Source organism: Odocoileus virginianus, unplaced genomic scaffold (assembly GCF_023699985.2).
Source record: "Odocoileus virginianus isolate 20LAN1187 ecotype Illinois unplaced genomic scaffold, Ovbor_1.2 Unplaced_Contig_17, whole genome shotgun sequence".
Taxonomy (NCBI): Eukaryota; Metazoa; Chordata; class Mammalia; order Artiodactyla; family Cervidae; genus Odocoileus; species Odocoileus virginianus.
This window is the reverse complement of record NW_027224334.1, coordinates 911724-1055902: the sequence shown is the minus strand read 5'-3', so window position 1 is coordinate 1055902 and position 144179 is coordinate 911724. Positions and strand designations below refer to the sequence as shown.

The following is a 144179-nucleotide window of genomic DNA, read 5'->3' as shown; positions in this document are numbered from 1 at the left end:
TATCATAGTGAGACCCTGACCCCACCTAGTCCAGTCAGAACCTCTGGGGGTAAAGCCCTAGGAGCTATATATTTTTCAACTCCCCAGGTAAGTCCGAGGTATATCCACGTTGAGAATGCTGATTCAAAAAAAAATGTTTTATTAACAAGATATTTTGAATGGTATATATTAAGACAAGCCAGGATATTACATTCTCACAGATTAGGTAAAGGTTTTAACTTGAATTAAGTTTATATTTTCACATTAACTTGAATGAAGTTTATCTTACTCACATTTTACCAATAAAAATTAACTTATATATGCAAAACTTGCCTTCATACAGCAGGGAAAGGATTCTGAATGGTGAGAAGCTCCTTCCTAGCCTAACTTTACCAGTCAGGATAGAAGAAATTTTGTTAAAGTAACTAACAATCCAACATTCCAAGGGCTAACACAAAACCATTGATATCCTGCTCAGGCTACATGTTTATCATTGGCTGGCAAGAGGGGGTGACAGAAAATCCAGACACAAGCTTTGGTGATCACAGAGGCTGAGAGAAGAGTATGGCTGTATAGTGGCTCTTAAGTCATGTTCAGAAACGGAACCACTTATGTGGTTCAATCCTCCTTATGTTTCCTTGGTCTAAGTCAGTTACATGGGTGCAAGTGGTTTCAAGCACATGAAAGACTGAAGTCCTCCCATGCATTTAGAACAAGAGAGCTGACATTTATAAACAGTTCTGAGCACTACTTCATTATTCCAACTAGCCCCATGTCCCCCAGCAGGTAGCTAACAGAAATGCAGAATAGGGTCACCAAAACCAGTGCTCACTCACATCAGCTAAACACATAATAAGCACCAGCTATTGAGGACAAAAATGTATGGAAGCCATGGAGATATCAAACATAAGGGAAAGTACGTGCAAGCCTTTGGCACACCCTGCACCAGGTTTCCTGGTGGCTCACAGGCAGGTAAAGAATCCCCCTGCAGCTCAGAAGACCTGGGTTCAATCACTGGGTTGGGAAGATACCCTGGAGAAGGCAATGGCAACCCACTCCAGTTATTCTTGCCTGGAGATTTCCATGGGTAGAGGAAAGAGTTGAACATGACCAAGCGACTGACACTTTCATTTTCACAAAAATGAGGATGGCGTGGTAGTCAGGGGCTGTTATCACAGCTATGATATATTGAGCATATACCAGGTGCCAGAAATTTCTTAAGTAATCTCTATGTTTTATGTATCCTTACAATGATGCTGTGAGGTTTGCACTGGTGTTATTTTCTTTTCTTTTCTTTTTTTTTTTAGGTAATGAGATTGAAGCATTGAGAGAGAAAACAACTTCTCAAGGTCGTGACCTCACAAGTAGCAGAGGTAGGATTGAATCTACATTGTCTGGATCTGTCTTAATGTTTAACCATACAGTGTGGGGTTAAGAAGGTAGGATTTTAGATCTGGAAGTAGCCTAAGAATTACCCAATTCAAGATTTTCACGTCACAGGTAACACTATTAGGCAGTAGCTAAGCTAGAACTAGACCCTATGAAATGAAATATTTCCGGCCATATAGGTGGGCAAAAAAGTCACAATTATCAATGATTTCTAGCCTCCTAGTGTGAATGTGGGAGACCTGCGTTTGAGCTCTTGGGTTGGGAAGATGCCCTAGAGGAGGACATGGCAACCCACTCCAGCATTCTTGCCTGGAGAATCCCCATGAACAGAGGTGCCTGGCAGGCTACAGTCCATGGGGCCGCAAAGCATCAGGACACAACCGAGAGACTAAACACACAGCACTCACAATGTGAATGAGGGTTCCCAAAAGAGAACACAATGCCTGTGATCCAGCAGCTGCCTCCACCCCTCCAGATTGCTGAGGAGCTGGGGCCGGGGGGGGATACAAGAAGTAGCCACCTGCCATACCTGCCTCCCCTAAGGGTGACAGGAAACAGGATTTGATTCTAGATAGCTTAGATGCATATGAAAGGAATTAATTCAGTGAGCCCAGAGGCTTGCATCTTCCCATACACAGAAGAACACTAATTTCCTTAGCTTGATATCTGGTTTTCCTTAGTTTGCTGTTTTGTGATAGTCCGACGCTTTGTAGACCCCACAGACTATAGCCTACCAGGCTCCTCAGTCCATGAACTTCTCCAGCAAGAATACTGGAGTGGGTTGCCACGCCCTTCTCCAGGGGATCTTCCCAACCTAGGGATCAAATCTAGGTCTCCTGCATTGCAGGCAGATTCCTTAACATCTGAGCCACCAAGGAAGCCCCTTTTCCTTACTACTTAACAATAATCTTTGATGTTCAGACTGCCCTGCCCCTTTGTTGCAAAGTTGTATATAGCTTGACTCCCTCTCCTGCCTCCTCAAAGCATTTTTCTCAGGGGTATTGAGATATTGCCTGCTGGGCTTAACATTCCCACCAAATAAAATAACTGTATTTACAGGTTGTGTCTAAGATGTTTTAGTCAACAGCCCAAAGTCAACTGACAACTACTCCAGAGTTTTTCCACTGCACAGTTAGTGCCTTTACTGGTGAAGTATTTTAACTTTTTGAAGTTATTATGAAACAACTGCCTTCCTATAATTAATCTAGAAGCACAAGGTGATGAGAGCCAGTTCCCATGCACATCTTTCAAGGTGTGCTCTATATGTGGGTACCTGGTTAAATATGTAAACTGAGGGAGAACCCAACCGGTGTTCTGCTTGCCAAGATCTGTCATCTAGGTTACTGAAGTTAGTGGAAAGGATGCCTTTTCCTAATTTTAAGAAAGCAGGGTTTCTCAACTTCAGGGCCATTGACATCTCTAGCCAGAATGTTCTTTGTTGTGGAGGGCTATCCTACACAATACAAGCATCCTTAGTCTCTGTCTACTAGGTGTTAGTAACATCCCCTCATCCCCAATTATGATAGAACAATATCTCTAGACATTGCCAAATGTCCTTGAGATATGTGTGTATGGGGGGCAGGGGATAGTATAATTGCCCTGGTTTGAAAACCACTGCTAATAGAGGCTTGATCTGCTCACTAAGCTGCATACCCCAGGGGTGCTCTCTCTCTCCCCCGCAGAGCTGGTACTTTCTTTTCATTCCCTGAATACAAGATTTCTGTAAGAGCTGGCAAACAAATTATCTCTTTTTAAAATTTATGTTGGCTGCTTCTCAACCAGACTTGCAGCAGCAGCACTAACATTTATTTCCTGAACTAAAAATACGCATCTGGAAAATTAAATAAATTCAAAGAGAACCTTCTCTTGGTCTTAATGATGAATATTATTCTTGATAAACACTATAAGATTTACAGGATGGAATCTCTCAAGAATGTTAGCAAGAATGTTCTCTACAGCTGTGATTGCAAAATTGAAGTGCTGAAAAGCGACTGACATTTCCCATCAATAAGGAAGTGGTTAGGTAAAATGTGGTGCATTGTTACTATGTAAAAAGAAATATCCATTTAAAAAGGAACATGGTCATATACTGCCATTGGTAGAATGTGAATTGGAGAGGCAAGTTACAGAACAATACATATAATATGATCCAATTTATGTTTAAAGTATACATTATGTTTGTGCTTATGGAAATGTAGAGGAACGTGTCTGTGAAGGGAAGTGAGATTAAGAAGAATCAAATGGGGTGTGTGTGTGTGGTCTGTGTGTGGGGTATGTGTGTATGTGTGTGTCTGTGTGTGTGGTCTGTGTGTGGGGTCTGTGTGTATGTGTGTGGTGTGTGTGTGTGGTGTGTCTGTGTCTGTGTGTGTGTGTGTGTCTGTGTGTGTGTGGTATGTGTGTGTGTATGTCTGTGTGTGTCTCTGTGTGTGTGTGTCTCTGTGTGTGTGTGTCTGTGTGTGTGTGTGTGTGTGTGTGTGTGTGTGTGTGTGTGTGTGTGTGTGTGTGTGTGTGTGTGTGTGTGTGTGTGTGTGTGTGTGTGGTGTATTTTGACACATCGCACTGCTTTGTTTTTGTATTTAACAGTAACAAAATTTCACAAAACATGTTAAACAGCATCTTTGTGTGCCAGAAGGCACAGTTTTACAGGTGATTTAGAAAGGGCCTATTTAGTTTCGTAAAATAATTATTTTAAAGTTTAATAAGACATAAGCTTTAACTTCTCCATCCCATGAAGGAAATGGACAGCCAATCATTGTAATTAACCAAAGAGTATTCTCAAAGGTTATCATTTTCAGAAGATGGTTTATTGCAGAATGGCGTTTTAGCTTTCTTTTGCTAACAAAATGCATCCTTCTTACCAAAATTATGAGAGTGTGGGAATTTTATTGTTCACTTCAGTTCAGTCACTGAGTCGTGTCCGACTCTTTGCGACCCCATGAACCGCAGCACACCAGGCCTCCCTGTCCATCACCAACTTCTGGAGTCCACCCAAACCCATGTCCATTGAGTCAGTGATGCCATCCAACCATCTCATCTTCTGTCGTCCCCTTCTCCTCCTGCCCTCAATCTTTCCCAGCATCAGGGTCTTTTCAAATGAATCAGCTCTTTGCATCAGGTGGCCAAAGTATTGGAGTTTCAGCTTCAGCATCAGTCCTTCCAATGAATATTCAGGACTGTATTTTATTTCAATTCCAGATATTTTTAAAATATTATTTTGACAGATAGAAGATCAGTGTCTAAGTGAAGATAGAATTGACCAGCATAGCATAATAGTGTATGTAGTTTTCAATACTAGACAAAGAAGATTTCAATTGAGCTTAAAAATATGATCAAAACTACACATTAAACAAAATGAATACATATATTATTTATTTTTAGTGAATTACAATTGCCTAGGAGATAGGCATTGATAAACTAAAATGTTTATTTTAGCTCTATCATTAGGCATTATTTTTTCAGAATTTTTAAAACATGGTAATTAGTACCACAATGCTGAGACAAATGAGTATTTTTAAAATAACAAAGTAGTTTTAATAGTAAAATTTATTCAAGATTCAAGTTTTTAAAGCAGGGGAATGCTTCTTTTCTTTTGGATGCATTATTTACTCTTCAACAAAAATAGCTAATCATTTTCTATTCCAACACCTTTATACTGGATGGACACAAAATGGTTATTCATCTGAGCTTTCTCTGTACTTGATAATCAGTTGAGTCATCTGACTACTCCCTATTCATGGAAAGCTGTGGAAAGACCACTTGTTGAGATTGTGTCATGTTCTCTATCCCCTTTTCTGTCTTTATGGTTCCATCTTGTTAGCTTTATTAGCCTTGAAAAGGTAATACTATGGCTATGGGTATGTTTGTCTTCCTCGATAACTCAAGCATACAATTGGGAAAACAAAGTTCACACATTCTTTTTCTACTTCAATTAACAACTATATTATAAACTGACAGATAACTAATGAAAAATAAGGGGTTATGAAAACATAATGGCTTAACCGAATGGGTTGCAATTAAAAGCTTATCAATGCCCACTTTCATCATTCTGTGGTGCTCTGAAACCTCTAGAATATAATTAATATTTCATACAATTCACAGCTTCTAAATGAATTTTTGCATTACATCAATGGGTAAAAATTAATTAAAAATCAATGACAGACTGCAAAGGAATGTCTTGTTTACACAAAGATTATTGTCCAACTCAACTTTAGAAAAATAATTACCTGCTACACACCAGGGAGAATTTTACATTGTTATAGAGACCTTCACATGAATGACTTTTTGAGTGAATTATTGTTAAACAACTGTTGGAGAGTTGAAAACCCTTGTCCTACATGTTATAGCAATTAGGAGAGTTAATGGATATTCTGCTTAGAATTCTGAGAGGAATACAGTTTATATGGTTTTAGTGCTGCAATGAAGAATGTGTTGAAGTTTTGCTGTAACAGTTCAGCATAGTGTTATCACTCTATTTGTTAAATAACATTTTTTTCTCTAGAGAGAAGCAAAGAACTGTTATAATTATTTATTGCTTCTAAACCTCTTAATTACTCAATATCTGATTTTTCTTTTAAAATATTGCCTCTTTAAGGTGGAACTATTCTAATGATAGGCAAATACAACCTATTCAAATATAACCTGTTACCACTAGTGCCATCTGGGAAGCCCCAAGATCAGTGTTTAAGAAAATACAGATAATAGTTTCCAGTTTTAAAGTTCCTACTGGAGACATCCACCATAGGATATTAAGTTCAAATTTATAGGCTGCCAAATTGTATGTTATTTTCCCAAGTATGCATCAAAGACTCAAACTAAATTGAGTATGGCAAGGAGTCGATAGATATACACAAATATTAATGGATAGTGATATTAATTCCATAACTAGAATGCTGAAAGGTAGATTATAGACTCTTCCCACTTTCCTCAAGACAGCATCCTTGATCTCAGATGCAAAATTAAAGATGCAATCCAAAAATAAAAAAATCACAAGTTTATAACTGCATGACTGTATAACTTCTCTTCCTGCTATATCTAGAGAAATAAAATTAATTAAGCTCTGTATCATTGACATATGTATGTAAAAGAATACACTATACTGTAGTTAATTCTTCAGTACTGTTAATCTTTTAATCTAGTTCAAAGCATTTGGCAATTGAATATTTCTGTTTGAATTTATGAACTTAGTATCCTATGGCTAATGTCTCCACTAAAAACTTTAAAACTGAAAAACAGTACCTGTATTTTCTTAAACATTGATCTTTGAAGTAGTTGGCTGTAAATCTGATTCCCATGTGAATTTGAGGTATTCCATTTCAAGAATTTATAAAATCTCAAAACTGTACTTACTCTTGTTTGAACACTATTATGGGACCCTCAAGACTTTACCTTTGAACTTGTAGGATACTGTGCTCCATGTGTATCTCGCAACTGACTCTCAAAGTTGTAGTCAGAATTAATAAAGTTTGTCCCCTGAGCCTTGGCATATGTGGAAATATTAATACATGTATAGCATTCATGGCACCTTTCAGGCTCTGTCTAGATACTCTGTGGCAGAAGTATTAGAAAATAATTCTCTCCTTGAGTCCAACCAATCAGCCACAACTAATTTACATGACAGTATAATTACAGGCATCCATAAGTATTAGTTGTTTCAATTACAACCCCATGTAGATACGCTAAGGCTGACTAGTTTGATAAAAGCATACAGAGGAAGACATTGTAAAACTTCTGCCTCTAAACAGGAAGATAGTTTCCTACTTGGCTTTTTGCTTTGTCTCAAATTCTCACACCTAATTTATAATTTTGTCATAGATTACAAAATCAAATTCTTCACTAAGACCAAGTGAAATTGTAGCCAGCACTTGTCTTGATCTACACGGCTTGTCACTCCATCATTGGAGATTAATTTAAATTTATCTGATTCACTGTGTTCTCTAAAACGTCATGCAGATTTTAACCAGGAACCCACTTGTCTTCAAGATGTTGGTAAATGGATTTCTCTAAGCCATAGCTATCACTTTTTCTTATTTAAATGGTAAATAAATCAAATGCATAAGCCTCTCTCTCTTTCATTCTCTCCTTCTGTCTCTCTCAATATAGGACATTAAGTGATAATGAATAAAGAATGTGGCTAAATCCATGTATCTGCCTAGATTTAACTGTGAAATACATTAAAATCTTATTTCCTTTTCTTAGGTACCCTAGAAAAATCCCCATTAGGCCAACAAGCTACAGGTTTAACAATTCCATTATCATCAAAAGTTGATTACTTATTGAGTATTTACTATGTGCTAAATACTTTTAAGCTCTCCTGATTATATATAAGAAGTAAGGTTATTAAAGCTTTTATGAAGGAAATGACACTCTAAATAGGAAGCCACTATAGATATCTTCTGTTTTCTAGAAAAGGAGCTCTCCCAACCTTATGTTAATCTTATGCTTTTTCATTTTTATGTCATATGGCATCAACAGAACTAGCCTCCCCAGGGGCATCAGGCACTGGCTGGGATGCGGGAAAGCAGAGCCTTGAGCCTTATTTAAACCTGTAAGGAAACTGCCATGTCTTCTAACTTTAGGTACCCTAGGCATGGACCTGAAAGAGTCCTATTGTCTTTTCTCTGGCTCTTGTTAACAGTGGTTCTATATTTTTGATGTTTCTGAGAGATTTCCCTTAAAGGTACTCATATTTTTTATTGATTGAGTTCTTATTCTTTGATACGGAGGTTTTCAAACTTTAGCAAATATACACATCCCTGAAGAGCTTTTGTTCAAAACAGTGACTGACAGTCTCTACCCAGAAAGATTCAACCGTGACCTGAAGGAGCAGGAATCTGCATTTTAAACAAATATTGATAAAATGTTACAGACAAAGTGGAATGGACTTTTTGGCCAAACCAGTGTTTCTTGTGATTCTTATGTAGGTGTCTTTCAGATCATGCTTAGAGACATACAGCTTTGGAACCTTTGATACAGAATTTTTAATCTAATATTTCTTCTTTGAGGAGCCATTGTTGACTGCTTCTCTAAGCATGGCTTTATCATGTCCCACCTCAAATCCTATTACCTGTTTGGGCAACTACCCACATTCATACCGTAAGAATAGAAACTTAAATGACACTTAGACTGAAAGGGCTAAGGATGCCCAGTACCCAGTGATCTGAGGGAGATGGTCTGGGACAAGCACCTAGGGATGGATTCAATGGTGGGTTGGAGGGAGACAGTGCAGACACTCAGACAGAGCCCATTGGGCTGGTCGGTGAATAAAACAGTTCTCACAGCAGTGGTGAGCACCTGTCCATCAAAAACACTCCTCAGAGTGATATTTCACACCTTATCCTACTGTCCTGTTCTTCTTATTATATATAGACTTGTTTATTGTTAATCTGTACCCACCAACTCCTCCCAAACAGGGTAAACTTTAATGGAACCTTAACTTATTCATTGCTATATCTTCAAATGCTTAGAAATTTACATTAAATATAGTATTTGATTAGCAAAGTAGCAGAATGGATTTATATTAATAAGTAGTAAGGATTCCAAATGCTGACCAAAATAACAGATGTTTAGTGTTGTTATAATGGACCTTATAATCACTTACTACGACTAGCAACTAGACTGCAACTTGTAGTCACTTACTGCAACTATTCACTAGTTGAATCATCTCTCACCAATGTTTTCCTATTGTCACTTCTCCAAGGATATGAACCCGTTATTTGCTGATGAAACATTTAACGTTTGGAATTTCTGAGTACTAGATAGATCTTTCTTCTAGTTAGTAATTCTCTGTCTCCTGGTACACTTTGGCCCTAGTTCAGCCTATTAGATCAACACTCCTGGCATGTCTCTTTATAGCATCTGTTCACATCTTGGAAGCTGACTATTAAGTTCTATCATCCCTTACCTTCAAAAGTAAACCTCCCAATTATTTTAAATGTGGTTAACATTTTGAAATCACCCTTATGACTTGCTTCTAGAAAGGCTCAATTTTTGATATTTATATAAACTCCAGGCATCCAGAATTTGACTCAGTGATTCAAGTATGGTCTGAGAATTACCCTGAGTAAAATGAGATTCTCACTAACTACTTTAGACAGCCTGCTTATGTTAATGCAGCTTACATTTGCATTAGTTTCATTTGTTTAACTTTTTCTCCATCAAAATTATAACATAGAATTGTATTTAGCTAATTGTTCATTAAAATTACACTTTCACCCCCTCTTTTAGATTATGTTTTTAAGCATTTGTGAGATAATATTATATATAGATATATTTAAAATATGTAAGTCTTTGCCTGTAAGAGCAATCAAAAGAAATTCAAGGAAGCCTGGCATGCTGCAGTCCATGGGGTCGCAAAGAGTTGGGCACAACTGAGCGATTGAACAATAATCCAAGGGCTATTCAAGCCATCCATTTCTTCAGATATTCCAAAGATTATCCCCAGATGAATTGTAATTATCAGTAAACTATATTTGTGGATTTCTTATCCTGAATTTATTTTTTTTTAATCCAGTACCATTGTCTCATACAAAGAACTCTGTATATAACTCATGGATATATTTTTTTAAAGACATTATTAAGAATATCATCTATTACATTGCACACTCCCTTCTTTTAGATATGACCTGAATTTATTTGGAAGGGTAGTACTTGATTCTTAGAATAGTAATTCTGCTTATTAATTATCTTCAGCTTGCCTTATAATACAGTTCTGTCATTGTAGAACTGATTATATTTCCATTTTCCCATTGGCTGTTAGGTTATTACCAAATTTGTAGTATAATTTTAACAAATAAAGGTCATTTCATTGCATGTATTTGTAATGCTGGCCTAATTCCTGGTGCCATTTCCTGTCCTTATCTTTTTTCTCCAATCCCCCCCCCACCCCGATTATTAGAGCAAACTGCCTCCAGAACCCTGTGTCTCATCACCTCAACTCATCTCTGATTTCTGCTGGAGCTTCAGTAGACACTTGCTAAGAAATTTAGAATCTCCTGGTGTCACACATCTTTCTCCTTGCTGCCCTGAGATCTTTATGCGGACTAGAGATCGATCTGAAGGTAGATATGACTGACCTAAGTCAGTTGAATCAAAGTGAATTTTGGGATTTTGATGGGAAGGCTGGGATGAAGATATTCCCTCTTCTCTGCTGGATACAAAGCATGGAAGATTAGAACTCCTGGCAGTTCTCTTTGATCTCCAGGTGAGTCAGGATTAGTATGAAGCCAATCATACAGAAGAATAATAGAATGAGACAAAGAAATAACGATCTTTGTGACTCTTCTGAAATAATATATCTCTCCCATATAAAGCTGTATCTACACTTTCATATTTTCTATGTAGCTTATCCTGTTGGAATTGGATTTTCTGACATTTTTATGAAAAAGTATACTAATTGTCTCCTTTAAAACTAGGTATTGTCACTGTCACAATGGAGACAGAAATTGAGCAAATATGATAAAATTATGAGAATTCTGTAAAGGTCATAAATATAATGAATGTAACACAGTGTTTAGCACGGACTAATTCCTCAATAAATATTAAATGTATCAATTAGCATAAAAGAGTCCCATTACTTGAAACACCATATAAGATTCATAATTTTCAAACTGGATAGAGATCCAGACCTCTTTCCCAAATTGCTGACATACATATTTAATTGTCTATCATATATTCTTCCTCATAAAAACAAAACTAAGATTTTAAATTTAGATAGTCCAGAACTATTCTAATTACTTCACCCACTAAGTTTCTCCAACCTTTATAATTATCCAGTTCAGTAAACAGCAGTAATATATACATGTGACAATGACGCGAAACTTAGGATCATCATTTCGTCCATATATATCTTTATTCAAGTCCAATTTCTCAGCAAGCTCTCACATTCCCATAGATGAAATCTACCTCAGTACTCACTTCTATTTATCTTTTTAGACATCTTCTTACTCTATAAGTTACCATAAATTTTTGCCCAGACTATGGCAATAGCTATCTGCCTCCTTAGTCTTTTTAAGCAGTTGAAGGAATCGCTTAAGAACATGACTTCATGATAAAGACCTGCTTAAAAAGCCATCAATAGTTTCCCACAACTGATGTAGAATTCAAACAGAAGCAAGAGATTGCAGTGACTTCTCTACAAGCCAAGAATCACCAAAGATTGCCAGTAACCACTGACAAAGACAGCTTTAACATTTCCCTCAGCTCAGCTAAACTCTAGATAAATTTCTTCCTGACTATAGACCCTGGACCTCTTTTTTTTGAGCATTTACTTTAGCTTCAGTCTCTATGGAATAGTAGGAGCCTATCTTTGATACGCCAATTAACAAACACAGATGGTCTCATGATATTGACCAACCTCTTAACCCAGTATATTCAAATATAGCTCTACTAGCTCACCGCAGGGCTTAAAAGCTAGTCTGCCTTTTGTATCAGCAGCAGAGTTACAATCTTTTTTTTTTTTTTTTTTTGGTTCATTCATTCATTCAACCATTTTCCACTGATCAATGGCAGGTGCTATGCTGGGTGCTAGAGATAGGAAAATAGCCATAAAATGAAACATAATGACTGCTATAAAAACACAGGCAGGAGACTTAGTGGTGACTCACTACTAAGGTTATCCCTATAATAATGTTACTCTTACTAATTTGGGAGAGGAAGAGGTAGGCTCACAGCCAGTACTCAGGAACTCAGCAGAGTTACATTCATTCTATCACTTCTATTGAAATAGTCCTGACTTCTGTTGCAAGTCTTTAAGAAAGCCTTCTTACCTAGTCAACTGTCCGGTGTGTGCATGAAAAATATTGTCTGTCATATCAGTAAACAAAGGATGAAACCATCAAGCCGTTACATCAGTCCCCAGTGGTGCACCCTTAGGAGACTCAGGATGGGAAAGCAGAGGATACTGGCCCCAGATGGCTAAGGTGCTTATCAAAAGAGTGCTTGCAGTAAGTTCAAACTCTTGCATCTTTCCATACATAGAAAAGTGCTAAATTAATTAACTTGAGATACCTGGTTTTCTTTAACTGACAGTAATCTTTTGAAGTCTGACAACCTGGTCTTTGATGCAAAAACTCCTCGATATCATGTCTCCTCCCTCACCTCTTCAGAGCAGTTCCTCAGAGCTATCTGAGAGGCTGTGTCTCTGGCTTAAGTCCTCAGTTCTGTCCACCAAATAAAACATAACTCTCAACTTTTAGGCTGTGTGTTTTTTCTCTTTTATTCACCACGTGCAATTTGTCTTTGATACCACCATAAAGGTAGGAAGGAAAACTCCTCACTTAGAGACAGCATGGCCCAGATGACACATTTGATTTCAGATTTTCAGCCTCCACAATTGTGAGACACTAAACTTCTGTTTTTTAAGCCACTGTTTGTCATTCTGTTTTGTGGCAGACATAGAAAATAAACCCCTGGAGAAGGGAAAGACTGCCCACTCCAGTCTTCTGGCCTGGAGAATTCCATGAACTGTATAGTCCATGGGGTCGCAGAGAGTTGGACCCAACTGAGCGATTTTCACTCACTGGGAAATAAACACAATGTACATGTGCAGCCTTTTTCTAATGATAAACTATTTTCTAAGTGGATTATAAGAAGACTTCACAATATATTATATATATATATTTAATATTTATTTCCATATTTATGTCTTTGTTGCAGCATGCGGGGATCTTTAGTTGCAGTATGTGGGATCTAGTTCCCTGACCAAGGATTGAACCTGGGCCCCCTGCATTGGGAGTGCAGAGTCTCAGCCACTAGATCACCAGAGAAGTCCTCACAATATCTTACATTGATTAAGTAGTTACTTCCTGTTTTCATCACCATCAAATATATATGACATTTGAAATCTCCGAGAATTTTTATTAAGGAAATTGTATTTTTCCAATATTTAAAATGGCACTTAACTATAGATCAACAATTCAAAGGAAACATTTGAAGACTCAACCCTTTTTAATTAAAGTTTTAAAATAAGACTTTAATACCGGCATGATATTGAGACATTTAAGAAATGATTTACTACATGACTTATCCACATTACAACTATACTATAGTTTCTAAATTTTTGGTGATCATTTGGTAAATCCCTTAGAAATAGCTTGATATTATATTATGTTCATACTATCCTTCTAACAAAACTTTTAAAAATGTTTCTTAAAGTTCACTGATGATCAAAGATAAATTTGAATTATTTGAACCCCCAAATAAGGTCTGACTTATTATTCAGACCCCAAACCAAGGTTCTCAAGAAATATTCCATTTTAATATTTTTCTTTAAATTATTTATAGTCCATTTTGTAGTCACTGTTGAGTTCTGTTGCACACTGTTGCACCCTGTTGTGCGCAATTTGAGAGACTATGGGAAGGTAGAAAATGGACCTATACTCTCCATTGGGAAGTGGTAATTTGACCTCCAATACATCATTGTTAGCCTCCCCTGGTGGCTCAGTGGTAAAGAATCTGCCTGCCAATGCAGGAGATGTGGGTTTGATCCCTGCGTCAGGAAGATCCCCTGGAGAAGGAAATGGCAACCCACTCCAGTATTCTTGCCTAGAAAACCCCATGGATAGGGGAGCCTGGCAGGCTACCGCCCATGGGGTAACAAAAGAGTCAGATACGATTTAGCAACTAAACAATCCCAACAGCATCATTGTCAACGCTGACATGTTTCAAGCTTACAGCCATCCCTTGGACTCTAGTGCCTTCCTATATCTCTGATTCAGATGGCACTTTTCTTCTCTGCTTTCTCTTATTCCATCTTCCCAAACTGTTCCATGGGGTATCATATAGTTCCTAAAATTCCTATTGATAACATAATCAATCTCTTACCAATATCTCTGAATCACTTCTTAATTTTTTTCTTAAAATGTACCCTTCTTTTCCTTCCTTTTCTGAAACATCTCAGCATTATATTTTTTAGTTACTCCACATTTTAAAATGCAAAAAACCAAGAAAGAAAAGTTTATATAAAATTCTCATTATGTCTTTGCCTTGAGGAAAATTTCCTTAAAATGTCCTGACAACCTTCTTAAAATGAGAGAAGAGAGATAAATAAAGAAAATATCATGAATTAATATTCCAATAATTATCCTATCTCAAAGTTTTAATGAAGAATGATAATATCAACAACAGAATGAGGAAAAAAGAATATATGACAAGAGGCTGAGGAAAGAGAGTGCAATTTTCAAAAATTATTTATTTATTTGGGTCTCTGTTGGAGCACACAGACTCTCTCATTGTAGTCCACAGGCATAGTTAGTCTGCAGCATATGGGATCTTAATTCTCTGACCAGGGATCAAACCTGTGTCCCCTGCATTGGAAGGCAGATTCTTAACCACTAGACCACCAGGGAAGTCCTAAGAGCAGTGTTATAGAAAGAAGAGATAATCTTGTACCTAAACCTCAAAATGTTCTCTATATGCTCAACACACATAGTGAATGTATTTAAATGATTAGGATGGATAGATGGTTTTAAAAGATAAAAGTAGGTACCTGGATAGCTCAGAAACCAAATATATACACATAAATACACATTAGCACAACACACACATATGTGCATCCCATTAAATATTCTTTTAAATATTTGGATAAGAGAGGGAATTTTAAGTAATTGATTTATAATGATGTGTTCTGTTGGAGCTTGTAGATCTGGCTGTTCTAATAAAAATTAGAGAAAATTCATCTTAAGCTAAATTTCATATATTTGCATTTTCACTTAAACAATGTTCCACCCTAAAATTTGACTACCTTAAAAATACTGTAATAGGACAACAAAAAATCTTTTCTAACCAACAACATATAGAGAAATAGAATATTATTTCATTTGGCCTTATTAAAGTTGCCATATTACATTGACAAATTTTCTCTGACTTGATAAAGCATATAATCTAATTTTGTCAAAGCTTTATTATTATAATCACTATGATTAGATTTGTGAAAGTTAGTAATTCTTGAGCATAAAATTTAGAATGTAGGAAATAAGCTTGACCAGGTCAAGGGATTTACAACTCAGGAATTCTATTACTTTATAATGAGCAATTTGGTTTTATAGATAGAATATTAGATATGAAGAGAGTCAAGAGTCATACTTCTGTTATTTTAAACACTATAATCATTAAATCAGTTGATAATTAGATCATTGCTGACCTTATTCAAATTATAATAATTCTTTAGGGACTGAAATTTTGACACAAATGCATGTAAATAATAACAATTACCTGGGTTTTTCATAATATGAACACATCAGACAGTGTCAGAAGTCTACTCCCAAATCTTTCTCTTCCTTTTAACTCCTTCTGCTGGATGTGGGTTTATCAAAACTATCCTGATCACTTAGTGAATCTCTGTGTAGACTAAGCATCATTCCATTTCACCAAGCTTACAACTCCTGGGCCTCCCTGGGTTTGTTCCTCCCACTAAAGAAAGTTATCCCCTTTCCTCTTCATTCATCCACAATCTATTATTTTCTAGCACCCCTTGAAATGTCATTGTTAACAGGATATGCTTCCATCTCTAATATTTTTTGCATTGCATCCATACTGCGCAAGGAATGCTCTGCTACTCCAAATATTCCCTGGGCTCTCTTTGACCATATTCAGATTTCTACTTAAATGTTTTTGGTCTTTCCCTACTTACAGTTTCAATCCCCTCAACTCTCCTTCTGCCTTTACCCTTCTTTATTTTTCTTTATAGTACATTCACATGCACACATATCAAAACTGACAAAGGAAGATACTCATCACCAGCAAAGACAGAGACTAGGACAATAAATATTTAATGAATGCTTGAATGGATTTTAGAAAATTCCTAATTGCATAGCACAATGTTGTTATTTATCACTTTCTGTGTTTTAGTTACTAATTTTTTTGTGTTATGTGTTGCAGTTAAACAGACTTTAAATTTATTATTAAATCATTTACTGAGGTGTTATTTTCTGGGTTAGTTAAAATATTTTCCACATACCACCATTAATTCATCTGGCAATATTTTCCTTTAATGTATAATTAACAATAAATCTATTGGTTAAATCTATGAACATTTTTAAACTTATTAAAACTATGGAGGTCTTGTGAGCTCTAGACCAGTGAAAAATATATCCATTGCCTACACTTAAACAGAAGTGATTTGAATAAAACCTAAAATTGTGTTTGAATTAATCATATGCTTAAAATCATAAAAAAAAGGGTGAAGGAGTTCAGAGAAAGCTAATACTAACATGATACACAGTTATATAATTATATAATACATAATAGGTGATTTTAGGAAACTTTGAGTGGTCTAAAAATCAAGATTTATATGAAACAATATTGCAAGCTGTGGAACCACAATCAGATTATTATTTTTTCTTACAGGCATTTTATTTCCTATTACTATTTACTTGTTTTTTATCTTTCAATTTTTCTGGACAATACATTTCCTTTGTTTTACTATGTAACTTCTTGATTATATGTTTTCTACCAAAGCCATTTAAATAATTCTAAGACATAATTAAAATTCTTATTTTTCCATAAACAGTAAAATCAAACTCTAACAATTCCAAATAATAATTAAAGTTAAAACAACTCAGGATTAGTCTAGTCATACAGAAGTTGAAACAAATTAATTGAGAATCAAGAACAGTTTAATTTCTTAAAGATCTCCAAATTAGAAAATAAGCAAACAACTTGGTATAAGAAGAAAAAACAGGGTAAAATTCTCTACATAACCTTCAGCATTTCTATAGACATTTTGAAAATAAAGGATGCTCTGATATATGCTCTTGTAGCAAATATTCTTATTAACACTGGTATCTTTAAATTGCACTGATAGTTTTAATTTAAATTAAGCTCATTGTTATCAGTCCCTGCAGATGCGTGAAAAGTTTACTGTCTATAAGGCACCATAAAGTGAAACTGAATAATACCACAATAAAAATGAAGGCAGGTTAATTAAAATGAAACCCATGAAGATTTGTCTATGAGAGACATCCTATTTCATATTGTAAGTCAAACTCTCTTTCTCCCCTTCCCCATATTTCCAAATTTTAAAGCTTACAATTTGCAGCTACATTTTATAGTAAATTTGAGTAGAGTTCCCTTTCAAAACATACCAATGTCTGTGAGCTTTTAAAAAAAATCCCACTTATCTTTTTTTCTGTTTTAAGGCAGTGAATTTAAATCATTCCAAACAGTATATTATGAAGGCGAGCAATCATGCAGCCAAGCTGAAAAGAGGAATGAATTTGCCTGAGAAATAAAAGGAGGAGTGCAGCTAAAAATGAAATATTTCATGTTATTTAAATTGCAAACGTAGTTATTTTTTATCAATGTCTCCAATACCATTTTGGCAGCTTTGAATAATGATGAAAGTAGCATCTTTTTCTTGCCACTGTTATCAACAATTTAGACAGAGCAATTAATTTCTTCTAGGTACATGAGGATTTTTTTTTCTTCAAAATTCTGGCAGCTATTTTTTTTTTAGTGTTCAGGGTTTCTCTCCATCTACTTGGTGGTATATCTGATAAGTTCATAAAAATTATGGGGGAGTGGGTAGGAAGAAAGCAAGATTAGTACCAGAAGAATAATGACTTTCTTAAAGAATTAATAAACATGTCATTTTCTACCATTTCCTTCATTTTATATTGAAAGTTTGAGTTTGTATTCAGTATTTCAGCTTCCTGAAAAGAAGATTTATAAATATTGTAACTTTTGAAGTGCCTTCTAAAATAAACTGTTATTAAATATCTCCACATTGCTTGTAATCTAGATCCCCCTCTATTTAGTCCTCTTAACTATGACAGGTGGACCTCCTCGTGACTCAGAGGCTGAAGAATCTGCCTGCAACGCAGGAGACCCAGGTTCGATCCCTGGGTTAGGAAGATCCCCTGGAGAAGGGAATGGCAACCCACTCCAGTATTCTTGCCTGGAAAATCCCATGGACAGAGGAGCCTGGTGGGCTACAGTTCATGGGGTTGCAAAGAGTTGGACACAACTGAGTGAACAGGAGCCTCTGAGTCAGTTTTTCCCAAACGCAGCATGCTATAAATATGCCCTTCACTGTCATTTGAACTAGGTACTATAAACTTGGAATTGAGTTTGGTTCAAAGCTATTTCCATATTTCCACTAGGTAAATAAAGCTGAGTTTGTACCTCTTGCCCTCATGAGAAAGTGAGTTTTGTTATTTTACTGCCCATCTTATTAGGGCAAAATACTTCTCAGCAGAAGGCTCCTTTACTTAATTCCACCCATGGACCCTAAGGACAAGTCCTGACAGACTGATTAAATCCTAGAGACAGGATTAGCTGGGGAGCCAATCTTCTGTGTCTGGGGAGATATTTTCAAAGAAAGAAAAGAAACTCTCCCAACAGGAGATTCCACTGACACTAAGAATCTAGGCTAGCCTGTGACATTTCTCCTCACGTTTCTCCCATGGAGGGGCAGCTAGAGTTGGGATGTTCAGATAGAAGGAAGCTCACAGCAGGCAGTTTGGACTGGAAAGCATGGAGCAAATGCTTTCTCTCAGGTTCTGGCCCTGATCTTTGCCCAGACTCCAGGGAGTGTCACTTCTGAGATTTAGGGTGGAACATTTGAGCACAATTTAACAGATTTCACTGGTAATCAAATGTCATGCTGGGTTTTTTGTTTCCATTGTGCATGTCTTTAGGAGATCTTCTGGGGTATGCAACAACAATAATCCAGTATTTGCAGTGGCTCCAGAGAAAAGGCCTTAGACATCCCCCAGAAAAAATGGCATTTGACTTTTTTTTGGTAACAGCTTATTAAGAATATTCCTTTAGAGTGTATTTTCACAATATTTTTGATATATGCTCTTATCTATTCATGTAATTGCCCCAATACTTTCAGAGCAAGGCTTGATGCAAGCTACAGTAAGTTTTAAGCAAGTATTTGCCAGAATTTTCTAACATAAAAGCAGTATATTTACTAATTTCATGAGCTCTAGCCAAAACTGATCTTCTCTGAAAAAAAAAAGTCCATAGATCCCCACCCTGATTGGTCTCTTCATCATCCTCTGCTCTCCTACAACAATCTTTAAAAGTCAATTTATTTGGCAATTAATTGTATGTGTCTTGTGACAGTTCTTAAATTTATGTATTAACTGTTATTTAGAAATTGTCAAATAATGTCAAGCTACAGTATAACCACACTCATTTCACATGCTAGCAAAATAATACTCAAAATTCTCCACACTAGGCTTCAACAGTATGTGAACTGAGAAATTCCAGATGTACAAGCTGGATTGGGCGTCCCAGGTAGCACCATGGTAAAGAATCTGCCTGTCATTGTATGAGATGCAAGAGACTTGGGTTCAATCCCTGGGTCGGGAAGATCCCCTGAAGAAGGAAAATGGCAACCCACTTGAATATTCTTGCCGGGAAATTCCATGGACAGACGAGCATGGAGGGCTGCAGTCCATGGGGTCACAAAAGAGTGGGACACAACTGAGCCCAGCACAGCACAAGCTGGATTGAGAAAAGGCAGAAGAACCAGAGATCAAATTGCCAACATCTGTTGGATCATCGAAAATGTTAGAAAACTACAGAAAAAACATCTGCTTCTGCTTCACTGACTACCGTAAAGGCTTTGACTGTATATATCACAACAAACTATGGAAAATTCTTCAAGAGATGGGGATACCAGACCACCTTACCTACCTCCTGTGAAATCTGTATGCAGATCAAGAAGCAACAGTTAGAACCGGACATGGAACAACAGACTGGTTCCAAATTGGGAAAGGACTATGACAAAGCTTTATATTGTCACCCTGCTTATTTAACTTATATTCAGAATACATCATGTGAAATGCCAGGCTGGATGAGGCACAGCTGGAATCAAGATTTCTGGGAGAAACATCAATAACCTCAGATATGCAGATGATACCACCCTTATGGCAGAAAGCAAAGAGGAATTAAAGAGCCTCTTGATGAAGGTGAAAGAGGAGAGTGAAAAATATGGCTTAAAACTCAACATTCAAAAAACTAAGATCATGGCATCTGGTCCCATCACTTCATGGCAAATAGATGGGGAAAATGGAAACAGTGACAGACTTTATTTTCTTGGGCTCCAAAATCACTGCAGATGGTGACTGCAGCCATGAAATTTTAAAAGACGCTTGCTCCTTGGAAGAAAAGTTATGACCAACCTAGATAGCATATTAAAAAGCAGAGACATTACTTTGCCAACAAAGATCCATCTAGTCAAAGCTATGGTTTTTCCAGTAGTCATGTATGGATGTGAGAACTGGACAATAAAAAAGGCTGAGCATGGAAGAATTGATGCCTTTGAACTGTGGTGCTGGAGAAGACTCTTGAGAGTCCCTTGGACTGCAAGGAGATCAAACCAATCAATCCTAAAGAAAATCAACCCTGAATATTCATTGGAAGGATTGATGCTGAAGCTGAAGCTCCAATACTTTGGCCACCTGATACAAAGAACTGACTCATCTGAAAAGACCCGAATGCTGGGAAATATTGAAGGCAGGAGAAGAGGACAGCAGAGGATGGGATGGTCGGATAGTATCCAACACAATCTGACAGTGATGTTTGACTCAATGGACATCAGTTTGAGCAAACTCCAGGAGATGGTGAAGCTAAGCTGCAGTCCATGTGTTCACAAAGAGGTGGACACAACAGAATGACTGAATGACTGAACTATAACAACAGGAACTGTCATTTTCCTTGTGTTTTTAAAAATATATCTTAATACATTGTGAGATTTTAGAGGGCACATTTTTTTTTTATTAATTCTATGATAGTAATGATCATGGTTAAAGTGTGTTGAGCTCTGACTACATACCAGGTACTGTTCCATGTGCTGTATGTATATTAGCACATGGAATTCTCACCACAAATCCATGGGGTTAGTACCATTATTATAAATTTGTTGTGGATGTGAAAGCCAAGTGATAGCCAGTAAGTGGTTGGGTTGTATTTGATCCAACCTCTAATATTATGCCCCAAAGATTATTTTATATGTAAATATTTAATGTTTTTATTGAAGTATAGGAGCTTTACAATGTTGTTAATCTCTACTGCACAGTGAACTGCCATCTATATGCACACATGTGCCCCCTCTTTCTGGGACCTCCCCCTCCCCTTCTCACCCATCTACGTCATCATAGAGCCCCAAGCTGAGCCCCCCAGTGCTATATAGCAGGTTCCCACTAGCTACCTATGCACACCTGGTAGTGTATATATGTCAGTCCTAATCTCCCAATTCATTCCACCCTCCCCTTCCTCCCCCTGTGTCCACCTGTATGTCCTCTATGTCTGCATCTAAACAGTTTTATACACAGAATATGTTGAATTTAAACCCACTGAGAGGATGATGAGGCTATCAACCACCCCAAATATGATGCTATTTATGAGTCTGCAATCCAAAGATTTTTCACATCTCTACCTATATATGGAAGAGAAAAACATGCTTCTGTCAAAAACAACCATAAATGTGGAACAGAAGAGCTGCAATACCCATTTTCTAGGCTTTGGGGCTTTCTCATTTCCTCAGCTACAGTCACTGATAGGAGAGCAGGACTCTGGTCAGAGTCTTTTCAATTTAGTCTAGTCTAGCTGGATTCCCAGGAAATATTTTTATTGTGTTACCCTACCAGGGCAGGCTGTTAGTAAATGTATTTACAAAAGAAAGTTTTGTTCACAAAGGTCTCAGTAGCAAGAATTTAACAAGATTTGCTGAGTACACCATGAGTAATGGATTTAAGAAGGTCAACAAAACCGAAAATTTTATTGTGTACTATATGGTATTATATTTCATCAATTCTTTGGTCTCCATGTGGTAACCTTTCAAAAACTTTTAGAGCTATTACTTAAAACCATTTATTGAATTTTGATATAATCTCACAGAGTTATATATTATTTTTTTTCTTCATGATGAAATCCAAAATATTCTTTGATTAGCATTGTTTTCTAAAGCATAACTCAAATAATGACAAGGTAAAGAACTCTTGACATTTCAGTATAGTTTATTCTTCATTTTCCAGTTATTTATTAAAAAGCACTTTTAATTTTAATCATATATATTTGACTTGAGACATCTGTTTGGATGAGCCTGAAAAAATCTATTTTCAGGAAATTTTGGCATATATTGAAATCTTTTGCTTACCTTATTCCCTCTAACTGGTCATTAATTCATCCATTCATTCAACTGTCAAGCATTCATTAAAATAATATATTAAACACTAAACATTGTATCAGAATCTAAAGATATTTTGCTGAGCAAAACAGACATAGTATCTTGCCCTCAGCCCAGTTAGAAAGCTAGACATTAATAGGGAAATTACACCAATATATAAACTCTGTGATAACTTCTATGAATCAAAATATATTGGTAACTACGAGTCCTTATAGGAGACATGTACTATCTCGATAGAGGGGTGGGAGTAAGGTGTTGGAAGAGTCCTACCTAATGCATTGATGTTTGAAGTAGTTGCAGGTGAGAAGAGCAATGTTAGGCAGAGGAAATAGCATAAGCAAATGTCCTGAAGGGAGAGGGCATATAATGTGAAGAAATTGAAATATACCCAGCTTAGCAGAGGAATACAAAGAAAAGATAGAGGGACATTAGAAGAGGCAAGAGAGTAATCTGAAAAGGGCCAGATTACATACAATGTTAAAGATTAAGGATGCCAGTGTTTATTATAAAATAATGGAGTCACTAAACGTTTCCAGTTGAAAGATGCTAACAAATCAGAATTGCATTTTGAAAAGATCATAGCCACGACATTATAGAGATTGGATTGGGAGTGGACTAAGAGTGGATTGGAAAAAAACTGAATTAAAAATATTATGTGATAACCCAGGTGAGAGACAGTGGAGCCCTAGATTAGAGTCCTAGAGGCAATAATAACATGAAGACACAGTGGATTTCCTAGGACAAAGCAAGAATGATATTTCAAAGTCACTTTTGGTTTCCAGCTTAAAAAACCAGTCAGGTAAATGGAGCTACAATTTATGATAATGGACACAGTAAAAGAATAATAGAGATTCCCTGGAGATGCCTTTGAAACATGTAAATGAATGCAATAGAAGGTGTTTATAAGTCCTAGAGCACAGAAGAGAGATTGAGGTTAGAGGCAGAATTTGAGTCATCCATGTGTGAATAAAATTTAAAAAAAGAAGAGGAACTAAGGACCAAGATTAGGGGGATGCTAATTCTCCAAAGGGCTTCCCTCATAGCTCAGTTGGTAAAGAATCCACCTGCAATGCAGGAGACCCCAGTTCGATTCCTGGGTCAGGAAGATCTGCTGGAGAAGGGATAGGCTACCCACTCCAGTATTCTGGCCTGGAGAATTCCATGACTGTATAGTCCATGGGGTCACAAAGAGTCAGACATGACTGAGGTGGGTAAAGGAGGATGGTTATCCAATCTCATCCAAATATACCTCAAATACATCTCCTCACCACTCACTTTGGCTACTCTTGTTCAGAATCTTATTACGTCTACCAAAATAATGCCTATTCTCCTAATGTATATTCCTACATTACAAATGACACTTTGCATTCCATTTTTCACACAGTGAGTGTCATCATATTCACTTAAAATCCTTCCATATTCTCTAACTTCTAGAGAATACAGTCTCTAAGTTAAGCACACAAACCATTCCTTTAAAATAAGAGCCTTGCCTCTATCTTACCTTTTATCTTTTCACCAGGTCTGTTTAAATTTTGGGAGTTCAAAAGTGAATTAGCCAAGTATCTGCCCTCATGAAGCTCACAGATTAGCAGATCTAGATCTTTCCAGATCAGTGTAGGTTTACTGAATGAATGAAGGATTCTGCAGCTATCGCCCCCAAAGTATGGAGTTGAACACAGCACTGTTGTTTTTTCAAAATACATTCAGCCATTTCTCAGGCACTGTTGTCTGCCAATTGAGCATGAGTGGGAGTGGAAGTTTTTGAACCTAAAATTCACATACAGTCAGAAATTCACTTAATATATTTCATTTTCCTTTCCAGAATTTTGTACTATGGATAAAGTAATATTGGCAGAAGGATTTTTTTCAGCATCTCTCAAGTTCTGACCTCTCAGGCTCCTAAAGGTAACCTGGAGCCAACAGTGAAGTATCACAGTTATGAAAGTGGCCACATGAAGAGATATTCCTTCGTTTACCTCGCTGAAAATGACAACTGTCAATGAAGGCATTTGAGTGTGTTTTTACTTTTTGAATGAAACAAATCCTCAAGGGTCATTCCCTTATCAAAAATATTATTCAGGAATAATATTCATGTCTTTGTAGGTAAAGTGTTTCCAGGTGAAAATTTGGCTGCAAATACAAATACAGTTAACTTTAAAAAGATGCCTCTTCTAAGTTGATCAAAGTTAAATCACATGTAGATAAAAGTCACTGTTATGATCGTGTTCCCTAGCAACTTAGGGCTCCAGATTTCTTTTTCAGAATGCATTCCCAGCTGTTCAAGCTGGTTTATGATTGTTGTATCTGTTGATATTGTTAACATTCTGTTTTATATTTTATCTTTACTTTGTGCTACAAAAAAAATGATAACCTGAATTTTTGTGTGCTATTTAACTTCCTATTTTCAATTCAGGATTTTGAGGGCAGCTGGCAGTTTTAGTGAAAAACAGTACAGTCTAACTGACTTATTTCTTCTCATTTGTCCAATTGAAATGAAATCACCAGTCTAACAGTATGCACATTTTTAAAAAATGTATATTTTTATACACTTGCATAAAGAGTCATCTACATTTTCATAAAGAAAGTAGTTTATCACCTAAGAATAAGATTGTCCAAAAAAGACAATTACATTTTAAACATCTCCCCTACTATCCTCATTTCATCTCCTTCAACTATACAAAATTCTTCATTTCTAAACAAATGCCTTTCTTGTCTTATTCTTTTAGAAATTAGAAGTTACTTTTTATTAGTAGGTTCTACTGTTTCAACTTGTTATTTAAGTGCACATCCTGGACCATCTGCCCTCTTAGCGCAGTAGGCAGTGCGTCAGTCTCATAACTGCATATCCTGTTAATTATCAGGACTGGGTGACTTCACCCTGCCCCCAACCCTTGACTAATTTCTTAGACAAATTTTGCTGCCAGGACCTTTGATCCTTGTTTGATTGGTGACCTGAGAGACTAGCATCTAATCAAGCTTCGCTTCTGGCATGTAAACTGGAGGGCTGGAACAAGAATTCCAGTTTTTGTAAACTGATATTCAATCAAAAATATTATGTTCCTAACTGTAATATTAAAATTATGGTAACATTATCTATACAATTTGAAACATAAATAATATAATAGTGGCAAAGAAAATATTTTGAAGGTAAGACATAACTTTATTTATCTCATTATCTTCCCATAGTATATCTTAAAACAACTTCTTTCACAAAAATTTCCAAATTCCCTGTTAAAATCATAATGGGAAATCATTGCTTTAGTTGACTGTTATCACTATTGTTGGGCAAGTGTATTAGATACATGGGATATCTTACATGCACATGTAATGAAAATTCAGACATATCCCATTAATAAAACATTAATAAGATAGATACAAAATGCACTAATTTATTGTCATTTTAGATATTTATGAAGACAAATTAATTCCACGTAGCTAATAATATGTATGGTTTATCCCAGAGTTTTGCATGAACATGTAGTCATCAATATATTCTTTAGTTCAGTTCAGTTCAGTCGCTCAATTGTGTCTGACTCTTTGCAACCCCATAGACTGCAGCACACCAGACCTCCCTGTCCATCACCAACTCCCGGAGTTTACCCAAACTCATGTCTGTTGAGTCAGTGATGCCATCCAACCATCTCATCCTCTGTCGTCCCCTTCTTCTCCTGCCCTCAATCTTTCCCAGCATCAGGGTCTTTTCCAATGAGTCAGCTCTTCGCATCAGGTGACCAAAGTATTGGAGTTTCAGCTTCAACATCAGTCCTTTCAGTGAACACTCAGGACTGATCTCCTTTAGGATGGACTGGTTGGATCTCCTTGCAGTCCAAGGGACTCTCAAGAGTCTTCTCCAACACCACAGTTCAAAAGCATCAATTTTTCGGTGCTCAGCTTTCTTTATGGTCCAACTCTCACATCCATACATGACCACTGGAAAAACCACAGCCTTGACTAGACGGACCTTTGTTGGCAAAGTAATGTCTCTACTTTTTAACATGCTGTCTAGGTTGGTCATAAATTTTCTTCCAAGGAGTAAGTGTCTTTTAATTTCTTGGCTGTATTTTAAATATATATTTTCTTAAAATATTTTAACTAAATCTGTTTATACAGATGAAGCATAAAAATGCATTTGACTGCTGTTAACTTCCTAACATAGACGTGACTAATAATTTTAAAATCCAGATGGCAAAAATACCTTAACACTTAATTTCATAATATTGTTGCAATAAATTTAAATTTACATAGTACTAAATTATATTTATGGAAAGAGTACAATAATTAAATATAATTTAGAGCTTATTTCTTTTTTTTAGAACTTCTTTCTAATTGATATTAAAATTACTTGAATGAGTGCTTAAAATTATGTACTGATAGAACAGCATCCAGAGTTTAAGAAATATCATAATCATTTATCCAAATCAAAATTAATCAGAAATATAATTTACACATCTGATTTATGAACTAAAGAAGATTATTTCTAACATTTAGTTTTTTCTCAGAATATTTATATGAATTAGAATAATCACCAACCAACAGGTTAATTACAACACAGCATGAAGTATCATGTTGTTCTTAAGCAGAAGTGATGTTTAAAAAAAAATAATAATAATGTGAAGTCAGTATTCAAAGACAAACAAATATAGAGATATTCAAATTATAGGAAATGTGCAATGTCGATCTGAATTAGCAAGTTGAAGTGGGTGTCTTTTTCCAAATGTCCATTAATGCTAATAAGGAGAGAAGTAAAGAGTATTGGAGCTCCACTAATCAGGAGTTGTCAATGGTAGGTCAAAAGAAATAAGTGATGAAGGCAAATTTTATACAGTTAGTAATAAGTAGGAGATTATTATGTATGATTTTATCTTAATTGGTTTTGAGAATTAATTGGGTGGTAACAAAAGCTGGCATAAAGCTTTTCATTTGAATAGAACAATTAAAAACGCTAAAAGGCTTGGAGTTGATGATAACCACTCTACTGGATTAACTCTTAGCTATAAAATCAGAAGAGATTTATTATTTATCTCAAAATTGAGTTAATGTTAATGATTAATCTATATTACTTAGCTGGAAACATTTCTACTTTTCAAAGCTTGTTGTTTTGGTCAAGGTCAAGTCTGTATAAAATTGATATAATAGTAAGTGACTTCCATGACTACATTTTTTCTCCCATTTACATCAAAATTGGAAAATACATAATGAAAGTAACAGGACATAGTATTTATTACCCTATACCCCAAAAACTGGACTCTTTTTCTTTCTCATCTATAATAACTGCCATGCTACAAATAATAATGGGCTTAAATTAGAAATAACAATCACTTCTCTATTTACATTTTAATAAGTTTAAAATTATATATCTCAGTCTTTCTAAGTTTAATTTCTGAAAATTTCAAATCACCTTTAAATGTAGTAGTTAAATCAGAAATATAAGTTCTAACCTTGGCATTTGTTATAAATAAAATATTTTGAGATGATTCCTAATTTGTCAGTAAATGAGGGATAGAGTTCATTTTCAATCACACTAACATTGAGCCTGATCATGTGTCTCTAGAACCTTGTTAAAAAAATATTATGGCTGTAGAATAATATTAATTCAGAAATTATATATATATATATTTATAGTACTGATGCTATAATATATATATTTTAGATTTTTGCATAACTGGTTAATATTCAACAGGAACCATTAACTCTTCTCCTAACTTCTATCAACTAATTTCTTACCCGATATTACAAACTCACTTTTCCCACATTTTATCTTAATATTGTTTAAAAAGTGGCAACGTTTTTGTATGTCACCAGATTGTTAAGCATATTATTTAGAACAAATGCTAACTGCCTTGGGTACTTACATAAATGAAATGAAACAATTACTTTAGATTTTATTTTGATATACAATGTAGATTCTGTTTTTAATAAAGATATGAAATAAAAATCAAGATATTCTATAGTGCAAAACGTTTGCTTTAAATTGAGTGTAGATTTTTTCCCCTTTAAAATATATTTGAAAAAAAAGTCATAAGATTTATATGCCTCAATTATATTTGTAATGAATTAATTATTCAGTAAGTAAAATTTATTTTATACTCACATTAACAAATATTGGAATCCAATGGAAATTTAGAGTATATCTAAATAGACAGACATAATAAATAAAACAAGAGAATGAATGAACATAATAAAGCAACAGAAAATGTATTATCTCAACAAGAAATGTTGAATTTTGTCTTTTGAAGCCTGTTCCAAAGTGGTAAGCTTTTTGTATTCATCAGGAGTCTTTGTTTTCACATTTTCATGTCATTCAGCAGTCTTTGACAAGTTCTTTGTGGCTTAGGAAATTTAAAACTGCTTTGAAATTCTCTGAGCAACTCACAGATCCCATCAAAATATACTGCCATAGTATCAAGAAATGTTGAAGAATTATACCTTTAAAGCTGTGCCAAGAAACCGAAACAGCATCTTTCTCTCTTTCATTATCAAACAGAGTTCTACACCTCCTTCCTTTGGGCTAGGCAATCCCATAGATATTTCCCATACAACTGCGTACTGCCAAAGTTTTTAGACCAGAAAACACTTTTCTTACTCTGGGGAAGAAACATGGTGTAAGCAGAAAAAGTAGTATGCAAAAGCAAAACTGTCTCTGCCATTAACCAACAAATGATGAAACTCTCCAGCATTTGATCTTTATATCCAGAAGATAATGAGAGTGCATCGTGGCATCTCTGGCGTCTCATAGAGCTGAGTGCTCTATGAGCCTTCCTTTCTAGTCAGTAAAATGTCCAGTTCTCACATATGACCAGAATTTGACTATATTACACAAATCTCATACAACTGTTCTCTAAGCTAAACGGTCTGTTAAAAGGAACAAATTTTGGGGTGGCTGAGAAGTAAGAAAGGGAAGAACGGAGGGTTCATAGGAAGCTGCTTCTGGACATCTTGAATTGTCCAGGTCCCTCAAATTAAGCACTCCTATCTCTTATAGATCTGATCCTTTTCCAGTGTTCTCCTGTCAATGAATAACAAACTATATTCAGAAACTTTGAAAACCAAAATCTCTCCTTTGGTTCCCAAATTTAATCCATCACTAAATCCAGTCTGTTTTACCTGCTAAAATCATACAATTCTGTCCACTTCTTGCATCTCTCATCTATTATAACCTCTTTCTTAGAAGACTGTAATAGCTTAAAAAAATTATTTGGTTGAGCCATGTCTTAGTTGCAGCACATGGGATCTTTGATCTTCGATGCCACATGTGGAATCTTTCGCTGTGGCATGTTGGATATAGTTCCTAGACCAGGGATTTAACACGAGCCCTCTATAGTGGGAGCTTGAAGTCCTAGCCACTGTACCACCAGCGAAGTCCTTACATAGCTTGTTAAATTACCTATGTGCATGAATGCTCAGTCGCTTCAGTCATGTCTGACTCTTTGAGGCCCTATGGACTGTAGCCACACCAGGCTCCTCTGTCCATGGGATTCTCCAGGCAAGAATACTGGAGTGGGTAGCTCTTTTTTTTTTTTTTTTTTTAAGTCATCCTGACCCTTTTATTGTTGAAATTAAAAAATAAAAGATACTTAAATACAATGGTGAACATATAGGGCAAAACAGAATCATAAAATTTAATGTTGAATTAAGCAGTGAGCTGAATGTCTGGGTCTCCAAATTGGCTTTGAACCCAAAACCGCTTAAAAACAGGTATGTTCACAGTTAACGGCAACTGGCTTATAGGTGAGAGAATGGTCAAAGCTGTTCCAGTTGAACTTCCAGGGAAAATATCTCCCCTGGACCATACTTTAACTGTTGCTGCAATTCACTATTCAATCTGGCCAAAACTGTGTTGGTTTCCTTATTGCGTCTAATTGATGCCTGAATAGCTTTCTTATCTTTCCCAACAGAGCAAGGGATAGAAGGTTGTGATGCAAGAATAGCAGCTAGGACACCTGTTTTCTGCGCATGTTCACCAGCTTCTGGCCTTAGTTCATCTTCTGATTATTATCTCCTTCAGACAGGTTTAGGTGGTGGAGCAACAGGTGTTGTGGCTTTGCTCATATTGGCGGGAGCACTAGCGCTGTCTTTTCTTTAATTTTACTATTTTGGCAACTCAAAGAAAATTTGCGGGATCAGAAGCTTTTTCAAACAGCAAGACCTCTGGATGTTTCTCGGCTTCATCATCTTGTTCTTCATTTGCAGCAAATACTTCAAATTGGCTGAAATCTGCAAAGTTTGGTTGTTCTGGTATCTGCTGAGGTGAGGTACTAGTGTGAGTTATGAGGCCAATGGCATCCACTGGCCGATGCACAACAGGATGAGGAGCCTGTGAGGGCTGTGCTCTTGAGGGCACTGCAGGAGGTTGGGCAACAGCTCCAGCCTGTTGCTGTCTTGTGATGGAAAAGGTCTGATTCATACCTAAAGATGATGATCTAGAATGAGAAAGCTGAGGCCTTGGAGGTGGAGATGGTCTTGCAGTGTTTTCAGGAGAGGTTCCTGAATGAGACCTTGGATGAGTTACATTGTTTCCAATCTGTTCTGGATCTGAAGTAAAAGAGTCTGAAGTACTGTAACCATCTGCTACAGTATTTCCAGAAGCAAATTTCACTGATGAATTTATCTTATTTTCTTCTGAAAGGTCAGATGTTTTCACAAGCAATGGACTTAGTGGGATTAGTACAATCACTGCCAGTTCTTTTAAGTTCCATTTCCTGCATGTGGATTTTGCTTGGAGTCATACAAATGGGAACTGGACGAACAATAGCAGTATCAGGATCAGCTGGTGCAATGTTAGAATCAAATTGGGTCAGAGTTTGTGAGCTTGAAGAGCATTCACTAAATGTCTCCCATTGCTCACTGCTCTGATCAGCTGGGGCCAACTCTGATTTAGTGATGGCATTGACAGAGATTTTCTTGGAGGAGCTTCTGCAGGACAGCCTGAATAACCTACCTCACCTGACTGATCACAAACGTCTGCTGAATCTTCCAAATCAATCAGTTTGGGCATTAAGCTTTCAGGGAGTTTTTTCTGTAAGTCATAGCCATTCTTCCAAGCAACTATCAGATGACATGCAGCACAAAACTCAACCAGTGTCAAGGCTCCATCTTTATCAAAATCTAAGAGTCTCCAAATATGAGAAACTTCAAGAATAGGAAGTTTCAATTTTGCAAAAAAAACTCTTTAGCTGTAGATCCTGTAGCTAAACAGGAATAAATCTGTTTAGATCAGGCTGAATGGTTTTAAACTGATTTACATAATACTGTCTTTGGTCATCTGTTATTTTCCAAGGATCGTCATAACTACTGGATTGCCTACAAATTTCATTGGTAGTTGTAGCTGAGGCTACAGTTTGTACTGTTGTCTGGTCCGAGACAGAAGCAGGATGCATGGTTAAAAGAGTACTGGTTGGTGGAATATCTGCAAAACTGACCCAGTTTTCTTGAGGTGGAAGTGGAGAATGTCCTAACCACACTGTATCACCAGCAGAAGAACCTGATTGTGCTTTACCAAAGGGAGACCAGAATGGCCCAGGTTCTGCAAGAGGCCTCTCATTGTTTGATCCACTGGGATGATGGTTTTGCTTCCTCTATGTGTTTGGAGAAGTTGATGGAGACTGCTGTGATGAAACTACTGGGAACGCAGGTTCCTGCTGATCTACAGATGCATGAGGCTAGACAGTATCATGGTCTGTGGACCCCTTTTTCACTTGTCCCCTGCCAGCTGGTAGGGGGGGTTATACCAGCATAAGACCCTTGATTTTCAGAATCTGAAGAATATGAGGCTGCATGATGACATTCCTGTTCATCCTTTGAAGCCACAAATTTTGGCAAAGGAAAGTCATTTACTGTATTTATACTTTCTTCTCCAGGGGATCTTTCTGACCCAGGGATCAAACCCACATCTCCTGCAGCTCCTGCATTGCAGGTGGATTCTTTACCTCTGAGCCACCAGGGAAGCCCTATAAATTGTCTACTTAAATACAATCCACTTTTCCCCAGCCAAACTTGCCTCTATTCTATAGCTATCAAGTTCTTTTCAAAATGTGCCTTCTGGTCACATCACTCCACTCTTCAACTTTAAAGAAAATCTGTCTGTGACATCCCATTGCTCTTAAGGTAAAGCTAAATCTAACACAGTGCTATCCAGTAGAACTTTGTTCAATAATGGAAATGTTCCCTGAACTCTCCAATATGGTGTCTACTAGCTGCAAATGGGCAATTGAGACCTGAAATGTAGCAAGTTCAACTGAAGAACTCAATTCTTAATTCTCGTTAGTTTTAATGACTTTAAATCCAAATTTAAATAACATCAGCTAGTAGCATCCATGTGGAGCTCAAAAGATGGCCCCTGCATTGTCAAGTCCCTACCTATCTCTAACCTTTTCCTATTCCAAGCTCCCCACCTCTTGGTCTCTCTGACTCACTCCTTTAAGTTTCACACTTTTATTTTGCTTCTAGTTGACTCAAGAAAACTTTGCAAATATTATGCCTCTGTTGGGGGAACTGTTCCCATTTTGTTTTTCTAGTTAAAACCTACTCATCTTTCAGAAGACTTCCCAGGTGGCTCAGTGGTAAAGAATCCGCCTTCCAATGCCAGAAATGCAGGGGATGCAGTTTCAATCCTGGCTCAGAAAGATCCCCTGCAAAAGGAAATGGCAACCCACTCCAATATCCTTGACTGGGAAATCTCGTGGACAGAGGAGCCTGGAAAGCTATAGTCCATGGGGGTGCAAAGAGTCAGACATGACTTAGTGATTAAACAACATCTTTCAGAGGATTCAAGAATGAAAATTGTGTCCTTAGGGAAGCCTTCTCAGCACACGAAGAGGCCAATTTCAAATGTGCTAAACTCATCATCATCGTCCTTGTCATAGTTGCAGTCTGATATTTATCTTTGTTGTTGCTTCCCTAAAACTAGACTGTTAGATCAATGAAGGCATGAACCATGGTCGCCCAGTAATTACAATTAGCATAGAGTACATTCTCTATAAATATTAATTGCATCAAAGAGTGATTATTTTTTATTACTCTGTAGCTCCCAAAATTCAGTTTGATTTGGACTTTTCTGGTACTATCTTTGACCAATTTTTGTGTAAATATTAAGCATACAAAATAACAACTAAAGAAAGTTTACCCAATTGCCAACCTCTTTCCAGACCAACAAAGGAATGGAATGCGAGAGCTTCCTTGGTATATACTGATGCAGAAGTAATTGAACATCTGAGCTAAAAGCTCAAGCAGTGATTATTAGTATCCAATTTACCCATAACAGTCTAAATGACATTCAGGTTGACAAATTAGTGAAGAAAACTTTCATAACTTTCACCAATAATCTGAGCTGCACAAATCCCTCTGCTCTTTATACCTTAATTTAATCCTTTTTGAAGTCTTTTGTTTCTGTAACTGGCATTTTAATCCCTTATGTGCTTCTGGTTGTCCCCGCTTCTCACTTGTTATCAGCATATTCTTCTGCAGCTTAATGCTTTCAAACAGCCTTTGGGAGTTTTACCTGACTTTAGATTCTTAAGTTCTCTTTCAAGGATCTTTGAGTTTTAATCTTTTTCTTCATAGTGACAGGCTCAATCCTAATTCCATGAATACATCTTGAACTTTTGAGGGGGACAGGTTTATAGGGCAATCTGTGTATTCATCTAGTTTGCCTCCCACCTAGAAGATAAAGATGTCATCTCTCTGAATTCTTTAAAGGGCATGTAATAGAGACTAGTGCACTCTGCAACTAGGTGATAGTCCATACAAGATGGTTCCATAATCTACTCTTTATAATTCCATAAAGCAAGGGTCCTCAACCTCTGGGCCACAGACTGATATCTCCTGTCAGATCAGCAGCAGCATTAATGTGTGCAATAAATTTAATGCACTTGAGTCATCCTATGACCAACCTAGACAGCATATTAAAAAGCAGAGACATTACTTTGCCAACAAAGGTCCATCTAGTCAAAGCTATGGTTTTTCCAGTGGTCATGTATGGATGTGAGAGTTGGACTATAAAGAAAGCTGAGCACTGAAGAATTGATGCTTTTGAACTATGGTGTTGGAGAAGACTCTTGAGAGTCCCTTGGACTGCAAGGAGATCAAACCAGTCCATCCTAAAGGAAATCAGTCCTGAATATTCATTGGAAGGACTGATGCTGAAGCTGAAGCTCCAATATTTTGGCCACCTGATGCAAAGAACTGACTCACTGATGCTGGGAAAGATTGAAGGCAGGAGGAGAAAAGGACAACAGAGGATGAGATGGCTGGATGGCATCACTGACTCAATGAACATGAGTTTGAGCAAGCTCCAGGAGTTGGTGATGGACAGGGAATCCTGGCATGCTGCAGTCCATGGGGTCGCAAGAGTCAGACATGACTGAGTGACTGAACTGAACTGAATCATCAAGAAACCAACCCCTACCCTAATCCATGGAAAACCTGTCTTCCATGAAATCAGTCCCTTGTGATAAAAAGGTTGGGAACTGCTGCCATAACACACAAAATATTTTATGATAAATTTTATACCTGATCTCTTAAGTTAAATGACATGTATGTGAAAGTATGCTGAGAATGTCCACCTTTGGCCCCTCTCAATATAACATGGGCCATGAATATGGATACATCATGGTATGGGACTCAAAGTATGCATTCAAAGCCATGACATACTGAGTTGCAAATAGTATACCAATGTCTAACATTCTGAATCTCATCACATCAATAATGTGAGGATAATAATACTCAGAATTTACTAATAGTTAATGAACTAATGCAGTTTAAGTGCCTACTGATAGTATATTGGGCAAATGTTAAACAGTTCCCCTTCCTAATCCCTCTTACTGTTTGTATTTATCAAGACCTTCCTTCTAGGAATTCTTGAGGCCATATGCACAGGTTCAGGCTCATCATTACCGTCACTGAAAACAATGTTGACTTATTCAGTATCTTCAATCCACCAGCTCTTATCATCTAGTATCATTTTTGTTGACTAAATCCAAGTGCTCAGGGGAGCTGGATTTTGGACAACAAGCCTGTTGGGTTGACCATGTACTCTCCAAGGACTCTACTATTCTACATGACCTTGCCTGTCATTCCAATTCCCTATTGTCTTGGAAGCACCAATGCCTACATGGCAATAACCACTAAATAGCTCTTTCAATCCTTGTCCTTAGGAGGCAGATCCTATTCTTTCTGTCCCCAAACACTGGTCTTTCAAAGGAAGGGGGGCCTGGAACCTCATTCCTGTCCTCCACTGAATTTGAAGTCTTGTGTATCATTTTTACTTCCTCCACTATATTACATCTTCATTGAAAACAGCAGCTGACCCTCAGCTAAGTTTGCCATTGCATGCTAGATTGCCTGGCTGCCATTACAAAGGTCAGTCAGCACAGCTGGTAAATTCATCTGTCACTTTCATTCTTGTCTTTTTCTCCTCAATTGCAAGGATTCATGCTTCTGACATCAGTGCCTATCTCCCCAGTCTAAAGGAAGTATCTTGTTAGGATGAAATCCTTTATGCAGCCACTAAGAAATCAGAAGAAAACAGGTTCTATTTGAGAAAATCTGAGGAAAAAATTGTTTTCCAGTAAAATATAACCATTGAGCATAACATAGATGAAATCATGATAGAAAAATAATATTGATAAAGCAATAAGAATTGTTTAAACCTCAATTCTGAAGCTAAGAAAAACAAATTTAACTAGCAGACAGATCTTATAAAAGAAACCAAAACTGCATAGGTTTCCCACTTCCCCCTAATTCCCAGCTCAGACTCCCAACTCAAAAATCCTTATCAAAGGCAAAGTTTCTATTTTCTGTATTAATCTAATGACATCTGAACAACAACTGACACTGAAAATCTGGAGAACACAGTTTCCTTCGTCTCATATCTTTTTTAGCTTACGGGTCTGTCGTCTTTAGTGGCAGGCAACACAGGCTCAGCAGCAGGCATCTGCCATCCTGGCTCCCTCCAGAATGCTAAGAGTACTATGGCAGTAATGCAAAACGTAAGATGGGGGCCCCCAGCTGGTTCTGTGTCCACCTAATTTCTCCTGCTCTACATTTAAATTCTCAAAACCTTAAGCAATTCATTGTAAAACCTGCTCTATCTTCCTCTTATATTCAAATCTGTTATCCTTCAAACCATCAATTTGATGAAAGCAAAGAAGTCTGCTACCTTTGTAGATGTTCCTTAATATTATGTAACAACCTAAATGGGAAAAGAATTTGAAAAAGAATAGATACATGTATATGTATAACTGAATCACTTTGCTATACACCTGAAACTAACACAACATTGTTAATCAACTATACTCCAATATAAAATAAAAAGTGATTAAAAAGAATTTCCTGAGAAGCTTGACCTAAAACCAATGGAAGTTTTATAGATCCATTTTCAAGCAACTCGGGAACTGAAGGATAGATGTTAATGATTGTCTGTCTCTAGTTGGTTTGGCCTTTTCTAATTAGATTCTCCAAAAAAAGCATAATATACTGATGTATAGGTCAAATTTCTTTACTGATTACAATGATAAGCAACCTAAAGATAAATGTACTCTTCAATATAACCAAATGTTAAAACAACCGGGTGTTTATCCCCATTCCTCTCCCCTATCCCTGATAACTACCATCTGATCTTGTGCTACTATTGACTAAAGTGTTCTCTCTTTGGACATATTGGGGCCAACTCTATATCTTTTTTTTTTTACATTTATTTTTATTAGTTAGAGGCTAATTACTTTACAATATTGTTGCCATACACTGACATGAATCAGCCATGGATTTACATGTGTTCCCCATCCCGATCCCCCCTCCCGCCTCCCTCCCATCCCATCCCTCTGGGTCTTCCCAGTGCACCAGCCCCGAGCACTTGTCTCATGCATCCAACCTGGGCTTACAGTAAACTGCAAAGGGTGTCTCTCTTCAGCACATTTCATGGTTGGAATAATCTACCTATACCCATAACACATATGTACTCTCTTTCAAACATACATATTTAAATCTTGATCTTCATGTAAATAATATCATTGAGGGTAAGCACTTGGTGGTGGTTTAGCACTAAGTCATGTCTGACTGGCTTCCCTATGGACTGTAGCCTGCCAGGCTCCTTGGTTCATGGGATTCCCCAGGCTCCAATACTGGAGTGGGTTGCCATTCTCTTCTCCGTGGATCTTTTCCTGACCCACAGACTGAATCTGCATCTCGTCCACTGCAGATAGATGCTTTACTGATGAGCCACCAGGCAAGCCAAAGTAAGCACTTATTATTTACTAAATATTGTCTAGCAAATATACGCTAAGCATTGTATACTGGCACTGTGTATTTGTTTTACATAATAAATATACTTGTATAATGCTCAAAATTCTCCAAGCCAGGCTTCAACAGTATGTAAACCATGAACTTCCAGATGCATAAGCTGGATATAGAAAAGTCAAAGGAAACAGAGATCAAATTACCAACATCCTTTGGATCATCAAAAAAGCAAGAGAGTTCCAGAAAAACATCTACTTCTGCTTTATTGACTATGCCAAAGTCTTTGACTGTGTGGACCACAACAAACTCTGGAAAATTCTTAAAGAGATGGGAATAGCAGACCACCTGACCTGCCTCTTGAGAAATCTGTATGCAGGTCAAGAAGCAACAGTTAGAACTGGACATGGAACAACAGACTGGTTCCAAATCGGGAAAGGAGTACATCAAGGCTGTATATTGTCACCCTGCTTATTTAACTTATATGCAGAGTACATCATGAGAAACGCTGGGCTGGAATCAAGATTGCCAGGAGAAATATCAATAACCTCAGATATGCAGATGGCACCACCCTTATGGCAGAAAGTGAAGAACTAAAGAGCCTCTTGATGAAAGTGAAAGAGGAGAGTGAAAAGGTTGGCTTAAAGCTTAACATTCAGAAAACTAAGATCATGGCATCTGGTCCCATCACTTCATGGCAAATAGATGGGAAAACAGTGAAAACAGTGACAGACTTAATTTTGGAGGTCTCCAAAATCACTGCAGATGGTTACTGCAGCCATGAAATTAAAAGATGCTTATGCCTTAGAAGAAAAGTTATAGTCAACCTAGAGAGCATACTAAAAAGCAGAGACATTACTTTCCCAACAAAGATCTGTCTAGTCAAAGCTTTGGTTTTTCCAGTGGTCATGTATGGATGTGAGAGTTGGACTATAAAGAAAGCTGAGCACCAAAGAATTGATGCTTTTGAACTGTGATGTTGGAGAAGACTCTTGAGAGTCCCTTGGACTGCAAGGAGATCCAACCAGTCCATCCTAAAGGAAATCGGTCCTGAATATTCATTGGAAGGACTGATGCTGAAGCTGAAACTCCAATACTTTGGCCACCTGATGCAAAGAACTGACTCATTTGAAAAGACCCTGATGCTGGGAATGATTGAAGGTAGGAGGAAAAGGGGATGACAGAGGATGAGATGGTTGGATGGCATCACTGACTTAATGGATATGAGTCTGAGCAAGCTCTGGGAGTTGGTGATGGATAGGGAGGCCTGGCATGCTGCAGTCCGTGAGGTCGCAAAGAGTTGGACACAACTGAGCAACTGAACTGAACTGAACTGATACTGGTAATGTAGAATAAATATGCACTTATTACAATTGACTTGAATGTAATAATAATCAAGCTCTCAGCCTTATGAGGTAGGCATTATTTACAGTCTGCAATCAAACATCTAAAATCCAGAGCAGCTGAGTAATTACTCAAGATAATATAGATGGTGAGTGGCTAAACCATGCTTCACACACAGTGTGATCCCAAAACTAAGTCTCTTAACCTTGATCTCATACTGCCTGTTGTCAGAGTTTAAAGTTTCTGTACCACATTTGGACCTTTCTTTATTTAAGAGCTGGTTTTCTTTGTAGAAGCCATTTTTCCCATCTCAGATTATAATCTTTATGAAGATTAAATATTGTTGAGTGAATGAGTAAATAAATATTAAACTTAACTCTGAGAAAGGTAAGTTAACAAAAATTGTTAACTTGGGATGTGAACTGTATTTGTTCATTAAATGTATGTATCCTGACAACAGGAAAAGAAGTAAGGAGAAAGGAGAAATCTAAAACTAGGTTATTGAATCATTCTCTACTTCTGGAAACATCATTATAGGGGTGATACTATTATTTCTGTGTCTATAGATTATATAGATGTGAGGAAACTAGGGCTCTGAGAATTTAAGTAATTTATCAGATAATGGCCCTAGTAACCAGCAAAGTCAATGTTTAAAAGCTAGGTTGCCTGATTCCAAAGCTCATGCTCTTAAACTAATTTACCATATAAATGTCACCAGGGGATCTGACATATCCTCTTGAGGTTTTAACTCTATACATGTGTAATTAAGAGAACTTTGGTGAAGTTCTAGTTTTGCTATTAATGAATGCTATAATTCTAAATAATCATTTCAAGTTTGTGGTGAATTACTGAGAAAATGACGGTGCTAGAGGTAATGCTATTTAAAATCTATCCTTGATCTAATGGGTCATTAGTCTGAAATTTACCAGCTCATTTTTACAATCATAATTCATTCCAACCTTGATATCTTCAGTTTAAAAATGTGTATATACTAACTGGATGTAAACAATAGCTATTGTTGACACTTAAAATTTGACAAAATATATCATTAAATGAAAGAGATGCTGAGTTATAGAGAAAGTCACTACAGTCCACCTAAGTATGTCATGTTTTCATGAGTTTTATGCTAAAACCTTGAAAAAACCCTAAGTGTTCTAGCTGAATGACCTCATCTATAGCAATTGTTTTCCTGGTACAGAAGTTACTTTATGTTTTAAAATGGTATCACATCTTCTGTTCTTTGAATCTAATCTGTCAATGACAGTGGCCAAGAATTGATGAATGATCCAGTAAAGAATTACATGGTATTTAGCTTTTCTGGAGAGAGATGACATTTCAGGTTTAGGATGATTCATCTCATGGTTAACATGTCAAGTTTTCCTGTGACATGTTAGTTGTTGTTGCAAGAAATATAATGGAGCTATCACTGGTACATCTGGAGGTGGGCTAGAGTCTGCCAGCCACTCTGGAGTGGCTATGTGAAAGGACTGGCATGGGTCCAAACCATCTATTGGGCAAGGTCTTCTGAAATTTAGGCAACTGCTGACTTGAAACACCCTGTTGTACTCCACATGTGGTTAGTACTCCCCTGCTGTCCTGGAAAGCCCTATGTCCTGAAAATCAGTGAAATCATTAAAGGGTTTTATTGACCAACAAACCCTTGGGTGTTTCCAAAATTTAGGCTCAATCCCATCAACATCTGTCAAGGTTAAATCCCTTCTATTTAGGATTCACAGCCTACACAAGATACTTTGCTTTTCTTGTAGGCTTCCCATCTACTTAGCTCTTTAAAAGAGGTTACTAAAAAGAGAAGAATCTGTACACATTAGGGTTTACCCATCTAATTGGAAAAGGCTTACCCACACAGGAGACCCCTGGCATTGCACCGAGGTAATGGGTGGTGGTGACTGCTGGGAGGAAAGATTGGGTTTGTATACATTATTGTTAGGTGCTCACCACAGCCAACCTTAAACGGTTAAATCAAGGAACTATAAAATGGTCAAAAATGAGCACAGACTCAATTCTAAATTCTGGCTATGATTCATGAGTGATGCTAATTTCTGAAAAGATTATCTCTGTGATTTAATTTCACATGGAAAACATCCTCCCTTTGCAAAGCTGAACCTGTGGCTTCCTGGGTTTCAGAGAAATCTTTCAAGAAGAAATCATCCAGGAGGAGATAGGCTATTACCTGAATGGTCTTGATGTTCCCATGACCTTCAGTTCCCTTCTGACCTCACTCCCTTTCACATAGCCTGTCCTAAGCCAGATGCTGGCCTAGGCCTGATTTCTCTTCTCAAAGATGAAACAGGCAGTATTTTTCAAAAATAAGTTCAATAAGAATGGAGAGAAAACAAAATTCCCAGCTAATAAAAAAACATGTTGCTCTTTATAGTATAGTTATTTCATACCATTTACTAGCTTTGAAATCAGGTACAGAGTACCTTCCAATAATTCAGATTGACACTCCAATGTGAACCCAATAATGAGTTCTTTTGAGTAAAACGTATTTATTTTTACATACGATTACTTGTCCCAGCCTTGATTATAATTTATAATTTTTTATTAAAACCTTATTATATATTTTCATCTAAAGAGTCATTCTAAGGATAAGCAGGATAGTTATACCTGAGAAATATGGTTAAAGAGTGCTGCATATCATTCTAATCTCAAAGAAAGGCAATGCCAAAGAATGATCAAACTACCACACAATTGCACTCATCTCACAAACTAGAAAAGTAATGCTGAAAATTCTCCAAGCAAGGCTTCAACAGTACGTGAACCGAGAACTTCAAGCTGGATTTAGAAAAGGAAGAGGAACTAGAGATCAAATTGCCAACATCCTTTGGATCATCAAAATAGCAAGAGAGTTCCAGAAAAACATCTACTTCTGCTTTATTGACTAAGTCAAAGCCTTTGACTGTGTGGATCACAGCAAACTGTGGAAAATTCTTAAAGAGATGGGAATACCAGACCACCTGACCTGCCTCCTGAGAAATCTGTATGCAGGTCAAGAAGCAACAGTTAGAACTGGACATGGAACAACAGACTGGTTCCAAATTGGGAAAGGAGTATGTCAAGGCTGTATATTGTCACCCTGCTTATTTAACTTATATGCAGAGTACATCATGCAAAATGCTGGACTGGATGAAGCACAAGCTGGAATCAAGATTGTCGGGAGAAATATCAATAACCTCAGATACACAGATGACTCCACCTTTGTGGCAGAAAGCAAAGAGAAACTGAGAAGGCTTTTGATGAAAGTGAAAGAGCAGAGTGAAAAAGCTGGCTTAAAATTCAACCTTCAAAAAACTAAGATCTTGGCATCTAGTCACATTACTTCATGGCAAATAGATGGGGAAACAATGGAAACAGTGAGAGATTTTATTTGGGGGGGCTCCAAAATCACTGCAGATGGTGACTGCAGCCATGAAATTAAAAGACTCTTGCTCCTTGGAAGAAAAGCTATGACCAACCTAAACAGCATATTAAAAAGCAGAGACATTACTTTGCCAACAAAGGTCTGTCTAGTCAAAGCTATGGTTTTTCCAGTAGTCATGTATGGATGTGAGAGTTGGACCATAAAGAAAGCTGAATGCTGAAGAATTGATGCTTTTGAACTGTGGTATTGGAGAAGACTCTTGAGAGTCCCTTGGACTGCAAGGAGATCCAACCAGTCCATCCTAAAGGAAATCAGTCCTGAATATTCATTGGAAGGACTGATACTGAAGCTGAAGCTCCAATACTTTGGCCACCTGATGCGAAGAGCTGACTCATTTGAAAAGACCCTGATGCTGGGAAAGATTGAAGGCAGGAGGAGAAGGGGACAACAGAGGATGAGATGGTTGGATGGCATCACCATGGCATGCAATCTCCAGGAGTTGGTGATGGACAGGGAAGACTGGCATGCTGCAGTCAATGGGATCACAAAGAGTCGCACATGACTCAGTGACTGATCTGAACAAAATCCATCTCTGTCATTGGCTACTTGCATTGCCTTAAATTTTATAATTTTCGATTCAGCATAAGGTACTGAAAGTTCTTGATAAGTAAAATACATCATTTTTTCTTGTTCACTGAGATCTTCCTGAGAATACATAATAAATATGAGAGACAATTGCAAGCCACTGGAAAATGCTCTGTTAGATGTCAGATAAAAAGTCTGTCATTTCAGTTGTGTCATAAACTTAGGACATGGAACCAAATTTTTAAAAATCTGGACATATTGGTAGCATCAATGAAGTATTTGGTAGAAATTAATATTTCAAAATTAATTGTACAATAGCAAAAAGAAGTCATGAATTGTTTATAATCTCAGGAGAGCAAACTTTAAGTTAATTATAAGTTCAGCATGGGTCAACAGTGTGAAGGGAGGCTCAGGAAGGGATTGTGGCCTTGAAGCGACTAAACGATGTCATGCTCAGTTTGGACAGGGTAGAGGATCACCTCACTAAATTCTGCACTGGACAGGCCATGCCTAAGTGTTTGATTTTGTAAGCCTTGCCATTAGAAAATAAACATGGTAAATATTACTGAGGAAATGGCAATATTTTGTCACCATTTGTCACCATGAGTGAAGGATCCAGAAACTCTTCATTGTTATGAATAGAATAGAGCTGAAAAAGTGGACAGAAAGATGAGATTTGAACTCCTATTGTTTTATGTGAGAGTTGAGTAGTTTGGAGCAAGTAATTTTACATCTTTAGTGCTCAGTTGCCTCAGCTATAAAACTAGCATAATGATGTCATCTTCTTTATAAGGTCATTGTGCAGGTCAAATGAGATCATTTAAGTTAATGTATTATCTAAGTTGTACATGCTATGCAAATACATGAGAAATAGTTAATCCAGTTCTGAACACAAAATAACATACTGTGTAAGAGGTAGAAGCTCAATATTTATGATTTTCTTAGGGTTAGAGGCAGGAGTCGGAGAAGGCAATGGCACCCCACTCCAGTACTCTTGCCTGGAAAATCCCATGGACGGAGGAGCCTGGTGGGCTGCAGTCCATGGGGTCACTAAGAGTCGGACACAACTGAGCGACTTCACTTTCACTTTTCACTTTCATGCATTGGAGAAGGAAATGGCAACCCACTCCAGTATTCTTGCCTGGAGAATCCCAGGGACAGGGGAGCCTGGTGGGCTGCCATCTATGGGGTTGCAGAGAGTCAGATATGACTGAAGTGACTTAGCAGCAGCAGAGGCAGGAGTAGAAGTGAAAATGAAGCAGATTTGCCTTAATGGATGAAAGAAGCTAATAATAATCGATAATGTGTCAACAGCATCATTAGTTGCCTCAAGAAAGTAGTAAGCTTCCTCTCTTAGGAGGAATTCAGGGAGAAACTGGATGAAACCTGGATGGGGAGGTTGAGAAATAATTTACTGAAAGGTCTATAAAAACTTTTCCTGGTAAAAGAGTTTACCAATCTGTTGAAGTTTTGCTACAACCCTAACATGCATTTCCAGATTACTCAGTTAAGGACAGTTATTTGACAATAATTACTATGTCAGTTGGAGGCCCTAGCACACACTAAGCACCAACCATATTCCAGTGGGCCTAGAACATTTATATACATACCTTCCATGTTAAAGTATGGATTGCAAAGGAAGGAACAACTCGTCCTTAAGACCTGTCTCCCCTACCCCCAATAAAATATAGCTGTTAATAGGACAAGAAGTAGAAAGAATGTTGTTCAAAATGCTGCTTCTCATTTCTTGTGCCAACACTTTCTAATCTAGCCCCCAAGACAGTGCTGAAAAAAGCAAGATTATATGGATCAATAGTGTAGATCTCAACATAAAGCAAGATTATATGGACCAATAGTGTAGATCACAACATATATGCAACAGCAAGCAAAAAAATTCTATGCCACCCAGCAAATTATTACCTTGCAGAATTCATAGTTTTAACAAATCTTGCCTGGCTCTTTAAACAGAAAAGAGCTCAACTCCTTTTCTGATAAACAGTATCAGTGATTCTACTTGAAGAAATGAGTAATCAAATCTCACACTTCAGAAAATAAGCTCAACACTATAGGGACCAGGAAGATAAATTTTCCCTTCACAGCCCTATAGTGTTTGACAAACTGGCTCAGAGGAAAGGCAACAGCAATTGGGGCATCTTTGTTTTATTTTAATACATAAGCATCAGTTTGGCCAAGGGCCTTGAAAGGTGAGGGCCCAAAAGGGGAAGGACAAATGCCCACTTCCTTAATCTGAAGGTACCATGCAAAATGCAAAGACTTTATTCTTTTTGTTGGTTGGGGCTCTCTCATTTATGGAATATGTGAGAATAGATAAATACATTCTTTGCATTCTCTAAACAATGCATGGATTGTCACTGGGGGCAAAGAATGATATGTGCACATGACATAATATTTTACTAACCCAGGTTTCTTTTTCTGAGGACTCATTTCTAAGTTCAGTTGAGAGAAATGAGGAAATGCTACCAAGGATAAATCTTTATTCATCTCTGGGTCTATTTGGAAGTCAACTTGTGAGCCCACTAACAGCAGGTTGAAAATTGTTGAGGAAAGCACCTGTCCTACCCTGTGATGACTTGCAGGGGATGAATGTGCCAAATGGGACATCCATGCAACCCTGTGAGTTACAGCCTCATTTTTAATGGTACAGGACAAAGAAATAGCAACAGACGGTCATTGTAAATCCTTCTATTTCTCAGAGTCAGCTTTCAAAGGATGAAAATTATTAGATAATTTAAAGCTGTTCGAGTTCAAATGAGAGAAGTGGCAAGATGAGTGCTTTTACGATTCTTAGAGCCTTCTCTTGTGAAAGAAAAGGTAACTTGCAAGAATCCTCTGGTGAGTAGGCACAAGTAAATATGACTGTTAGAGGTGAACGGGAGAATTTTCCAAATTTGCTGGTATAGATCTACAAGGTTATGTATGCTTCTGTATATTTGAAAGAAAGCAAGGCTTGGTACACAGGCATCCATCCATAAATACATTAAGAAAGATTAAGGAGACAGGGAACAAATGACCGGAAGGCTTAAAAACATCTTTCTTGATAGCTGTCACATGGCCACATATCCCCAGGACTAGCAAGACCCACATGGGCACAGGTGGAACTGTTTCTGATAACTATGAAAACTATACAGGATGTACTATATTTAATCAAACCTCCTCCTGTTTAAGGCTACTTCCTATTCCAAATATTATAGATGGAGGCTGATCTCTTGACTAGGAAAAAAAAGGGAAAGCATTTATAAAACATTCCTATACTCTGATTTATTAAAGAAGACAAAAAATTCTTAAACCAGATGGAAGAAATACTCCAGGAAGATGGATGAGAAGAAAGAGTGTCTAAGAAGGGGAGGAAGAGTTAAAAATGTCACTGAGAAGTTGACAGATCAAAGAGGATGTTGGAAGAGTAGATAAATATAAAAGAGTAGGCAGCATTTCCAAGACACACACATGAAGATTTTCTCCCAGAGAAAAATCAGGGCACTCTACAAAGCAGCAATAAACAATAATAAAATCCATGAGCAATAACAGATGTATGCACACTGTTAAAATTCCGGGAAGAAAGGATGGTGTGTTTGTGTCTGGTGACTTTCTGCTGAGGCATATGGTGACAGCCATGTGCAGAGATGGCATGGCTAACTGGCTCTTAGGCTGTCTTTCTGGAGTGTGAATCCCAGACATGACAGAAAGCCTGCCCAGAGTCATCAACCTCACTCCCCTCCACTTCCACTGGTCCACATGGGGATGGAGAATCGAATCACAAAAAGACACATTTATCCTTTCAACATATATTTACTGAAAGACACTGAGGAAGAGGAGAGAACAAACACCACAACTTTATTCTCCTGGGGTCCCAAAGTTTGTGTTAAGACAAGCATTTATAAAAGAACTACCAAGTATGATTATTGCTATGATAGAGAAGTAAAGGATGCTATAAGGTGAGTCTTTCTCTGAAGAAAGAACAGCAGGTGCCAAGCCCTGGAGACAAGAAGGAAATAAAAATGGTCAACTGAGAATGGTGCATCTCTAAAAATCCTGACAATCTTGATTTCAAAATCACTCAGAAATTTCAAGGAAAATAAGAAACAAAATCACTAACTTCCATAAAATGGGGAAACATTCGTAAATCCAAATCATGATATGATGAGGAAAAAGATTAAATTATTGTGATGGATTCATCAGAAATAAAAGGGAAGTCAAACATCAGTTTCCCTAAAGGAAGGATCAAATGAGCTGTCAGACAGTTTACCCTGGAAAAACTATGCAAACATACAGGAATCTATGAATGTGAGGTAAAGTAGAGCAAAAATGGGACTCATGTAGGTGTACCTGTGTGAGAATCATTTAATTCCCCAGGTAACCTCCAAGACACTAGGCAGTCAAGTGATGTGCGTGCGTGCGTGTGTGTTACGTGTGTTACTTGCGCAGTGATGTCTGACTCTGCGGCCCCATGGGCTGCATCCCACCAGGCTCCTCTGACCATGGAATTCTCCAGGCAGGAATACTGGAGTGAGTTTCCATGCCCTTTTCTAGGTGATCTTCCCGACCCAGGGACTGAACCCTGATCTCCTGCATTGCAGGCAGATTCTTTACCATTTGAGCTACCCGGGAAGCCCTAAAAGACCTCCTCCACTGTATATCTTGAAAAAAAAACAAACCATAAACCATAGTTTCCCACATCCCAGGACATCTACTAAAAGCAAGAGAAAGAAATAACAGATGGTTATTTACTCGGGATAACAATATTTGACTAATAAGAATTTCAAAAAGGGAGAGCAAAAGAGATTGGGGTGATGACAGCATTGCTGAGAAAGGAAATTTTCCCTCGCCTGAAGGAAAGGAGTTCCTGATTGTATAGACTCACTGAAAGCTCTGTACAATGAACAAAATATAACCCATAGCAAATCACATCTTGATATACCTGAGATCGAGGGAAGACTTTAAAAACTTCCAGAATGAAATGTAAGACATAGTTCTGGATATTGGCAAATGTTTATCTGAAATTAGATTTCAAAGTATAGAAATAATCCTGTAACAAGTGTCACTATAAAGGAAATGTGACTCACTATGGTAGAAAGCACTGAATTTATATTATATAATTCATTGTGAAGAGAGAAGGAAAATAAAATTTAAAAAACCAATGTGAATGGACAATAATTATACAAATATGCTTGAGTTATAAAGGTAAATAAGTCATACAAAAAGAGAAATACCACAATTAGAAAAAAAGTAAATGCAAGGACTATTACAAGATACTAAGAATGTCAGAAATGGCCACAAATTAAGTAAGATGTTAAAAAATGCTAAGAAAAATTAAAAGCGCAGTGTAACCCATGATTGATTAGAATAAGCAGAAAGGATATTCACATACTAAGGTGATTTTGGAAACACTTGGCTCTCTTCAAATGGAGAAGTTTCAACAAATCAAAAAGAGAAGCCTAGTTTTAAAAGGAGAAATTTACTCCATGCAACAATTAATTTCCTCATTCGAAAAATAAGGATAGTTCATGTTGTTGTTGTGAGAATTAAATGAATTAATACATGCAAAACATTTCAAAAAATACCCAACGTGTAGTAAACATTCAGTGAGACTAATCATTTGTTTTTAATATTTTATTATTTTCTTATATATTTTTTCTGTGAATCCCCAAATCGATTCACATGTGACAGGGATTCACCACAAGATACTCAGTGGTTCATTAGTGACCTAACAAGAAAGGGGAAAATGTGTACAATGGGGATTAGGAAAAAGTTAGTTTTCAGAGAATGGAAGAGACTGGATGATAGTATTTCAATTTACTATACCCAGTGTAATTTGGCAAATTCAGGTTTGACTGATACTGGGAAAGATTGAAGGCAGGAGGAAAAGGGGACAGCAGAGGATGAGATGGTTGGATGGCATCACTGACTCAATGGACATGGGTTTGAGCAAGCTCCAGGAGATGGTGAAGAACAGGGAAGCCTGGTGTGCCTCTATCCGTGGGGTCACCAAGAGTCGGACACAACTGAGCGACTAAACAGCAAGTTCAACTTAAACTATGACTACTTATAGGGGAATATTAGTAGTGATGATGCATAGGGCCAAGCATGGATGGTGGACATGTTCTTCTGTATTTAGAGTTAGATGTCAGGCATATAGTTGCTGGAAAGCAGGGTGGACCCACAGCATGGTTTAGGGTGAAGCAGCCAGGTAGGCTTTGCACATCCAGCAGAAACAGGGAAAAAGGACACCAAGGCAGAAGTCCTGGGTTTTCGCACAGAACACAGTTCTTGTTCCTAACATTAATCATCATTGTATATAAAGCAAGGACTATATGTTTATCAGTGCAATGAATAACAGAAAACCTGGAGTGATACACAGTATATTAGTTGTATACCAATGGAAAGTATTTCTATTGCCAAATTCAGTTCAGTTCAGTTCAGTTCAATCCTCAGGTGTGTCTGACTCTTTGTGACCCCATTGCCAATTATGGGGGTCCTAATGGTTACATATAAAGCTCCAGGTACAGATGTATAGAACTAAATTCATATGTCTAAAGGAGAAGAAATCTAACCTAAACACAGTTACTAAGAGAAAAAGATAACTCAGATCTTTAATTGATAATTTGAATAAATTAACTTTCAAAGTCTGAAGCTAGACAGCATGTAAAACATACCATGGTTAAATGTGACTTTCTTGGCATGTCATCCAATAAAAACAGTGCTGACTGAAGAGGAAAGTTCAAGTTGAACCACTTGTCCAATTCTTCCAGTCTTAAATAACTCTTGTTTGCTTAGATTATCCATATTCAAATCCATTTTTTTTAAAATCAAATTTAGTGGCTCTACATTTCTGGTTTAATAGTACTGCATGATCTTGTTTCCCCTGTCTACCCAGATCCTGAATATCCTGACCAGATACCAAGCCTGGAAAACTCTATGTAGGAAGCTCAAAAACACAAATGGAAACAAAATATTTGCTCATTGGTGTCAGTGAAAGCAGTAGTCCCAGAAGAATCACTAATGAGATTATATTTGGAATATTATTTTTCTATTCTGAGAACTATACTAGAGTAAGTACATAATAGAAATAGGTAAACAGAAAGATACAATATCTGGTAACCAAATCGTTTAAGAAATGTTAGAATCAGAGTGAAATTTTATAAGAAAATCAACCAAAAAATTGGTAAGTGTCCACAATCAAAAGAATTCAAACATCTTTTTGGGTAACCATTCTGCAAAATATAGTATGAAATGTTACTGTTCTGTGTGGCTTATACTTTGTTCCAGTCTAATATTTTTTTTTCTGTTTTCTCTTTGTTACAACAATCAAGGGCAAAAATGTACGGTTACTTATCATTTTCATAGTTTTCTTAACAGTGTATGAAATGGAGCAATGACAACTCATCAGAAATGTCTTTCTGAGCTTAAGCCAGGGTGCTATATAGCCGACTGAGTTCTCCTATTACAGAGGCTTTCGTTATAAAAGAAATGTTACCAGGCATCCATTGTGAACCCTAAAAATGTATTAGTATATCACCCACTACACTGCCTAACACATAGCAAGTAAAAGAAACCCAATTCAAACTTGCTTAAGAGGGAAAGAGGGAGAATTATGCTTATTACCATTTTTCAATGAAAGTGGTATAATAGTGACATTCTATTTTGTTATTCCTTCTTTGTTAAAATGCAATTTTTACATACAAAAAGAATTCTGATCAGCTTTTGACTCTCCTGAGGTATATTTATACTGAAAAGGTGGAATAAATCCTTACTCTTTATTTATAAATTTTGTAGTTTTCTTCATAGATTTTGTCCATACTTCATTATAGCTAAGTATTTAATGTTTTGGGTTGCTAATGTAAATGATACTGTGTTTTTAATTTCAAATTCCACTTGTTTATTACTAGTAGAAAAGTAAATGATTGACACACATTAACCTTGCATCCTGCAACTTTGTTATAAATACTTACTAGGTTCAGGAGTATTGTATGTGTCTCTTTCAGACTTTCTTATAGAAGATCATGCCTTCTGTTAACAAATTCAGTTTACTTCTTACATCACAATCTGTATATCTATTTTTCCCCTTTTGGTGTCTTATTGCATTAGCTAGGATTTCCAGTATGATAATAAAAATAGCAGTGGTGAGAAGAGACATCTTTGCCTTGTTCCCCATCTTAACAGAAGAACTAGCAGGGTTTCAATTCATTGTGGTAGGCATAGATTTTTTTTTTTTTTTTACTGATGTTCATTATCAAGCTGAGGAAGTTCCCTTCTATTCCAAGTTTACTGATAATCTCTATCATAGATGGGTGTTCTATTTGTCAAGTAAATATGTAATAAAATAGGTAAACAAAGTAATTATGTAATAGAAATAGGTAAACAGAAAGATACAATATCTGGGAACCAAATCATTTAAGGAATGATAGAAAGAATCAAAGAGTGAAATTTTATAAGAAAATCACCAAAATAATTGGTAAGTGTCCTACAATCAAAAGAACTCAAACATCTTTTTGGGTAACCATTCCACAAAATATAGTATGAAATGTCACTGTTCTGTGTAGGTTTGTATCTGTGTGTTGTATCTTTCTGTTTACCTATTTCTATTACATATTTACTCTATCAATCTATTGATATTATCATGTGATTTTTCTTCTGTAGTTTGTAGTCTCTTGGAAGACAATTTTTCCACTGGCTTTTGAGGGGTGGGCAGAATTTAGGATGATGCAAGTGTATTATACTTTGTGTACTTTATTTCTAATATTTACATCAGCTCCACCTCAGATCATCAGGCATTAGATCCCAGAGGTTGGGGACCCCTGATCTAGGTTATTAATATCTGTGTATGGAGTATTCCCTTTTTATCCTTATAATGTCCATAGGATCTAAAGTGGAGGTTAAACTCACAAAAGTGTAGTGACATCCCCAAAGACTGGGACTCTCTGAGAGATTTTCTCTCTCAGGCTTGACTACACTGAGATTCCAGTGATTCACTGATTATAGTTCAAATTTTCCCAGTCTAATAGTGGTTCCTACAGAGGTGGGGTTCTGCCCCAAGAAGTTGTGATCATCTATATCTGCCTGTCAGACTTTGGTACAGAGGTTTGTCCTATTACCTCACTTCCCTGATGGATCTAAAATTCTTGATTTTTCAGCCTGTTCAACTTGTTAGGATGGAGTGGCAATGTCTATGTTTATTGAATGACCAGAAATCAGAAGTGCCATTTATCTTTTAAAATCTTAAATCTTATTTATGAAATAAGGAGAAGTTACTTCAGTCCTACTTATATACTTTATGTATTTGTATAATATTTCTCTGCATAGATTCAAATTTCTATCTGTTGTCATTTTTCTTTTATCTGAAATATTTCCTTTTATATTTCTTGTAGTTCTGGTTTGGTGTGATTAATTCTTTTATCTTTTATATGCCTTTGTGCATGCATGATCAGTTGCTTCATTCATATCTGATTCTTACAACACCATGGACTGTAGCCCACCAGGCTCCTCATGGGATTCTCCATGGAGTGGGTTGCCATGCCTTCCTCCAGGGGATCTTCCCCACCCAGGGATAGAACTCACATCTCTTATGTCTCCTGCATGGTTAGGTGACTTCCTTACCTCTAGAATCATCTGGGCCTTTAATGTCTTTATTTTACCTTCATTTCTGAAAGGTATTTTCACTATGTTTAGAATTCTTGGTTGACATTTCTTCAAGTGTTTTAAAGATGTTCCTCCACCATCTTTTACCTTGCATTAAAAATTCAGTAAATGATCTCGATCCATCAAACAGTGGTATAAATCTGAATTGATCACATCCTCAGATGATAATGATTTATTCATTTCTTAGGCTGAAGAATAACCTGAGGAACAGTGCTGATATTTAAAACAGAAACCACATGAGCAAAGTATGACCATGTCTAATAAGAGAGATATTTAAGAAACTCAACCATGAAGTATTGATACATAACAGAATAGCTAAACTCAAATAGTTACAGTCTTAACTCATTCAGTCTTAGTTCTGTGACTAAGTTCATACCTAAATTGATCCCACAGTAACTTCCCATAGTCAGAATATGCCAGCAACCTACTTAGTTTACCAATTATCAACAGTTCCTTAGGCTGCCTAAACTTTTATGTATATTTCTGTAACTTCTCCCATTCTATATATATACCTCTGAAGTGCATTTCATTTCATGTAGCAAGTTCAATAAACCTATCTTTATTCATTTAAATATATAATACTAAAATTCTTAGTCCCTAATTGTGCTAGACTGAATAATATCCACCCCCAACAATATGTATGTCCTACTCTCTAGAATCTGTGAGCATACATGAGTAAGTTAAGGATTTTTGACATGGAAAAATTATCCAGGCAAGCCCACTATAATCACAAGGATCCTTGTAAGAAAGAGGCAAGAGAGTCTCCCATACAGAGAAGACAGTATGATGCTGGAAGCAGAGGAATAGAAAGAGGAAGAAACTTTGGAAATTGCTGTGCTGTTGGCTTTGAATATAGAGGATGTGGCCATGAGCCCAAGGCTGTTGGTGGCTTATAGAACTAGAAAAGGCAAGAAAAGAGATCCTTCCCTAGAACCTCGAGAAGGAAGCAGCTTTGTGGGCCTGCTGCAGACTTCTGACCTCCAGAACTATAAGGTAATATATTTGTGTGGTTTAAAGCCTCTAAATTTGTGGTGATTTGTTGCAACAGCAATAAGAAACTAACATACCAAAAGACATTGAGATGATTTCTTACCTGTGTGTATGTTTGTATGGATATGCATACTTTCAGAATCAACATGCCAGTGCTACATTATTAATAACAACACGATTACAAAGTCAGTTTAAGGGTTTATTTTTGCAGTTTGTTTGATCTTAGGGTATAAATCTCATGACAGATGTACAAGTCAATTCCTTATTTTAAGTTTCTATTTAAATTTAAGCCACTAATGTCCTACAGAGTTAGTGCTTTGTTTTGCTTGTAGTTTTTAGGTGTTAATTTCTTTGTCTCATTTTGCTTTGATGTTGTTTCCTATTGAAATATTTTCATATTTTCAGAGTCAAATTTTAAAAATAAGAAATGTTTGAGGATGCCTATATTCAATTCCTTTCCCTTCCACTCTGGAATTTTCCTTCTCCAAGAAGGAATCTCATTTATGTTACTGGCCTGACAAGATGACATTTCTTTTCTGCTTTCCTATCTCACATCATGATCTTTCTTCTTAATTAAAAAAAAAAACTACTTACTATTTTTCAAGGTAATTGCTCCAGGATTGTATTCCTTTTTCTCCCCCTTATCTTCATATATATATATATAGTATTATTTAATATATATATATTAATGTATTTATATATATATATATATATATATATTTACTATTAGCATGTCCACTGATGACTCCTTTTATCCCTCTCCTTCTTTTTAAGTCATCTACAGGACACTAACACCTATTGGTATAGTAAGTGAAAATGCGTGAAAACCAGTTACATGGTTTGACACATCATTCAGCCTAACAGATGATCTCTAAAATGGGACATATGCTGGCCTCAACACAGTTCACCCATCCTTAAGAATGGAGAAACTGGATGTCATCTACTCACATAGAGAGTGCTGTTTTCTTATTTTCCACTTTATAAGATTTATTCTTTTTACTTCTCCCAATGTCAGTGACTTTGCCAACAAAGATCCACATGGTCAAAGCTATGGTTTTTCCAGTAGTCATGTATGGATGTGAGAGTTGGACCATAAAGAAGGCTGAGTGATGAAGAATTGATGCTTTTGAACTGTGGTGTTGGAGAAGACTCTTGAGAGTCCCTTGGACTGCAAGGAGATCAAACCAGTCCATCCTAAAGGAAATCAGTCCTGAATATTCATTGGAAGGACTGATGCTGAAGTTGAAGCTCCAATACTTTTGGCCACCTGATGTGAAGAACTGACTCATTGGAAAAGACCCTGATGCTGGGAAAGATTGAAGGTGGGAGGAGAAGGGATGACAGAGGATGAGATGGTTGGATGGCATCACCGACTCAATGGACATGAGTTTGAGTAAACTCCGGGAGTTGGTGATGGACAGGGAGGCCTGGTATGCTGCAGTCCATGGGGTTGCAAAGAGTAGGACATGACTGAGTGACTGAACTCAACTCAACTCAGGATATCGCTGGATATATTGTGGTTTTAACAAATATTAAATGTATTTTTCAAGCAACCATCTATGTATCTTACATTCTTATTATTTTGCCCATGAATTATGTCAAAACACTATTACTATCCTTGCTCCTGACCTCTACTTGACACTCTTTGACAAAATAATCTATAAAACACAAATACAGTGTCAGTGTTTGAATTTTTATTTGAGGGATTTCTAATCTCTATTAATAGAGAATCTGGGAATTATATCTGATCATTAATTCTGAACCCCAGGTTAGGATAGAGGGATAAATAACAGTCAAATTTTAGTGAAAAATAGTTGATAACAACTCAATTTCTGCACTTCAAATTTTTTCAAAGAAACAACCTAGCAAAGCCCCATCCCCTTTCCAAAGATAAGATTCATTATCTTGGAAACATTCTTGTGTATTTTTTTGTTTTCTTACAGAAAATAAAGGAAAAACCCTCTCTTCACGGCCTGTGGCTTTTAATTACCATTTTTATTTATTCCTTAAACAAGTATACTAATATTCTGAACACTTCTGGTATTTAAAGAAAACTGCTCCCAGAAGTAGGAAACATTTTAGGTAGATAATTTGTCTGGTTATCTAACTTTTGAAAAATTTTTAATGAAAAAAATGTATCTTTTCATGTAACACTAAGGAAGGTTTATTTTTTCAAGAAAAAAATTAAAACCTATTGTAACCTCTCTTTCAAGACCCTGTGTAATCTTGCCCTATATGAACAGTTAATATAATTTTCCAGTGCTCTCTCTTCTCCACTCTTCATTTTAACCTAAGCAATTCCACTTACTTTACCTTACATGGCCTTTGCTTTATTGATTCATTTGTGCCTAAACCCGAGATTTAACAACTCTCATATATTATCTTATATTTCTTATATGTCTATATTTTATTATCTTAAACTCAAGAAGACTTCTTGAAAGAAATGTGTGAAGAATACTTCATATAGTCATACTGCCTTGAATAGAGTATATACTAGATTAATAGATTGATGCTTTTGAACTGTGGTGTTGAAGAAGACTCTTAAAAGTCCCTTGGACTGAAAGGTGCTCATACCAGTAAATCCTAAAGGAAATCAGTCCTGAATATTCACCTGAAGGACCGATGCTGAAGCTGAAACTCCAATACTTTGGCCACCTGATGTGAAGAGCTGACTCATTGGAAAAGACCCTGATGCTGGGAAAGATTGAAGGCGGGAGGAGAAGGGGACAACAGAGGATGAGATGTCTGGATGGAATAATCGACTCGATGGACATGAGTTTGAGTAAACTCCGGGAGCTGGAGACGGACAGGGAAGCCCAGTGTGCTGCAGTCCATGGTGTTGCAAAGAGTCAGACATGACTGAGTAACTGAACTGAACTGAATTGAAGGATTGATTGAATTTATCCATATACCAATGAATATGTTGGGCTTCCCAGGTGGTGCTAGTGGTAAAGAATCAGCCTGCCAATGCAGGAGATATAAGAGACATGGGTTTGATCCTTGTGTTGGAAGGTTCCCTTAGAGGAGAAAATGGTACCCCACTCCAGTATTCTTGCTGGGAGAATTCCATGGGCAGAGAAGTCTGTGGACTACAGTCTCATGGGTTTGCAGAGTTGGACATGGCTTGGGGTTTGAACACACACAAGACAATGAATATACTAAATACACTGTATCTTTTCATTATCTACTGGTCATTTGTATGTAAAATATGTCTTTTGAATCATCTTAACTTTTGTGTGTTCTTTTGAATCCTTTCAAATTTTATGTGTTCCCCTGTATCCAACTATCAAGGAAGGATTGTTGCATGTCAGAATACAAAGGCTCCTCTAGTCACACAGTATACAAAGCCCAGTGCAGCAAAACATTACTTTGAAACATTTTTAATCTATTGCTTTTTCATTTTCCCTGAACTTATAAAAGAATCTCTTCCTAATATGTCACTGAAATTGTCTTTTAAGCTTATTTCTTGTTTCTTATATGGTACCTACTTTTCTCCTCCTTTTTTCCATGCCCCTAACCACAAACAGATACGCTCCCCACAAAGGACTGCAACAAGTCTGTGCCCTATATAGAAAAAAAGCACTGTGCACTATATTCCATATCCTATTGGCTATATCTTCAAAATACCCATGGCTGTCCCTATGCCTAAGGATGGAAGGAGAGATATGAGACATAGAGTCTTGGTGTCATAATACATTTCCACTACATAAAGTCTGGGACTTCCCTGGTGGTCCAGTGGTTAAGAATTCACCTGCCAATGCAGGGGTTCAATCCCTGGTCCAGGAAGATTCCACATGCCACCAGGCAACTAAGCCCGTGCGCTCTAGAGCCTGCAGGCCACAACTCCTGAGCCCACCCACTGCAGCTACTGAGTCCATGTGCCTAGAGCCTGCGCTCTGCAACAAAGGAAGCCACTGCAGCGAAGAGCAGCCCCCAATTCACCGCAACTAGACAAAGCCTGCGTGCAGCACCAAAGACCTAGCACAGCCATAAATAAATAAAGTCTGTAGTGCATTTTACAAAGAAGCTGGCCCAATGATCACGTTTCTGGGCCACAACCCAGAGCTCTGAAAGGGAATCATACAATTGACAGCCCAAAACGTAAACTCCATTTGCTTTGGGACACCCCTGGCAGTCCAGTAGTTAGGACTTTGCCTTCCAATGCAGGAAGTGTGGGTTCGATCCCTGGCTTCAGAGTCCAGATTCCACATGCCTTGTGGCCAAAAATCCAAAACATAAAATGGAAGCCATATTGTAACAAATTCAATAAAGACTTTAAAAATGATCCATACCAAAAAAAAAAGTCTCAAAAAAAAAAAAAATCTCCACTTGCTTTAATATACTTTGCCTCTAGTCCTGGAGGTCAAGTGGACGATCCTGAGTGGAGACATAGATGTGGGGGTTGTAAAATACAAAGCATATTCATAGCCATGCATTGAGACAATATCATAAAGGTGCCGATGTAGGAATCTGGGCAGAGAAGTGATGAGGAGCAAGAATTAAGCCCAGGGGGTGGGGAGAGGACTGCGAAATCAAGATGTAAGAGGAAGAAGAGGAGAAATGGGCCAAAAGAAGTGGGGAAATACTGTGCAGAAAACAACTGGACTGTCAAGTAGAGCAGGTTCTTTAGGGAGAAGGACATGTGTGTCAAAGGCTGTTTGCAAAGCAAGAGGGAAACTGATACTTGGCCATCAGATTTAGCAAAGCAGACGTCAGTGTCCAGTGCAGATTCAGTGAAGTGGTTGAGACTAGAGTCTGCTTGGAGCGTGTTGAAGAGACAACTGGGGGAGAGGAATCAGAACGAGTGAGTAAGGGCAGGCAGTTCTTTCAAGACTCTTGCTGCAAAGGGAAGGAAGCAGGCCACAGCTGGCTGGCAGAGTGCTTCAAGAAAAGGTTTTCTTTCTAAAAGGAGGACTGGAGAAATATCAGCATGTTTCTATACCCAGTAAACAGGAGAAAATGGTAATGCAGAAAAAGAGAGGATAGTACTAGAATAATGCCCTCTTTGGTCTGAGAAGTGATGTGATCCAGTGCCCCATAGAGGACGTGCTGTGCACATGATGACATTCATGTAAGAAAGCAGACAGCATGGCGGAGCAGGCGGAAGCAGACGCTGGCAGATGACCCGGTGTGCTGATGGTGGCCTTGGGCATTGTCTTTGTTTCAGGGTCATGAAAGAGCAAGCTGGGCAGCTGACAGAGAAGGTGGGTCCACAGGTGTTAGGAACCTGAGGAGAGAAGGTGGTGATGGCTGTCCAAGAGAGTGGGAATGTCAGTAGACTAGGGACATCAGGATTCTTGTCTGTGCTTCATAGAAGTTTGCACTTACCCTTATTTTAGCAATTTTAACTGTGTTTTGCAAGTGGATTTTGTTTGTCTTCCTCATCAGTGTGAATTTCTCCAGGGAAAGAATAATCCTTGTTAGTTTTCTGTCTGCTATAGCATTTCTGAGCCTTTTTGACCCAGAAAAGCAAAATAGTATGTATACATTTACTCATGTGTTTTGTTAAATACTTCAAAATCTATCAATGTGTGTTGAACCTTATCAAAGCCATAAAGCTACCCTTGACTAATTACCCCACTTATTATTACCCCCATTTATACCCCATGGGTGCACAAAAGTGTTAGTTAATCATGGAATGCAAATCAGAGGAGTGATACAGGCTTATAAGTAGATAGAGCTATTTAGTGGCAGATACAAGTTCTTAATTAGGCTTTATATTAGTAGACAAAAATTGTTCTTTCAAGTAATTTGAACTAGAGATAAAGACATTTATTATCCCAGAATTCCATTGTAGGAAATGTAGCCGTTATTCTGTAACAACTTTAAAGGAGTATAATCTAAAAAATGTTGACTCATACGTTGTACACCTAAAACTAATATAATATAAACCAACTGTACTGCAAAAGAAAGAAAGGAACTCCATTGTAACACTGCCTTCTGTAGACTGCAATATAAGGAAAAGCTGAATTCTAACAGCAAAGAATAAGAATGTCTTTGTTCTAACCACTGTTTCATCTATAATAGAAACTGTTAAATGCTTAAAATTGAAATGCAGTGTTAGATAGAAAGCAGTAAAATGTTGCACTATCTTATAAAACCACTCTTGGAGATTGGTTTCACTTACTAATTTCCTTCTCTTTTAAACACCAATGGCAAAATATATATATCATTTCTGCTAAAACTCAACAATAGGACTCAACTTTTACTTTTTAAAAAAGATAAGGCAGAAAAAGTCACAATCTCAACCCTCAAATCTACTAGGCAGTACAAGATTAGAAAGCAAAAACTTTTGATTGTGTTCTCATAAGAGGGAAATGTTCAGTATAACTAGAAATTGGATGAGAAGCAGATAGGTATGACTGAGCGCAGATGTGGAGGCAGAACTCGTCTGCCACTAAGTAGTGGTCCAAGTTCTCAAGATTAAAAATAAAAAAAACTATGTCAGAGGATTAATAAATGAATGTATTTATTTAATTTAATGAATTATTTATCTGAATAAATAAATGTAAAATGCTTGAAACAGTGCTAGGTGTTTAGTAAGCATGATACAGGCATTAAATAATGCAAGCTATTGTATAATTATCAAAAACTTAAAGATTATACCAATAATTCAAAATAAAAACTCTCTTTCCTTCAAATCGTCAGAATGCACCTGCTCTGGGGAAAACATCCTTTTGAAAACATCTGCAAATAATCATCCTCTCAGTTAGCTACACAGCTGTTCTACTTGGAATTCCCTTCACTATCCTCCTTGGAATTCTGTTTACCTCTCTCTCCTGTTGAAATCTCCCTTATGCTGAATTCCCTGTTTTGTGGATACCGGTCTTCCTCAGGCCTGGTTTACACCTTAATAAGAATGGAACATTTTCTCATCAGCTTTCTAAGGAAGCACATATAGGAAGTTTTCATGTTTTAAATTCATGTATGCTTTCAAATATCTTTATTCTTTGTTTACTCGAGTAGAAATTTGGTGAGGTGTAGAGACAGACTTCCTTGGTTGCTCAGACGGTAAAGCATCTGCCTTCAATGCAAGAGACCAGGTTTCCATCCCTGGGTGGGGAAGATCCCCTGGAGAAGGAAATGGCAACCCACTCCAGTATTCTTGCCTGGAAAATCCCATGGACAGAGGAGCCTGGTAGGCTACAGTCCATGAGGTCGCAAAGAGTCGGATACAACTGAGCGACTTCACTTTCACTTTCAGAGATGGATTGAAAATTATTTTCCACCAGAATTCTGTTAGCATTGCTCCATAACCTTTTAGCTTCCAGCTTTCCTATAATTATAGAAGCATGACTGTGGCCTGTGACTTGATCTGTTATAAATAACTTACCTACTCTGGAAAAACTGAGATCCACCAATGTTCCAACATTTTCAATGCTCTGAGATTTCAAAATGAGCTTTCACTAAGTCATTCTTTTTAATCTAAGAATTGATGTGATTGATTTCTAGACATTTTCTTTTATAATTTCTTTGTTGGATCATAAAGAAAGCTGAGCATGGAAGAACTGATGTTTTCAAATTGTGCTAGAGAATATTCTTGAGAGTTCCTTGGACTGCAAGGAGATCAAACCAGTCAGTCCTAAAGGAAATCAACTCTGAACATTCACTGGAAGGATGATGTTGATGCTGAAGCTCCAATAATTTGGCTACCTGATGTGAAGAGCCGACTCACTGGAAAAGACCTTGATGCCGGGAAAGATTGAAGGCAGGAGGAGAAGGGGGCAACAAAGGATGAGATGATTGGATGGCATCACCGAGTCAATGGGCATGAATTTGAGCGAACTTTGGGAGACAGTGAGGGTGAGGGAAGCCTGGCATGCTACAGTCCCTGCCAAGTTTAGTTGCTTCAGTCATGGCCAACTCTTTGGGACCCTATGAACTGTGGCCCTCCAGGCTCTTCTGTCCATGGGGATTCTCCAGGCAAGACTACTGGAGTGACTTGCCAATCCTTCTCCAGGGGATCTTCTGATCCAGGGATCAAACCCGTCTCTTAAGTCTCCTGCATTGGCAGGTGGGTTCTTTACCACTAGCACCACATGGAAAGCCCATGCTACAGTCCATAGGGTCGCCAAGAATTGAACATGACTGTGTGACTGAACAGCAACAATTTTTACATTTATTGTAGAACTCGTTAGTATCATTTGGACCCGACAGATCCTCCAGTTGTCTTATACTTTTAAATGTATTCTCCATTTATTTGCCTTTTATTCCACTTCTGCAACTCAGCAATGTACCATTTTTAATTTCTATGTTGTTTTTAATTCCAAGAGCTTTAAAAATGTTTTCTAATTATTCATTTTGATATATAATTCTTACATATATATAAAATCAATTTTATCTCTCTGAAAATATTAATTACAGATTTATTGATATTTTCTTCTTTCTAGTATTACCTGTTTTCCCTGAGGTATATATAATTTTTTCCTATGAAGGAGGTTAAATCCTGTGTTTTATATTAGAGGATTTCCTCAAATGTCTGCTGGTCCTTGGTGTCCATTCATATTTAATACTAAAGCACTGTTAAAATTAAATACTTGAAAAATTCTCTGAGCAGATAAAACCATTTAAGCCCCATAAGCTTATTTCATAAACATAAGGAAAACTGAACTTTTTTCTTATGAATGCTTACGATAATCATAAAGGAAACTTTGAATCATCTTCATAAAAGTGGTATAAGATAATCACTTTTAACCAATCCCCTGCCATCTGGGAACCCTCACTGTAATAGCCAATCATTTGTAAAGGTTAAACAACTTCCTCATTTTCATAAATGCTGGGGCTTCACCATGGGACATGAAGTGAGCACCAGATTATCTTATTCAGGTACCCAGTAAATACTGGTATCTGGAAGCTAAAATGTTTCTCCAGGTGGAAATCTTCCACCTTTCCTATTGGGATATAGAAATCTGGCTGTAAGCATTATGGTAGACACCTGGAGGATGGATCTGGAGGTTTCCAATTATGTAGGTTTACTATGTCTGTGCCTGCATTCCTAAGATACTACAGTCTGTCCAACTCTGTGTAACCCTATAGACTGCGGCCTGTCAGGCTCTTCTGTCCATGGGGACTCTCCAGGCAAAAATACTGGAGTGGGTTGCCATGCTGTCCTCCAGGGGATCTTCCCAATCTAGGGATTGAACCTGTATCTCCTGTGGCTTCTTTATTGCAGGTGGATTCTTCACCAGTGAGCCACCAGGAAAGCCCCACTATGCATGTATTTAGTGTAATAGCTCACTCTCTCTACTTTGGTGTTAGAGAAAATGAACCCCATTTCTTGGTAAAGTGGAGGAACGAAGAGGCCTGACTAAGTTGGCATGGGGAGCAGAGTGCATTCACATTTTCTCAGTTAATTTCTATCAGTCCCTATCAACCAGAACTTCTTCAGGAAAGACTTCTTTAATTTACTTCCTCAGTCTACAGAGTATGTTATGTCTCTCTCTTTTGGGCTCTCAAAGTAATAGGGATCTTTATGGTACAGCACATTTCACTGTTAATTGTATATTTATGTGTAATACAAGAAGATATAGATATAGGTATAGATAATTTCCAATCCAGAATTCCTTTAGTTCAAATTTGAAACAAGATCAATGGACCAGTGCCAACATACACAAAAGTATTTTCACTTTCAATTTTTTTTCTGACAGTGTATGCAAATCTATTTTCTCAAGATGAGGGCAGATTTCATAACAACACTGTTGTTTATAGTTGCTCTAAGACCAATGGTGGTATGAACTATAAGGAAAAAGAAAAATATTAAGAATAGTTGAAAAAGAAATAAAAGCCATTACTGTGTCCAGTGGCATCTAGATTTTCTCCTAAATTATCTTCTAGTGGTTTTATAATTTTGTGCTTTCCATCTACCACTATGAACTATTTGAGCTAACATTAGTGAAGAGCGTCAGTGTCTTATACCTAGATCCATTTGTGTGTGGGTGTGCTTGTGTACACATGAATGTCCAGTATTGTTCTAGCATCATTTGTCGGAAAGGCCATTTTTTATCCATTGTGTTGCCTTTGCTCCTATGTCAAAATCAGTTGACTATATTTATATAGGTCTGTTTCTGGGCTTTTTATTCTACTTTATTGCTCTGTCTATTCTTTGCCAATACTACACTGTCTTGACTCATTGGAAAAGAACTGACTCATTGGAAAAGACCCTGATACTGGGAAAGATTGAAGGCAGGAGGAGAAGGGGACAACAGAGGATGAGATGGTTGGATGGCATCACCAACTCAATGGATGTGAGTTTGAGCAAGCCTCCAGGAGTTGGTGATGGACAGGGAAGCCTGGTGTGCTGCAGTCCATGGGGTCACAAAGAGCTGGACACGACTGAGTGACTGAACGGACACTGTCTTGATGTGGGAGGCTTTTAATAATGTCTTATGATGTCTTTTTGCATTAGCTAGGACTTCCAGAGTGCTGGGTGAAAATCTATGATAAGAGAGACATCCTTCCTTTAATCCTGATCTTAGTGGGGAAGCTTCTATTAATAGTCAACATGCATTAATTAAGTATGACATTCTATGTAGGTTTTTTGTAGATGTTTGTTATTAAGTTGAGGATGTTCCCATCTACACTTACTTTGCTGAGAGTTTTTATCATGGATGGTTGTTGTATTTTGTCAAATTTCTTTTCTGTATCTACTGCTCTGATTATGTGGTTTTTCCTTCTTGGCTTGTTGATGCAATGGATTATGATCAATTGATTTTCAATTATTGAACAATCCTTGAATATCTGGGATAAAGCCTACTTTCCATTGTATATAATTATATCTAAACATTGTTAGATTCCATTTGCTTATATTTTTGAGGGTTATTGACTATATTCATGAGAGAGATGTCTGAAGTTTTCATTTCCTATAATGTCTTTATCTGGTTTCAGTATTAAGGTAACACTGGCCTCATGAATGCATCAGGAAGTATGCTTCTACCTTCTGAAAGAGATTATAGTAGAATTTACCAGTGAACCCATCTGACCTGGGGCTTTCTCTTATGGAGCGTTATTATTTATTGATTTAGTACCCAAACCATAATAAGACCTCTGCAAAACACTGGCTAAATCTGTTTAATTATTGTGAATCAACTTGTGAAATTTGTTGCTGGAGTAACTTAGCCTAGAGCATGTTGATCAAATACTTGATTATACTAAGCAAGTCAGTGTATATAAATTAGTTAATATACATCAGTGGCATTCAAAGCATAAGATTTAGCGAGTAAACAGGCTGCTCTCTGTGACTGTATGTGGAAAGTTCTAGCCTGGGAGTCATACTACAACAGCTTTGTTGAAAGTATTATTTGATGTGAAGCTTATAGTAACAGAAATTCTAGTTATGTCATATTGTTTTTTTCCTTAAAAAATGTAAAACAAAAATAATAACTTTGACTACAAAGCAAGAAATACATAATACAAAGAGATGCTTATATGGGTAAGTTCAGGTATTATCTTCAGTTTAATATAAAAAATAGCTGAATAAGAGTTATTTGCTTGGAACAGTGTTAGACATCCTGTCTAGTAACAGAAAAGTTCTGATAGATAGATGGAGTAAGACAGTAGAGATGGAAGAATGGTAATTTTCATCAAGTTACAAGATAACCTGGAAAATGGAGGTAGTTATCTCCAGAGAGAATTACTCTATAAATAATGGAGTTAAAAGTGTAAAACAAAGGACAAACCATTTCTCTTAGAAAAGGTGAAATTCAAAGAACCAATATGAACGTGAGTCCAAACATCTGAAATGCATATAAGAAGTTTGTAAAGAAGTATAATGTTAACTATTTTCCATTGGAAAAATTGTACATTTGAAAATGGTTTTACAAAAGCCTAAATGCCATTCTCATATTTTGACCCAGAAAATGATTTCTAATAAAGAAATACATTAGGCATGGATATTTATATGTAAGGATGTTCATCAGAGTGTTATTTAAATTAATAAAATGGTGAAAAAACTTTAAGTATCCAACAATATAAGACTAGATTATACATTCTAAGCAATTTAATCCCATAATACAGCACAAGCATTAAATATCATGCTGGAGAATAATACTCATGACATCTGTTGTCCTGGTGTTAAAAGGAAAAACTTAAAAGCAGGTACAGTGTATATATAAATGCAATTTATACATAAACATACACATACATAAACACACACACATACATAAGCACACACGTGCACACACAAAGAAAGAAGACAGGAAGCACATGCACAAACCTTACATCTACCACACAATGAATCAGTTCCACAAATTGGAATAACATTGACAGAAACGATAAACCCGAGTAAGAGGCCTCCAAGGCAGAGAGGCGTTATCCACCTAACTTAAGTAGGCTGGATCAATTTTATCACAACATTCCAAGGGAGATTCAATTTCAGATCAAAGTTATATTGCTTCTACCCAGAGATTTCTGCTTATCAACTGCAGAATAATTAGGGATTTGAATCCAAAATGCCACAAAAAAAGGAAAAGAGAATATGTAAGCAAACACAGGAGAACAGGTCATCTAATCATCACCCTACGAAACCAGAATATCACAATTTTAAGAATAAAGTTATAAAAACAAAGCCACAGTTGGTTATTTTACCATACGACTTTTCACAAGTTATCAAAATAGGGAAGGTCATCTGTTATTCAACTCAGTTGTGATTTTATATTTAAAAGCATAAAATGAACAACAGGGACATGGGCATGCGTGCATGCTAAGTCACTTCAGTCGTGTCTGACTCTTTGTGACCCCATGGACTGTAGCCTGCCAGGTTCCTCCCGTGTCCATGGGGATTCTCCAGGCAAGAATACTGGAGTGGACTGACTGGTCCCTCTTCACAGGATCTTCCCAACCCGGGGATCAAATTTACATCTCTCACATCTCCTGGTCTCCTGCTTTGGCAGGCAGGTTCTTTATTACTAGCCCCACCTGGGAAGGCCAACAAGGACATGTATCATTGTATTCTCATCCTAGGAACGTAAGCTTCTAATGTAGTCAATTGATAAAAGAAGTTATTTAGAAAAGATAAACTATTTTCCAGAAACTTTCCAAATATGAGTTCCCCCCCACATCAATGTATTCATTTATTTATTCACAAACTTTAACCAACAATAATATTCCAGGTGTTACATGAAGTGGAAAGAGTGATAATAGTACTCAGTTTATAGGACTTCTGTGACTATTACATGAGATCCCGTATGTAAATTTGTTACTATTGGGTGGGACTAATAATAAAACCTCAATATATGTCAGCAATTACATTCTACTACTACTAAAATCCATCTCCCAAAATTATTATTCTTGTAAAGGATAAGAAGTACAGTAAGGCATTTTTTCTCCTCAAGTCACTTGCAGTATTATGCTATCAGTGAGTTTTTCTTAAAACAATCCAGAATATCACCATATGATTCAAGAGTGGAAACAGCCTGATGATGTAATGACTATATGAACAAAATAGCCCTCCAGATATGTCGCCTGAAGTGAAAGTTGCTCAGTCATGTCCAACTCTCTGAGACCCCATGGACTGTAGCCTGCCAGGCTCCTCTGTCCATGGGATTCTCCAGGCAAGAATACTGGAGTGGGTTGCCATTTCCTTCTCCAGGGGATCTTCCTGATCCAGGGATCGAACCCAGGTCTCCCACATTACAGGCAGATTCTTTACCTTCTGAGCCACCAGGGAAGCCCAAATGATGTCAAAATGTTAAATAATTATATTACAAACTAAAAATGCCCCAAGGCAATCAATAACATCATTTCATTGCCTTTAAACTTATATTATGAAATTTTACATACTTAAGGTGTTAACAATCCCCCAAAATACAGATTTGATAAGGAAAATAAAGGAAAGAGAGTGTTTTCTAAGTTACAAAACTCAAACGTGACTAATGAACCACTCCGATCATTTGGTGCCTCAGCAAAGTGTTCGTTCTCAGAAGTCTTAGACTGTTTCCATGAGTCTGCATGCTGAGAAGCGAACCTTCTGGCATTTCAATGTAGTGATGTGAGAACAAAGGACAATTTTCTAAGCTTCAACAAGCATAATAAAATCATGGAAGTTTAGTGCTAGATAATACCCTTTTCATAATATACCACTTTGCCCATGGTGATTTCTTCACATTTTATTTCAAATGTTTCAGATGGTCTCATTTTAAATGATTCAGGAAAAGATGATAAAGGGACCTTCCTTGGTTTCCTCAGCCTAGTAAGCACTCCTGAAAGAAAATGTTCCTAAAACTGTCTTGCTCATCTATACTAGTATATTTAACAAGTAATCTATAAACAAACACTTCCAAATGACTCTAAGATTATCTAGATCATTTATTAAATTCCTATAAAGCTATTAAAAGTATTAGGAAAATATCTAAATATACAATAAAGCATTAGATTTGAGTATTAGTTGTAACTTTTTTGGTATGTTTTAAATCTTTCATGGTATCATTTTATAAAAGTAGGAGTGGGTAGAAACTAAAACATGTTTGGCAAAATGATAGCTTTCTAAGCTAGTTGAAAGGTGTATTTTCCCATACTTTATCCTCCATTCAGATTTTTAAAATATTTTCAAAATTGTTTTACTGGAGTATTTCACAGCAAAATGTCTGTACCATGTCAACTCAGCCATAAATAATTCTGTAATGCATCTCAAAAACACAGATAATTTGTCTTAAATAACCCAATATCTTTATCACACTTAACAAAACTTAAAATGTGCCTTAAAATTATCTAATACCTAACCTACTTTCAAGTTACTGTTGACCCTTAAGCAAAGCAGAGTTTAGGGAGGCCTACCCCTTGCAGTGGACAATCTCAATATAATTTCACAGTCAATCCTTCACATCCACAGTTCTGCATTCACAGATTCAACCAACTGCAAATAGTGCTGATATGTTTAATGAAAAAAATTAACGTATAAGTGCTGTTCAAGGATCAAATGTAGTTGATTTTTTTCTTTACTTTTTAATTTTGTTTTGTTTTTCAAGAAAATAACTACTTTATTATGAGTAGTTTGCATTTTTCCAAGTTGTATTTTGATACTAATATTCTCATATAAACTCCTCAATCAACTCTTCTTTTTTAAAAAAGTAGTTAATAGTTAAAAAGTTAAACCTTTTGGTTGCACAGGGTCTTCGATGCTGCATGTGAGCTTTCGCTGGTTGCGGAGAGCTGGGGCTACTCTCTAGTTACGGGGCATGGGCTTCTCACTGTGGCAGCTTCTCTGAAGCACAGGCTCTAGGCACATGGGTCTCAGTAATTGCAGCATGTGGGCTCAGCAGTCGTGGCACACAGGCTTAGCTGCTCCATGGCACGTGGAATCCTCCTAGACCAGGGGATTGAACCCATGTCCCCTGCATTGGCAGCTGGATTCTTATCCACTGTGCCACCAGGGAAGTCCATCAACCCTTCTTTAGATGGTATATATTACAATCTTACTGTAAGTAGCATTTCTTCTCCGCCCCCCACCTCCATCTTCTCTTCCACGCTCCAATTTTATTCACCAGAAATATCTCAGTTATTTTGGTCTATTTTTAAAGAAAAGATAGCACATTCTACTTTCTATTTCTCATTCTTATAGTTTAGCTTTAGTTCATAAATATGGGCTTCTCAGGTAGCACTAGTGGGGGAAAGAACCTGCCTTCCAACTGCAGGAGACGTAAGAGATGAGAGCTTGATCCCTGGGTCGGGAAGATCCCGTGGAACAAGATCTGGTAACTCACTCCAGTATTCTTGTCTGGAACCCTATAGACAGAGGAACCTGGCAGGCTTTGGTCCATAGAGTCACAAAGAGTGGGACATGAATGAAGCGATTTATTATGGCACAACACACAGCATATTTATACCCAATGCTCATCTCAAATTTTATTCTTTTAAGGTTACCAGAAATTTGTTCTCTACTAGATTTCTCAGGAGAGAATCATTTGTACAACACTTCTCCAGTTTTTTAAAAATTAATAAATATTTTCTTCATTCTCAAAGAACAGTTTGTCAGTGTATAAAATACTTGACTCATAATTTTCTTTCCTTGTATAGCTTAAAAATATTGTCCTATGGTCTTAAGTTCACATTTTAGTGTAATAAAGGATTATAATCAAGTCTGATGCTGTTTTTATTTTTCCTTTTAAGTGATGCTTCTTCTAAGTTCCCAAATTACTGTTTCTAATATTTAAAATGAATCATTATTTTAGGAATGGTCTCAGTTTTGAATACTCTGAATAGAATTTCCGAGGTAGAGAGTGTACCTTAGTAACATGCAATTCAAATTTTCTTAAGAGAATTTCTGGAATTATAGTTTTAACTATTTATTACATTTTATTGCTTTGTATTACCTTTTCATAAACTCCACTAGGTATACATCATGTCTCTTTGCATATTTTTTATATGTGTTACTTTTTTTCCCAAGCCATCCTTAACTGTATTTTATCTCCTCCCCTATGATTTATTTGATGAATATTTGCTTTAGGTTACCATTTAGAGTTAGTTTTTGAAGTTTGTTCTATTTCATTAAATATTTTTTCCCTTAAGTCCCCTATTTCTTGATTTGTATTCTTCTACATTTACCCAAATCATTTCTGAGATTTCATATTTATGACTTCTGAAATCATATAGATAATTTTTAACTATTAGGTTAAATTTATCACCTTCCTCATAAACAATTTTTTTATGGAGTGTTTTATTTATCTATTGAGATATTGTTCATTTTATTTTCAACTTTTTAGTCCAATGTCTTAGTTTACAGTTTAATGACGATTCTTTTTCCCTTTGTTTAAATAAGATAGGTTTCCCTAAGCTATTATGAAGGTATTTCTGCAAAGAAGGAGATAGGTCAGGGTGGTTGTCTTGTTTGATAGCTAGTCTCCCTTCTCTGTTAGAACCATGAATTATTTATTTATTTTTTTAATAATGATTAGTTTTATTTTTATTTATTTATTTTTTCCATTTATTTTTATTAGTTGGAGGCTAATTACTTTACAATATTGTAGTGGTTTTTGCCATACATTGACATGAATCAGCCATGGATTTACATGTATTCCCCATCCCGGTCCCCCCTCCCACCTCCCTCTCCACCCGATTCCTCTGGGTCTTCCCAGTGCACCAGCCCCAAGCACTTGTCTCATGCATCCAACCTGGGCTGGTGATCTGTTTCACCCTAGATAATATACATGTTTCGATGCTGTTCTCTCAGAACATCCCACCCTCGCCTTCTCCCACAGAGTCCAAAAGTCTGTTCTGTACATCTGTGTCTCTTTTTCTGTTTTGCATATAGGGTTATCATTACCATCTTTCTAAAATTCCATATATATGCGTTAGTATACTATATTGGTCTTTATCTTTCTGGCTTACTTCACTCCGTATAATGGGCTCCAGTTTCATCCATCTCATTTGGACTGATTCAAATCAATTCTTTTTAATGGCTGAGTAATATTCCATGGTGTATATGTACCACAGCTTCCTTATCCATTTGTCTGCTGATAAGCTCTTTGTGTTACTACTTCTCAGGCACTCGGAGATAAGCCTATCTCAAGAAGGCACTCACCTCCATCTTTTTTTTAATCCAAAGCTTTGTGGGCTGCATCCTGCATTACTGGATTTTGGGGGTTGAAGTCTACTGTGAACTCAGCAAAGCAACTTGGGTCTTTAACTTACTCCTAGAGTTAATTCTTGTTTTACCTGTTGATCCTTGTATCTCTACTACTTCTAGAACTGGGGTTAAAACCTAGGGGTGACTTCTTCCAAGACCTTGCCTTTTAGGTTTTATTAATAACTCTCTTACAGATAACATTATTAAGATCTCAGAGTCCAACAATGTGCAGGCATTAAATACCCTTCTACTTTGGCAGCGTCAAAGGCAAATTAAATACAAATCACTTTCAAAAAAAATGGAATGAAACATCAGCAGAACTAATGTGATGACCATTAATGTGGAACTGTGTCTGCACCAATTTTTGAATGTGTCCTCACTCATGGCAAAGTTTAATAAATGCTGATATTTTTAGCTACACTTCAGCATATCTTACTGACCTTGCCTTTTTCCCCACCAAACACTAACAAAAACAGGACCTGGTTTTTGGTTTTCCAAGTGTCAGCACTTTTGTTTGAGTACAAGAGCAAGATATTGGAGAATCTGCTTGATTAAAAAAAAAATACTTTCTTGACAAATCTAGAGTTGTGTGACTAATAAGGTGTTCATTCATTCATCTCTCCAGTTGCTTCACATCTGCTGTTCTTGTTATTCCACTTCAACAAGATTCTTCCTCATCTAATTTTATTACAGCTCATATGGGGAAGCTATGATTTATAAGTGGGCCTGATGAGATGCAGAAGCTGCCACTTCGTTGAGAAGTAAAAAGTAGAATTTCCTATTCTTTCTAATTTGCTGAGCTCTGTTGAACTCACTCTGGTCTGTTTGTCATATATATGACGAAAGTGCTATATTGTGATTTTGCCTGGTTATTTATTAAACTCTGAAGAGCAAGTATTTTGAAGGGGCAACGTCAAAATTTGAATTCCAGCTCTAGAAATAATAAGCTGCATGGCCTGGGATCTTTCTTAATTTCTCTTATTCTATTTACTTTTCAGAAAGTGCAGACCTCTTTTAGGAACAGTTAACTTCAGGAATAAGAGAATGATGTGTGGATAGGAAAGTACACTTTCTTTAAAAAAAAATCAATTGATGGTTTAATAGGCAATTATAACAAAATTGTATTAGGGTGATAAGTTATGGACACTTTAAAGAGTTCAGAAATAGTTTTTTTCATCTTTAAGAAAGCTCATGGTCAAGTATTCACAAATTCAAGTATTGGAGGCCAAATGCTATGCAGTAAAATTCCATCTGACTCAATACATTCTTTGATATTAAATCCAAGGTAGTCTATGACCAGGTTTAAAAGACAGGAAAGAGACTGTCTACATTTCTAATCACTAGCAAAAATTACACATGGCATTTGAGTTTTACAAAAATAACAGAGTATCATCTTATACCATTTCTTAGAAAATGAAAGACAGTGTATTTGCCAAGTACAATCCAACTGTCTCTTTTATCACCACATATTTTGTCAATTGTGACCCTGGCAAGTTTCAGTCTATTTTTTAAGGACATTTAAAAATGTCCTTCAATCATTTTCAGCTAATTATAACACTAACATGATAAATAATGGCTTTAAACCTCATGCCAAATTATAGATGGGAAGGGGAAATATGGTAGCACGTGTTGAAATAGTGAGTGCTAACAAGTACAGCCGTCCTGAGGATAGCATCTTGATATGGAAAAACAGCTAAAAGTAAGAGTGTGAGCTTGAACAGAGAGAGTAATTTGCCAGTCATTTTCTGAATACAGAAGTTTTCTTGGAGACATATTGTTTAAACCATTGGAAAAAGGAATTGAAGCGCATCACTCAGAAGTTAAAGGTTTGACAAATCATACATTTTAGAAACTTTCTAGACTCAGGGCCTTAGCCTAAGGTGTTATTTCTCCTTGAAACATTTACTTCTCACCTCTGCTTGCTACCTCCCCTTCATCATTAAGGTACCAAGTGGAATGTCCATTCTCTCACAAGCACAGCACCTGCTATGCCTCTATCCCAGTATAATCATAATATCTATTTACATTTATTTATATGTCTTCCCCAATATCCTATACCCTAATCAGTAGTACTACATTAGTTGTTATTCTATCTCAATACCTACCCCAGTGCCTGGTATCACTGAAGAATTGCTTGCTTAATGGACGAATGGAAATAATGAATATCAGAGGCAGTTAAATATGTGTTAAAGTTTATACAGCTAAATTCAAGTTCTCCCCAATCCCATATCCTCATAATCCTTTCCTGAGAAAGACTATACCAGATTGAAATGTTATTTGGGAATCACTGCTCCTTATCACAAAAGATGCATTTGAGAAAAGGTTTCCAAGCTTTCCACATTTCTCCTATCTCACCAAAGATTCAAACTGTTTTCTTTCAGTCACCATTTTCTTTGCCCTCACGGGAGAATCCTGCCCAATTTTTCCCATAGGCTACAAGTTCAGGATTTTGATGTATCAGATAGCCTGGAGAATTTTCAAATAGTTCTGGTTTGCTGGTTTTCCATTTTTTAAAGCAAAATTATGGGTGGTACTGGGCAGATTTTGTTCAGACTTGGAGAATGTGGTCATCTGCAGCATAACTTTTAAAGGATATGATAATTAGAGGTGATAAATAAAAGCACCTTTATAAGAACAGATCACATACAGTCTTAAAGGTGGAAGAAAGCAAGAGAACAAACACTTGTATTAATTCTGAGCTGTATATCCTAGACACTGTGTTGGACACTTTATTACAATGTCGTCAGTAAGAATATATAGGCTCTGGACTCAGACTGCCAAGGTTTAAATTTATCTTCAATACTTAGTAGATAAGTGACTTTGAAAAAATTCCTTAATCACCACTGTATTTACAGAGCTGAGCCTCACTGTCTCTCCCCATCTGTAAAATGGACAGAGATAAAGCTCATATATTGTATGATTTGGGAAAGCAGTAATGATACATGTATGATTTAAGGACCCTCTTTGAAGAATGTCTGGCACAGAGAAAGTGCTATATATGTGCTTGTTTTCATACTTATTATTATTATTTGGACTCAGATCATTTCGTTTTCTAAAATTTCTATAATGGGAGGTTTGGATTTTCTGTCAAACAGTGAAATGGCAAATATATATTTTACTTTTAAGGAAGCAGGAAAATCAAAAAGTCTCATGATTGACTGAAGAAAGAAATCAAAGGCTTTATTACTGTTGCTAAAGCCAGGCTATTTGTGTAAGTGCTCATTACTGACAAAAAGCATGTGGGCACTTTGTTTCTTAGGTGATAGTCATGTGTATAAACTGAATAGCACCAACAATTTTTTGAGTGAGATTTCTTATCCAAATTGAGTTTTGAAAAATATTGGGTGGAAAATGGAGATGATGATTGAGAAGTTGGAATATAATCAAGTAAGAGGACACACATCAGAGATGCCTTTTGTGAAAACTGTAATCAAGGAAACATTCTTCTGCCATCTAAATGCATCCACCGAAGTGGAGAACACATTTGACAGTGATGAAAATAAGGATTACACTGTGAATAAATCTATTTAAGCAGCTACAAAGAATATCAAGACAAGGAAGGCAGTTTCTGATGGAATCAAAACAAAGTTACTATTGAAGACTGGCAAGAGTAATTGAAAAGGCTGCTCCTTTCCTGATACTTTGAACTAAAGAAGTTTTATGTCTATATATCCTAATCCTTCTTTTAAAAAACAGGCAATAAATCAGAACAGTTCCCTTTGTCATTCTCTGTGCATAATTTTATAAGACATGCTGTAGAATGAGGGACAATATTCAAACACTTAGTGTTTCCCAGACCATGGTCACAATTTTCAAAATTAAATCAACAATCCCTTAGTCTGGTGGTTTTAAAAGGATATTCCAGCCACTGAAATTAAAGCGTATGATACCAAATAAGAAAATAAATAAAATCTTTGCAGACTTCATAACAATTAGCAGATTAGGTTTTCAAAAGGAGGTTTTGCTGATGTAAATGGTCTAGCCAAATGGAACAAAACTTCTATTGACAGGGAGGTGTCAATAATCTTTGGCTCCTTTTGAAAACTCAATTTAAAAATTTAGTTTACTTTTGTAAATAAATGAGTGAACTGACAGTCAGACTTCATAAAACTAGTTGGATTCAATTTCAAGATATAAAATAGCACTAGAAAAAAAAACTCAGAAGTTATTAAAACTTTGGAAAACTGTATTAACACTCACTCTAGTTTCTTTCAACATTACAGATAGAATGAGATAATGCATCTTAAAGTATGTGGTATAGAGGCTGGCACTTAAAAGGTAATAATGATTTGCTATTTCTGAATGTATTATATCTACATAATCATATCCACTGAGAAGATATATATAAAATTTGCCCTGAAGTCATGATTTAATTCATATTTATATCTCTTTGACTAAATATGTAACAATTATTTAGATCTTTAATTTATAGAGGTAAACATCTGGTTAGACACTGATGCCAGAATTCTTTATTCTGGTGTTTATAGACAGGGTAAAATGTTTACTGTGACACAATTATCTATTCCTTCTCTGATCTACTGAAGGCTAAGAGCCTTATTTCCTTTCTTTTCACTTAACCATGCTCTAATAGCATCTTTAATTCAATAAAAAGTCAATATATTATTATGGTTGTACACAAATGAATTTACAATGAAAACAAATTTGCCTGGAGTTAATGTTAAAAATCACTTTGCTCTACCATCTATGCCAATATTAGGATTGTGGGTATGGAATATCTGCCATTTCTAGAGAGAATCCAAATTTTGCATCACTAGACACAAATAATGACAGCAGATAGGATAAATATCAAAATTATAAGTAGCAAAAAATCAGACAATATTTATACAAAAATTGTGCTCTTTAAAAGGTAAAAAAGATTCTTCCCACTTAGCAAAGTCACAAAGAACTACATTCTCCAAAATTTCTTACAAAATTATTAATCTTAGAAATTCTCTGGAAGAATATTTGTTTATCTTTGGGAATCAGGATGCCTACTGATACAGCAAAGGAGTATACATTTTTAACTTTTCTAACACAAAATAGCCAAAACTTTTTTAGTAAAACACAGAATTATTTCTTATTCAACAGGTAGCATCATATTCAATGTAAAGAAGCTGAAAGCTTTTCCTCTAAGATCAGGAACATAGTAACTGTCTTGACATTGTTTTTTGTTTTTATTGTTGTTGTTGTTTTTAATTTTACTAAAGCATAGACAGCAAAAGAAAAAAAAAATCAACAAGTGGGTCTACACCAAATGAAATAGCTTCTGCACAGCAAAGGAAACAATCAACAAAATGAAATGGCAACCTACTGAATGTGAGAAAGCTTTTGCAAGCCATCTATCTGATAAGATGTTACTATCCAAAATATTTGAATAACTCTTACAATTCAGTGGCAAAAAAAAAAAAAAAAATCCAAAGGATCCAATTTAAAATGGACAGAGGTCTTAAAGATGGTAACGATAACCCTATATGCAAAACAGAAAAAGAGACTCAGATGTACAGAACAGACTTGTGGACTCTGGGAGAAGGCGAGGGTGGGATGTTTCAAGAGAACAGCATTGAAACATGTATATTATCTAGGGTGAAACAGATCACCAGCCCAGGTTGGGTGCATGAGACAAGTGCTCGGGCCTGGTGCACTGGGAAGACCCAGAGGGATCCGGTGGAGAGGGAGGTGGGAGGGGGGACCGGGATGGGGAATACATGTAAATCCATGGCTAATTCATTTCAATGTATGACAAAAACCACTGCAATGATGTAAAGTAATTAGCCTCCAACTAATAAAAATAAATGGAAAAAAAAAATAAAATAAAAAATAAAAATAAAATGAACAGAGGCTCTAAATAGACATCTTTCCAAAGAAGACAAACAAATTGATAATAGGTACATGAAATGGGCTCAACATCATGAATCATCAGGGAGATACACATCAAAATTGCAATGAGATATCACCTAATGTCTGTAGACTGACTGTCATCAAAAAACAAGAGATGACAAGTATTGCCAAGAATGTGGTGTAAAGGAACTCTTATGCACTGTTAATGGGAATATAAATTGGCACAGTCACTATGGAAAACAGTATGAAGATTCCTTAAGAAATTAAAAATAGAACTACCATTTGATCTAGCAAATTCTAATGTTGGTATATATCAAAAAAAAAACACATGAAATTACTATCTCAAAAAGATGGCTGCATCCCTGTGTTCATTAGAGTATTCCTTACAATAGCCATGACATGGAAATAACCTAAGTATCCACTGATGGAAGAATGGTTAAAGAAAATGTGGCATAGGGACGTCCCTGGTATTCAGGTGGTTAACACTTCACCTTCCAATGCAGGAAGTGCAGGCTCAATCCTGCCTTAGGGAGCTAGGATCCCACATGCCTTGTAGACAAAACACCAAACCATAAAACAACAACAATATTGTTACAAATTCAATAAAGACCAAAAAATGGTCCACATCAAAAAAAACTTACAAAAAAATAAAAATAAAAAAAGAAAGAAAGAAATGGTGCCATGTATAACAAAGAAATGTTATGCAATGGTAAGAAAGAAGGAAATCCTGCATCTGGGATGGTAGAGGACCTTGAGGGCATTATGCTAAATGAAGTGTCAGACAGAAAGACAAGTAACACCTGATCTCACTTACGGATAAAACCTGAAAACCTGAACTCAGAGAAACAAAGAACAGATCAGAAGCTGCCAGAGGTGGCGAACTGGGAAGAGAAGACAATGGATGAAGGGGGTCAAAAGGTACAAACTACCAGTTATAAGATTAGCAAGTTCTAGGGTTGGTGTGTACAGCATATTGACTATAGTTAACAACAAAAGTATTGCATATATGAAAGTTGCTGAGTAGATCATAAAATATTCTCATCAAAACAAAAAGAATGTAAGCAAATGATACGAAGGATACACCTCAGTATGCACTGATGAATGTTATATAATGTAATTAAAATAAAACAATTAACTCCCTGCATAGGTTATTATGATCACAGTCAGTGAACCCTGAGATTTAATTCAAAAGACCCTCAAAGAATCTCAAGCCTCTGTAGACGACGGGGAGCATGGTATGAAGATATATAGATGAAAGAGAATCTCATTTTACCATTAAACTGTATTTTAGGATTGATCAAATATGGAGATTATGAAATTTATTGAAGCATCAAAAATGCACTTATTGCAAAAATGATACTTTTCATTCCAACTCAGCAATAACTCAAGATTTTCTTGAAAATAACTTAATTCACTAAAAAGTTCAAGTTAATAATTTACCTAGGAGTTACCCTTCAATATCATAGTAACCCAAGTCTATACCCCGACCAGTAATGCTGAAGAAGATGAAGTTGAACCATTCTATGAAGACCTACAAGAACTTCTAGAACTAATACACAAAAAAAGATGTCCTTTTCATTATGGGGGACTGGAATGCAAAAGTAGGAAGTTAAGAGCTACCTGGAGTAACAGGCAAATTTGGCCTTGGAGTACAAAATGAAGCAGGTCAAAGGCTAACAGAGTTTTGCCAAGAGAACACACTGGTCATAGCAAACACCCTCTTGCAACAACACAAGAGAATATCTACACATGGACGTCACCAGATGGTCAATACTGAAATCAGATTGATTATATTTCTTGCAGCCAAAAATGGAGAAACTCTATATAGTCAACAAAAACAAGACCGGGAGCTGACTGTGGCTCAGATCATGAAACTCCTTATTGCCAAATTCAGACTTAAATTGAAGAAAGTAGGGAAAACCACTAGACCATTCAGGTATGACCTAAATCAAATCCCTTATGATTATACAGTGGAAGTGAGAAATAGATTCAAGGGATTAGATCTGATAGACAGAGTGCCTGAAGAACTATGGACAGAGGTTCATGACATTGTACAGGAGGCAGTGATCAAGACCATCTCCAAGAAAAAGAAATGCAAAAAGGCAAAATGGTTGTCTGAGGAGGCCTTACAATTAGCTGAGAAAAAAGAGATGCTAAAGGAAAAGGAGAAAAGGAAAGATATACCCATTTGAATGCAGACTCCCAAAGAATAGCAAGGAGAGTTAAGAAAGCCTTCCTCACTGATCAATGCAAAGAAATAGAGGAAAACAACAGAATGGGAAAGACTAGAGATCTCTTCAAGAAAATTAGAAGATACCAAGGGAACATTTCATGCAAAGATGAGCACAATAAAGGACAGAAATGGTATGGACCTAACAGAAGCAGAAGATATTAAGAAGAGGTGGCAAGAATACACAGAAGAACTATACAAAAAAAGATCTTCATGACCCAGATAACCACAATGGTGTGATCACTCACCTAGAGCCAGACATCCTGGAATGTGAAGTCAAGTGGGCCTTAGGAAGTATCACTATGAACAAAGCTAGTGGAGGTGATGGAATTCCAGTTGAACTATTTCAAATCCTGAAAGATGATGCTTTGAAAGTGTTGCACTCAATATGTCAGCAAATTTGGAAAATTCAGCAGTGGCCACAGGACTGGAAAAGGTCAGTTTTCATTCCAATCCCAAAGAGAGGCGACATCAAAGAACGCTCAAGCTACCGCACAATGGCACTCATCTCACACACTAGCAAAGTAATGCTCAAAATTCTCCAAGCCAGTCTTCAACAGTACATGAACCATGAACTTCCAGATGTTCAAGCTGGATTTGGAAAAGGAAGAAAAACCAGAGAATAAATTGCCAACATCTGTTGGATCGTATTGAAAAAGCAAGAGAGTTCCAGGAGAACATCTACTTTTGCTTTATTGACTATGCCAAAGCCTTTGACTGTGTGGATCACAACAAACTTGAAAATTCTTAAAGAGATGGGAATACAAGACTACCTGACCTGCCTCCTGAGAAATCTGTATGCAGGTCAAGAAGCAACAGTTAGAACTGGACATGGAACAACAGACTGGTTTCAAATAGGGAAAGGAGTAGGTCAAGGATGTATATTGTCACCCTGCTTATTTAACTTATATGCAGAGTACATCATGTGAAATACCAGGCTGGATGAAGCACAAGCTGGAATCAAGATTGCCAGGAGAAATATCAATAACCTCAGATACGCAGATGACACCACCCTTATGGCAGAAAGTGAAGAAGAACTAAAGAGCCTCTTGATGAAAGTGAAAGAGGAGAGTGAAAAAGTTGGCTTAAAACTCAGCATTCAGAAAACTAAGATCATGGCATCCGGTCCCATCACTTCAAGGCAAATAGATGGGGAAACAATGGAAACAGTGGCAGATTTATTTTCTTGGGCTCCAAAATCATTATGGATGATAACTGTAGCCATGAAATTAAAAGACACTTGCTCTTTGGAAGGAAAGTTATGACCAACCTAGACAGCATATTAAAAAGCAGAGACATTACTTGATCAACAAAGGTACATCTAGTCAAAGCCTTGGTTTTTCCAGTAGCTATATATGGATGTGAGAGTTGGACTATAAAGAAAGCAGAGTCCTGAAGAATTGGTGTTTTTGAACTGTGGTGTTGGAGAAGACTCTTGAGAGTCCCTTGGACTGCACACAGATTCAACCAGTCCATCCTGGACTGATGCTGAGCTGAAACTCCAATACTTTGGCTACCTGATGAGAAGAGCTGACTCATTGCAAAAGATCCTGAAGCTGGGAAAGATTGAAAGCGGGATGAGAAGGGGATGACAGAGGATGAGATGGTTGGATGGCATCACCGATGCAATGGACATGAATTTGAGTAGGCTCTGGGAGTTGGTGATGGATAAGAAAGCCTGTTGTGGTAAAGTCCATGGGGTTGTAAAGAGTCAGACATGACTGAGCAACTGAACTGAACTCAGGAACTTTTTTTAATTTTTATTTTTTTACTAAAATAGTCTTCCTAACATGGTAGCATTGGCAGAGATTCTTTTTGTTTTAATTCCCCCACAACCACACTCCTTAGCTATAAATCCTTTCTTTTTCTTATATGCCAAATCAAGTTCGGTTCTACACTGAGGTCTCTTTTCCTCTAGTTCCTTTGTTCCTGAATCAAATCTACTTTTACCACTTTATCATCCATCTCTGGCTTTTCTTTGACAATCCCTTGTAGTGACATTGCATTCTAGTCACAGTGAAAGATTTTCCACTTTTCAAAGTAGTCTGTGCTTCTACACCTGCATGGGAAAGTCCTTCTTTCACATCTCTGCCTTGTGACTCCTAGTTAGTCTAGCAAATAGTATTACAGAATTTTCCTCAACAACCATATCACACACACACACACCTATATATACACACTATATATAAATGTAGTATCCATTTGTTACCAAAAAGGTTTTCTACAGGAAAAAAAAAAGTGTTTTTAATAACTGCTTTCACTTTTATTCAAACTGAAAAAAAGTAATATAGATGAGTACACAAGAAATGGAACTAATAAACATATTTTACAAAATTGTGATACTACATGGCTTTATCAGAGAAAATAGCAGCTGGTCAACAATATGATGTAGGACTTTAATTAAATATGAAATGATACAGTAAATACTAGCAGTCTAATCAAACTGTGGTCGCCAAGAATACATTGTTGCCTTGTGCAGTACAGACAATGGCAGCGAGCAGAGAGCTTACTTCCTCTGAGTGGACAGCACAGGCTGTCAAGGGGAAGATACTTGCATGAGCTTTCGAAATAAGGAATAGATTTTAAAATATTTATGTATGGCCTCAATCATGTCAAGAAAAATAGTCTGTAAAATTTTAAGTTACTTTTTTCTAAGTAATATGTCAGTCTCTCAAATAATGTGAAAGAAAATTATGATTTTTAAAGTTGAGATTAGGAAAAGAGCATTTTTAAAGACCCAATTATAGTGCAAATTGCTGAGACATTACGTTTTCTCCCCTATATTTGGTGAAATTTTCATTGTCAGAGAAGTTAATTAATGATACATTACTCTTCAGAATATTCAACACCACATACAAGTGATACACTAGAAAGAAAACTTTACACAGCTAAATGAATCGAGACCTCACTGACTCCTCTCACCTAAGTCAAATATGAAAACTTACAGTTTTTACCTTTGAGATTCTTATCCACTTAGTTTTCACTGGTTTTCCATGTTAAAAATCTCTTCTTGGTTTCTGAGTTTATTGTCAATCTCAATACATAGAACTATCTGACAGACCTATGAAACACTCATCATCATTATTATCAGCTAGTGATTATGTGCCATAAATTTCTAATTTTCTTATTTTAGAAAAATAACCTTGAGCGGATAGGACACTTGAGCTACAGTTCAAGCTGGATATCATTAAACTTAGTACAGATAACTTTAGTGTAAGGTGCTAAATAATATCTCACCTGTGTGTGTGTGTGTGTGTGTGTGTTAAGTCACTTCACTCATGTCTGACTCTTTGAGACCCTATGGACTGTGGCCCACCAGGCTCCTCTGTCCATGGGATTCTCCAGGCATGAGTGGGTTGCCATTTCCTTCTCCAGGGGATCTTCCAGACCCAGGGATCAAACCAGTGTCTCTTACATCTCCTGCACTGACAGGCAGATTCTTTACCACTAGTGCCACCAAGGAAGTTTCTCAGCCCTCTGATTGATATTAAGTAATCATTACTCTTACTATCATTTTCTAATGTTTAAGATTATAAGGATTTTTATTTACCAAAGAAGTTTGAGAAATTCTAATTTAAACGGGAAAATATAGGCATAAAATAATAGAACGCAAAACAGGACATGACAAAATGTTATAAATGAGAATGTGCAAAAAGTTTTACATCTAATTGTTAGAGTCCCCCAAGCTAATGAGATAATCTGAGTTACAGAAAAACATAATAAACATTTAATCTTAAATTGTTTATGTATATATGTATCAATCATTGAGTAAATAAAAGCATCAGGGATCTATCAAATGGAAAATTAATTTGCCTCATTAAAATCTATTTCTACAGAGTGATCGTGGGAAATCTTCAGTGTTCTTCCACACCCAGACTTGATTTTCCCCCTGTTAAGTCTGTAGTCAGTGTGGTGACTTGCAAACAGTTAAAATAACTTTGTCAACTCTGCTTCAATCAAACCACATTTGTTCCTGCTTTCTAGAACTGGTTTTGTTCCTCAGGTATCTTGGAATGTTATCACTTCAAGTCCTGGTTTCTTGAAATACAGCACTTGCTAGTCTTGCAGAAACTCCTTCAGAAGCAAAATTCTAGCCTCCATCATCAGTTTAAACATTGTGTCACATCCAATTTCTTTCCATTTTCCTAACACTTTGTAAGTTTCAGAGCCACTTTTCTGTTTCTGTATTTTCCATTGAGGTTGCTCCTATGTATGGAAATATGATTTTTCCCTTTAATCCTTAATAGAATATTATATTTTCATAAAATTATATTGAACATAATTGGGTTTCATTGATTATATTTTGGTGCCTTAGCACATGCATTCAAATCTCAAACATATTGTGGTGTTTTTTTTTTCTGTTCCATGTTTTCTTGATATATTTCTTTCAATTTAAGGATAACAAGAAAATAAAACTTAGTTAAACTAAAGTTATTGTCATAGATTATGAGAAATTAGGAAATCCTTTAAAAATGCCTTGGAGGGATATAAATTCTAATCGGTCAAAGAAAAAAATAAGAGTGGGAGAAATAAACATTTCAGGTTGGTGAAGAACAATACAAAAGATTATTGAGTAATATGGGAAAGTAATTAGATAGGGATGAGGACTGGCCTGTTGAGATCAGGGTCTCTTTTGCCATTCAACTGCAAAAAAAAAAAGTATGATCTATATCTAAGTCTTCGATTTAACCCGTCAGGCTGAGTTCTTAAGGCTTATCTTGATAAGGCAAATTTGAATTAGATATTCAGTACATGGAAACTATGTTATGGCTCCAACATATGAAACTAAAATATGAGAAGAAATGATCCAAAATGAGTACTTTCACAAGAAAAGCAATGAAGATTTTACTTTTTTTGTCTATATTCATGAGCGAGATTAGTCTGTAGTTATCCTTTCTTATTAATGTCTTTATCTGATTCTTCATCTGGTTTTGGTATTAGGGTAATGCTGGCTTCTTGGAATGTCCTAGGAAGTGTTTCCTATCTTATCTCCTGGGGCAGTTTGTATAGAATTAGTATTATTTCTTCCTTAAAAAATTGATAGATTACACCAATTAAACCATCTGGTAATGATGCTTTCTTATTGGAATGTTATTAATTATTGATGAAATTTCTTTAACAGATATAGGCTTGTTTAGATTAACTGTTTCTCCCTGTGTGAGTTTGGGTATATTGTGTCATTCAAGGAATTAGTCAATTTCATCTATTACTTTTATTACAGTGTATTTTGTTATTTATATGCATATTTATGCATTTATGTTTTTCTTTTTTGCTCAGTGTTATATGAGGAAGGTTTGAACATTTTGTTATTGTTCATTTTCACATACAAAAGGTCAGTGACCGGCCACTAATAAATCATTGAATGATAGAGTTGATGTTCTGTCCATATTGATAGCATGATTTTTGCCCCATCAAGAAATACACATGAATATTTGCAAAATGATTTTTTATTTTGTGAAACTTGGTGTTGGAGGTAGAACAGCGAAGGAAATAGTATTTTTCTAAAATTTTGCATCAGGCACACAACTTCTTCCAGAAAAGGATTTTTCTGTATACTTGCTGATATAATTATTTCTGATGCTGCAAATAAATTTAGTATTTACAAATCTATCATTTGCCAAAAGATATTTCTTTCTTACAGATCAGTGTGAACTTATCGATATAGAAAAATGAAATGTATTAATATTAGACTGACAGTGGAACAAAACTGAATGACCATGTATCACAACACATTACAGGAATCTAGCCTTATTTACTATCACTATTCTACTTTTACAGTGCAATATGTGCAGATCATTTTCTCTTTAATGTCATCAAATATAGAAACATGTATTCATTTGTTATCATAGTTTTTAAAATTATGCATAAATACATTAGTTTGAAATAATAGAGGTGTCATCACCTCCAGATATGAGACAGCTAACTAATGTCAATAGCATCACTAAGTAACCAGAAATTATGTGCTATTCTATGTTTCTAAAATGTTTTTTAATACTATACTTTCTTTTTACTCAAAGTCTAAATGATAGACTTTCTAAACAACATTTCCTCTTTTTGACTTCATTTCTGTTGCCAACATCATCACACTCTATGTTACTTACATTCCAATATCAAAGTCAGAATTGAACTTTTATATCTTGATTACTCTCATTTATTACTTTAATTTTTAAATTTTGTATACAATTTTCAAAGGTTACATTCAGTTCAGTTCAGTTACTCAGTCATGTCCGAGCCTGCAACCCCATGAACTGCAGCACGCCAGGCCTCCCTGTCCATCACCAACTCCCAGAGTCCGCCAAACCCATGTCCATCGAGTAAGTGATGCCATCCAACCATCTCAACCTCTGTCATCCCCTTCTCCTCCTGCCCTCAATCTTTCCCAGCATTAGGGTCTTTTCCAATGAGTCAGCTGTTTGCATCAGGTGGCCAAAATATTGGAGTTTCAGCTTCAACATCAGTCCTTCCAATGAACACCCAGGACTGATCTCCTTTAGGATGGACTGGTTGGATCTCCTTGCAGTCCAAGGGACTCTCAAGAGTCTTCTCCAACATCACAGTTCAAAAGCATCAATTCTTTGACGCTCAGCTTTCTTTATAGTCCAACTCTCACATCCATACATGACTACTGAAAAACCATAGCTTTGACTAGATGGAACTTTGTTGGTCAAGTAATGTCTCTGCTTTTTAATATGCTGTTTAGGTTGGTCATAACTTTTCTTCCAAGGAGCAAGCATCTTTTAATTTCATGGCTGCAGTCACCATCTGCAGTGATTTTGGAGCCCCAAAAAATAAAGTCTGTCACTGTTTCCCCATCTATTTGCCATGAAGTGATGGGACCAGATGTCATGATCTTAGTTTTCTGAATGTTGAGTTTTAAGCCAACTTTTTCACTCTCCTCTTTCACTTTCATCAAGAGGCTCTTTAGTTCTTCTTCGCTTTCTGCCATAAGGGTGGTATCATCTGCATATCTGAGGTTATTGATATTTCTCCCGGCAATCTTGATTCCAGCTTGTGCTTCATCCAGCCTGGCATTTCACATGATGTACTCTGCATATAATTAAATAAGCAGGTTGACAATATATATCCTTGACCTACTCCTTTTCCTGTTTGGAACCAGTCTGTTGTTCCATGTCCAGTTCTAACTGTTGCTTCCTGACCTGCACACAGATTTCTCAAGAGGCAGATCAGGTGGTCTGGTATTCCCATCTCTTGAAGAATTTTCCAGAGTTTGTTGTGGTCCACACACTGGTTATGTTCACTAGTTTGCTGTGTTCTTCAGATTCTACATATAAGTTATACCATACAGTATTTGTCTTTCTCTGACTTATTTCATTTAGCATGATGTCTTCCAAGTTTATCCATGTTGCTGCAAGTGACAAAATTTCATTCTTTTTATGACTTATTCCATTGTGTGTGTGTGCATTGTAATTTAAATTTCACATCTTCTTTATGCATTCATCTGTCAGTGTACACTTACACTGTCTCTATTTCTTGGCAATTGTAAATAATTCTGCTATGAACGTTGGAATGCTTGTATATTTTAAATTAGTCTCTTTGTCTTTTTTTCAGATCTGTACAAGGAATGGAATTGCGAGGTCATATGGGAGTTCTAGTTTTAGTTTTTTTGAAAATTCCCCCTACTGTTTTCTGCAGTGGAAAATGTACCAATTTGCATTCCTACCAACAGTGTGAGAGGATTCCCTTTCCTCTACATCCTCTCCAACATGTTATTAATATTCGTCTTATTTTTTACGATGCCCATTCTGACAGGTGTGAGGCTCATTGTGGCTTTAATTTGCATTTTCCTGATGATTAGCAATGTTGAGCATGTTTTCAAGTGCCTCAAGTCTTTTTATTTTCATAACCAAATTCTTCCCATTTTTGATTCACAGTATGGATGTAATTTACTTATTTTTATATTTTACATTCTAGTTTACTGTACCATTACCCTAATAAAGGCCTGTATTTATGTCTGTACTACAATTATTGCTACAAGTTTGATAATCCACAGTCTTTTCCAATTAAATCATTCTTCACACTATTTTGTTAGTGTCCTTAAAACAGCTTTTAGTGCTGTTTAACTGTTTTGATTAACAATGGCTCCAGGAAATGTCAGTTGTCTTAGTTTGGTGAAAACTAACTTTTTTAGATGATTTCACACTAACTTATTTCAAATTGCCTTTCCACCAATTCCAGTCAGCATTACTCTCTGTTTTCTGAATTACTGAGCAAAAAGGCACAGAATGGCTTTGCATGTAGGTATTTGTACATTGAACACTCCGAATTTGCCAAAAATCTATTCCTGGACAGTTTTTTATTGTAAACAACTTTTTGTCTTGAAAACTGTCTATTAGTTGAATTTTGAAAGATGTATTTTTATTAAATACCAAATAGCTGCAAACATTTTAACATATGTGACAGAAAGATCAGCAAAAATATTTCACATGTACCCACCATAGAGTGTTAATAAAATGGATTACCATTGTTAGCTCTGAACCTCCCTCCTCAATCTAACTCCTTAATTTGCCACCCTTGAAAGTTAACATAATGAATACTGTGTTAATCATATTCCGCTTTTCTTTATAGATTCAAGTCTTATGCATGTATTTCTGGTATTTACATTGTTTCAAATGCAGGTTCTAGAACTTATAAAAATAAAAATGTACTCAGAGTACTCTTTTACTATCATTTGACTTTTTGTTCAATATTTTTTTTCTTATTCATCCTGACTGATGCCTATATTTCACTAATTTTATCTCAAATTGACTTCAATAGTTTTGCAAAACATTTAGATGGCATTGCTCAATAAAAACAGAATTTTCTCATTCAAATGATCCTCAGAGGCTGTCTAATCAAGCACCTTCATTTCACAGACGAGCAGCTAGAGATCCAAAAGCATGAACTAACTTGCCCACATCCAAAGTTATTGCTCAAACCCACTTTTCCTAGCTTTCATATTACTGTTTTTTTCTCTGTACCACTGGTCACTTGATTGAAAGCCTCAGAAAGCTGCTTTGAAAGTCAGGGCAATAAATCTAGCTCATCTATACACATTTGAAGGTCAACTTTTAATTTATTGCCAAATGCATGAGCTCAATTTTTCCCAATGTAATATATAGATTAGTATGGATCTGCTATCCTAGGATATCTGAACAGTTAGATTGGATTAAAACCTTGAGCAGATTTGAAATTATTCTAAAAATATAACATTGACTCCATACATTTTTGTGCTAAAAATTTCTTGGCATAAAATACATTTCATTCTAGCAACAGTTAATGTAGAAAGAGATACTGAAAAATTGTGGGCTAGTAAAAGTTTTATAGATAATTGAACTTTTAAAAATTGATCCATAACATTGACTTGAAGCTACAGAACTATTTGAGAAGATTTATGTGACATTTTTAAACTTCTTCCTGATCACATTTAAATTTTTTTTAGCACATGAGATTGCACTGTTCTCCCCTGTTTCAGGAAGCCTTCTCATTCCAAACACTTCTAGAGATTTATTAATCTGATGCCTCATTTTCAGACATAATGAAAATTAAACACACACACACACAAACACATACACACATATACTGCAAAGCTCAGGCTACTGTTATTGATCTTAGGCTTTTGGGGATAACAATCAAAGCTCAGAAGTATTATTGCAGACAATTCTCCCCATGACAGCAAACAAAAATTCAGACCAGAGTTTTCATCAGTAAGGAATGCTGACCTGGGAAGTATATGGAGGGAGACACAGAACATTTAAAATATCAAGGGTCCACTTACCCTTTATTCTAGCAGTGGCTGAACTAATAAAAGCCAAGGGTTATTGAAAATATATCTTTCCATCACTAGTATTTTTCTGTTGCAGTTATCACCACTGGGCCTATGGGCTTTGACAAAGGAGCTTTTTAACATGAAAGCAGCAAGAAGCAAGCCCCAGAGCTGAGCTGCTTGGAGGCCCAAATGGTGCTTTTTAAAAATAAGCTTGGAGAGCATTAAACATCTCTGGGCAGGCACCTCCCTCCCCTCAGGATCAGAGATACCACTTTTAGAATTTTTCCTCTTAAGGTCTATAGAAAATAGAACCAAGTAAGATGGCTCAGCAAACAGCCATTATGTACCCCTCAGATCACCAGTTCCTAGTGGGGACGCTCCCAGAGGAAATGAGGGGGAGAAGTAAATAGACTCAGAAGAGGAAACGAATACTATAATAATCAGTAAAGTTGCAGTAGTTAATGAAAAATGGAGATTAAATTTGCCATTTAAAATCTCACTGTTTTCAATGTATTTCTCAAACATTTTATTTGCAACTATGAATGAAGAACAATCAAGTTAGCAATATTTTCATTTGTTTCTACATTTCCTCATGACATAGACTGCAAATCAGTGGGGTCAAAATAGTACAAAGAACAACAGGTGTGGCCAAAAAGTAATCAAAGTCAGGAAAAAACCTTGTGTTTTGAATGAGGTTGTGGCATTCTCACACAGTGATGTCGTCTGCATTTTCATTTTTAATTAATAGATCAAAGTTTCATGAGAAAGATTCTCATGCTTTGCACTTATCTTGTGAGCAGGTAATTGATTCATGGACCACTTCAGCCCTTATAGAATGCTAAAGGTCATAATAATTTATTTTCTTTCTATTTTATCATCTTTAGCTATTCAATATTGTTCTGAACAATTTTTATTAAATGCTTATGAACTGCCAGGACTGGATTCAGATGTCCTGAAATCTGGAACTCACAGAAAAGGAACAATAATTGTATGCAACATTTAGGAGGGCAGGTTTATTTATCACATAAATCTTTGGCTGTAAATAGAATCAACTTCAGTTTTTCATGAAATTACCTTTTCTAAAAATAAGTACTATCTATTCTGTAATCTGTGTAAAAACCTCACATGTTAATGAGTATAAGCAGTCTGTAGTGCTGAATTAAAGCATCTCAACAGGAGGGACATATGGAATTCCCTTTCTGAGAGAACCCATTGGTTAGTTGCTAGACAGGAATTTCTATTATTGCTTCCCTATGCATTATAGCCACATCAACCTCCCACTGTTAGCAATGCAGAATTAGAGATAAAGATGTTTAGAAGTAGAGATAAAGATGCTTCTAATTTCAGAGACAAATCTTTCATTGTTTAAATAACACCACAGGCTGCTATTAAGCATTTAACAAAACAGAATTATTACATAAAATCAAAGAGTAACAAATATCTAATGTACAAACAATTTCATCCACATGTTTCTGTGAAAGAGTAGCATATGGAAAAGCCTTGAGCTCTCATTTCCATGCACTATGCATCATATATACTTAGATGAGGACTCTCAGGTGGCACTAGTGGTAAAGAACCTGCCTGCCAGTGCAAGAGATAACAGACATGGGTTTGATTCCTGGATTGGAAAGATCCCCTGGAGGAGGAAATGGCATCCACTCCAGTATTCTTCTAGGAGAATCCCGTGGACAGAGGAGCCTGGCAGGCTGCAGTCTGTGGAGTCACAAAGAGCTGGAAACTTAGCACACATACATACACACTTAGTATATATATTTGAAGGCAGACTTACTATGTATTGATTATATATTACTTGCTAGGCCTTGTGTGAATATATACATTAACTCATTTAATCCTAGCAATTACTCAGCATAGCTGATATTATCATCTTTATTTGTGGATGAAGGTAATTAAAAACTGGAAAATACCTCTAACTTGCCCCAGTTCACAAAGATAGTAAGGCTGGAAGCAATTTTGAAGCCTAGGACTGTCCCAGTAAAAAGCCTCATGATGGTTTCTTCATGTCATGCTGCTAGGGGAAGCACAGTGACAAACCGCCCACCCTGGCCAGGCACCATAGTAACATTTGCATGAGCAGTCTTATGACAGGAGGTCCTGGTAAGGCACACAGAACTAATACGCCATCACCAACTGGAAGAGTTCGGGAACGGTCAAAGGGAGACACCACATGTCCAATCACCTTCCAGAATCCTGCTTGCTGGCATCCAGCTTGGCTGAACCAGGCGTGCACCACCAGGAAGGACTCTGAGTCAGAAATTGGCTAAAGACAACCCAGAAACCAATCCCATCACCATAAAACCCAAGACTGCGAGCCACGCGGCAGAGCAGTCCTCCTGGGTTCCCTTCCCTACTGCTCTCCACCCGGGCGCCCTTTCCCAAAAAAGTCTCTTGCTTTGTCAGCATGTGTGTCTCCTCAGACAATTCATTTCTGAGTGTTAGACAAGAGCCCAGTTTTGGGCCCTGGAAGGGGTTCGCCTTCCTTCAACAATGCCAGTGATACTATTTCTTAATCTCAGATTAACACAGGATGTGATAAAATGGTTAAATCTAATTATTCCTAGTTTTTATAAATATGAACTCTGTTTGGATAAAATAAATACATATTTGATATGCAAGAAACAGTGACAGTTTATCTCTGAATATTTTCAGTGTTTTTCAATAAATATTTTCTACAGGCCATTGTCAGATTTTAAATGACTTATATTTTATTCCAATGATCATATCTTTAAGTGTTAATTATTTGCTTTAGAAATTTTCAAATGAAACTTTAGAATATCTGAGAAACAAAAAATTGTGATATGGAACTATTTATCAGTATGTGAGTAGCTTTAGTAAATATATTTCATATGGTAATGCATTTTTCTTACACACAGTTATTATTATTAGCTGCACATTCATTTGTACAAGTGAGGACACAAAAATTCATTTTTGAACAATAGATAAATTCCACAATGATTATTAACTTTATAAATTAGTAGTTTAACAAATCAAATATTATTCATTTAAAATTTATAGTTAAAGTATTTCCTGGATTTTGTTTACAAGCTTAACTAATGTATTTAAATATTCATTTATATTAAAGATTTCCAAACTTATTATTTCCAAAAAGTTTTCCCTACACAGACAGGGTGAGTATAACTTCTAGAGAGGCTGTTTTATGTAGACCTCAATAAGAAATGATATTTTTGGGAAAACTTCAAGGCAAGCACACTAACTTCAAGGGTTTCAAGCTGAAGTAGCATCAGGCTTATTTAGATTGAAAAAAATTATTGTGAATATTAATGGAAAATAATCTCAATAGATTCTGGGTTGCTATGTGAATTCTTTGTGTATGTCTGTAATGTAAAGCTGTTAATTCTGGATCCTCAGTGGAACTAAAAAAAAAAAAAAAACCATATGCTTATATGTAGGAACTATGATTTGATACATTTTCATTTTATTTACATTGCTCCCTCTGGACCATGAATTGGAGAAGCTTGTAGAAAACAGAGAATTCAGAGAACTCACTTTAAAGATTTGAGAACAACATTCTTATTGAGATGTTCAAGGAATTGCAAATCATTTGTAATACTTATGTGTGTTTGTCTGTGTGTGTGTGCATATGTGTGTGTGTGTGTGTGTGTGTGTGTGTGTGTGTGTGTGTGTGTGTGTGCGCTCAGTCATGTCTGACTCTTTGTGACCCCATGGAATTTTCCAGGCAAGAATACTGGAGCGAGTTGCCATTTCCTACTCCAGGGGATCTTTCTGACCCAGGGATTGAACCCATGTCTCTTATGTCTCCTGCATTGGCAGGCAGATTCTTTACCACTGTACCACCTGCATACAATATATATGTGTAGACCATTCATATACAGACAGCAATTCATGCATCTATACATTATTGAATGTTTAAATTCCATTTGCCAAGTAATTTCTTGGCCATATACAAGAGAGAATCACATTGCAGTTGGCTATGTCTATAGTTAACTTAAATTCCCACCTATTATTTTTTGACTCAAACTACATCACTATCAATTCTCTGATGAAAAACTAATTGCAGTAGTCTGGTTCACTCTATAGATATTCCAGAGGAATGGCCTAAGAGTTCCATGAACCATTTATTCCTCCAGATTCACTAGCTCTATACTAAGTTAAAACCACACACTGACCTATGAAAACCCCAGACAAATGCTTCCCTAGAAATATTACCTAAGAATCTACCCTTGGCCTAGGTATCTTTGTATATTGAAAGAGTAGTGAAATAACTTTACAATTTTGCAATCACAAACCAATTCCAACTCTTCAGTAATGCAAATACTAGTTCACGAACTTGAGTTGCTGAACATCTTCCTTTATCAGTAAAGAGTCAGAAAATATGAAGTGAAGGGGTAAAAATAGAAGTACAACACTTGGACCATGCTTTCCCTCATTCATATAAATTCAGGTAGTAGCTATTTCAATGCAGGTGTCAAGGCAAGCCCCAAATTAGGGTTACATCCATCTAATCCCTGGTGGCTCAGAGGTTAAAGCGTCTGCCTGCAGTGCAGGAGACCCGGGTTTGATCCCTGAGTTGGGAAGATCCCTGGAGAAGGAAATGGCAACCCACTCCAGTATTCTTGCCTGGAGAATCCCATGGAGGGAGGAGCCTGGTAGGCTGCAGTCCATGGGGTCACAAAGAGTCAGACACGACTGAGCGACTTCACTCACTCACTCACTCAACTCAGATAAGAGATCAACCAAGGGGATTCAATGAAATTCTATTTATTTTATATTGCACTCTGTTGATGAATGCCTGCTCTCAGGGACTAAACTCCAGGGCTCACAACACCTAACATGTTGGTTAATAGTGCTAAAATACTGGAAATTCAAGCAAAAGAATATTTTGACTGTAAACTATGGACACCATTGTACCTCTTTGAGTAACTCTGTTACACTTGTTTTTCCTTTCAAATCTGTTCCTGTGGATAAACTAGAAATGGCAGTGTGAAGGGGAAAGAACCATGGAAGTGAGGCTCTGTCCTTGGCTTTTCATTGTTCAACTGGGAAAAAACAGCTACCAGAGAGGTCTGCAACCTTACTCTGCCATATCGCTCTGAATGTCAGCCATAGATCACCTGTGACAAGTATTTAATTCTTTGTCTCACCAGGGACAATGTGCAACCTTCTGCTGGAAGTGAGGTGTTTCATTTCATTTTAAAGCTGCCAACAATAGTTGTCTTTTTGGCCTTGCAGTAAGCTTTCTTTCGATTTAGTATTCCCAACTTCTTCCACTAAAAGCTGTAAAAATAATTCCCTTTCTACACATTTCCATGCTAAACCCTTTCAAAATCTCTCTAACATACACGATTCTTCCCTCCATTATAGTGCCATTTCTCGTTTTCCTGCAGAAGGCCACATAGAGCATTTTTGCCTTTGTTTTTTCCAGCTGAATGGAATAAAATATAAGGATGCAATGATTAAAGGGGCAGATCAAATGTGCTTTAGTTATTGGACTTCTGCTCAGAAGGAAATATAGATTAGAGCAAATGTAGGTAAGCAAAATTTTTATATGTGATATACTGAAACAAAAATTATACCCTAGTAACAGCTGATATGTACAGTAATTAGAGGATTCTTTCTACCACTAAAAAGAGAATATTTGCAGAGTCAAATATTGCCTCATGCCATTTTCCAGATCATTGACAACTCTATGCCTCTGTACCTGGGCCATGACATAGTCATACAGCAGTATGGATTAAACCTCCAGTCCCTCTGAATGGTATCTATATTGATTGAATTTGAAACACATCATAATTTTATTAAAAATTAGAAATATCTAAAGTATTCCCAGTTCTATTTCATTTTTTCTTGAATTAAAAGTGAAGTATATGGTATATAATCTCTTATTCAAATGGATTACAAGCATTATTTTTTAAAGTATGAATATACAATATTCAATATTTACATATTTTATGTTATGAATTTTGCTTATTGAGACAGAAAAATGTGTTATTCCATTTCTCTCCTAAACAGGTCCTTATTGTTGCAGACTCAGTGAATAGTGAAAAAGCTAAAAAAATGTTATTTTTAAATAGAAAATAAGGTACATATGTAGGAACTAAATAAATTAAAAAGTAATTTGATCTTAAAAATTGTAAAATCTGTGTGGACAATAAAAATTGGACTAGAGAGATTTTTTTTAATGCTATGAATGTAAATAAACTATCTACAAAGGAAAAAATAACAATGCATGTAAAACAATAAATAGTTTTCATGTGATTGCAGCAATTCAAATTTAGATATTTTCCAAAATGGATGAGGTCAAATTTATTCAAATTTGTTTAAACATTTAAGTTAAGTTACTGCCATCAGTTTAAGGAAGCTTTACCTCAGATACAAACTCATTTGTATATGAATGTATATACATGATGCAATGTGATATTTAAAATTATTATAGATTTTAGAAAATACATTTAGAAAATAAATATGGAAAACAGTGGGGCTTTTATGTTAATTTTTATACATTCAGGTTTAGGAGTATTGTTTCTATAAATTTAAGTGCACTTCATTTTTCCATGTATTCTGTTTATTCCTTACATACTGAATTGCCTATGGGCATATGGAAAGCTTCAGTAAACTGCATATAACGAGTTAGCTTGAAATCTGCCATAATTCCAGGGACAGTCATTTTCGAATTTGCTTTCTCTGTTAAAAATTCTGCAAGAAGAGTGAAGAGACATTATTTCCTATCTGTTAGGCTCTGACTGCATCCCTGACCCAACCATGCCAGTAAGATATATGCGGGAAAACATTATGGCATTTGTAATAATGTTTTCAAGTGGAACATATCCCTATGGGACATATTTATGTGTGCTGTAGATGCTGGGAAGAAAAGCATTAAGGGGGCATGTTACTCAAAGTGAAGCTGTCGCCAGGTAATAGAGTACCACAGTACCTGGGTGAAATGATACAGATAGACTTATTTCATTTTCCAGTGGAACATTTTAAACTGGCTTGCTCTTAAGTGAAGGTAAATTGTCTAAGCAGGGGAAAAAAGCGGCAAGGCTGATAAAATCATAAATAGCTTTTCCATTATTGCTGAAACTCTAATTTTCTTGCTTATTGCTTGAGTTGATAAAACAAATAAAAGAAGGAATCTCAGAGAGAGATTTCTTTAATATGCAAAATGAATTTCAATGTACTCTCCTGCTGGTATTTTTATGGAAAGCCTGACTACACGGTACACATGGAATGTAGAAATCTGCATTTAGATAGAAATATTATAAAATGCATGGCATGGTAAAAGTCAGTCTTTTAATGGAGATGGCAAAATGTTGCATTATCCGGTTGAGTGGAAAGACAGCATACATATAGGTTTTCATGTCTTCGGTAACCAAGTGCCCAGTTTGCACAAGACAGTACTACATTATTTTGAATTTCTGACAAATATTGATGAGGAAAAAAATATATACCAGATGGGTAGGCCCTTCTCCAACTGAAAATTCCTGTGCTATCTATAAAATATGCTTGCAATGTAAGAATTTTCTTAACTTGTCTTCAAATATTTCTGGGGAACAGTGAAGATTGATTTTTGTAGGAAAGTATTTCATTATACTTAGGTGAAATTGACTAGGAAGAACTGAGTAATGTTCATGGCTATATAAAAACACCTGAAGTCAAAAATTCTTGATTCTCTTATCACAGCTAATTTTTTTAGGGTGACCTCAGGAATTTCCGAGTCTCTAAGTGACTCAGCCATTCTATCTGTAAATGTAAAGATAAGATTGCTTCTTGGCAACTAACCACAGGGCTAGAGGAAAGGACTAATGAGTTGACATTTGTATAGACATTTGAAAACATCAAACAAGCATTTCTTTGTGCTGTTAGTAGAATTCAATGTTATTACTGAGCTCATGTAAGAATAGTTATTAAATGAATGAGAAATGAATTAGTGGTACAGAGATGTATAAATTGTTGAAATAAAGATGACTGATTAAAAACCAAAGGCAGAAGAAATCATAAGGATTTATATCAAGTCATTTTTGTAATATTACCACATTTGAATTAAGTACATGTAATGAGTTCATAAAAGGCAGGAGAAAAAATCAGTGAGACAAACATGGAAGGATGAAAATGTGTGCACCTGTACTCTTTCAAAAACCTCACACACGTAAAGAGAAGGATAAAAGATCGTATAATTCCACAAGAACAAAGATAACAGTATGAGCTGACTGACAAAATTTGAGAAGCTGGAAAGCACATCTACAAGTGATAGCTGATAAAGCAAACTGAAGAAAGCTGAAATTTAGTTGTGGAGAGGCTGAATCAGACAGTCAAGCTGACTGCCACCAGAAAACCCCAGAAGGCTCAAGAATTACTCCACCGCAGTCAAACTAGTCAATCCTAAAGGAAATTAACCCTGAATATTCATTGGGAAGACTGATGCTGAAGCTTCAATACTGACCACCTGATGCCAAGAGCCAACTCATTGGAAAAGACCCTGGTGCTGGGAAAGATTGATGGCAGATGGGGGTGACAGAGGATGAGATGGTTGGATGGCATCATCGACTCAGTGGACATGAGTTTGAGCAAACTCCAGGAGATAGTGAAGGACAGGGAGGCCTGGCGTGCTGCTGGTCCATGGGTTCGCAAAGAGTCAGACATGACTTAGTGATTGAATAGCAACAATAACAGTGACGGTCCAGGTGGCAGTAGAAGTAAGACTAGCTGGAAAGCTGTGTATTAAGCATTTAGATGCTCAGAGCCCCCTCCTCACAAGACAGAGTTGTGAGTGGATGGTCTCTGTAGAGGTGGGAGCTGAGGAACTGAACACAAAGTTTGCTGGACATGGGATGGTTTACTGAAAACCCAGTGAGTGAGCGCAGGCCTACAAATGTTAGAATCTTCAAAGAACTACATTTTTCATAATAAAAATCTAATAACTCTGAAACCGAAAAATTAAAAAACCTATTATAAGCTTGTTATTTGGAAATACAGAGATGCCTAACAGAAAAAAAAAGAAAGAAAAACCAAAATGGCTAAAGACGTAAGAGCCTATGGTATATAGGACTTGTAGGGAGGGAGAAATTGGTCTATCTCCTATTTAAGCTCATAGAATTATTTGGTTTTTAAAACTATCTGCATCCTAATTTTAAAAAGTAATAATTAAGTTAAAATGAAGAGCTGATGGCAAGATCGTAAAAATAAAAGTACACACACTAAACCAAGTATGGATAAAAAGAATGGCATGGTGATGTATTCATCAATGAGCTTTTTTTTTTTTTTAATAATAGAATCTAAATGACCTGGCAAAATATTTTAATAATCAAAGCATAAATGAATCTCTTCATGGTTAGAAAGTATATTTTTCCTGCTCCATTCTTTTCTCTTACTTTTCTCTTGAGAGTTTATTCACTTATTTTTTAAATGCTTCTTTCTAGTCCATTTTTATTTATAACGGGGTATACTCTGAGTGATTTGACTTAACACTGAGTTTGCTCTTTTACTCAGCTTCGAAACAAAAGAGGCCATGACAAGAAAGGCAACTTTAGGGCAAATACAACACATGATTAGGTTGATGGTTCTCATACAAATAAAAACATTGCTTTAACAACACAGTTCCCTGAAGTTAAACACTGAGAAGCAAAAAGTAACAAAATATTACAGAATTAAATTTAAGGGATAGACTTTGATTGTACTGTTTCAATAAAGATTAAAGTAAATACAATAAGGTAATAAGATATCTTAAACATATTCATTTTACAAACGTACAGTCTCTTTGGAAATATAGTGTTGTTTGGATCAATCATTTTGACAAAAAGGGTAGTATTACAGACTTACCACAGTCTTTTCACAATCAAATATCATAGATATGTTTTGCACAAGTAGACAAATGCAGTTTTTTTATCATCTCTTTTTGATACAATCTAATTCATATTTAACTCTCACGAGTCTTTGAATACTATTCCAAATGTGTCTCCCTACAAAAACCACCAGAAGTACTTTAACACATATTCATATTCACTGTAATACAGAATCTGACTATTGAAAGTAAAATGGAGATGTGAGTGGCACATTCTGGGCTTGCCACAGAGCCCTGATTCTCCAGAGGTTAATGGATGGCTATACTCTAGTTAAATTATCAAATATAATATCATACCATATATGCCATAGACTAAGAAGGCTCATCTAGGCATTAGAGGCTAATGGCCATTACTTTACTCTGCTTTCAACTTTGAATATTACTTCCAAGTATAGCTTGCTTTATTGATGTTGACTATTATTGACTTTAATAACAGCATTTTTTCCTGCTGCTTTCATTCCCTATCAGGAAAACAAAGTGGAGTCCTTTTCTGTTTTATGGAAATGCTCTCATTGTAAAAATCACAGCAATTAATGTGCGTGTCTAAAACAATCCGATTTTGTAAAAAGAAATTTGAAAGAGTTACTAATATTAAAGACAATACAAAAAACCACCTTCATTAGCTGGTTTTATTTTTTAGTTATTAATCTAATGTGTTAAAAATATAAAAAGCATGCATGAATTTCATAGTTATTTAAACCAAAATAGGATAAAGATTGTTAAAGACTTATGAAGCATATTATAAAATTAAACGATGAAGCGTTTTCATGAATCTTTGACTGCACATCTTCCATAGGCATGTTTCAGAGAGTAAGCATGCCATAATTTCTATATTTACCCACAGAAACGGAAAGGATAAAAATGACAGATGGACCAGGTTTAGTATTATAGGCATTTGCCACTGAACAGCCTGGCTTCCTGTTTAAACTACTCAAGCTTCAACTCTCAGAGTTCATTATTTCATCCTGCTCTTCATCTAAACCACTGATCATGTTAATGCCAAACACTATCTCAGTCTATTATGAGAATTTTGTTCCCCATAATTGTCATTGGGTCTTACTTGATTAAGGGAAGCAGAAAGATCACCCATTCCTCCACTGTTCATATTTAACAACATAAAAACCCTTGAGCTTCCTATATCACCTTAAGTATGAACAAATATTAGAATAACAAGACTTCTGCTTTATGGGAATGAGTAGGTCTTAGAACATTTGACTTCTACAACATAACTTCTTTCATAACGTGCTACAAGATTCTTTTTAAATGTCTAGGTTCATTAGTATCAGGATGCATCTTGAGATTTAATATAATAAGATGGTTTTTTTAAACCAAAGCTCTTTAACCTATTTCATTACATTTCCTTTCCTGTTAATGCAGAAGTTCAGTAATAATTAGGACTATGATGACTATGATGATTGATAATTATTCAAGTTAATATTGGCAGGCTGCAGTCAGAGATGTGCACTGCTGCTATTCATCCCCATTCTCTGGCATATTGAACATAAGCAAACTTGCTTTCCTTCCCTCTGTTTAATGGGCTGGAAGGTATTGACCTGGACCTGCAGCCTGCACATCTCAGTGATTGATGTACTTTCACTTAAATTGTGTGAATTCCTTTTGTAGTTTGTGTTGCTGTTGAGAATAGATTTAAAGGAGACCTGACATTCAGTAATCCTTCACCTCATATTTTAGATTATGTGAACATAGCAAAAATCACTAAAATGGAAGGAAATCACATTTGTTTAATCAGTGCAGTTCTATACTCAAGATGAATTCTAAATCGGTTATTTTTAAAAATAAATATGGAGCATTTTACTTTAAAAATAAAAGCCAACTAACATGTTTCAGGTATCTATGAGTAACCCATGAACATTCAGGATTCTAAAAGTAAATCCTTTCTTAAAAACCAATTTTTTTTAAATTTCCATTTTCTCACAGTTGGGATTTTGTCTTGTAAGCAGGAGGAAACCATAAATATTTTGTTTTTGTTTTAAGCATGGCAGGTATACTATTAAATCTGTTTTTTAAAATTGTGATGCTGCTTGCTCTGTGTATGATGGATTGGAATATAAGAGACTCTAAAGGCAGAAAGGCTAGAAGGCCATTACCATGGTCCAGGTGAGAGATGGAGAGTGGTGTTGAAAGATGGTGAGATGTTAAACTACAATGGCATCTATGGAGAAGCAGAGAAGGAATTGGATGAAAGGGAGTTTGAAGTCATAGAAATAGTACTTAGATACCCAGTGATTATTTACCCATTAATTTATGTCAGTAGATCAGGGACAAGGGTTGGTAGAAGCATAAGGAGGGAAAGCAAGGTGTTAAGGGTGGCTCTGATCAAACTATTAATAAAACACAATGGCAATCACACCAAATGTGAACAATGTCTACCTGTTCTTTTAAGAAAAGAGACACTTGAGTTTTCTTTTTGTGTGTTTTCTACATGGAAACACAAGTGCCTAAAGTAAACCAACATTTATAGAGTATAACTCTGTGCCAGGAATTGTGCAGAATTGGTACTACAAAGCTATTTATAACACATTTTATTCCCTAAGAAAAGATAGGTACTACAATCAAAGACATAGATACATTAACGTGAAAAGTGAAAGTGAAAGTTGCTCAGTCATGTCCAACTCTGTGACCTCATGGACTCATCCATGGAATTCTCCAGGCCAGAATACTGGAATGGGTAGTCTTTCCCTTCTCCAGGAGATCTTCTCAACCCAGGGATCAAACCAAGATCTCCTGCATTGCAGGCAATTCATTACTAGCTAAGCCACAAGGGAAGCCCCAGATACCTTAATAAGATCATTTAAAAATAACTGCATATACATATGTGTGTATAAAAAGATAGATAGATATATTCAATAACATTTTTAGATACAAATAGAAAAAGAAGGCCACTTAACCTAAATGTAAATCAGAAAAAATGGAAGATAGAAAGCAAAAGTGTCTCCACATTTTTTCTCTCTCCACTCCTTACCACTATCATTAATATTTGGCTTACATATTTCCAGGACTTTTCTTGCCTAAGTTGATTCTTAAAAAGATAGGATAAATCTTGAGCTAAGCAGTAACGTGACACCCAGAAACTTGCTTAACTCAATCAACCACAGTTCAGTTCAGTTAGTCACTCAGTCGTGTCCAACTCTTTGCAACCCCATGAATCGCAGCATGCCAGGCCTCCCTGTCCATGAATCAACCACAACTCCACCTAAATTTTAAAGTAGTCATCTTGTTTGGGATGTTTGCATAGGACTATGTTGCCGACCTCTAATAGTGAGTATAAAACCTAAATTTTATTTCCTAAAATTACTAAACGAGAATACATTCTATGCTCTCTAACCATGTTTTAGGCACCAAACACGTATTCCATTTTATTACAGGTACATTCCCCTCAACCAAAACCCAAGTTTAAGCACTGAACAAAAGCACCTAACTCTTTGCGAGGCGATAGGCTGTTGTAGCCCATCAGATTTCTCTGTCCATGGAATTCCCCAGGCAAGAACACTAGTTGGGTTTTCATTTCTTACTCCAGGGGATCTTCCCAGCTTAGGGATCAAACCCATGTCTCTTGCATCTCCTTCACTAGCAGGGGGATTCTCTACCACTGCACCAACCTGGAAGGCCCTGAGCACTGAAGTATTTAGGATATCTTGTTTGTGGACTTCTATCCTGTTGATTGGCTTCCCTGGTATCTCAGTTGGTAAAGAATCTGCCTGCAATGCAGGAGACCAGGGTTCAATCAGGAAAGACCCTCTGGAGAAGGAAATGGAAACCCACTCCAGTATTTCTTGCTTGGAAAATCTCATGGACAGAGGAGCCTGGTGGGCTACAGTCCATGAGGTTGTAAGGGTCGGACATGACTTAGTGACTAAACCCACATCATGCTGGTTAATGCATCACTGTATTATAATAGTAGGTAGCACCAAATCTTCCACCTTCAGCAATATAAAATGTATTAATTTTTTTTTTAATTTTTATTAGTTGGAGGCTAATTACTTTACATCATTACAGTAGTTTTTGTTATACATTGATATGAATTAGCCATGGATTTACATGTATTCCCCATCCCAGTCCCCCCTCCCACCTCCCTCTCCACCCGATCCCTCTGGGTCTTCCCAGTGCACCAGGCCCGAGCACTTGTCTCATGTACCCAACCTGAGCTGGTGATCTGTTTCACCCTAGATAATATACATGTTTCAATGCTGTTCTCCTGAATCATCCCACCCTCGCCTTCTCCCAGAGTCCACAAGTCTGTTCCATACATCTGAGTCTCTTTTTCTGTTTTGCATATAGGGTTATCGTTACCATCTTACTAAAGTCCATATATATGTGTTAGTATACTGTAATGTTTATAATAGCCAGGTCATGGAAGCAACCCAGATGCCCATCAGCAGACGAATGGATGAGGAAGCTGTGGTACATATACACCATGGAATATTACTCAGCCATTAAAAAGAATTCATTTGAATCAGTTCTAATGAGATGGATGAAACTGGAGCCCATTATACAGAGCGAAGTAAGCCAGAAAGATAAAGACCATTACAAAATGTATTAATTTTTGTGTGCAATTTATTCTTTAGGAAGCTTGCCCTCCCCACTAGGAATGTTTGCACTTTTCAGCAGAAATTACCACCTGTTTGCAGCTTAACAAGTTTCAATAATTTGAAACAAGAGAAACAGTGCATATGAGTTTCACAAAAAGGTAAATGTTTTTTAACTTGAAGAAAAAAGGATGACTTGGATTATAATATGTTACGTATTTTACAGAAACTTTTAATTTTATATAAGTGCAAACATCATCAAAAGTGACTCACAAAACAGATTCTAGTTTTGTGGAAGCTTCTAAGTACTTATATGGACACTATAAGCATAAGGTTAACCTTTTTAAAGGTTGATTTCCAAACACTGCTAGTTATTTGCAATCTTCAAGTCTAACACTTAATTTCCAGAAATCCATGAGCTCTGAAGGAGAAATATCAAGCTTATTGATCTGCACTTGTCCTTCTGTATTGCCAGTACCCTGTTAACAATTTGGAAAATAACTGTTTCCAATAAGAGTTACAAAGGACAAGAGTTTCCAAATAAATTTTGAGACAAAATCATAAATAACTATTAACAGAAAGATTCTAAATTAGTACAGTCTATTCAATATCTTACCCACTAAAAAGTATTAAATAATATTCATATATAAACTATTCTATTCTGTTGTGTAATGTCTTACCTTCATTAGCTTTATTTCTTTTTCTCTTAGCTTAGAGTATTAATATATTGTGGAGGAAAAATATTTTACATTGTTAGAATCTTTATATCTAACTATACACCTGAAATAAATGCCGTAAGAAGACAGATGACTAATGATATAAAATCTCTAAGGTTTGATGAGAAGGGACTTTAGACAGAATGCATTTTACAGTCTTAACAGTCTAGTATTCTGATGGGTTTTGTTGTTCAACTATATTTTTCTAAGCATTTTGTGTATTAGGTTTGGCCTTTATGTATTTTTACAGCCTAGCAGAATTAGAGTTTGGAAATTATTTTTTAAAGTAAAAAGAAAGAAAAATATATTGCATTTATCTCTAATTCAGTAGCTTTTTAAAAAATTCAATAATACTTTCAACATTATCTCATGATTACAGCTAATTGTACCACTCTTTTCTCTTATTCATTAAAAGTCTGCCACCTTAATAATGTGCTATTGATGTTTTTATTAAAAGAAACTGTTTTTCTCTTGCTTCTAGCACACTTTCTTTCACTTTTCTTTCTGACATTTCTATAATTGTAATAGCTTTTCTTTCAGAAATATTCTGGTTTAATAATTTTATTAGGCAAAAAAAAATGCATTTTTTACTGGTGAGAAGAGCTTTACTAACAGAGACCTATGCAAGCAGCTATTAAAGAAAATAATAGTTCAAAAAACTATGTTATAGAAAAGCAGACATGGATGTAAGATTTTAAACCTAAGCAGCAGCATGCTTTCCTTTAAGCTAAAAGAGTCACTGCTCCATAAAGCCTCCAGAAACATAGTTTGTATTCATCAGCCCAATAGTCACCATGTGTCTCCCGATGTGTCAAGAATTAAAGGACTTCTGGCCAATCAAAAACTCTATCACTCAGAGTGACTTTTCTAAATGCAAAAATCTACATATAAAAATTCATGTATATTTGATATACAGCTCTATCATTTTAAAAACTGTGTATTTCATATTACCTATATCTCTATCAAAACACAGACTATCTTCATCATACCAGCAAGACCCCTCAGGATAACTTTAAACAGCATTAACTAAAATATATGTAAAAATTGTAAAAGTTGACTTGTAGAAGAGGTGACCATATGCTACATGCAAAGAATGGATCTATGTGATCTAAACGTATGAAATAGACAAATTGGCAAAGATATATCAGCTTAATAAAACAAAATAAAGCAGGACATCCAAAATTAACCTTAATCAACTTTAAATATCAGGTACTGACAACTAGGGGATAGAAACCAGAGATGCTCTAAACATCCTACATTGCTTTGGACAGTTTCTACTGTCCCCAGTAATTATCTGGCCCAAAATGTCAATAGTACCAAAGCTGAGAAGACGGTATACATCAAACTCAATACCAATAATAGGAAAAGAATAATGTAAAAACAAGTATAATTGATATCTAGAAAATATAAATAGTAGTATCCTAATAAACAAATCAAATTTCAATGACATTCTAAACTTTAGGGTATATACCATATTCTCTAAATAAACAGCAATTTAAAACCCTCTAAAAATTTAATATCTCTCCTTTAAACAATTATTCTGCTATGAAGAATCAAGATGGAAACTGAAGAACAATTAGAAAAAAGTATTTTAAGAAAACAATATATCTTCAGAAGAAATCAATACTCCAATATTCAGATGATAGTGAACAAAAAATAGCTAATTAAGTACCAAATAAGAAACTCAAAAGGAAAACAAAATTAATATACCTAAGACATTTGGAATTTGCTAAAAGTAGAAATTAATGATTTTTAACAAACAGGAAATGAAAACCCTAAACCCACAAACCCAAGAACAGACTCTTTAAAAAGGAAAACCAAATAAAATTTAGTACTACTAGCTGGTATAGCTTTATTAAAAATAAGAAATGCATAAACACACAAAATTAGAATAATGCATTTGCAGATTATCCTAGTCAGTTTGGAGCACCATAACAAAATGCCTTAAACAGAGTGGATTATAATCAACAGAAATTCATTTACACAGCCCTGAAGCCTGGAAGCATGGTCAGGTTCTGGTAAGAGCCCTCTTCCAGGTTGCAGACTGGAATTCTCATTGTATCCTCACCTGGCAGAGAGGAGGGAGAAAGCAAGTTCTCTTTTCACTCTTAGAAGAGCACCTATTCCATTCAGGAGGGCTCCAAAATCATGACCTCATCTAATTCTAATTAACCTCCCAATGGTCTCATCTCCTAACAACATCGCATTAAGGAATATGGTTTCAATGTATGAATTTGGAAGGGACACAGTCAGTCCATAATAGAAAAAAGTACAGAGTCCAAAGAAAGACTGTGTGTTCTGAGTCAAGAGCAATATGAGAATCATTTTCTTATCTCTATGTAAATAGATGTAGAAATTACATGAATTGATTGGTTCCATATGTATATCAACAAACTCAACATTTATTCTTGATTTTTAAAAATGTATTTGTAAAACAGCACTATAATTAATTAAAAAACAGATAACATTCCCATTAAAATCATGAAAAAGACAAGGATGCTCATGCTATATGACATAAGAATTCTGGGAAAAACTCTTATGATTTTCAAAATTTGCAGATATTAAAAAATACTTGGAAATGCTAAAAAAAGTTATTAAATACAATCAGATAATTCACTAAGATGACTGATTGTGACAGTCAATATAAAATATAAACATTTTTATATATATCAATATGAACAGTTAATATAAAATATTAGCATTTCTATATTTAAATATAATAAATGAAAAAATACACTAGAAGGAAAATACCTTTTCAAAACAAACATCAAAAATGTATAGAAATTTATCTGCATATTAGAAATTGTTCAGATGTATACAGATGACAAGCAATAAATGAAAAAAGAAAAAAACTATGTTCTAAGGGCCAGTGTTGTAAAGATGTCATTTTTCCCAAATATAATCTATAAATGAAACTTGATTACTGTAAAACTACAGTGAAAAGTTTCATTTGCAATGTGAAAAGCTGATATAGACACATGTTGAAAAATTAATATGCAAAAATAGCCCATACAATTTTCAGAAAGAGGAAAAATCTGAGGATAATGACCTGGAAGATATTACAACATACTGAAAGGCTAGACTAATTAAAACAATTTGGTAGAACTATATGAATAGAAAGACAAATCAGTACAATTGAATAAAGTCACAAGTGCCTTAATCATTTGGTAAATGACAAAAGGGACATTTAAAACAGTGTGGCAATGAAGAATTATTTAATATATGTTATTAGGATAATGGACTAGTCAATTGTATAAAAAGGAAAAAAAATAATGCTATGCCTCATTTTACACAAAAGTAATTGTTAAACTGACAAGCATTTAAATATGAAAAACAGATGGTTATTATATGAGGGATATAATACTCAGAACCAAAGAAGGAAATATTTTTAAAATATTTGTATTGAGGGATATCATCTAAATTCAAGTTATAAAAGCCAAGGAATTTTTAAAGACAAACAGAAGACAAAGGGCTGATTTCCTAATAGTCAAAGAAAAATCAGTAAATAAACAATCCACAAGTGCAAAAGCAAATGGCAAATCTATGAAAGCAGTTTGAGGAGGAGAGATACCAATAACACAAGGAAATAATGCATAAGTTTGGGTAGAAGATAAACTCTGGACCTGAACAGACCTAGAACTGCCAGGAAGGGTGACCTGATCTGCCTTCACACCATATCATTACTTTTGAATCTTCTGATTTAAGATAAATGTGGACTGTGAAGTCATAAGAACCAATTTTATTAGGAAGCCCCTGTTTGAATCATAGCTGAGAAAGCTATGATTCCTGTGGAAGTCTTGGGACTGTGGGATTATAACATAAGGACCTGGTGGAAACAAATGTAATAGCTTCTCTGGGGCAAGAGGAAGTACCTTGATCTTACCCTCCATGAGATGAGTGTTCTATGTGTGGATGAGGAGTCAAGGGAGGGGGACAAGGAAGCTCCATACAGGGGCTATGCTATGGCAGCTTCACTATGGAGGCAGTGCCTGAAAGCTACAATGAAATTAAGACACAGCAGAGTTCAGTTGAGTCGCTCAGTCCTGTTGGACTGTTGTGACCCCATGGACTGCAGCACACAAGGCTTCCCTGTCCATCACCAACTCCCAGAGCTTTGACATGCTCAAACTCATGTCATTGAGTCGGTGACTCCATCCAACCATCTCATCCTCTGCCGTCGTCTTCTCTGCCTGCCTTCAATCTTTCCCAGCATCAGGGTCTTTTCCAATAAATTAGTCCTTCTCATTACGTGGCCAAAGTGTTGGAGCTTCAACTTTAGCATCAGTGCTTCCAATGAATATTCATGACTGATTTTCTCTAGGATTTACTGATTGGATCTCCTTGCAGTCCAAGGGACTCTCAAGAGTCTTCTCCAATACCACAGTTCAAAAGCATCAATTCTTTGGCACTTAGTTTTCTTTATAGTCCAACTCTCACATCCATACATGACTACTGGAAAAACCATAGGATATCCTGAGTGAATTATAGTTTGGCCAAAGTTTCAGCAGGACTGTAATTTGAACCCCAACTGTTTGCTTCCAGAGCATATACTGTTAACTGTTGAACTGTCTCTACACAGAACCATTCAACTTCAGCTTCTTTGGGTAAGTGGTTGGGGCATAGACTTGGATTACTGTGATAGTGAATGGTTTGCTTTGGACATGAAGAGAGATCATTCTGTCACTTTTGAAACTGCACCCTACTACTGCATTTGGGACTCTTTTGTTGACTATGAGGGCTACTCAATTTCTTCTAAGGGATTCTTGCCCATAGTAGTAGATATAATGGTCATCTGAATTAAATTCACCCATTCCTGTTCATTTTAGTTCATTGATTCCTAAAATGTTGATGTTCACTCTTGCCATCTCCTGTTTGACCATTTCCAATTTACCTTGATTCATGGACCTAACATTCCAGCTTCCTATGCAGTATTGTTCTTACAGCATTGGACTTTACTTCCATCAGCAGTCACATCCACAACTGGGAGTTGTTTTTGCTTTGGCTAGGCCTCTTCATTCTTTCTAGAGTTATTTCTCCACTCCTCTTTAATTTTTGAACACCTACAGACCTGGTGAGTTCATCTTTCAGTGTCATACCTTTTTGCCTTTTCATACTGTTCATGAGGCTTTCAAGGCAAGAATACTGAAGTGGCTTGCCATTCCCTTCTCCAGTGGACCATGTTTTGTCAGAACTCTCCACCATGACCATCCATCTTGGGTGGCCCTACAATGGCATGGCTTATAGTTTCATTGAGTTAAACAAGGCTGTGATTCATGTGATCAGTTTGTTTAGTTTTCTGTGACTGTGATGTTCTTTCTGTTTGCCTTCTGATGGATGAGGGTAAGAGGCTTGTGGCAGCTTCCTTTTGGGAGGGACTGGCTGTGGGGGGATCTGCATCTTGCTTTGGTGGGTGGGGCTGTGTTCCTTCCCTGTAGTTTGGCCTCAGGCCAAACTATGGTAGGGGTAATGGTGGTAATGGCCTCCTTCAAAAAGACTTATGCCTGTGGCTCCCAGGACTGTTGTAGTCAGTGCCCCCGACCCTGCAGCAGGCCACTGCTGACCCACACCTCCACCAGAGACTCCTGGACACTCACAGGCAAGTCTGGCTCAGTCTCTTGTGGGGTCACTGCTCCTTTCTCCTGGGTCCTGGTGCACACAAGGTTTTGTCTGTGCCCTCTGAGCATCTCTGGAGGATACGGGCTTCGATTCTAAACACTATTTTGCCCCTCCCACCATTTTGTTTGGGCTTCTCCTTTGCCCTTGGACATCAGGTGTCTTTTTTTGATGGGATCCACAATTCTCTTGTCAATGGTTGTTCAGCTGCAAGTTATAATTTTGGAGTTCTTACCGGAGAAGATGAACACACGTCAATCTATTCCACCATGTTGATGAATTACAGTGAAAAAGGAGAGAAAAAGCTTCTGACATAGACATCAAAGAGGGACGGAGTGCCACAGCACAGCATTAGATTAAAGTTATTGTGCCTTTTTAGTTTGACTGCCTATCTGAACTTACGGCCACTATGACTAGTGATAGGACATATATGTTTTATATATATATATATATATATGTGTGTGTGTGTGTGTGTAATTCTTTTCAGAGTCTTTTCTATTCTCAGAATTGGGAAGATAATAATACATTGAAATACAAATTCTTTGAGTCTTTGTAATACCCTCACCAGTCTCTATGTGATAAACTGATTACATTAGTGGCCTCAAGTATGTAAGACAAAAATTCATCAGTGATTTTTTTTTCTCCACACAGGAGCAATAGAGAAACATTCTTATGAGATGATCTGAATAAGTATTTGCAGGCTAATTAAGAAATAGTTGATGCTGATCTTTATTATTAATATTAGTGACTTCAGACACAAATACAGAAAATGAAAAGAATTAGAAAATTTCTGCATGAGAAAAGTCTAAATACAATCATTACTTTTATTCTTTACCATGTTGATTTAAGATTCTTTGTGCCAATAAACAATAACCAAGCACAGCAAGCCACTGATTTATTATCTTGTTCTACAAAAAAGGAAAACAATGTGTCATCACAATATCCCAAACAAGATCCCTGGAGGAAATCTCAGTTCAACTCCTTAGCAAAGAAAATGAGCACAATAACTGCATTCTCCAAAAATGCATTCTGCTCTGATACAACAGAGGACAGCATGCTTCAAAAGGATTGATGTAATGGATACAAAATTTCTGAATCACTTTTTTCTTTTGAGGATATTTTACAATGAGACATTCTAATTTTACAAATATTCTCTTATAAATTAACTAAGAACTAATATTAATCTTTACTCCAATATTACTAATATTAATCTTTACTTTAAATTAATAAAACATTAAATCCAAGTCATCAACTTCTAGTAGGTTTGCATTTAGTGTCTATAATATATAAAATATCTATAGTATATATCATATATTATTAAGAGTCTGTTATTCCATAAGGAAAAAGACCTCTGGGACTCTAACAATCAAAGATGCTAGTTCTGTAGGAGGGCCATAGTTGTTAGAAATATTCAGTCCTGTTTTGGGAAAGGAAGGAAATCCCTCTAGTTTGGAACTTTACTTTATTCTGTATTTCTTTTCCAGGGGCCAACATTAGGTCTAGCTTGTAGAAGACTCTCAATTCATGCTAGAGGTATGATCAATGGTGTTTACTTAATTTAGACACTGAGAAAGGTCCTTTTCTTCTTTAATTTTGTTATAAAATGGACACATAGCCAATAAGAGACATTTTCTACAATGAAATGCTGGTAGCAAGACTTCAGCTTCAGCATCCATCCTTCCAATGAGTATTCACGACTGATTTCCTCTAGGATTTACTGGTTGGATCTCCTTGCAGTCCAAAGGACTCTCAAGAGTCTCCTCCAACATCACAGTTCAAAAGCATCAGTTCTTCGGCACTGAGCTTTCTTTACGGTCCAACTCTCACACCCATACATGACCACTGGAAAAACCATAGTTTTGATCAGACGGACCTTTGTTGGCAATGTCTCTGCTTTCTAACACGCTATCTAGGTTAGTCATAGCTTTTCTTCCAAAGAACAAGTGTCTTTTAATTTCATGGCTGCAGTCACCATTTGCAGTGATTTTAGAGCCCAAGAAAATAAAGTCTGTCACTGTTTCCATTGTTTCCCCATCTATTTGCCATGAAGTGATGGGACCAGATGCCATGATCTTAGTTCTCTGAATGTTGAGTTTTAAGCCAACTTTTTTCACTCTCCTCTTTCAGTTTCATCAAGAGGCTCTTTAGTTCTTCTTCACTTTCTGCCATTCGGGTGGTGTCATCTGTGTACCTGAGGTTACTGATGTTTCTCTCGGTAATCCTGATTCTAGCTTGTGCTTCATCTAGCCTGGCATTTACATGATATACTCTGCACAGAGGTTAAATATGCAGTGTGACAATATACAGCCTTGACATACTCCTTTCCCGATTTAGAACCAGACTGTTGTTCCATGTCCCATTCTAACTGCTACATCTTGACCTGCATACAGATATCTCAGGAGGCAGGTATGGTGGTGTGGTATTCCCATCTCTTTAAGAATTTCCCACAGTTTATTGTGATCCATACAGTCAAAGCCTTTGGCATAGTCAATGAAGCAGAAGTAGGTGTTTTTCTGGAACTCTCTTGCTTTTTTGATGATCCATTGGATGTTGGCAATTTGATCTATGGTTCCTCTGCCTTTTCTAAATCCAGCTTGAACATCTGGAAGTTCACGGTTCACATACTGCTGAAGCCTGGCTTGGAGAATTTTGAGCATTACTTTGCTAGCACGTGAGATGAGTACATTGTACAGTAGTTTGAACATTCTTTGGCATTGCCTCTTGGGAATTAGAAAGTAAACTGACCTTTTGCAGTCCTGTGGCCACTGCTGAGTTTTCCAGATCTTCTGCTATATTGAGTGGTGCACTTTTACAGTATCATCTTTCAGAATTTGAAATAGCTCAACTGGAGTTTCATCACTTCCACTATCTTTGTTCATAGTGATGCTTCCTAAGGCCCACTTGACTTCACATTCCAGCATGTGGTGGCTCTAGGTTAGTGATCACACCATCATGATTACCTGGGTCATAAAGATATTTTTTTATACAGTTCTTCTGTGTATTCTTGCCACCTCTTCTTAATATCTTCTGGGCTTCTGTTAGGTTCATACCATTTCTGTCCTTTTTTGTGCCCACCTTTGCATGAACTATTCCCTTGAAATCTCTAATTTTCTTGAAGAGATCTCTAGTCTTTCTCATTCTATTGATTTCCTCTATTTCCTCCATCAATTATGCTATTCTAATTTTTTCTTTTTACTTCTTGTAACTGTGTTTTCACACAAAGGCTTTCTATCAGTTGCACTGTGGGGATTCAACAGTGAAAATGGCTAGGAGGAATGATTTTTGAAGTAGAGAGTGGATGGTATCACTTCAGTGCTTTATAGGGAAGAAATTCTGAGACACAAAGATATAATGTTTAGGGGCTAAGAGCCAAGAAACACTTTCAAGGGTTTAAGAGGAGTTGCTAAATAGTTTCCTTTCATTGTATGTTTACAAATCATAGATAAACAGATTCAAAAGTTCTATAATTCATACAGATGAGTAGGCAACTGTTAGTCTAGCCAACAAATCTGACTACACTTAACACACTCTTAGCAATGACAAGATCAGAATGTGTTACAATATTCCCCTTTTAATTAACAAATACTTAACAGAATGTCTTCCAAAGGGACAGATTCATTATTTAAAAATTAAGGTATACTATTTAATACATACCATCTTCCAAAGTTAGAGACAAACATGGATTAACTTGGATTTAGAAAGCTTTTTCTGTCCATTATTACTTTCAAAATCAATGTAAATAAGTTTTCTAGAGGGAGAAAATTTCTAATTTTTTTCATATATGAAACATAAGCTAAACCGACTAAGATACAGAAAGAAAACAGTAGCAAAAATGTGGCCTCCACATTTCTTGTAAGCTAGTTAGCTTAAAAAAAATAAAGTATTTTTAACTATTGAGAAAACATAAAATCCAAAGAAAATGGCTCCATTCTGCAAATGGAATCACTTATAACTCTTACACTATGCTTTTAAGTAGGCATTATAAGCATCATGTCTTTAATATACAGCACATGCTACATACAAATATTGAATTCCATTAGAGAATAGAAAGTTAAAGTATTTTGTGCACAACAAAAGTTATAATTTTTCAAGTCCTCTAAATCTGGGCTTCCCTGGTGGCTCAGCCAGTAAAGAATCTGCCTGTAATGCAGGAGATCCAAGTTTGATCCCTGGGTCAGGAAGTTTGATCTCATGGAGGAAAGAATGGCAACCCACTCCAGTATTCTTGCCTAGAGGATCCCATGAACAGAGGAGTCTGGCAGGTTACAATCTATGGGGCAGCAAAGAGTCAGACATGACTAAGTGACTAACACTTAAATCTGTTCACATAGGAAGATAATAACCTTGAAACTATTGAAATGGCAACTTCATTACCTTGGCCATTTTTAAACCACTTTAGCTCCATCTCATACCCTAAATTAATCTCATCTGGTTTCTGATCTTCAGAACCAGACATGAAACAAAGGACTGATTCAAAATTGGGAAAGAAGTACGACAATGCTGTACATTGGCACCCTACTTATTTAACTTACATGCAGAGCACATCATGTGAAACGCCAGGCTGGATGAATCCCAAACTGAAATCAAGATTGTAGGGAGAAATATCAACAATCTCAGATATGCTAATGACACCACTCTAATGGCAGAAAATGAAGAGGAACTAAAAAGCCTCTTGACGAGGGTGAAATAGGAAAGTGAAAAAGCTGGCTTAAAATTCACATTCAAAAAAATAAGATCATAGCATCCAGTCCCATCTCTTCATGAGAAATAGATGGCAAAAAGTAGAAGCAGTGAGAGACTTTATTTTTTGGGCTCCAAAATCACTGCAGATGGTGACTGCAGCCATGAAATTAAAAGACACTTGCTCCTTGGAAGAAAAGCTATGACCAACCTAGACAGCATATTAAAAAGCAGAGACACTACTTTGCCAACAAAGGTCTGTCTAGTCAAAGCTATGGTTTTTCTGGTAGTCATGTACAGATGTGAGTGGTGGGCCATAAAGAAGGCTGAGTGTGGGAAAATTCATGCTTTCAAACTATGGTGCTGGAGAAGACTCTTGAGAGTCCCTTGGACTGCAAGGAGATCCAACCAATCAATCTTAAAAGAACTCAACCCTGAATAATCACTGGAAAGATTGATTCTGAAGCTCCAATACTCTGGCCACCTGATGTGAAGAGCCAACTCATTGGAAAAGACCCTGATGCTGGGGAAGATTGAGGGCAGGAGAAGAGGGTGACAGAGGATAAGATGGTTGAATGGCATCACCAACTCAGTGAACATGAGTTTGAGCAAACTCCAGGAGGTAGTGAAGGACATGGAGGCCTGGTGTGCTGCAGTCCATGGGGCTGCAAAGAGTTGGACACAATTTAACAACTTAACAACTACAACAAAACTATTATTTATCACTTTCTTCCATGTGTAATAGATTTTCATATAACCTTATCTATTAAGAAAAATGCTAACTGCTAATAAAGCAAATATTTCAAGCAATGTTTACTTTGAAATACATATTTTAAAATTAAATTATATTTTAAAAATTGGAGATTTTTCACCAATGAAAAATTTTTCCATTTGGAAATTCCTTTCTTCTTTTCTGTGCATAAAAGTTTTACTACTTAATATTATAGACTTTCATCTTTATAACTAAACTCACCTCAGTAAAATCTAGAGAATGCCCTGCATTTTATCAGTGATTTAAGGGGAAAATTCAGTACTAAGTAAAACTAAGAGTCAGCAAATTACAGGTGTAGCTTTTTTCCCACAACAAACTTCAATTTGATGACAGTGTTAAGTCTAATTTGCTTTAATTACTTGGCAGTCAGACTTTTAGGAGCACATCATTCTCATGAAGAAAGTAATGTCAGGACTGTTTGGGATTATCAGCCAGTCAGGAGCTGTGCATACCTAACAATGGCTCCATCGACCTTCTATGGGCATGATGCCAGTGGGCATCTTACAGTGATGGTCTCGAGCATGATTACTGATTGAGAAGAAAAAATCTTCTGCAGATAAAAATTTGGAGATTTTCTCTACTTTTATTTTATCTCCAAATTATTTAAGCCAAAATCATATTTGGTATCTCCAGTATTATCAGTAGAGAAAATATTCTCCAGCCAATGCTCTGTGCATATTTGGATTTATGTGTTAATGGCAAGAGGCATACCTCGGCTCCAACCTTGAACCACTATAATTATTGCCAATAACAGTGACTGAGTTGGGCCATAATAAGTGCCCTGAGAAGTATTTGCCACCTAGGTGGACATTACAAAAGTGCTTTTAGTAGTTGATATCACCTAGTCTTAGGATAACTCAGCATTAATAGGGACAGATCAAAAGTAGTATTATAATATTAGATATACATCTGAGTCTTTCAAAATTATTCTTAAGTCCTGCTTGTCTTCTCATAGATCCAGTAGAATCATGAGATGACAAACAGGATTTAATGTGTATTCTATTATACATTTTTTATTTGGGCTTCCCAGGTGGCGCTAGTGGCAAAGAACCTGCCTGCCAATGCAAGAGAAATAAGAAATGGTTTGATCCCTGGGTTGGAAGATCCCTTGGAGGAGGTCATGACAATCCACTTCTGTATCCTTGCCTGGAGAATCCCATGGACAGAGGAACTTGGCATACTACAGTCTATGGAGTCACAAAGAGTCAGACATGACTGAAGCAACTTAGCATGCACACATAGCATTTATTATACATTTAATTCTATTTTACATTTTTAATGCTATGATACATTTTTCTCTCTTCTATCAACAAAATTTAACCTCCAATATAGACCTAGGAGAACTTGGCATATGTAATAAAATAAAATGTATTTCTTAGCAGTGTAATAATTATCTGAAAGAGCATAAAATATCTATTGATATTATTATGAATGAGAAAACAAAAGGTGTATCAGTCAATTTAACTGCAATAAAGGTGCAGTAGCTGGATCAAAATTATTCTGGGTGGTTTAATATCCCATATCTTGCTCAGAGGGAGTGGTCATTTAGCTTTTCAACTTGAAATAGTTATTGAGAATCAGTTAGGTACCAATCATTGAGTTAGATACTACAGATATGACTACAGACCAGTTCTGATTTAAAGCGTATCTGGGGATACAGGCAAGTAAAGATACAGTTGGAATTCAATGATATTGGGTTTTGAACAGTGAGTAGGACTGTATTGTAAACCACTGAAACTGCTCAGTCTTCTAGATTCAGGAAGTCCCCCTAGTTGAAGAACATATAACCACAGTTCCTAAAGAAAGAGATCTGGGGTATGGATATATCAGAGTCCTATAAAATACAAAAGAAAGATGTAGAAACTTTGCATATTTACCAGTAGTTCAACACGACATACACACAGAATAACTGAGAATGGGAAAGAGCATAATTTTTAAAAGAGATAAAATGAGAAGAATTAATATCTTAACCTGACCTGCCTCTTGAGAAACCTGTATGCAGGTCAGAAAGCAACAGTTAGAACTGGACATGGAACAGACTGGTTCCAAATAGGAAAAGGAGTATGTCAAGACTGTATATTGTCACCCTGCTTATTTAACTTATATGCAGAGTACATCATGAGAAATGCTAGGCTGGATGAAGCACAAGCTGGAATCAAGATTGCCAGGAGAAATATCAATAACCTCATATATGCCATCTTTATGGCAGAAAGTGAAGAAGAACTAAAGAGCCTCTTGATGAAAGTGAAAGAGAAGAGTGAAAAAGTTGGCTTAAAGCTCAACATTCAGAAAACTAAGATCATGGCATCCAGTCCCATCACTTCATGGCAAATAGATGGGGAAATAGTGGAAACAATGGCTGACTTTATTTTGGGGGGCTCCAAAATCACTGCAGATGATGACTGTAGCCATGAAATTAAAAGACACTTACTCCTTGGAAGGAAAGTTATAACCAACCTAGTCAGCATGTTAAAAAGCAGAGACATTACTTTACCAACAAAGGTCCGTTTAGTCAAGGCTATGGTTTTTCCAGTAGCCATATATGAATGTGAGAGTTGGACTTTCTTTAGAAAGCTGAGTGCCAAGGAATTGATGCTTTTGAACTGTGATGTTGGAGAAGACTCTTCAGAGTCTCTTGGACTGCAAGGATATCCAACCAGTCCATCCTAAATGAGATCAGTCCTGGGTGTTCATTGGAAGGACTGATGTTGAAGCTGAAACTCCAATACTTTGGCCACCTGATGCAAAGAGCTGACTCTTTTGAAAAGACCCTGATGCTGGAAAGATTGAGGGCAGGAGGAGAAGGGGACGACAGAGGATGAGATGGTTGGATGGCATCACTGACTCAATGGACATGGGTTTGAGTGGACTCCAGGAGTTGGTGATGGACAGGGAGGCCTGGCATGTCCCATGGTTCATGGGGTCGCGAAGAGTTGGACAAGACAGAGTGACCGAACTGAACTGAACTGGACCTAACACTCACTGGAAAATAAGCACACTTAGTGTAATTTAGTAAATATCTTCTCTTGACTAAGTATTATGAACAAGACATTAATTGTCCATTTGATCAATTCTAGAGGTTGTCTAAGAGAAAAAATATATACATATGCTACATGTGGACACATCCATAATAACATTTACATCTGAAATTTTCTCTGGGTTTTCTCAAATTTAGATGTAATTCCTGTTTGTTAAAAAAAAATCAGTGAATGTGTATAATGCAAAGTTAACATTTTCTCCCCAAATGAATACATCTTTCTCTTAATGCATACAAATATACAAAAGATTGAAGGCATAAATATGGGGTTATATAATAATTATTTGACTTGATTTTTTTCTTTCATATCTCATAGACATTCATATATATGAGCACATATGGATCTATTTTGGTTCTTTATGCTTATAAAATATGTTCTATAATTTTAATGAAGAATTTTTATGCACTTTTTCTTGATCTCATAACTCCATTTCCTGCTCTTTACCCATATTATCCTCCCTGCAATTCAAATAATATGGTAATTTGTGTGTTTGTGAATATGTGAATGACTAGTTTCATCTAAGGGATTGAATTATATAAACAGATGAATGAATTTTTACTTTTTTATATTGTTTCCTTGTAAAGAGTTATAATATTAGTGTTTATGTATGTTTCATTTGTCTAGCAACTGTCAAATATAATATTCAAAATGAATTTATATGTCAATTTTACTTTATCAACCTTAAAGTGTACATATATTTACTGGATATATACCTAGTATGCATATGTACATAGTATATGTACATATATGTGCATATATATGCTTTATAAAGTTGACATTCATTGTAAATATTACATTTGAAAATTGTTGGGCAAATTAAATATTTGAAACACTAATATGACATAATTTTACATATAAAATTATACACATTTTAAATATAATATATAAATAAGTTATAGAAAAAGTAATATAAATAATAGTGTCTTCTCTCAGATGACTAAGCTATATTAATGCATATCTGTATACACATTTACTTTAGCATCATTTTCTTTGGTATACTGATTTTCGTAAGAATCGCATGCTGAGGTAGAGTTTTAATATTTACTTCACAGCTCTTATTCCCTTGATGAAAGTTCTGAAGAATCAATCAATGCTATAAGCAGGCATAATACACTTGCAGTGTATTCAAATTAACATCTCCTTCACCCTTTGACTTTTGGGCTAATTACACTCATGATCCTTCTCTCTATGGACACCCCGAACTCAGTGATTTTGAGTGAATATGTTTGTTTCACTTTTCTTTTTTCAATTTTTCTGTTTAAATTTTTCTTTTTCCATTTTTCTGACAATGTTAAAAAGCATATCTATAAAATGTTAATATCACCTTACTTTTAAAGCATTTATTGTTAATGAGGGTACTTACTATATAAGAAGCTTAAAAATCATGGGGTTTAATAAAATTCAAATGTACTTCTATATCTGGTATAGAAACTGACTCATTTTCAAGTGCAATGTTACATTCATTGGCACTGTTATTTTTAACTAAGAATGTGTTTATTCTTTTTTTCCATTTTTCCTCTTCATCTAATAATTATACTTCCATTTTCCAATTTAGGAAGTTGTTAAAAAGCTTCAGTGATCAAGAAAAATTTCCACTGCAAAGGAAATATATTATCATTATAAACCTTGTAAACATTAATATCTGTAATAAAATAACACCACCAACAAACATTTGGATAACTTTCTTACAAAGTACCAATGTATTATGTCAGCAGATCCAAATAATAACCTAGTAATATGTAAAATCAAGGACATTTGCAGATATTAAAATCAAGAGCCACAGACATTAAAGTCCCCCAAATAACTATTTGACCAAAGAAAAAAATTTACCAGATAATATCCAATTCCCCAAGAATTTTTCCAGATGATTTCAAAATCCTCCAAACTCTTTGTCGATCATAGCTTTCTCTGAGGAAAACTTTTACTTTTCCCTAATGAATCTCTTAACTTTACTACCAATTATGAAATCACAATACCCATATATAGGACCGATCAATGTCCACTTAAGATGTACACAGTACACACACACACACACACATACAGCACTTACTGTGTGGCAGACACAATTCAGCCAGAGAAGTTTATTAATGCAGTTCTTAGGGGTTTCGTGGAAGCTCAGCTGGTAAAGAATCCACCTGCAATGCAGGAGACCCAGGTTCAATTCCTGGGTAGGGAAGATTCCCTGGAGAAGGGGAGAAGGGACCGGTTACCCACTCCAGTATTCTGGCCTCTTTAACTAAAGAACATTTATCTGTTTTTCACAAAGACTTTATCTTGAGGATGTAACTAAACTGCACCACTATCCCCCTCCCCCACCTCAATCTGAAGAAGGATTAGTACAGTGGATGTTATCAAGCAGATATGAAGAGTTTGAGGGACTGGAACCAACATTAACTGACAAAAAACAACTTTCATCTAAATCATCATAAAAATGTTTAAGTAAAAAAAAAGGAGGGGGGCAAAGAGGGTTTCAGATTGAACAAGATCATCACATTGTATCTAATACATTCAATTCTGGCTAGGGTATACCAAAATGGAAACAGGATAACTATAATACAAAACTTGCACTACAGCACACATTGTGTTCCAAGCTCATTTCTGTCCCCCTAATGCTTCCAAATCTCCCAGCCTGTTGGGCCTGTCGACGAAAGAGCAGGCAGATCTTCTCTTTAATCCAATCTTTGTCATAGGCTGGTATGTCTGGGTATCAGCTCAGTAAACAATAAAATCAAACAACTGATTGATATTATATGTGATAGAGAGGCTGTTGGGATTCATTCTCTTCAGATGTTCTGCATACATTTTATTTTTTTTTATTTTTTCATTTATTTTTATTAGTTGGAGGCTAATTACTTTACAATATTGTAGTGGTTTTTGTCATACATTGACATGAATCAGCCATGGATTTACATGTATTCCCCATCCTGATCCCCCCTCCCACCTCCCTCTCGACCCGATCCCTCTGGGTCTTCCCAGTGCACCAGGTCCGAGCACTCGTCTCCTGCATCCAACCTGGGCTGGTGATCTGTTTCACCCTTGAAAATATACATGTTTCGATGCTGTTCTCTTGAAACATCCCACCCTCGCCTTCTCCCACAGAGTCCAAAAGTCTGTTCTATACATCTGTGTCTCTTTTTCTGTTTTGCATATAGGGTAATCGTTACCGATCTTTCTAAATTCCATATATATGTGTTAGTATACTGTATTGGTCTTTCTCTTTCTGGCTCTTGGTAGGCTATACCAGCAAGATGGTGTGAGACATCGCACCAAAGTCTCCCCCTGCAGCTGATGCCAACTCTGCCGCCTCACACAAGCTTACCCACAAGGCCACCAGCAGCCAATACTCCAGTATTCTGGCCTCGAGAATTCCATGGACTGTATAGTCCAGGGGTTGCAAAGAGTCGGACAGGACTGAGTGACTTTCACTTTCAAGTGTCAATCTACTGAAGAAGGTGGAACCATAGGAAAATAATTTTATACATGTTATGATAATGTTGGAGTCTGACAGAGGAACAGGGACTTTTTGAAGTGCAAGTGAATTCAAAAGGAAGATCTTTCCAAGGGATAAAAGACAGGAAAAAAAATCTTTATTTTAGTTTGGCAATCTATCATAGCCAATGTGACTATATACCTTGTCAGTTACTAATTAGTATCTAGAACAACAGGCATAAGCTGGGACTTTCCTGTGTAAACCCAAGCTTATAGTGGCCCTAACTTCCTCCAGAGAGAAAGACTATAGTATAAACAAGACTTACAAACAGCAATACCATTCTATTTCTTCTCAGAAGTCACTCTGACATCTCTATCCCATGTATCATGTAAAGCTATCACACTGCTCATTTATTCAAGGCAAAAATCTCAGGATCATGCTAGACCTTCGCTATCTGCTCCATAGCTCCCATTATAATATAAATCATCTAAAACATATCTGCTCTTTTGTTACCTCTATCACAATTGTCATGACTCTGAATGGGATCTTGTCATCTTATCCCTAGACTTTCTCAGTACCTGCTAATAAGTCTCCTTTCCTTCTTCCCATTATTCTCCATGAGGACCCAAATTAAATGACTTACAATCCATATGTAATCATGGCATTCCCTGGGACTCTAGGTTCAGTACATATACACTGACTGGTACATAGGCTTTTCCTGATTTGCCCCACCCATCAGTTTGCTAACTTGCTTCTCTCTCATTCTTTATATTTCAGACTTAATATATTCCCCAATAGAGATACTTTTCTTCTACCTCTGAACTTTTCTATATACTGCTTCCTCTGCATATGCATTAAATATAAAAGTTCTCATTTATAATATTTGTAATCCAAGATGACACAGAGATGGATGCAGAGAGGAGGAAGGAGGTATTTTAAAATAATTTAGGCAAACTTACATCAGATTTAGTTCAAAATTAGAATCAGATGGACAATTAATCTGTTAATATTTATTATTTGCTAAGATAGATGAAAATTCTACATTCCTTTTTCTAGTTACCTCCAGTAGATTAATTGTATAATGTCTAGAATGTACCTTAAAATATTTAGAGACTGGCCTAGGGTGTATGCAAGTCATTGTGTTTTAACTGTAAAAAAAAAAAAAAAAATGAAACTGCTCTATAAAACATAAATTTAACTACCCCATGAAGCTAACAGGTTTCAAACCTATTATGAAAAATTCTATTAATTTTTTTACTAGAGACTAGAGGAGAACTGCTAGTTTCAAAGGTAAGGCTGAGAAGTCTAATGAGTTTGTATTCTACTGTTTGCCAAACCTATAACCTGACTGCACAGGCTGCATGACTGAAAATGTGTTTCTGGCATAAGCTCCCTTGTGACAACTCTGAAAGCCAAATTTGTCATCCTCAGCTGAGATTAGAAGTCATAGAGGGCATCAATAGCACCTCTGACCTTGGAGGAAAAAAACTCACTGTTGAAATGAAAGTCACCTTTGGACCTTGAAAAGCTTGAAAGAAATACTGAAAATCATGAGCTCTATTATTCTCTAACAAAAACAAACCAAAACCACCAAACTATACTTAGTACATATCTACAGCAAACTTTTAGTAAATTAATGAAAATTCAAACTTTACATTGAATCGCCTCACTTTGTTGTTCAGTTGATAAGTTGTGTCTGACCCTTTGCACCCCAGGTGCTACAGCATGCCAGGCTTCCCCGTCCATCACTATTTTCACATCATTTTAGAATATTGTTTATAAGTTGAAGAAAAGAATTGGAAAGTATGCCCTTGACTGTGAATCTCTAGTACACCAAAATGAAATATGCTCAAAAACATAAATGCAAGAAGTCAGCCTAATTTTCATATCAAAGTATTTTGATGTTGAGTCTTATGGAATTTTGGTGATCACATACTCTTCGAGCCAATGATTTACATTTTTTTCCATTCGTTTCAATTATAAGACACACTGCAGCTGTCTTCCCATAGTCCTGGTTTATTTATATTAGCCAAAAATTGAAAAACAACCAAGTGGTGCATCAAATGATGAATGAACATACTAGTTGTAGTACATTCATAGAATGGAAAATTTATTCAGCTATAAAAATGAAAGAACTACTGATATATGCAACAGCATAAGTGAAGTTCAAGAAAGGATACAGAAAGAAAAATGGATTTGAAAAAATAGTGAATTCTCAAATTTGGTGAAAGTTTAAACCTACATATTGTTAATAAGTGCAGTTTATCTCAAGTAGGAAAATGTGAAGAAAACAATTACTTGATGTATCCTGAAGAAATAATTTAATACAAAGGTAAAGAAAAAATGTTAAAGGTATCCAAATAAAACTGATACATTGCATACCTGGTTGCTTACGTAGAAGACAAAATTAAAAATAAATTCTCATCATAATCAATGCAGATATGAATACAACTTTAAGGTGCTAAAAGAAATAAAATAGCTTTTCAATCAAGAATTTATACCCAAACAAATTATCCTTCAAAATATAAAGACATTTTAGATTTTTTAAAATGGTAGAATTTACTACTAGCAGGTCTGCAGTAAAAGAAATGTTTTACAAAGGAAGATTTTTAGGGTGAAGTAAAATGATACCAAATAAAAACTCAGATCTATAGAAAGGAATGGCATTATCCGAAATGAAATATGGATAAATATTGAGATTATCTACAGTTGTAAATTGTTTAATAAGGCGAGGAAGAAGTAACAAATATATCTACCTAGCACCCCCTTAACTGGTCTTTATATTTGTATCTTTTCCAGAGTGTATTATTCTTCAGCCTAATACATTCACTTGGAAATAAACTTCAAAACTTAACTGAATAAGCTTTTATCAATTTCTTCGAATGCACCATGTTTTACAATTCTTAACTTCCTTAACTAAATGGTAAAAGATAAAACAGGTATCAAAAAAAAACAGGTATTTTCTTTTGGAAAAAAAATATACTTAAAGATTGAAACATTATTATAATAGAACATAGCATGTTATATTACTGATATAATAATACATATTAACATATTATCAGGAAATTTTTAAAAAGTTTTGTTATTATTAACTTTTTAAAATAGCCTGCATGCATTTAAGACAAAGGTATTGAAAAAGTCCAAATTATATTTAGGAAAGTCTTTAGGAGTGGCAAATCTCTGTAAGAAAACCTTCAATGTCAAGATTCAGTCTATGCTACATAAAATGTAGAAAGTACATAAAATGCAAGGTACATAAGAATATACAGTCAGGCCTTCTATATCCAGAGGTTCAGCCAACCTAGGGTTTCAATCTGCAATTGGTTGACCCCCAGAAGCATTACCTGCAGATATAAAGAAATGGAAGGGCAACTGTACTCTGCCATGTTATATAAGGGACTTGAACATCTGAGGAATTTGGTATATGTGTGGATCAAGAATTCACCTGCCAATGCAGGAGACTCAGGAGACATGGGTTCAGTCCCTGGGTCAGGAAGATCCCCTGGAGGAGAAAGTGAAAATCTGCCCCAGCATTCTTGCCTGGACAATCCCACTGATGAAGAAGCCTGGCAGGTTGCGGTTTATGGGGTCGCAAAGAGTCAGACACAACCGAGTGACTGAGTAAACATGCAGGCACGAGGATCCTAGAATGAATGCCCCATGAATATCAAGGGGATTGTGTTCTTCATAGTCATATTTTATTAATTATATTATGTATACAATATATAATATATTATTGTGTAATTATAATAATCATTCTATCTAGTCAGAAAATTTGTGCAAGGATTAGACACTCATTTCTGAAGAGGAATCTAACTTAAAGAGACTGTTTAGCATCTAATTGCACTTTAAAGAGAAAATAGTAACTTTTGAATGTGAATCACAGAATAAATATGATTGTAATGGATGGGCCAAAATTTTAATATAAAACATCAAATGGTACTACAGACTAAAAATAATCATTTTCTCCTCTACTATCATTATTCCTTACTTTCTGTGTCTCTTTTAAAAACGTTCAAATAAGTTCCTTAATTCCTTTATATAGACATGATGATATTAACAGTAATTTTTATAATCCAATTCTTCTCTAAGTGCATTAAAGTTTAATGTTGTCTGGCAATGGCAATTCTAGCAAAAACATAATTTGCATAAAACATGAGGCAGCATGAAGCAGAGTTATTCAGAAGGGATTCAGGCTTCCAATGTTAACACTCACAATTTAATTCTATGCCATGAAAACACACACACAAGTTTACAATTAAGAATTAATAAAAGTTTCAATGTTTCAGTGGTGTATCTGTCATACATCCTCTTTCCATCTAGATACTTCCAACTGTTCAGATCTCAGATATGGAAGTATATATTCCTGTAGATTACCTGTAGAATTCCGTAAGTTAAAGGTAACTTAACATTAAAATAACTCTCATATTATTAAATATAGCTCTAATGAATTTAGCAATATCACATATATACAGGGAATTAGCAATGCTTGGTATTAAAATAATTATGTTCAGCCATAAACTGCATCCTGATTTACCATAACAAATTATATGTAGATGAGAGCATGCTGTCCCTGAGGAATTTAAAATTTATTATCACACATAAGATCTGAAAAACAAAAGGAATAAAATGCAGGATAGGACAAGCTACTTCTTAGGAATAAGAGACCTTTCATTTCTTGCTAGGATCTGATGAATCATGCAATCACATAAACAAAACAGACACCAAATGAATTAATTTATTCATGTACCAATAACACCAGAATAGTAAGGAATGAGCTGCTTCTCCTCTCACAGATTAAGGATAACAAATGTAAACTTTAAACATTTTAAACCTGCTCAGCCATTATTTTATTTTATGTATTTGTTTATCGTTTGGTTGGTTTGTTAGTTGGAAAGATAATTTTGTTGGTATTTATTAGTGTTTGCTTTTAAACAAAACTATAATCCACATGGGAGATCAATCACTTTCACAAACACACTTTTGCTTTCCTCTCATACAAGTAATTATGTTAATCATAAACCTAATTCTGCAATATGATAGAATGGAGTGAGTCAACAAAAGTTTGCTTACACCTCTCATTTTACTCCGAAGGGTTAAATCCCCAAATTCAGAAATACACTGGTGACAAATAAAAGCAATGCTGTATCATATGTGTGGTTTTCCCAGCTCACTCCTATCACAGAACTAAGCCTCACTGTGCTTCTCAGAAGTTAATCAGTACACCAGGCATGGCAGTGGTCATATTTATGTATCAGAAAAAAAGTCAGTGAAGGAAGGGACTCAGCCATAAATATACATGTATCCATTCTCCCCCAAACTCCCCTCCCATCCAGGCTGCCACAAAACATTGAGCAGAGTTCCCTGTGCTAATCAGTAGGTCATTGTTGACTGTACATTTTAAATATAGCAATGTGTTCACCTGAAACTATCACAACATTGTTAATCATCTATGCATACATGCTCAGTCACTTCAGTCATGTTCTACTCTTTGCAACCTCATGGACTATAGCCCACCAGACTCCTCTGTCCATGGGATTCTCCAGGTAAGAATACTGGAGTGGGTTGCCATGCCCTCCTCCAGGAGATCTTTCCAACCCAGGGATCAAACCAGCATCTCCTGCATTTCCTACATTGCAAGTGGATTCTTTACCCACTGAGCCACTGGGAAATATCTAATTTGCTATACATCAATGCAAAATTATAAGTTTAAAAAAGAAGAAACCAGTCTTCTCTCTTTCCACTATGTGAGGATACAGCCAGAAGTGAGTTATTTAAAAATCAGGAAGAGGGCTCTCACTAGACACTGAATCTATGAAACCTGGATCTGGAACACCTCAGCCTCTAGAACTGTGAGAAATATTAATAAGTATTTGTTGTTTAAAAACAACAACTCAATGAAACTCCTTGCAGATACACAGCATTTTGGATAAATTACTCAATTGAGAGAGCAACTAATTGAAATGCCTCTCCTCTTTTTTCCATATTTGATTGTGCTTTATCTTCTCCTGATGCTTCATCTAGATTGTTCCTGAGCAAGACCAGAGGAAAAGATTTATACTTGCCCAAATAGAGAGTTTAGGAAGTTTCACCCAAGCCTTGGTTTCAATAAAACATACTGCCATTACCTGTAGAGGAATAGGTTATTACAATACAAAGCTAATGGTAATTGCAATCTGTGTGAGAAAACATGGTAATGTCAAAGAAAAGTTAGAGCATCAAATTTTAAAAAGACACATTGAGCTTGACAGAAATGATTCTTTCTTTCACAAGTCTCAAGAGGATAGCCCTTGGTGAGAAACCATGCTGACATCCTGTATCAGCTCACCTTGTACAAGTAGATATAAACTGCACACAAAGCAGAAGCCAGTTTTATTGTAAATTTTTTCATTGCTGCGATTGACTCACAAGAGACTCATTTTCTTGTGGGTCCCAAAGGAGGGCAGTCACACAGGGTTGTTTAAGCAAACACATTACCGTGCAAGAGATGCCACATAAACCTTCCATCTTAAACAACAGATTCAGTTGTATAAACAGTATAAACATGTTTCTTTAAATAAGCACTTTAAACCAAAGAAAAGCTGTAGTTACAACAGGAATCAAGATATTGCTTACAAAGACTTATTAACATAGGCACCATATAAAGACTATTAACATAGGCATCAAGGCAGACTTCATGTACATATTTTTGAGTGCTTACTCTGTGCTAAGTGATTTAAAGGAATAATCACACAGATATCAGAACATAATTGACACACAGAGTCTGACTCTAAATTCTGAGTTCTTGGTCAACGTACTTCAATCTCTTTAGCACTGATAGTTTTCAGCCCCAAATCAGGACTTCCTGAACTCCTATTTTTTATGTTATCTGAAAGTTTAGCCCCATTCCAAACTCCAGGGTTCTTGCTTCTAGTTATTGGAAATTTAGTAACAATTAATGTTGTGAGTTTTAGCAGAATATTAAGCCTTGATGGGCTTCACAGGGAGGACATTGATGAGGTCTGTTATTTCCCAAAATGTGAACCTGTACTATCCTCTATGAGCTCAGGCTTGAGAATCAGGTAACTTGTGGTTGTTGAGAAGCTTGGGACTGACAATGCCTACTAACCTATAATCATTGTGGCTCACACAAAGTATTAAAAATAAAAAGGTAATTATTTATCAGGGTTTTTTTTACAACAAACCTAAGCCAAATGAAATACCTGATGGTTCTATTTAGTAAGGAATTTGATCCAAACAACTTAGTAAGGTTTAGATTCTAACAATTTAGTAGCTATTAGAAAAACTGAAAAAAATAAACTTAAAACATTTTATTTCATTTTTAAATAAGCACAATTACCTGCTAAGGAAATGTATGTATATGGGCTCTGTGAAATTTCTCCAACCCTGGAGTCAACCTGTACAACTGCACCTTTATTTCTTGTCCTATGGATATTGTTACATTTCTCTCAAAAATTTATTGTGTAAGATCCAGTAAATTCACCATGGCATCCCAGGGCACCTCATTTCTTATTCTGAAAACTGTATATGTAGGCATGCCAAAGGTAATTTTCTCCCAAACCTTTCATGGTAAATCAGTAATCAAGATTTACCCATTCCACCATTTCAACATCATTTATTTATCCTTTCTTCTCTATATATCTACAGCTATTTCACCGCTTCATCCACTTTGCACTTGCATTGCTGGATAAGCTTTCTAACTTCTACCCCAAGTTTCCTAACTCCAATCTATTTTCCATCTTTATCTCAGGCTTTCTACTTAAAAACCCAAATCTGACTGCGTCATTATTAGACAGTGAAACCCTTCAAGGGCTCCTTTGTTTTTATGATCTGGACCCTGTGAACTCTTATCACTCCTTAAGTTTTCACTCTCTCTCCCAGCTGTATTCACAAGTTTACAAAGTCACATAATCTTGCTTACTTCACTGATACTTATTACTGCTTTGTCCTAATAGAAAAACCTCTATAGTCCTTTATATAACTGGTCAACGTCTACAGAGGTTTCAGACATTAGCCCTACCATCATTTTCCTGATGTTGACAATTCATTGTGTCTCACTTGTCTGTACCAATATCATTCTGTGACTACCTTTATAGGAACACTTTTAAAACATGTGATGTTCAGCCCAATTATAAACTAGCACTTATAATTGGCCCAATAAATAGTTGCTGAAATGATGAAATGCAAATGAATGAATACATGTCAATTTAGTCAATGGAGAAATGTTATACAAATCTTATCAGAAACCTCAAGTAGAAGGAAGCTGTCTTCTAGAATGAGTTTCCAAAGGAGTTGACCAATTCTTTGGGGGAAAGCTGCCATAATACATTTAGCATAAAACTGATCAAGCTTGATAACATGGTGCAAAACTCAATTACATACAGATGCTCACAATTTAAGCTTTAACTCCCCTTTTCATTTCTTCATGCTCTGTCTATGCCATTGGGAAGCCAATCCAGTCTATTGCTACTGCAATAGTATACCCCAGTACTCTAATTTTTCAACAAAGCCCGCTATTCTGTAAAGTGCTACCATGCTAAAGATACATTTTTCTCCAAAGAAAGACTCCAAACTAACCATTGTTTCTATGCTATGGCCTCTGAATGACAAAGTACAATGTAGAAATCAGAAATCTGACAAAATCAGAAACCCAAGGAAACTTCAGAGACTGAGGTTTCAGAAACTGCAAGAGCAAAAATTAACCCTTAGCCAAGCATGCCTTCAGTAAGGTAAATAAGTATCACTGGGTATTACCAAGGAAATTCTGCACTTTGAGCCTAGGTAAAAGACCACAACAATGAACTGCTATTCATACAATCCACCCAACAAGGAAATTACTAAAAATTCTTACTTCCTTGTTTATGGGAATTGAGTATGTGCTGTGACATCATCATATATTTGATGGTCTCAAACTCCTACTACCATCATCTTGGCAAATCAACAAAGTTATAAATATCAATCACTTAAAATGCTTCAATTATTTTTCTACCACATTAGTCAAAGCCTTGATATTCTTTCCATGGGATAAAGAAAGATGAACTTTGTGGAATTCCTATAGAATCATCACTGGAATTTCTTCTGGTACCTCTACATCTCAATCCTTTGAACCATTTATAGCATGTTCAGTTTGTCCTCAAGTTGGAGTCCCGAGGAATAAATCAGAGAATTTAAATTAAAAAATCTCACCTTCCAATTATAATTAGGTACATCAGAAGTCTGTTTAGGAAAGTTAAATTGAGATGTATGTTCCTACTTTCAAATTGATACATCTGCCACATTCCTATGAATGAGATTTTTCATAATTCATTAATGAAGGGGGCAACTAATGAACTAGCCATAAAATCTGAGAATGCTCATAGCAACACTTTATATTATTACTTTAGAAAACATTCAGAGTAAATCAGTACAGCTATGAGACAACTGACACTCAAAAAACAAAAACAAAAAAGGAAAGGAAGAGAGGGAGGAAAGAAGATGGGAGGAAGTGGGAAGAGAAAGTAGAAAGGTAGGAAGGTAAAAGAAAGACAGGGTATTAGTATTTATATATATATATATATATATATATATATATATATATATATAGAGAGAGAGAGAGAGAGAGAGAGAGAGAGAGAGACAACTATTAGTCTAGTCAAAGCTATGGTTTTTCCAGTAGTCATGTATGGATATGAGAGTTGGACTATAAAGAAAGCTGAGTGCAGAAGAATTGATGCTTTTGAACTGTGGTGTTGGAGAAGGACTCTTGAGAGTCCCTTGGACAGCAAGGAGATCCAACCAGTCCATCCTAAAGATCAATCCTGAATATTCATTGGAAGGACTGATGCTGAAGCTGAAACTCCAATACTTTGGCCACCTGATGCAAAGAACTGACTCATTGGAAAAGACCCTGATGCTGGGAAAGATTGAAGGCAGGAGGAAAAGGGGACAACAGAGGATGAGATGGTTGGATGGCATCACTGACTCGATGGACATGAGTTTGAGCAAGCTCCAGGAGTTGGTGATGGACAGGGAAGCCTGGTGTGCTGCAGTCCACGGGGTTGCAAAGAGTCAGACATGACTGAGCAGTTGAACTGACTGACTGACATCAGATACTGCCTGGAATCCAGAAAACATCTATTTAAGAAAACAGGACAAGCAAAGGGCATGCATGTTCTTTTGAACATTTATTCTTCTATATTTATTTTAGAATCTGTTTGTCAAGGTTCTTGGGAAAAAAAAAACCTAATAGGGTTTTAATTAGAACTACATTAAATGTAGAAATTAATTTGGAGAAAATTTATAATTTTAAAATGATGAATGTTAACATCCATTAGTATAGGATACCTATATATTTATTTAGATTTTCCTCTGCAGTCTTTTAAAATGTGTTGTCAGCCATCTTAATTAGTGAGTTTGATCTATTACACTTAATTTTTTTTCACATTTTTACCATCTGTTATATTCATCTTTTATCTTATTTTTTTTATTCTGTTTGAAGTTTAATTTATCTTATTCTCATTTTTGCATAACTATGCTCATATTAATTTGCATATTAAATTTTCTGTTTCTGCCACAAGTGCACCTAAACTGTGCCCCAAAAGAACAAAACGGATAAAAAATTATCATTAAATTTAACTGAAAAAAGATTTATGATGCCTAACATATGTGTATTACTTTCATATAGGTCTAAAAACTGATCACGGTAACAAATGTAAATACAATCTTTTTTCATGGCTCAGACAGTAAAGAATCTCCCTGCAATGCAGGAGACCTGGGTTCAAGCCCTGAGTTGAAAAGAGCCCCTGGAGAATGAAATGGCTTCCCACTCTCGTATTCTTGTCTGGAGAATTTCATGGACAGAGGAGCCTGGTGGCTTACAGTTTGTGGGGTTGCAAAGAGTCAGGCATGACTGAGTGACTAACACATTCACTTTTTCACTTTCATGAGAATATAAATACTCTGTCACATCTCTCCTTCCACTGTTAACAGAATTTGTAGTCATGGTACATGTAAACCACTATGAACATATAGTATGGAACTTTTCTCATGTTTATCTTTGCCAGAGGATAATGCACTACTCTTTTCAAATGAAATGCTGAAAAAGGAAAAAAAATCAAAAGCAAAATAATTTTTAAAATTCAGACTCCTTTTAAGTGCAATAAACTTTAACAGTAACAAATGTAAAACTATTTAGGGCATGAAATAAGCTCATCAACTTTTTAAGCTAACATTCGTTTTTCCTGGGGCATCAGCTTCCTCTCAGATATTTAAAAATACCATGGTGATTAGGAGAACACATAAAGCTAAGCCTTTGGTTGCTTTATATAATCTGAACCTAGTTCTTTGGGCGAATAGGATAAAAATACTCCCAATAACTCATTTGAGGTAAACATAGCTTTATAGTCAATCAACAGAAGGGGAAGAAGAAAGAAAACAGACCCAAGAGCTGTAGTAAAATGAACTTCTAATTGCTCGAACAAATCTCAAGTGTCTAAGATTCAGGCCCAGAAAGTATATTTCTGAAGACTAATTGGCATAGGAACATTTTAATGACGTTGTCAAAATTTTATTGTTACACATGCTAATGTAATCAGATTTTTGTTTCCTACTCATCAAATATGTTTTTAACCCTGATGAGAAGTAAAATTTTATAAGAGAATTTGAAGACCTTATTCCTACATATAGTTTAATATTATTAAATTAAAAGGAATATCAATTTTATCCTTGTCATCAATAAATATCTCCTACATAATATCCTGGGCAAATGGTGTCAGTCATTCAAGGATCAAAACTTATTTCCTTCAAAAACAACCTAATCAGTTGTTGAGCATTTTTAAACTGTTAAAATGTTTTCCTTTTTATTAAGTCAAAACTCACATTCTTATGAACTCTATCCATCGGCCTCTATTCTTCTCTAGAAACTTCTGAGTCTATTCTTACTTCTATACTAAAGCCTCTAATTTAAAAAAAATAAAAAGCTCTCATATCCTTTTCTATCCTCTTTTCAGACCATACTTCATGAAATACGGCTTCTAAACACTTGATCTGATCATCCTCGTATATTTTGAACACACACACACTCAAAACAATTTATCAGTGCCTTGGATGAAATGTGAACTTGTTTAAAGCTATAATTTTTAAATCAATAGGGAACAAAATATCCCTTATTTATCTAAGCTCATGATAATTAGATTTTTCACCATAATTTATAATCATTCATAAAAAGAACTTCACAACTTTTCAATTTGTATCTTTAGTAGGTTGATTCTTTAATATATGGCAAATTAAAATAGCTAATCTTGGCTGCAACCCAGGACTTACAATTGTGCCACTTTAGTATAATCTTAAAGTATAAGTGATACATTATTTATTCCTCCCTTCCTTTTTTCTCTCTCTCTTTTGATAACTCAAAAAGTTCAAGATAAAATTGTGATTATGTTTAAGCTAGGCTATGTGTGAAACATGATGAGAATAAACCTAAGGTTTCTAAAATCACCTATGACACTCTTCTATCTTTTCTATAACAGATTTTTTTTTTAGTCATTGTGAACAGTTAAAGTCTTTTCCTTGCAGTTTTTTTCTCATCATTCTGCCCCTTAACAGTCAACCCATTTTTTACATTCTCTGTCTTTCCCTCTTAACAAAAGCTAGTCTACAATATAATGCTCTTTATATAGAGATCTATATTGCTGATTAGGTTTCATTGCGATCTTTCTGATCAATGGGTGATTTAGATGCACATTAAATATTGAAAAACACTACTCTAGGTTCATTTTTGTAATCTCTGGTCTCTTTCTTGACAGTATTTTTTGAATTAAAGTGTTCATGTCTCTTATTTATTGAAAAAATCCTTCTCATTACCCTAAACTTTCTTCCTGAATATATCACCACCCTTTCCCACCAGAAGTTTCAATAGAATTACTCTATACAGAATATTTTCATAAAGGCTCTAACTTTGACCTCTGTCATCCTTACTGCCTCCAATAACAAAATTAACTGCAAAATGTCCTGTAATTTTGTATACCTTGGCCCTCCTCTCTTATTCTACTCAATTGACTGAGCAGACACAGCTGGCTTCTCTTCTCTTATTCTCCTTTCAGAATAGAAATCTGATTTCATAGAGACATCCAGCCCTATTTTCAATGAAAGGTGACCTCATGCCCAGATCTGGCAAGAGAACATAAGTTCATACAGTGGTTTTCTTCTGCCTCTTATAGAAGCAATGGGTACATGACCCAGAATTGGGCCAAAGAAAAGTGTGTGGATTTAAGAATCATTTCCCACACTTATTATAACATCATTCCTTTTGACCCTGGATATTAATATTTTTGTAGTGTTAAACATGAAACTAATATAATCATCCTAGAACTAAGAGAAGAGCCAGTATCTCAAAAGTGGAGTCAGTAGAGTGAATATATTAATAGAAGAAAAGAATCTGGAGTCTTGATGCCAAAACTGATACAATTTATCTTGCTTTCAACCATTTTTTACTTCAATCTTATAGGGCCTTATTGGACCTTAATTTGCATCACAGTTCTGTATAACTCTCTCCTATCCTTTAATAAATTATAAGTTATTTGAGGACAGTTGTATACCTTTTGTACACACACAGCATAGGGTCTTACAGGAAGCAGACTTTCAGTACATGGTTGTTGGTTAAATAAACGAGTATTCTTCTACTTCTAGGTTTATCTTCTTAGCTCATAATACCTTTTCTGGGTTTTCCTTAGTTTTAAGATTAAGTGTTTAATACCAAGTAGCATGATGACATTCATTTGACTATAGCTTTTACTTTTATTTATTTTTTATAGCTTTTACTTTTAATAAACTAGATAAAGCACCCAGTTCCATGCTGAAGACAAAATAGCTTAGGTACAATCTTTTAACTATGAAAAATAACTAAAAAGACATGAAAATGTTATATTTTGGGGGTGAAGAAGAGCTGTCTAAGTAGTACACATGGTATTTCCCACAGTGAAAAAATTTTAAATTGCAAGTGATTCACATTTGACATATGAAAAACATGCGACATTTCACAGTATTTCCATATTTTCTCCTCTATCACTAGCCCATGGTTATGGACACAATACCAAATCATGAAATCATGCATCTAAGAAAGGACAATGAGAAATGTTTCCCTATTACCACTGGCTAATTTTATTAATCTACTCAGAGGCATGTGCAAATTTGAGATAACATACTCTGCAAGTCCCAATGCTTCAGAAGCATTCATTTTTGTAATTCAGATCTAATTATATAATTATTAAATTTAATGCTGGATTTAGAAACACTGATAAGTAACAATACCTTCATTTTTCTAAAGCATTATTTTGTTCCTTGGAAATGAAAAGTCACTGATTAAAATATCTTCAAGTACATTTCCCAGTAAGGCATACTAGCATTTGGTTTGATATGAGGAAAGCTGTTTGTTTGTTTTTTTTAATTCTCTCAATGTTTGGGGCCACCTGTCAGCCAATCCCAATTAGAGACAGTGCCTGATTAAACTGCTCTCTCTAGAACCATTCGGACAACTTCATTATTGCTTCAGTTTATGATAGCAGAACAGCCGTGTGGCATTGCAAAAAGTCTTGACAGCTTAGAGAGAGCCCATTTGGGTGCATAGGACATAGGTTTTGAAATTGTGCACAGTTGCAAAGTTTTGATTGCATGAATTATACATGAGGGTGACCAGTCATTTATGCTCAGTGATTTTAGCCAATCAGCACAGGTGCAGGAAAGAAAGTAGACTGGGAGAGAGCAAAATCACATAACTCAGGAAAGCACTTTCTTTTGGCTCTACCAACCCAGTGCATGACATTGCAAACCTTGGCAGAATACATTACACCATTAATAAAATTTCTCAGGTAGACTAGGAATTTGAAATAAATAGAGAGTAGAAAGGAGAACAAAATTTAGACTCTCTGCTTGCAAATCACTCATACCTCAATAGATTCTATAGGTGAACATAGGCAGGGTCTCTGAAAGCTCACCTTGCTACCTTATCAAACATAACTCTCCTCCTTGCACCAAATGTCTCTCTATTCTGTTATCCATTCATTATATTAAAGCATGGAGGTTTGCTGTCTTCTTTTGATTTTCACTTTAGTTGACTTTAAAGAATTTCAAATGTTTACAAAAGAAAGAAGCAACAATATTTACACATAATTCAGAGAAATGATTATACATTACTTTTGTGAATAAAAAAGAATCTTGAGTTAGTATTGTAAATAAGATACTACTTGTATCAAGATCTTTTAAACATAAATTTAATAGGGATAAGAAATTAATTTTGATAAAATATACAGTATAAATTGTAAAGAAAAAGAATCACAACAAAAAGGAGAGTTTTTCTTCTTTTTCATCTCTTATCCTTCATTTACATGAGAATAGAAAATGCTGCTTTTTTTTCCTACCCTTTTATTATTTAACAGAAGCTTTCATATCAATTGCTATTATTCCTGGGTTAAGAAGCACATTTCCTGAGAGTGTAAAATAATTGAGATCTACTTTAAAAAACAAACCACTTTCTTACCAACAAGACAGCAGTGAGGTTGTTCATAGAGAAGAATGTTTCCGGGTCACCATTAAATAAATTTGCAAGGCTGCTGGATTCAGGACAGAAGGAAACAGAGGAAGTCAGCAGGGGAAAATTGTGTATTTGTCAGCATTGACAGTTTGCTTTATAGTGGACCCTCCTCCTCTTTAAAGTAATTCCCATTCAGTTTATGGTAGATTGGTATACAATGAGGTCAGGCACAGCAAATCAATTCTGATATGATTGCATTTTAGCCATAGTCATATTTCTCCTGGAAATCGTGCCAGAATCAGCTATTCATTTCACAGGAACATTGATTTCCCTCCCCTCACGCTGTTACTCTACTCCATCTTCCATTCAGCAGGGTTCCTCCTTTAAGGAAAATCATGTAGGTCCCAACACTCTCTCCAAGGGGTGACTGTGCACAGACACATAGACAGGTGCCTTAATTTAATGGCCTTGACCACTGCATAGTATTATTTGGTGCCTGCCCCGCCTAAGGTTGTATAGGTAATTGCCCTTATGCCATCTTTATATTAGCCCATGGGACTACTGCTGTGATTAATGCTGTGTTTTCCCCTTTCACATAAAGAAATGGGAAAGCAGGAAAAAGAAGAAAAACACACCTACAACACCCAAATCCAAACAACTTCTATTACTCTTAGAAGGTCTCATGGTCTGTTTTAAGGTTGAAAAAAAATTTTTTCCCCAGATATCTGTGAGGTCTCAAGGTTTGGGTTACACACAGGGAGCCAGAAGTCCATGCTTATTCATCATCATGGCAAGACTTGCAATCACCGCATTCTTACATTTTCCCTTGTTTTGGTAGATTCAATTACTGTTTTAGGGAGCATTCCCTTTTTTCCTCCAAACCCTGGTCTCCACGGAAAGGAACTTGTCCCGCTGATATTTAGGGTGTAGCCATGTGATTTTCTTTGTGCCATGGTATGAGAGAGAACATGAAAAGACTTAGCATATGCATATGCCTTTAGGCAAACATTGCTGGGCTCTGGTTTTCTCGCCAGAAGAGTTTCCCCCAGATTGCTTCTGGCTCTTGCAGTTCTACCTCCAGAATGAATTTACTTGAACAGACAGGAGTTCAAGCAGAGGCTCTGAAACCAAGGCAGTCTCACCCAAATCTGAAGTAGAGACATTCTAGGCAAATCACAGATCTTTAGGGGCTTCCCAGGTGGCCGGAGTGGTAAAGAACCGCCTGCCAATGCAGGAGACATAAGAGATGTGCGTTCGACCCCTGACTGGGACGATCCCCTGGAGTAGGATTTTCCCATGTAGTTCTAGTGGTAAAGAACCCACCTGACAATGCAGGAGACATAAAGAGACCTGGGTTTGATCCCTGGGTTGGGAAGATCCCCTGGAGGAGGCCATGGCAACCCACTCTGGTATTCTTGCCTGGAGAATCCAGGACAGAGGAGCCTGGAGGTCTACAGTCCATGGGGTCACAGTCGGACGTGACTGCAGCGACTCAGCATGCACACACACAGGTATATAAAAAGAAGTACCTGTTTTGGTATGCCACAAAGATTTTATGGTCACTTGTTATGTAAAAAAGAAAAACCTGATTAACACACAGTTGGCTCTAGAATCAGGATTCTGCAAAAATTAAAACCTAAAATACGTGGCAGTGATTTGGGGAACTGGCAGGCTGGTAATGAAGTTGCTAAATGCAGTTGGGAAAAAGACCTGTGCCGTGTGGTGGCAAAATATTTGGTAACGCTAGCGGTAATGAAGTAAAAAGAACAAGTACACGCTGAGCTGGTAGTGTTGAGTTTGGCAGTTTGGGGGAAATATTTTCAAAGTGTAAGCTACTTGTTAATCAAGTTTATTAGTGTGATGGTTAATCTTATGTGTCAGCTTGACTGGACTAACGGATGCCCAGAAAGCTGGTAAAACATTACTTCTGGATGTGCCTGTGAGGGTTTCTGAAAGAAATTAGCATTTGATTCAGTTGACTAAGTAAGGATAGCCACCTTCATCAATGTGAGAAGTATCATCTAATCAGTTGGGAGCTTTGATGTGTAACAAAATGTGAAAAAAGGGAGAATTCCTTCTCTCTTCTTGGGAGGGTGCATCCATTTTTTTCCTGCCTTTAGACATCAGAGCTCCTGGTTCTCAGACCTTCAGAATTGAGGATTTATATCATCTGCATTCCTGGCTCTCTGGTTTTTCAACACAGACTGAACTGCATCACCAATTTTCCTCATTGTCCAGCTTGCAGATTGCAGGTAGTGGGACTTCTCAGCCTTTACAACTGTATGACCCAATTCCTATAACAAATCTCCTTTTCTATATATGCATGTATCTAGCTATCCTAATGGTTATGTTACTTGAGAAAGTCCCTATTAATACAATTAGTTATGATGTTAAAAGAAGAAGATAAGTTCAGAAAGGAGCTGACCTGTTGGCAAGCAAAGTTATGAGGAAAGAGAAACAGCCCAGAATCTACAGAATTCGTTAAATTGGTGCTAGGGCAATGGTGAAATCAAAAGTGTAATTGCAAAACTTTTTTAGACTTCTAAAAAAAGTAAGGTGACTATAGCAGATTCTTTCAACTGGCTCAACAGGCTCTTAGAAAGTTTGATGGCAGCAAAATCAAATATACCCAAATTACTGATAAGTAAGTCTAAAAAGAAAGACAGGTCTGAAAAGAAATTGTGGGCATACTTTAAGCAAATAAAACTTGCTAAAAACAAATGCATAAAACACATAAAACATTTTTGAAAGAGCTATATTGGCAAAAGTAAAAGCAGCCCAGATTAAATGAAACTGAGATTAAATCAAGTATAAGAAGACTGGCTCCCAAATTTCTAGATGCAGAAAGAGGATGAAAAGCTGTGCATTCACCAATGAATGACATATTTCCCAATACTTCCTTCAGAAATGACCAATAGTTTCTTTAGAAAGGGAAATGAAAAAACTGAAGCACACCCCCAAAGGTGAATCTAAGAACTGCGGAAAACTATGGACTGGAAAGCCACTTTGAGGAAGTTAATTGGGGATGATGAAGTAAACTTCCCTAAAAGGAAAAAACTCTGGTAGCATTTGTTTGGCCAAACAAGAATTTTTATGTATCAGTGAGTGCTATATTCTCGTCTTTTTGGATGGGGTTGTTAATGTAATTATACTGCCCCTGTTCCATTTTATTATGTTGGGTATATAGAGAGCAAATAACTCTTCCTTTTAGTTCCTTGGTTTCTGGTTTCAAAGGGGCAAACTCTTGGCACAATGAAAACCACAAGATCCTAGGCAATGAACTTGATGCCATGAATGAATGAAATTTTCAGTGAGATTTCTGTCATATTCTATTTAAGGAGACAGTAGCTGCATAAAGAAAAGAAGTGAATATCTGTGAACAAGAGGGCACATTGTGAAAATTAAGATAACTTTTCAGCATGTATTCATTCCTGCCCTTGCCCCAACAGGAAAGTAGTGTGGTACTTATTTGCCTAACTGAACTTGGCTTAGATATACACCATTGCTTTGGTCAGTGGGATACTAATGGATGTGATGCCAGCGAGGCTTATCACGTGCATCAATTCATGCACTCTAGAGATCACTACAAGATGAGAGTCCTCTGGACATCTGTTGTTCCTTTATCTTGGTCCGTGAACGAGACACCCGGAGGTAACTGAACCCCATTTGTAACCACGCTAAGTTGGATCCACAGTCTCAAACAGCTGCTCTGGCTGAACCTTATAGTCACAGCTGAAGCAAATCTACTAAAACGAGTAACTGATACATGAACAAGAAATAAACGCTTACTCTAGTATGTCACTGTGATTTTGTGATTATTTCTTACACAGAGAAACTTGGCTGATATGCCTTGCCTATCCAGAGTCTAGACTTGCCTAGGTTTCCTCAGGTAAATATTTATTTGATGATTCCTGTGCTGATAACACAGAGTATTCATTTGGCAATGAAAATATATAGTCTCTGTCAGTTTGTTATTTCCTGTCTACTCAGATATTGTTACTTTCCTTGTACAAGAGAACTTAAAATTATTCATTTACTTATGGAGTCCTTTATATACATATTGGCTTATTAACAAATTATCCTTCAATTCTCTAAACTTCTTTGTCTCAAAAAAAAAGTCCCCAGAATAATCATTCATTTTCTATACAAAGTATATTTTGATCAAATAGTATGTGCAATATACATGAAGAAAATACTTCCCAACTTTACTGAAGCCTTATTACATAAAAAACATTTTAAAATAGCTTTTAAACAAACTACGGATGACATATGAATTAATATGCTTATGTTACATAACTGTAAACAAATTTAGGATATGGGTTATTTTTTAGTGAATGTACACTTCAGATATTCACAATATATTTTCTCTATTTTTATTGGAAATTTATCAGTGTCATAAATTTCTAACACACACATATATAAAACTCTGAGTCAGTGATCTAGAAAATGCCTTTAATAAAAAAGAATTATAATTTTGGAAATTGTGAGTATATTATCTGCATGAATAAAATAAGGAATATTCTTATTCCTTATTATCCTCAATAAGGAATATGACCCTTTCCTGCAAATGTGTTCTGTCTCTGTACACACCACTAAACAATAAAGAGTAGAGTTAACCATCTATATATTCTCAAATCCCTGAATGCCTGACTAAATTGTTTACTTTGTCAGTTGCATGGATTAGATTCACATACAGACTTCATTGGTGGTTCAGACGGTAAAGAATCTGCCTGCAATGCAGGAGACCTGGGTTCAATCCCTGGGTCAGGAAGATCCCTGGAGAAGGGAATGGCTACCCACTCCAGTATTCTTGCCTGAAAAATTCCATGGACAGAGGAGACTGGTGGGCTACAGTTCCTGGGGTCACAGAGTCAGACATGACTGAGCAACTAACACATACACATACAGCCACAGATAATTCATCAGCTACAGACCTTTCCTCTTGACAGTATGATTGATAAATGGTACATTTTTGTCAGTTTGTGCTTTCACACACATACACACACAGATACACACACACACACAAACACACAGAGCAAAACCCGGAACTCTAGGGCTATTTCTTTCTAGACCTCAATGTCTATTTTATTCAATTATCTATATGTTATGAACTGAATTGTATCCTCCCCTCAGATGCATAAGTCAAAGCCCTAATCCTCACTGAGACTATACTTGGACATGGGGCTTTTAGGAGGTATTTAAGATTAAATGAAGTCATGAGAGTAGAATCCTAATCTGATAGAATGAATGACCTTTTGGAGAGAAAGAGAGAGGGGCCAGGGGGTTTGTCCATGTATACACACTAAGGAAGACCATAGGAATATACAATGACTACAGCGTGTGGAGAGAGCCTTTACCAGACACCAAATCTGCTGGTACCTTGATCGTGGATTTTCCAGGCTTCAGAAGTGTGAGAAACCAAGTTTTGTTGTATAGCCACCCAGTCTGTGTTCATTGTTGTTGTTATGGCAGTGCAAACAAAAAATGTTGCCTGCCACTCCAGTAGGCTATGAATGTTGCCCATCATCACCATCAAGGCATCACCCCCGCACCCTCACACCACCACACTGTGCACCCAGAGTGGAATTCAGGATGGAAACAAACAAACAGGATACCAGCCCTAGATAGTTAAGATGCACATCTAAGGAATAATCTCACTGAGCCCAGACTTTCGCATCTTCGCAAACACAGAAAAGCACTGAAATCATTAACTTGAGATGTCTGTGCTGTGTGATGTGCAGGAATCTCTTGATGTTCAACTACAGGTATTCACTGTTTTCCCTGCAAAAATTCCTATATATCCTGGCTTCTCCCTAACCTCTCTGCAGCAGTTCCTCTGATTTGAAAGGCTATCTCCCAGGCTATCCTCCTCAGTAAGGTCCCTGACTAAAACTTAACTCACAATTTTTAAGTTGTCTTTTTTCTTCAGTAAACAGCAGCCTGAGATGACTAAAACATGATACAAGTAAAATACCACATGAAAAGGTTTTTAAAGTTTAAAATAGACTTATTTAATACTAATAGTTGATGAAAATGTAAAAGGAATCCCCTTTAAAAGATAGCTTCTAAGAGATGACAGTTGTAATGGAATATTATATAGAATTATTTTTAAATATTTGGTAAAGTACAAAATCTAAGAAAACAAGGTGGATAATGTTTGCCTTATAGAAAAGCACCATATCTAAAGATTAAACATTTTGTAACCCAATACTTTGCATTCATATTAGAGGAAGGCAGAAACACATTTCTCTAAAATTCCAAGTTTTTCAATATATGACAAAACATATATTTGAATTAGGAAATTGGAAGACTAACATTTTCTTGCCTTTGAGTTTAGTTAACATAATCAGTGAAGAAGTACTTATTAAGCATTTACTATATGTCAGTATTGCTCCAAACACTAAAATTCAGCAGTGGATAATATAGAGAAGGTCTCCATTCTCATGATATTTATTCCTCGTGGGTTGGAGATAAAAATAATTAGTGAGAGTCAGAGTAGACTGGCAACACAGGAGTCACCTGAGCTTCCTTCTTGTCAGAAACACACCAAACGTACAGTTACGCATGCAGCAAGTCTCTCAGAAAAAGACTCCGAAACCAGCTGACTGAACCTACACATCAAACAAATGAGAAAGTACCCACATCAAAGCACATAGGAAAGGCTGAGACACACTTTTGTCATAAATCCCACTCATGTCATAGCATCATACAATCAGAAGGGAACCCTTAACTCCCAGCTTTTCTTCAAGAAGAGATTATTGACATTAAGCATGTTCTTATAAATCAAAAAATAATAAAAGATCTAAAAAATCTCTGATTCCAACATACATTAGCTCTGCTTTTCCCAGGTGGTTGAAATGAGTATTTCAATTTATATAGGGAAAAATATGCCAATCAGATGGAATTGCTTGGATACACTGCTTCAGTGAGTTAACTGAATTTTTTTGCTGTTTTACAGTAAG

At 36.2% G+C, this 144179-nt stretch overlaps 1 pseudogene; it reads right to left on the bottom strand.

Annotated features, from left to right (window-relative positions):
- Nucleotides 1–30099: 30099 nt before the first annotated feature.
- On the bottom strand, nt 30100–33955 carry LOC110137757 (ralBP1-associated Eps domain-containing protein 1 pseudogene; annotated as a pseudogene).
- Nucleotides 33956–144179: the final 110224 nt, after the last annotated feature.